This window comes from Eulemur rufifrons, chromosome 7 (genome assembly GCF_041146395.1).
Source record: "Eulemur rufifrons isolate Redbay chromosome 7, OSU_ERuf_1, whole genome shotgun sequence".
NCBI lineage: Eukaryota > Metazoa > Chordata > Mammalia > Primates > Lemuridae > Eulemur > Eulemur rufifrons.
This window is the reverse complement of record NC_090989.1, coordinates 239,710,537-239,854,715: the sequence shown is the minus strand read 5'-3', so window position 1 is coordinate 239,854,715 and position 144,179 is coordinate 239,710,537. Positions and strand designations below refer to the sequence as shown.

At 42.7% G+C, this 144,179-nt stretch overlaps 2 protein-coding genes across 2 annotated transcripts; one reads left to right on the top strand and one right to left on the bottom strand.

The window, feature by feature from the left end:
• The first annotated feature begins 34,723 nt into the window (after positions 1-34,723).
• Positions 34,724-56,281, top strand: SAXO1 (stabilizer of axonemal microtubules 1). Its single transcript, XM_069474228.1, has 3 exons — positions 34,724-34,903; positions 43,739-43,941; positions 54,867-56,281. The coding sequence occupies exons 1-3, from the start codon at positions 34,854-34,856 to the stop codon at positions 55,868-55,870; spliced, it is 1,257 nt and encodes a 418-aa protein (XP_069330329.1). The 5' UTR covers positions 34,724-34,853; the 3' UTR covers positions 55,871-56,281.
• Positions 56,282-73,216: 16,935 nt separating this feature from the next.
• LOC138387287 (ADAMTS-like protein 1) lies at positions 73,217-132,426 on the bottom strand. Its single transcript, XM_069474227.1, has 8 exons — positions 132,210-132,426; positions 128,311-128,445; positions 85,733-85,945; positions 83,961-84,141; positions 81,381-81,588; positions 75,567-75,676; positions 74,662-74,882; positions 73,217-73,323 (listed from the first exon to the last, which is right to left on the bottom strand). The coding sequence occupies exons 1-8, from the start codon at positions 132,424-132,426 to the stop codon at positions 73,217-73,219; spliced, it is 1,392 nt and encodes a 463-aa protein (XP_069330328.1).
• Positions 132,427-144,179: the final 11,753 nt, after the last annotated feature.

Genomic DNA, 144,179 nt, shown 5'->3' with positions numbered 1-144,179 from the left:
TTAAAATCATTTGGGCCAGGTCTGGTTGTATTCTTGATCTTCTTTCCTACAATATATTGAGATAACAGGGGAAAGGAAGTCATTTGTTCTTCTTGATGGGTCTGGTTTTTTATGAAGAGGGAAAGCCCCTTCCAAGGCCCGTTGATGTTTAAGGGCCTTTAATTCAAAATACTCTTTATACCAAGGAGTCATATTTTGGGGTGAAATTTCCTCAGCTCCTTCAATATGTGTACAGTAAGACATTCCTAAATGTCTAATTAGGAATATTTTCACTCACCCCAGAATTTGGTAGGACATTTGGGGATTTGGGTGACTCACAGCTTAGGATATGCAGGGAACTTTGAATGGATGATTTTTTTCTTTGTTAATATTTCTTTTTGCTTATATGCTTTGTTTGAAAATGTTTTTGGATGTGTTTCATTGTAATCCTTATAATAACTTTTAAGATGACCTTTTATATCCATTTTGAAGAAGAGGATCTGATGCTCATAGAAGATAAATGTTCTTTATCTTCTGTGCTCTTTATCACTGACAAATGCTTTTTATCGCTGATACCTTCAGAGTCACTTTGCTGCCAGGAAGCTTCAAAACTCAAACTAAAATCTGTTTGCGCTGACTCCTCATCCTGTGCTCTTTCAAATACACCATGAGGGGTGCTGGTGTTGGTGGTACAGTGTGAGCATAGCTGCCTTCCAAATACACCGTAAGGGCCTGAAATTTTTTCCCTGTAGTACGCAGATGCTATTAAAATTATTTCAGGGATCTTAGAGCAGTATTTAAAGTTGGGATAACTCTTGAAGGAGGAACCATTACAGAGCCAGAAATTGTGGAGCCCTCACAGAAGACTTTATTGTGAGGATGCAGAGAGGAAGAGACCCTTGAGTCTTTGCTCTCCCCACCCCCAGCCAAATAGTGTTAGTGAATACAGGAGATCACAGTAGGCTGGGCGGGTGGGCTACCTTAGGAGAGCATGTGGAAAAGGAAAGCCAGGTCACACTTCCTTGCTTTAGTGTATTAATCAAGTAATACTAGTCTATGCTGCAGTAACAAATAAACCCTGGAATCTCATTAGTTCATTTATTAATCATACAAAATTAGAGGCTCTTTTTCTACAGTGTCTAAGGGATCAGGGCAGCTACCATACTGCAATTCTGCCATCTTGGAATTTTTTTTTCCAGGTGTGAAGAAGAGGGAGAAAATATGTGACTTTCCCTGAATTAAGGGGTGTGCTCTGGGGTCTATAGTTCTTCTCTGTGTGGAGATAATCTGCTTTTATAGCAATGAAATTGTGATACTGTTAGGAGCCTCTGAATAGAGGTTTTTCCAAGGTCTTTGTGATCATTGGGAAAAGAATTTCAGGATGCACCATGAAAGCCAAACAAGCAGGGTTTTTATTGCAAGACTGGAAATGAAAGTATGCTCTCTCAAGAGAGAGCAAGCGAGCAGGCAGACTCAAAAAGAGCAGCTGCACCAGGAGGAAGTGTTTTTTGTTCTTTTGAAGTCTTATTGATAGAAGGAGGAATATTCAAGGCTAAGGGGTTTGCTTTTACTAAGAATTTGGGTAGCAATTCCTAGAATTGGGTTCCCTCCCATTTTTATACTTTATATGGTTGTTTCAGAACTGTCATGGTGATTTCAAGGGTGGAGAAATTTTATAACCACAATGTAAATGACAGTATAATTAGCCAAAGTTCATGTAAGGTGACAGAGATAGCTGACAAGCTAGTTGAAGCTGGCACTTGGCTGCAGTTATCAGTTCCTCTAGTTAGATTCTGCTTGAAGGTTAACACCTGCACCCAATCTTCAAGCCCTTGCATCCAATCTCAGCCCCATCTCCTACTCTAACAACACTGGCTTCAGTAACATCATGGTTAATCATCTGAGCTAACCATGCCTAACAGTCAACTTGGTGGCTTTTTGTTTATTTAATAAACATTTATGGAGTGCTTGTGTGCTTGGGCTAAAAAGTTGATTCAATGAAGCAATTCATACCAAAGAATCACTTGAATTGTGTCTCATTCAGTAATCATAATTTCTCCACCAGAGCCTCTGCCAGTCCATATGATTTCGTGCAAATTAGAAATAGGCATTTCTTCCTTAATGCATTTTATTCCATTTGTCAGAAAATTGTCATGCTTATTTTATTAGAACAATACCCTTCACTGCTGTCCCTCGAAACATTGTCAAAATAAATATGCAAATTGACAATGTCTTTTAAGTGTTACCCTTGTGCAGTACACAACCTGCACAGCTATATATGGCAGGCTTTTCCCCCTTGCTTCCTACCATTAAATCTGTCTGAAATTTTGTAGATATTTTCAGATAAAAATCTTTTCACTCTTTGTAATCATGGTGAGGTATTCTTTTTTTGGAGAAGATAATTTTAGTTCTGTTAGGCCATAGGAAAAAAGTGTCACTTCTTTTCGTAGGGTCAAGTGTCTATGCCATTTTCTATGGCAAACATGATGTTATCTTTAGTCTGGTTTGTTTTTAAATTATATCTAACTTCCTCTATTGTGTTTCTTTGTTCTTTAATCATTTGCTACATTTTCAAAATAAGGAGTTACCTTATTACAATAGTTCCTTTTATTAACAAAACTTTTTACTCAAATAGGACCTTAATGGAATATCCTCAGAGTGATAAATTTCTGCCTAGGGGCTAAAAATTATTTCTATTATTAGGAAAAAAGATTTTCTGTTTGCCTGCATTTGAAATAGCCCAACCCAACAGGCAGTGCTATTATTTGTTAAATGAACAAATGAATGGATACATTGTGAAGGACATTTAGCCTTAGCTGTAAACCAATTGCTTTTTTTTTTTTTTAAAAAAAAAAGGAAAACAAAAAACCAAAACCCTGTGTTATGATTGTGTGTTATCACAGAAGGACCTAAACCTAGAAAAGCTCATTGCTATTTCTTTGAGTTAAGAATCTATGCTAAGAATGAAAGAGCAATCATGTGTGAAGAAAGGATAGTATGTTTAAAAAAAATTCCAGGACTGGTCTAATTGCACTTTGATTACTCTCTCTAGGGAGTAATTCTTACTTCTTGGTAGGAAACCATGAGCAAGTCTGACCGTTTGGTTTTGTGAAAATAAACTTAGTTTAATTTATTGACACGTCAGACGTACCTGCCAAATTTTCTCATGCTTTTTCCCTGACATGTGTCTTGCCTGACGGAGTCACTGTAATGCAGTCTATGTGTTTTTAAAGAAATTATGTTTTGCTAAGGAATGTATCAAAATTGTTAAACCATGTTGCACCTTGTTCTCATTAGTCTTTGGAATGCAGCTGCCGGAACAGAAAGGGCAGGGGAGACAGAGAGTAGTGGCTACGCGTGCTCTCACCTCCTTTCCTAAAAGAGGCCCTCTGGGCTCCATTTTGAGCTGCCGAGTCTCAGCCCTTGCTCAGGCAGCTGTGCCAGGAGAGTGCAGTCGCCCAGCCCTGTAACCCCAGCCAGTTGCTGCTCAGCTTAGCTGAAAAGCCAGACAACAAAATGAATCTCACTGCTATGTACAATCCAGCTACAACTGCCATACTGTATGTGCAGGTATACCTTGTTTTATTGCACTCACTTTATTGCGCCTCACAGTTATTGCCTTTTTTTTTTTTGTACAAATTAAAGATTTGTGGCAACCCTGCTTTGAGCAAGTCTATTGGTGCCATTTTCCCAACAACATGTGCTCACTTTATGTCTCTGTATCACACTGTGGTAATTCTTGCAATATTTCAAACTTTTTCATTATTGTTATATCTGTTGTGATGTATGATCAGTGATCTTTGATGTTACTATTGTAATTGTTTTGGGGTGCCATGAGCCATGCCCATATGACAAACTTAATTGATAAATGTGTTCAAGTGAAAGGAAGAGTCACATTTCTCTTGCTTGAAATCAAAAGCTAGAAATGATTAAGCTTAGCGTGGAAGATGTGTCAAAGGCTGAGATAAGCTGCATGCTGGTCCTCACGGGCCAGTTAGCCATGTTGTAAATGCAAAGGAACAGTTCTGGAAGGAAACTAAAAGTGTTACTCCGGTGAACACACGAATGATAAGAAAGCAAAACAGCCTTATTATTTGATATGAAGAAGGTTTTTGTGGTATGGATAGAAGACCAAACCAGCTACAGCATTTTCTTTATCCAAAACCCAATTCAGACAGAGACCCTAACTCTCTTCAATTCTATGAAGGCTGAGAGAGGTGAGGAAGCTGAAGAAAAGTTGGAAGATAGCAGAGGTGGGTTCATGAGGTTTAAGTAAAGAGGCCATCTCCATGATGTAAAGGTGTAGGGCGAAGCAGCAAGTGCTGATGTAGCAGCTGAAGGAAGTAATCCAGAAGATCTAGCTAAAGTCATTGATGAAGGTGGCTACACTAAACAATAGATTTTCAGTGTAAGTCAGCCTTCTATTGGAAGAAGCTGCCACCTAGGATTTTCATAGCTAGGGAGGAGAAGTCAATGTCAGGCTTCAAAGGACAGGCTGACTCTCTCGTTAGAGACTAATGCAATTGGTGACCTGAAGTTGAAGCCAATGCTTATTTACCATCCCCCAAATCCTAAGACCCTTAAGAGTCTGCCTGGCTCTGTAAATGAAACAACAAAGTCTGGATGATAGAGCATCTGTTTATACCATAGTTTACTGAATATTTTAAGTCTGCTATTGAGAACTGCTGCTCAGAAAAAAAGATTCCTTTCAAAATATTACCATTTTCTGACAATGCACTTGGCCACCCAAGAGCTCTGATGGAGATGTACAAGGAGATGAATGTTGTTTTCATGCCTGCTAACACAACATCCACTCTGTAGCCAATGGATCAAAGAGTAATTTCAACTTTCAAGTCTTTTTTTTTTTTGAGACAGAGTCTCACTCTGTTGCCCAGGCTAGAGTGAGTGCCGTGGCGTCAGCCTAGCTCACAGCAACCTCAAACTCCTGAGCTCAAGTGATCCTCCTGTCTCAGCCTCCCGAGTAGCTGGGACTACAGGCATGCACCACCATGCCCGGCTAATTTTTTCTATATATATTTTTAGCTGTCCATATAATTTCTTTCTATTTTTAGTAGAGATGGGGTCTCGCTCTTGCTCAGGCTGGTCTCGAACTCCTGAGCTCAAACGATCCGCCCACCTCGGCCTCCCAGAGTGCTAGGATTACAGGCGTGAGCCACTGCGCCCGGCCTCAAGTCTTATTAAATACAGTTTATAAGGCTGTAGCTGCCATAGACAGTGATTCCTCTGATGGATTGGGGCAAAGTAAATAGAAAACCTTCTGGAAAGGATTTGTCATTCTAGATGCCATTAAGAACATTTGTGATTCATGGGAGAAGGTCAGAATATCAACATTAACAGGAGTATGGAAGAAGCTGATTCCAATCTTCATGGATGACTTTGAGGAGTTCAAGACTTCAGTGGAGGAAGTCACTGCAGGTGTGGTGGAAATAGAAAACTAGAATTGGAAGTGAAGCCTGAAGCTGTGACTGAATTGCCACAATCTCATGATAAAACTTGACTGGATGAGGAGTTGTTTCTTATGGGTGAGCAGAGAAAGTGGTTTCTTGAGAGAGAATCTACTTGTGATGAAGAATTCAGCTGAGACCCTTCAAGATCTGACATCTTCCACCTTGTCCAGCCTAATCTCCCAACAATTCTCATCTTCTGTTTTATGTGCCTGGAATATAAGGTAATTTTGGAAAAACACATTGCTCTTTCACACCTCTATATTTTTGTTCATTTTTCTTTCTTCCTTGAATATTCTCCCTGCTAATGGTCCATCTGGCTAACTCTAAGTAGCCCAAATGTTACCTCATCTTTGAAGTCCTCCCTGATTTCCTCTGCTGATCTAGGTACTCAGCATCCTGTGCTCCCATTAAGCTTTATGAAATACAGCCATCAAAACCATTCCTTTGGGGCCTAAATACTTTTTTCTCCCAAGTGGACTCTGAGCAGTTACCTGATTTAGATGTGAAGCACCCCGTGCTCCCTCTAAGCTTTATGAAATATAGGCATCAAAACAATTACTTGTTTCTCCTGACTGGACTCTGAGGTCTAAGGCTGTAGCTTTTAATTTGTATCTTCATAAACTATCACAGGCTTGGTATATAGAAATTCAATGAATGAATTAAGGTAAGATTTCCAAGGTGACTGCTCAGTGAATCTTCAAAAGAAGTTCTTTTTTTAAAGGTAGATATCTCTAAATCCAGTGAGTCAATGTAGGCAAATGAAATGGCTTTGGTGAAAAAGGTGTTATCTGAGTGAAAAATTAACTGAATTGCTTTATCTCTTTGCTTATTGATTTCTCTCCTATGTTGATGTTGTGTATAAAGTCACCAGAAGGAAGGCTCTGCTCAGGGTCACCCCCTCTTTTGGAAGCCATCCAGTTAACCCAGGAGGCAGTAGCTCTTGTCCTTGGGCCTTTCAGCTTGTGTGTTTCCATGTGCTTTGCAGAGGTTTTCCCAGGAGACTGGTTGCCTGAGCTCTTGCCAGGGCCCCAGATTTGGGCTCCCTCAGGCACCCTCTCTGGGGAGGGGATTTTTATTACCCAATATAATTTGCTGTGGAATTCCAAGAAGTGTGATCTCTAAATTCATCAGGCTGTTTTGTAGTGAGATGTTTTCTTGTCTTGGTGCCTTGGACTAATGGCCAATGGGTTTGCATTATCTCCAGATTTGGAAGCAACTATATCTTCATTGCTTGGACATCTTAGTTTGAGGCTCATGGCAAGTTGTGGCTGAGCTGGATGGAGGGGGCTCTGAGTTCCCACCCTGTAGGCCACCCTGGTGAGTGAGGATCATCAGTCCTCAGAATGGAGCCCTGCCTGGCCACCGTGGGAACATGGGTGAAGCACATGAGAGGCTCTCAGGGGTGCTGGTGCCTTGCTGGGTTCTGGGAGGCCTGTGGAGCAGGGAGTCTGTGCTGGGATGGGGTTTTCTTCCTTCCCCAAGGTCAGGGTCTGTCTAGCTCACCCAGCCTGCAAGAGGCAAATGCCTCTAATCTTCAAGAGTGTGGCAAGATGTACAGGAAAAGGGATTTGGACTCGGGCACATTGGACAAGTTGTTGAGCCTCTGTTTTCTTTTTCACTTGTGAGATAGGGCCCAAGATCTCTGTGGGGCTGCTGTGAGGACTCAGTGTGAGAGCGTTTTGGTAGAGCTCCTAGCACATTCTAGGCCCTCAGGAGTTAACACTCATATCTGTGAATATAGTTCTGGCAAAATATTTGAGAACTTCATGAAGGCACAGAAAGGGAGAGTAGAGTGAATTTTTGGTTTTGCATGCTGGATTAGTGAAATGGCTGAAATTATTAGTATGTTGTCTCAGTGAAGCCTCCAGGCTCTGTGTGAGGAGTTGTAGCCTCCTCCTTAGAGGATCTGCTTAGTGGGCATCTTTGGAAAGGAGCTGGGAAGGTAGGAAGCCAGAGTTCTAGTCTTGGCTGTGCCACCACCCACAAGTATGACCTTAGACGAGTTGCTTGCTCTTTTTCCAGACCCATTTGGAAACTGATGTGGACCAGCCTTAAAATCAAATCAGATAGATGTGAAGTATCATTATGAGACAGTTGCAAGGTATTTTCTAACTGAGAATGGCCACAGGTAGTGGATGTCTCTTCCTTTCTCTTTCCCTCCTTTCCATTAGCAATCTGTTTAATTATTCCAGTGACAAAGAAATAACTTAGAAGCACAGAGGAGAAACACTGCTGTTAAAGTGATTTCTTATAGATGTCTTCATATCCATTTCCAGAGGTTCTTTGGAAAGACTTTGAAGTTGGTCTAACATTTTACACCTGCTTTCCTGTCAGGTAGTGGGCTGCCGCTGGTTAGATTTGAATTTCACAAGTCTGTGAGTCAATCTATTCCTCAGCTCTTAGATAATTCTCTACGAGGATAAGCACATTTTAAAGGTGAAAATCTCTCAACTATGCTAAAAAGGCAGGTGGAAAAGACTGGAAGGTAGTACACCAAAATGTTAACTGATGTGTGAGTAGTGGGGTTCTGGATGAGTTTTCCTTTTTTTCCCTTATACTCATTTGTACTTTCCAAGCTTTCAGTAATGGGTTTTGCTTTAAAAAATATATGCACCTCCTCCCACAAAGCAAACGTAGTGCTATTATTTAATAAGAAATAGGGGATTTAGAAAGTTTGTGACTTGCCAGGAAACTGAAGAGGGCCAGTGTATCTGGAAAACCCCAGAAGGCAGGCAGGGCCCAGCCAGGCTGTGAAACTGCTCTTTAGCCCCGGCATGGTGCACGTCCTCGTCCTCTGCCTCTGCTGCTCAGCGCTGGGGGTGGGACAAGACTCTCCTCTTCTGGCTAAACCTTCCTTATGAGCTGGATGTTTAGCGAACCTCCTATACCAGTTTCGGTGGGTCTGGAGGATTAATGAGTTGCTAAAACTCAACTTCTTTATCTCCTGAAGCTTCCTTTCAAACTACAGATTGCAGATACGACCTACCACAGCCATGTACCACCTCCTGCTACGCTTCTGGTTTGTATGCTTAAGCACACACTCCCAAGCAGGGCCTGAGTTCCTCCTGTTGAGTCTGAGAGTTTAAGCCAAAAGGTGCCAGAAACACGGCTTTATGAATGAGCTCAGCAGTCTCCCAGCGTGTAAAGGACTCCAGAATAACCCAGTGTTCAGGCCTCTGTGTAAATTAAGCTTTTTAATTACTCTAATTTGTTAATCCTAAAGTGTAAATACTTGAGCAAATCAGAATGTTCAAAAAAACTGAAATCCTTTCCTTTCTCAAGCAAACTCCCCTTCTAGCCACCCCATTTCAGAAAGCGATACCACCAGGCTTTCGGATTCCCTGTCTTTCATTTCCCTGGTGCAGTCCGGCATTGAGTCCTGGGAAGTGTCTCTTGAGTTACTTTCTGTCTTCCACACCTTATACAGGCCTTCGTCATCGCATGACCAGACACCTGTCGTTGGTTTCTCCACTAGACTCTTCCTTCTCCACTCCACGCACTACCAGATTAATCTTCCTGGAAAATAGAGCTGATCAGGTCACTTCCAATTCAAAACCCTCATCAGCTCCTTATTGCCCTCACCGAAGCAAGCGGGTAAGTCAGCCCTTCCCAGTGTCATTTTGAGCCTCACGTGTACCCCTAGGCCAGGCCCAGGGCTACGGACTGTCCCATCAAGTGCCCTGTGCCTTCTCCCTGAGCCTTTGCTCAGACAACCCCCTTCTCCCCTGTCCACCCATCCCTCGCATGTAAAAGCCCACCCATTATCATAGCTCAGGTGTCATTTCCTAGTGAAGTCTGAATTTATCACATACCTTTCCATCCTCCCCTCATGTGAAAACAAATATGTCCCTATTTCTTTCTTCTGAAGTCCATTTATTTTTTATTTTTTTATTTTTATTTTATTTTTTTTGAGTTAGAGTCTCCCTCTGTTGCCCGAGCTGGAGTGCCATGGTGTCAGCCTAGCTCACAGCAACCTCAAACTCCTGGGCTTAAGTGATCCTCCTGCCTCAGCCTCCCGAGTAGCTGGGACTACAGGCATGCACCACCATGCCTGGCTAATTTTTTGTATATATTTTTAGTTGTCCAGCTAACTTCTTTCTATTTTTTAGTAGAGACGGGGGTCTTGCTCTTGCTCAGGCTGGTCTCGAACTCCTGAGCTCAAATGATCTACCCGCCTTGGCCTCCCAGAGTGCTAGGATTACAGGCGTGAGCCACCACGCCTGGCCTGAAGTCCATTTAACATGCTATGAAATTCTTCCTCTTGTTTTAATAGTATATTAGACAATATGTATATTAATCTGCTCAATTGATTGGGAGATCCACAGGTGGGGTGGTGGTGGCAAGACTATCTCCCTTTTGGGTCTTTTCATACTGTCTAGACCAGTACCTAGAACCTATATTTCCTGAATGTAATTGAATACTAGGCCTTCAAAAGTGGCTTTTAATGAGGCATCTAGAATAGATTCAAGACATAATATTCTAAGTGTCCTTACCTTTATTTGTGAGGGGTGAAAAGCAAAAATTCTGTGCTCTCCCATTTTAGTAGAGTGCTGTGAAATGACATTCCTTTGTTGGTATTTAAGATGATGAGGCTTGGAAATCTTTCTTGCTTGTCAACTTGAGTAGACTTTCCTTGAAAAGAGAGTAACTTCAGTTCCATGAGGTAGTGGGAGCATGAAGAGATGAGGTTGCATAAGGGTTGTGTTGGCTCAACATGGTGTTAGATCTCAGCTCTTGGGCAAATTATTTAGCTTCTCTGACAGGGCTCTCGGTTCTCCATCTGCAAAATGTTGATACATCTGCCTAAGCTATTGTGTGAATTGTGGATGATGGACATATGTATCTAAAATGGTGCCTGGCGCACAGTAGGCATGCCAAAAATGCAATAATGGGCAATTATTTTCATAGCCAGTCAACATAGTTCAGTTAGAAAGTGGGGCATCTGCAAGTGCAGCTGCAGACTGAAAACCAACTTTATTTCAAAAGCTCACCTTGCACAATGGCGCTTATTAAAATGTGAGATTGTTTATAAAGCAGAAGATTACTTGACAGCTGACCCTGAAAATGGAGCTTGAGCTCAAGCAGGAAGGGCCAGATGTGCTGTGCTATTCCAAGCTGGGCATCTCCTCCTCAGCAGGTGAGCTCTTTAGCCCAGAATTGAGCAGATGTTTGGCTTTCTGGGGTGAGAAGGCAGGGATGGGGTCCTGTTTTCTCTTTCACAGTGTGAGTGGCTGTGAAAGGTTTGGCTCGGGAACTGTGCTAATGGAGCTCTCACACGTGCATGGCTTAAAAATAGAGTTTAAAAAAAATTCATCATGCTCATTGCATTTCCACTGCAGGGTCGGGGTGGGCATGGGATGGGGGTGGATCCAAGAAAGGACCAAGAATAGAGAATTGGGTCAACTGGAAAGTTGGTAGTTGGGTACTTACCGTGTACCAGGCACTGCTTTTGGGTGCTTGGGGCAGTGTGGCAGAATATAAAGATAAGCTCTGGTCTCATCCGAGTCTAGAATAATCATTTTTAAACTTTATTTTTAATGAATAAAGTTCATTAAACTGGACTCCTTTGTAGAAATGGCAAAAGTTTTGGGCTTTCTCCAAAGAAAATGTGTATATACACATACTGTTTTACATACAATTCCAAGAGGCTCATGGTTCCCCTGAAATTCACAGCCCCTAATTTAAGAATCCTTTATTTAGTAATCACAATCTAGTGGAAAACATAAACATGGACATTGGATTCAGAAATGCCTCCTGGTTCAAATTTGTTTTCCACCCCTTACCTGCCATGTATTTCACTGAGTGAATGAAAGATCTTGCATGGCTTCAACTCCCTAGAGGCTAAACTCCCTAGATACCGCATACATAGATGAGAATAATAGCAGCAGCCTCTCATGCAGTTGTAGTGAAGATGAAATAATAAGCAAAAAAGCTATTAGCACTATTCCTGGCACGTGGTAAATGATCTATAAATGGTAACACAGTTGTTATTAGCCTGCTACAAAGAAGGCACTAAAGTATAGCAGGAGATTAATTCCTCTTGGCATCTGAGAGGAAAGTCTGAACCACAGTTTTCAGCTGAGGTTTTGTATATAAAAGAATTGTGGAAAACAACATAGTGGGGGTTTCCTTCTGTTGTCATGGACAACAAATTTATAGTAACTTTGTCTCACACCAGTTTATATTACTAAAAGAAGGCGGCAACCACAGCAGCCTTCCCTAGGGGTGTTTCAGTGGTTATATAGTCCATGAAGATGACCTCATTGGCAGGAATAAATCTCTCTCAGTGACAGTTGAATACTGACATCAGCAATAATGAAGAAAAAGGATATGATGATGGTAATAGCTATGAGCTATTGAGGGGTTCTCATGTGCCAGGCATCGTGCTAAGTACTTCGCATTTGTTTTGGTTTGTCGTTTTGTGGGGTCCTTCCTGATAAAGCTTGAGGACTTTTACTTGGTGCAGCGGGCTTTGTGCACACATGTGTCGTGTGGGCACTAGCTAAACCAGTTTCTTCTTATCAGCTTGCACTCATTTGACTTCTTTCAGAGCCGTGAGTTTTAACATTTTGGAATGTCCTTGTTGAAAAAATGAACGTTTATCATGCAGAGTGTAAGATTACAACCACAAGCTTCAGAGAAAGGTTTCTGAGCTTGGGGGAGAGTTACAATTAACCTCGTAAAGAGTGCAGATGAAAGTCTTTCCCATAGTTACAATCAAAGACACTTTAGGCCACTCTTTCCCCAGAGGAATAGTTGCTTTTTATGGCAAGTTTTAAAGTTTTATTTCAAAAACAGTCAGCATCTTAAAGCAGAATGCTCTGTGCTCCGCAGGACTTCGCTTACAATATGTTTTCAGTTTTCTCAATCGCATTAGCAAGTTTCTGGCTACAATGTGAGTTGCTACCCTCATGGACCCGCACACAGATTTAGACTTTCCTGAGCTCATAGCAAGAATTCCCTCCCACATCGCCCTGCTATTTTCTTCTGAGAGGAAAGTTCAGAGTCAGCATTATTGTGTTAGAAGAGATTGTCTTTTTCAGCCCTCGTGTTTTCCAGTCAGGGAAACTGAGGCCCAGAGAAGAGATGAACCTGGTTCTGTCCACTACGCTTTTTACTATACTCTGTGCTCAACTGCCTCACACTCAAGAGACCAGTTTCTTGCCCACATCCTGGGTTGGAATGCTTCCTGATTAAGTTATATGTCTGTGTGCACACATGGGTATATTTATGTGTGTGTCTTAAATACTTAAATATCGTATGTCTTTTCCTGGGACATAGGCACTGTGACTAATTGCCTTTTGGTAATGACCTTTCCACGAGCACCTACATGTTGCAGGGAACGACTGGCGGTCTGACAGCACCGAGGTACTGCTGTGGTGAGTTTGTAGCCGGATTTGCATGGAGTTTCAGGTGAATGACACTTCCCCACATCTCTCTGGGTTGGCTTGCTTCACTTTGGCTCCAGTCCTTCCTCCTGGATCTCATGTTCTCCCTTAGCCTGGTTTTCAGTTTGCCCTGGATTCTGTCGCTCAAAGAGTGGTTTTCATATTCCCCTCACCGTGATACGCCTTCTGACAATGACTAGACAATAGCACGGGGTTCGACCCAATCCTGACTTCATTTAGATGTGCTCTTCTCACGTATACCATGCACAGGACTACTGTAGGGGCCCTCTCCCTAGTTACTGTGCCTGCAGTTTATTTCTTCATCAGTCCACATGGGTATCAGGGTCTAGCTTCGTCACACATGCAGCAAATCATATCAGCCACTGTTTAAAATCCTCTAAGCTGCTTCATTGCCTAGAGTAGGGAGGGCAAATGGTTCCATTTCAGGTGCCAATTCTAGTTGATTGGTAGGGGATGGCTGAAGTGTGGGCTGGCCGAAGTGCAATAAAGTGCTATGATTAGTAACGTCTGACGTGTGTGTGGAGAGGTAGCGGTAGCAGGTGGGCCGTGTGGTCCCTAGCCAGGAGGATAAGGTCTAAATGTCTAAGCATGGCCCACAAGACTTTTCCTGCTCTATCCACTTGTCCAGAATCCCTTACCTCTCCCAGCTTGCCCCTCCCTCTGTGCACTGCTTCCCCAGCTCCATGCTGTCGCATTGACGTGGCTTTGCATCTGCCCAGCTTGTTAGAAACCCCTTGCCTCTTGTATCTCCGTTGCCACCTCATCCTTCAACACCCAATTCAAGTATTACTGCCTGTGAAGCCTCTCCACCTTCTTGCTGCTTAGCCACACCCCACATGGTCACTTTCTTCTATTTCCTCACTGCATTCTATATCTACGTAATACCATTAGCCTTTTGTACTGTACTCATTTAATCATGTGTCTGCTCTCCTACTAGACTGCTTGGTGGAATAGTCAATACTGATTGAGCTCCTTCAGTGTCCCAAACACCCTGGGAAGCACTACCCACCAGAGAAGCCCCATGGAGTAGGAAGAGTGGGATTTTAAAGCTGACTCTGGTATGAGCCCCGTTCTCTTACTGTGAGCATATGTTTTTTCTTTGAGTCTCAGCCTACGGTAGTCCCCCCTTATCTGTGGTTTTCCTTTCCAAGGTTTCAGTTACCTGTGGTCAACTGAGGTTCGAAAATATAAAATGAAAAATTCCAGAAATAAACAATTCATAAGTTTTAAATTGTGTGCCATTCTGAGTAGCATGATGAGATCTTGCACCATCCTGCTCTGTCCTGGCGTGGACGTGACTCATTCCTTTGTTCAGTGTATCCATGCTGTATATGCGACCTGCCCATTAGTCATTTCGTAGCTGTCTTGGTTATCAGGCTGAAAGAACATAGCGTATGCAGGGTTCAGAACTAGCTGCAGTTTCAAGCATCCATTGTAGGTTTGGAGTGTATGCCCTGCAGATATAGGGGGGCTACTGTATTCATGTGATAAATTGGAAATCATTAATCCTTATATTGCCAAGTTGTTGAGAGCTTTAGAAATAGTAAAATTTTAGCACATAGTAGTAAGTCCTCACTAAATGATAACTTTATAATTGGTTATCTAGTTTATCTTTAGACCAATTCTGTGAGGTATAGTAAGAATTATTATTTATTTATTTATTTTTTTGAGACAGAGTCTCTCTTTGTTGCCCGGACTAGAGTGAGTGCCGTGGCATCAGCCTAGCTCACAGCAACCTCAAACTCCTGGGCTCAAGCGATCCTACCGCCTCAGCCTCCCGAGTAGCTGGGACTACAGGCATGCGCCACCATGCCCGGCTAACTTTTTCTATATATATTTTAGTTGGCCAGATAATTTCTTTCTATTTTTAGTAGAGATGGGGTCTCGCTCTTGCTCAGGCTGGTCTCAAAGTCCTGACCTTGAGCAATCCACCCGCCTCGGCCTCCCAGAGTGCTAGGATTACAGGCGTGAGCCACCGCGCCCGGCCAAGAATTATTTAATTTTCTAAAAAAATGCTGCAACTGAGACTCAAATTATTTCGTTTGGGTCATAGATCACTAAATTACTATGAGAGTTTAAACTTAGGTCAGTGTAACTCCAAGGCCAATGTCTTCCTTCTTATATCATGTATTTTTTTTAAATGAAATAGTTTAAATTTACAAAGCTGTAAAACAATACAAAGAATTCTGTATCCCCTTCACATTGCCCAGATTTTCCAGCTGTTAATATTTTATCTGAATTGTTTGACCATCCTCTTCCTCTCTCTCTATGCATGCACGTAGGCACATACACGGCACACATTTTTTTCTGAGATGATGACTTCTCAGGCCTAATACTAAAAAATAAGGACCTCTCCTCCTATGTTATCATTGTACAACGACCCCAACTGATCAGCATAGATACAACACTACCCACCGTGCAGTTCACAGACCCCATTCAAATTCCCCCAAGCGTCCTAACAATGTCTCTCTCTTTTTTCTTTCTGATCCAAGATCCTATCTAGGGATGTGTTGCACTTAATTACCACATCTCACCAGTATCCTTTAATCTAGAATAGTGAGTCAGTCTATTCTCTGCATCTCATGCCTTTGACAGGTCTGTCTTTCTGTAGGATGACCTTTCACCGGTGTCCACACAGTGTTTCCTCATCGGCCTCAGGCCATTCACTCTTGGGAGGAAATTATAGACGTGCTGCTGAGGTCTTCTTGGTGCATCACATCCCAAGGCACATGATAATGACCCATCTTATTCCTGGTGATGTTAACCTTGATCATCTGGTCAAGTTGGGGTCTGCTAGATTTCTCCACTATAACGTTACTGTGTTCCATTTGTATTTGATTACTATGGAGGGAGATGCTGATGTTACACCAGTATCCTGTTGCTTATCAAAATTTCACCCACCAGCTTTAGCATCCATCCATGGTTGAATAAATCTACCTAAATCTACCACCACCATAATGGTTGTCAAATGGTGATGATTTATTTCTATCATTTCTTCTATGTTTATTATTTGGCATTCTATTGTAAGAAAGAGATTTCCCCTCTCCCCCATTTATACATATAGGTATGCATTTCAGTATGGATTCATGGGTCTATTTTATTGAATGGGTTCTAACCTGTTACTGTCGTTATTTTCATGTTCAAATTGTTATCTCTTTGAGCTCCTTCAAGCTGGCTCTCATGTCCTTTTGAGATATGCCCATTATTCATTATTTCCTGACTTTCTGACACAAGTATTCCAGGCTTATCTTATATTTTCCTTGCCCCAATCCTCCAATCGCCTTCTCTTCTAACAGCTCTGATTCCTTTTATTGGAGGATGATATTTAGAAACCAGGATCTGATTGCTCACTGTGCTCATTGCTTCTCTCTCTGTACACACATGTACATATAAATATGTACATATACACACATATAAATACATGCAGAATAACTATTCCTATATTTGTGTATATATTAAAAACCCATCAGTTCATACCAATATTCCAATTCCAGTCCAATACCTCAGAGATCTTTTTAGCTGCCTTCTTTCCATGTTTACAAATCCTTTCTCAGAGTGAGAACCTGGCTCCTTTTATTTTGAATATATTTACTTATTTGTTCAATGTAACCAATCTTCCTAACTATTCTGTCTGCCACCATCATACCTCCAACCCCTTACTGCCTGCTTTCTTGGCCGTCAGGGCACGCTGCCGCCAAAGCCTTCATAGTACATAAGACTTCAGTTTTTTGGCTACTGAGCACCAATGTCAAGAAGGGGAGATGGGAAGTGATATATATGTGCTTTTAGGGCAAGGAGTGTGTGTGTTATTTCTCTTTCTAACCCTATCCCTCAACATAATACATGGTATATAATAGCTTTGTGAATGTTGTATGCATGAATAAATGGGCAAATAAATGAATGAGAAAACTGTACAATTATTGCACATTGTTTAGTTTGTGAACATTGTATCAGGATTATTAGAGGATGAGGATATAATAGGTAAGACCAAACATCTTCTGTATCTGAGAAGATAAGATTTTCATCTCTTTTTCACCCAAGCAAGTAGCTTTGGAAGTCTACAAAGGAAAGGGACCAGATACAGGGATACCTGCTGAAGTAGCCAGGTGAGCTGCATGCAGCTCTAGTCTGGAGTCAGCTGACAGCTGAGGAAGCAGCTTGTCGTCTCACCCAGCACAGCACCAGGCACATGAGGGCCCTTTAACCAGGAGGAATAATGATGATAACAAGTGTAAGACATGGTCTGGGCTTTGGTTGCTTCACTTTATTTGAGGTTCCTCTGCGTGCGTGCATGTGTGTGTGTGTGTGTGTGTGTGAGAGAGAGAGAGAGAGAGAGAAAGAGAGAGCTAATACAAGGTAGCACCCCAGAGAAAATAGTTCCTATCTACCTTTGTGTTTCTGAAATTTCATTTGGCTTGCAGTGTTCCATAGTATTCTTTTCCAGCTCTACTGGGATGTGCAACTTTATGGCAACTGTGTTGAATGCTACTATAAAGGTACTAGTACTTTAGAATTGATGATTCCTCTCTAATAGTGTGCAGCTATAAATAAACATGCATAATATTAGCTTTGTGCATAACTATTACAAAACCAGTTATCATCCCATTAGAGTTTTCATTAACCCTTACATGGTAATTACCTGTACTATATTTACAATGCATGAGAATGCATTATTTTGTTAGAATCATTTTAAGAACAGATTTTGTTGGGTGGTCATTTAAACTACTCTCCAAACCCCATTTCTCTTGCCTATTTTCCACTGTTGGTGACCAAAGAAACCACATCCTTGATCTTGCAGCTCATTTGGCAGGTGTAGGTGGCTTTGTGCCCTGATTGTAGTCAGTGAGAGGGCTTGTGGGAAACGTTTTTCACTTTTTCTTTGTCTACTTGCAGAGGGTGGGATCCCAAGTCCCTGGGGCTGCTGATGCTGTGTCCCCTAAATAGACTTTTCCTCCCTGTGTGCCCTCTGGGTTGGAAATGGCCATGGCCTTAGACCCTGCAGGACTCGAGGCTTAGTACAGTGTGGACACAAGGAGCAGAAAAAGATGTAGGGGTTGGGCAGGGGAAGAGCAAACGGGAAGAGAGTATGAGGAAAGAGAAGGAATTTTGTGGAAGCTGGGGGAGGCCTACCCTGGTGCACCTCAGGCTTCATAGAGGGTCAGAGAGGGGGGCTCCAGGTCCACTCCCTGATGAATGAATGAATGCCCTTCTGCTGGTTCCGTGATGGCTCTCTGCAGCCCCGGACTGTTTGTGTAGCATGACTCTCCCCACCTCAGGTTTTGAGTCTTTTGTAGGCCTTTGGGTCTAAGAATGGTTATCGTAAAAATAAAGTGAGATAACAAAGAGTTAAGAGCTGTGCCTGGTACATAGTGTTCAATAAATGTCAAGTATTCACATTGTCATGTTTGAAGGTGTACAGATTGTATACATTTATGAACAAAAGGCAAAGGCCCCATGGAAAGAGTCTTCAGCAAGTCTAATAGAAATGTATGCTGTTTGTTTCTTCAATGATTTGAGATGAGAAAAAGAAAAGGGTTATTTTGCAAAGATTATAGAGAGCTGAGACTTTTATTTTTGTGAATCTTATTTATTTTTTGTAAAGGAAGGCTATATCTTCTACCAGAAATGAAAAAATGGAATTAACACCCGCTGTGTGTATATCTGTCTATTCTCTCCTGACACCTCCTTGTTCCCTTGAACTTTGCCAGCATCTGGGAGGTCCAGTTAGAAATGCTCTTTAAATCCTCTGCATTCTTCCACATTCTTCCAGAAGCCCAAGAGATTTAACAAGTTCTGATTTTAGCTAAAATATATAAACCAAAAAATAAAAAAAGTAGAATTGCTTCAACTTGGTTCTTCATGCCAGAAATCTTTGTGTGTTTGTCAAATAACAAAAGCAAAACCTGGGTCATTTGTTATTGGTTATTGGTCAATCAATATAAAGCAGAATATTTGTTTGGAGATGAGAGGCTGGGTTGCCTTTAACATTTTACAACGGTATAGTTTATTGAATGAGTGGGTTTTACACTATCAGTAAACTTTAATATCCAGAGAGAATATATTGAAAAAGCATAATTGGGAAGAGGTGATTTAAAAATTTTCCCTTTGGGCTAAACATCTGAGGAGAAATAGAGAAAAAAAATCATTAATGAAATCAGAGACCACTTTGACATATTGAGTTATGAACACACAGCACAGGGAAGTAATTTCATTCCAGCTGCTCAGCTGTGGTAATAATTAAACTCGAAGTCCAGCCTCCTACTTTTTTTGGAGTGGGGGGTTGTCTTATAATAGTGATTTCAGTCCCTAAGAATCACATGCTTGTTTAAAAATACTTATGGGACTCATAGGAATAAACTTAGTGAAATAAGGCTATTTTTCTAAAATCATTTCACTCATTGTTTAAATTATCTTTCTTTCACTTTAATGACATTATAGGAGATTTGGCTCCAGTTTTGAAAAGCTCCGTAGAGGCAGGCAGAAAAAAATGTAGATTAATTTCGGTGGATCTTTTTTTGATAGAGGATATAATAGTTGTTGAAATTTTGGTTATCGGTTGAGTTCGGAGGTTTTAAGAACTGAAGCCAGCAGCAGTGGGGCATGGGGAGTATTCAGTTTATGATGGTGGAGTTGGTAGCTTCCCAGCAGGGGAGAAAATCCCCACTGTTTGAATTAGGCATCAGCTACTAGATCTAGATCTTTCCGCACAGCTTGCTCTGCCACTGCTGCTGTGGAAAGGCCCTGTTCTGGACGACAGTGCTCCCTCCTGTGGCTAGTCGGGTGGGAAGGTGCGGGGTGGGTAGGAGGGCTGGGGCGTCTCAGACAGGTGGGAGAAAGCCGAGGGGAGCCGCTTCCTCTCTGTTACAGCATGAGACAGGCCATGTGTAGAGAAGGAAAAGCCCCCGAAATCTTGATAAAGGGAAAGGCTGGAACTGAAAATTGGAAAATCTGACATGGAGGCTGAGGGGCCATAACACCAAGTTTTGGGGCTCAAGGCAGTGGGACATCTATAAACACTGCAGCGCCTGGTAAACTGCTTGAGAGCAGTACTTCAGAAGGCACGTGAAGGCTCCAGGACTTTCAGTAACTCTGTGTATGGTCATAAAAAGCATGCTTGTACCCCAGAGACAGGTGCAGGACGTTGGGACACTTTCCTGAGGGCGATGGAACGCAGCTGTTCCGGGAGTCCTGCTCTTTGGACCTTTTGGCCCCACTCCAGTTGTCTCCAGTTCACCTGCTGAAACTCAAAGCAGAAATCGAGGGCTGTGTCTCACGTGCATGTAGATAGACTTGGGTAGGGAGCAGCGGCAGCGATCGCTGCAGCCCACGGCCAGTGTTTATTTATAGACTCAACCGGGACTTACAATTCTTTCCCCAAACTTGAAGCTAGGAGGGGAGGGAGGAGTCTTTTATGGACTACTGCTTGGGGGTAATCTGACCTCCAAGATGACAGCTCAGGGTAATCCTAGCCAGTCCCGGAGCATCCCCTAGAAAGGAGCAGTGAAAGCGCAGCTCGTCATTGTTATTCACGCAAAATGAGGAAAGGGATTTGTGGAGGGAGAAATTATGAAACAAATGGATACATGTTGAGTGGTTGATGTCAGCTGGTTGGTGGAAGTTAACATGATGTGCAGCATAACTGTTATCTTTTTACCTTAATTAATTATATGAGACATTTAACATGTTGACACATCAAGCCAAACATCTGGAGTTTTATGGATGGTGGCATTTATCCAGCTGTTTACTCTCCCTGTGTTCCAAGTGAGATCCACGCTCACTAGGTCTCATTCATTCACAAGCTTAGGAAGGCAGAGGCCACACAGTCCTTAACTCCAAGCTCTGTGCTTATGAGTGGAGGAATGTCCTCCTGTTCCGAGTGAAGGATTCGAGTTTTCACCAGAAAAGACTGTGATACGATGAAAAGAGCATGTCTTTAGGAGTCAGCGAAACAGGCATGAGTCCTGGTTTTACCACTGATTGTTCTTTGACATCGAGCAGGTCCTTAACCCTGCTGGCCTCACTTCTTCATCCTGGGATACTAGTGGCAGTGGTAGGGTTAATGATTTTTGCCCTGTTTAGCTCTCAGGATTGCAGGAAGAATCAGATGGGACTGTATGGCAAAGCTCTAGACGCTGAATGTTTTACAAATTGTTCATCATCCAAAAATATCTTATTAAGCATGTAGGTGTTCCAGGCATTGTGCTTAGCTGTTTATGTAATAGTGAATAAAATACCCCATTCTGCCCCAAAAGGAGTCTAGTTTGGGTGACAAATAAGCATTTTTTAATATTGTGGAATTAATGCTGTGATAGGAGTGATTGCAGCATGCTACACAAGCAACCGATCTTGGGTAGGAGTGAGATGGTGGATCAGATCCCTATTTTATGTTTTAAAATATGGATTAAAGAGGCTTTGGTTGTTTTTTGCAATGCCTGGAAGAGAGCCTTGGAAAGATTTGTTTAGAGCAGCTGTCAGGTTTCGTCCTAAATTCACAGGGTCTGAGCTTGCTTGAGAAGAGAGGGAAACTCCAGTGAAGTATGCGAGCTTGCTGCTTTTTGGCTGGAGGACACGGAAAGGCCATGTGGGAACAAGCCTCGCACAGCTGATACAGACTTCAGAGTGTGAGAAGGGAAGCTGCTTTTGGTTGTTGGCTCTGCACTTATCATCAGCTTAAATCAAGATCCTGCTTTGTCCCAGGTGGTTGGACTAAAGCCCTGTTAGCCTCGAGGGACCTCTTGCTTAAGCAGATTGTACACTCTTGCTTTGTGTAGGCCCCACCTCTTCGGGATCTGTTTTTGTATTTCCTTAATTTAGGGAAAAAAACTAGATCTATGAAAAAGAAGGACTAGAATGACAAACCCCCATGTGTCCAACTCCCAGCAGCAACAATGATTAAAATTTTTCCCACGTTTGGTTCATCCATTAATCTAGCCATCATGTCATTTGTCCTCTGCATGCTTCATCATGCATCTCTAACAATATAGACATTTTCTTATGTAACCATAATGCTGGGATCATGTAAAAAAAATCTGGGGATTTTTAGAAATTTTTTTGGGCTCTATTTTCCTGCCCAACATTTTATTATGAAAAATTTCAAGCATACAACAGAGCTGAAGAATTTTAAAGTGGATGGCTGTATATTTGTCACCTAGATTCTATCATTAACATTGGCACATCTCTCCATCTATTCATCCATCTTTTTTTAAAATGTATTTCAAAGGAAAGTACAGAGATCAGGAAACTTCTGCCCTAAATTGTTCAGCATTGATTTCATTCACTACAGTTCAACAGTTGTTTGTTTTTTTTCTTTTGGAGTAAATTTTACAATGAAATATACAAACCTTCAGTGCATTTGCAGAGTTTTGAAAAATTCCTATGCCTACATATGTAACCCAAATCCCTATCAAGATAAAGAATACTGCCAATAGTCTGGAAAATTCCTGCATGCCTCTTTCTAGTCAATCCCTTCTCTCCCTTCCAATGGTATCCATTGATCTGATTTTTTGCCCCCACTAAAGATCACTTTCTCTTGTTCTAGATTTTCATATAAATGCAATCATAAAATATGCACTCTTTTGATTAATTCTTCTTTCAGCAAAATGCTCTTGAGATTGAACTATGCTGTTGTGTGTGTGCAAATAGTTCATTCCTTTTTATCACTGAGTGGTTTTCTATTGAATGGTTATATCACAGTTTATCCATTTTCCTATTGATGGACACCTGAGCTGTTTTTAGTTATATGAATAAGCTACTATAAATATTCTTGTCCAACTCTTTTGTGTATGTGTGTTTTTTATTTCTTTTGGATAAATACCTGGGAATGGAATTGCTGAGCTAGGAGGTAGCCTGGCATATAACAAAACTCTGACTTTTTTGAAAATGGTCATAGCATTTCACATTGCTGCCACCAGTGTGTGAGAATTCCAATTGCTTCACTTTGCCCACAGTAGGTTTAGTTAATATTTTTCATTTTAGCTATTCTGGTGTGTGTGTGTGTGTGTGTGTGTGTGTGTGTGTGGTGAGATCTCATTATGGTTTAAATATGCATTTCCCTGATGACTAATGATGTTAAGAACTTTTGTATATGTTTATTGGCCATTTGTATAGCTTTGTGATATGTCTATTCAAGTATTTGCCTGGTTCTTTTTTGTCTTTTTATTAAAGAGTTGTAGATGATATTTCTATATCTGAGATACCAGGCCTTTGCTAGATATATGTTTTGCAAATATTGTGTCCGTATGTGTGGCTTGCTTATCTATTTTCTTACTGATATCTTTTGATGTAGTGGAAGCTTCTGACTTTGACAAATGTCTAATTTACTAATTCCTCCCTTTGTGGTTATTACTTTCTATGACCTAAGAAACCTTTGCTTTCCCCCAAGACATAAAGATATTCTCTTATGTTTTCTAAAAGCTTTATAATTCTAGCTCTCTTATTTAGGTTTGTGATCTAGCTCAAATTATATATGTGTAAGAGATGAGATAGGGTTGAAGTTCACGGATTTGTTTTTAAAACCAATTTCATGTAGGAAAGCACTACACAGGGACACACAAATAGGAGTCTAGCCGATGAGTTTTCTTTTCAGTTTGCAAGTGTGCTCGTGGGTCAGGCCACAATGGACAAAACCTACACGTCTGTGATGCTCGCTCTGTTCCTGACTGCTTTCTGCAGTCCTGCACTGAGTACCCGTCACGTCCATGCACGGAGGCAGTGGTACGCAAGGCCCTCCCCATCAGGAAGCCAGACTCTGAGTAGCAGCTACAAGCATGTAGTGATTGTGGGGAAGAGCAGAGTGAACCTGGCCTAGCCAGGGGATGCAGGAAGACCTGGCAGCAGGGATTTTTGAGCTGAAACCTGAAGGAAGTAAAAAGGAATGGATAGGAATAGGGTTCCAGGCGGAGTGTTCCCAGGGCTTCACGAAAAGGAGATGTGCACAGTTAGAGCAGGTTGGGTGGCACCTTTCTTCCCCCAGAGGATTGGTTCTATAAGAGGTGGAAAGAGAAGCTACCCTGGTGACTGGCATGTTTCTTTGTGTGTCTCCTTCCAAGACTTGGTGGTGCCATTGCCAAAATCATGCCTCATTGTCCTAGGAATGCTTTGACCAATTGTACCTTGTTGAAGAGGCGTCTGTAAATACCTTTTCAGAGAAGGAACTCTTCTCTCTTTTGATTGCCAAGGGGGAAAGGGGCCTAGAGAGCCCAGGAGGTCCCCAGTAGCCCCCAAATATGTTCTCTGTTGCCATGTCCTGGCCCTCAGCTCCTCCAATGGACCAGTGGCTCTTGCTGACATCCCTCCTGCCCACTCAACCTGACCCACAGATGCCCATCCCAAAGGAGCTCCTGTCATCTGCCTGCCACCTCCCGGTCCTTCAGCCTTTCATTGCTGCTGAGCACTGCTGCTGAAAGTGGGCCAGCTGGGCCTAGCGTCACTGCTCCTGGAGTCCAGTCTGCCACTCTCTTCTGACGTTCCTTCAGCACACTCCCTAGAGTACCCTGTGCACACCTCGAGCCTCTCTTCTAGCTTCTATTCCTGCTATTCTCATCCACTTTCTGTGGATGCCTTGTGCCCTGGGTCGAGGCCATCAACCTCGTGCTCCTGATTCCCTCCTCTCCTCTCACATTGTCTCTTTAACCTCACCCATCTCCCTTCTTTAATCAGATCTCCTGCCAGTCCAGGCTCTTGCTCCATCAATCATTGTTGCTCATCAAAGAATCCCTATCTACAAATCTGTTCCTCTACCTGCAAAGATGATCTGACTTCACTTCTATCCAGTCCCCTGTGGCAACTGTCACTTCGTTAACATTTCTTGTGTACCTCCTGGTTCCTATTCTACCTTTTTCATGGCTTTTGCCACCGTATTTTTCAGAAGGATGGTCTTTCGTCTCTCCCTCCATTTCTCCAGCAGCATCGATTCCTTGGTCCCACCCAACCACTCCTCTGAAGTTGCTTTTGAGCCACCAAATGAGATGTCTTTTCTCTGCCCTCATGCCTTTTGATTTTTCTGTGGCATTTAACCATTGAACACTTAAACATCTTTTCTTTATTTGACATCTGTGATGCTGAATTTTCTTACTCTTGTCAGTTTTTTTCTTTTTCTTTTTTTTTTTTTTTGCACTTAGCAAACTTTTTTATTTTATTTTATTTTATTTTTTCAGCTCATTATGGGGGTACAAAAGTTCAGGTTATATATATTGCCCATGCCTCCCCATCCCCCCAAGTCTGAGCTTCAAGTGTGTCCATTCCCTAGACAGTGCACATCACACTCATTTTCTCCTTCTCAAATATGCATTTTCTAAGGTTTTGTTTTTATTCCTTTCTCTTCTCTTCTTGGCAACTTCACATTTTTATGGCTTCGTTGTCATTCCAGATGTCTTCCAAATGTGTGATTCCTACAAATCATCATTTTCAGAAGCCTGTGGACATTTCCACCAGGATTCTCTTTCCCTATCCTTCCCTTCCCTCATCTTTTTCACCCACCTCACTGCCCTAACCCAGGGCCCCTGGACCATGTGGCTAATCAACCCAGGTAGTTTTGCCCACTAAACTTGGTGTGGCCTCAGAATCTTTTCGCTGTGGTCCTAGGCAGCAACTGCTAGCTGGTATATCATTTGCATCTATTATGTTTGCACCAGATAGTCAGTAAGTTTGCTTTTTCTCTGACTTACTTTTAAGAGTTTGACCTTGCTTTCTATTGCCTGGGATGGGATCCCCGGAAGGATTAGTCTCTGCCAAAGGGTTCCTGTTTATAATCCCTCCGTATTTCACTAGCACCACGGGCAGAGTATAAACTGGATTCATTCAGACTTTTCACACTCTTCTGATTCTTTAAAGATGTATATAGAGGAGATGAAGTTAGGGAGTGTGAGGTGTCTTGCCTCAAGATTGTCATGAAGTATATCTATCTATGTTCACAATGATCTTATTTTGCATTCCATAAAAAGCATTCTCACTTGTTCCTTGGCCTCTGGATATGTTATAAATACAAGAGAACAATTTTTAGTAAATAAATATTTTAAATGTTTTAAATACACATGAACTTCAGGAGAAGCATTGGCTAACTAGGGTGTGGGGCTGTTAAAGGAGAACACGATTCCAGGGACATGGGTCCTCCTCTGAGAAGGCGCTGCCCCTAGCATCTCAGTTTTTGCTATTCCAGGCATTCTAGAATTTTCTAAACTATCAGCATGGAAGGATGACTTTTATGACTTGAGGTTTGGCGATGCTCAGCACCGTCTCCTCTCTTAGACTAAGAATGCATTTTCTGCACTGTTCTCCTGCCTTGCGCAGCAGCTGTGACAGGTCACAAACTCTCAACTCCAGGGGAAAAGGAAAAATGGGCTGCAAATCCTTTAAGAGTCTGAACTTTGGTTTTGAAATTGAATTGTAAATGGAAGTCAATTACATGGGAGATAATAGGGGCCTTGGGGTGAAGGCTGCTGCTGACCAGCTGTGCGACCTTGGATGGTGACTCAGCATCTTTTGGCCCTCAGCGTCCACATCTGTAAGAGCGGTAGGGTGGGCTGATCTCTAGGGTCCTTCTAGATCTAGCATTCTATGTTCTTTGTTTCCCTGATTGTCACTGTTTTTACTTTATCTAATGACATTCTCGTTTAGGCAGCAAAGAAAATTGTGAGTTTTCTTTTTTTAATTTCAGAATATTACGGGGGTAAAAATAAAACATTTACAAAACGGTTACATGGATTGCTTTTGTACTGCTTGAGTCGAAGTTATAAGTGTGCCCATCACCCGGATAGTGGACATTGTTCCCGTTAGGTATGATTTCACCCGTCCCCTCCTCCCCGCTCCCCACTGCATGATTTCCATTGAATTTTACTTCCATCTGTGCACATAAGTGCTGATTGGTTAGTTCCAATTTTATAGCGAGTACATGTGGTATTTGTTTTTCCATTCTTGTGCTACTTCACTTAGGAGAATGGTCTCCAGTTCCATCCAGATTGTTGCAAAAGTTTTTTGTTTTTTGAGACAGTCTTGCTTTGTCATCCTCGGTAGAGTACAGTGGCATCCTCATAGCTTACTGCAACTTCAAACTCCTGGGCTTAAGTGATCCTCTTGCCTCAGCCTCCCTAGTAGCTGGGACTACTGGCATGTGCCACAATGCCCAGCTAATTTTTCTATTTTTTTAGTAGAGATGGGGTCTCACTCTTCCTCAGGCTGGTCTTGAACTCCTGAGCTCAAGTGATCTTCCCGCCTTGGCCTCCCAGAGTGCTAAGTATACAGGCATGAGCCACAGTGCCCAGCATGCAAAAGTTATTAATTCATTTTTTATGGCTGAGTAATACTCCATAGTATATGTATGTCACATTTTATTTATCCACTCATGAATCGATGGGCACTTGGGTTGATTTCACATCTTTGCGATTGTGAATTGTGCTACAATGAACATTCTAGTGCAAGTGTATTTTTGATAAAATGACTTTTTTTCCTTTGGGTAAAGACCCAGCAGTGGGATTGCTGGATCAAATGATAGGCCTACTTTTAGTTCTTTGAGGAACCTCCATGCTGTTTTCCATAGAGGTGCACTAGTTTGCAGTCTCATCAACAGTGCATAAGTGTTCCTTTTTCTCTGCATCCATCCCAGCATCTATTGTTTGTTCTTTTCTTTTTTTTTTTTCCCCAGGCACAAGACCAGTGTACTAGCATCTATTGTTTTGGGACTTTCTGATGAAAGCCATTCTCACTGGTGTTAGGTGATACCTTGTGTGGTTTTGAATTGCATTTCTCTGATGATTAGTGATGTTGAGCATTTTTTCATGTGTTTATTGGTCATTAGTCTATCTTTTGAAAAGCTTCTGTTCATGTCTTTGCCCACTTTTTAATGGGGTTGTTTGATTTTTTTTTTTTTCCTTGCTGATTTGCCTGAGTGCTTTGTAGATTCTGGTGATTAGCATTTTATTGGATGTATAGCTTGCAAATATTTTCTCCCATTCTGTAGATTGTCTATTTGCTCTATTGATTGTTTCCTTGGCTGTGCAGAAGTTTTCTAATTTAATCAGGTCCTATTTATTTATCTTTGTTGCTGTGATTGCCCTTGGGGTCTTCCTCATAAATAAATTCTTTGCCTAGGGTGATATCTAGAAGAGTTTTTATGACATTTTCTTCCAGAATTCTTATGGTTTCATGTCTTAGATTTAAATATGTTATTCATCTTGAGTTAATTCTTGTGAGTGGTGAAAGAGATGGATCCTGTTTCAATCTTCTACATGTGGCTATCCAATTTTCCCGGCAGCATTTATGGAATAGGGCTTCTTTTCCCCAGTGTATATTATTGTCTACTTTGTCAAAGATCAGATGGCAATATGTGGATGGGGGATGGTTTTATATCTGCATTTTCTGCTCAATTCCCTTGGTCTATGTCTCTGTTTTTGTGCTAGCACCATGTTGTTTTGGTTACTATAGCCTTGTAGTATAGCTTAAAGTCTGGTAAAGCTAGGCCTCCAGATTTGCTCCTTTTGCTTAAGATTGCTTTGGCTATTTGGGGTATTTTCTGGTTCCAAACAAAGCATAGAATTATTTTTTCTAGATCTGTGAAAAATGATGTTGGTATTTTGATGGAAATTGCATTGAATCTGTAAGTCACTTTGGACAGTATGGACATTTTAACAGTGTTGATTCTGCCGATCCATGAGCATGATGTTTTTCCATTTGTTTACATCCTCTGCAATTTCCTTCCTCAGTGATTCATAGTTCTCTTTGTAGAGATATCTCACCTCCTTGGTTAAATATATTCCTAGGTATTTTATTTTCTTTGTAACTATTGTGAAAGGTTTTGAGTCTTTGATTTGATTCTCAGCTTGACTGTTGTTGGCGTATAGGAATACTACTGATTTCTGTACATTGATTTTGTAGCCTGAGACTTTGCTGAATTCATTTATCAATTCCAGGAGTCTCTTGGCAGAATCTTTGAGGTTTTCTGTAATAGCTCTAAGATCATATCATCAGCAAAGAGCAACAGTTTGATCTGCTAAAGAGCAGTTGGAATTGTATCTATTGGTTGGTCTGTATTGGGATATTTTCAGCATCAGTGGGAAAGGGGAGAATGTCCTGTCTTGGAAGACTCTGAGGGTAGCCCAGGGAACTTGGAAGGGGCAGATCAAAGATCTGCCTATTAATTAACTGCCCTTAGGTTTATCAAAGCAGCCAGGAAACAGGTATTTGGTACAGGCTGGCATCCCATTAAGCCACATAGTATATGACTGTGATTAAGAGTATAGGCTTTGAAATGAGGCAGACCCGGGGTTCTGGACTTGGCTTCATCACCTTCGGGCTACGTGACCTTGAGCAAGATAACATCTCCTCAGCATCAGTTTCCATGTTTGTAAAACGAGGATGATAATGGTGCTGCTCTCATAGCATTGCTTTGAGGATTAGAAGGGATAATATATAAAACTCTTAGCCCAAGTGGCGCATAGTAATTGCTCCATAAATGTAGCCTATTAATTACAGAGTGCTTTCCTTGGACTGGACCAGGCAGTTTACCTCCAGTACCTTATTTAATAATCCACATAGTCATACTAAGCAGAAGTTGTTATCCATATATTAACAAGGAGAAACTGAAGTTCTGAGCATTACACAAGTAGCCAGTGGCAGAGCGAGGATTGGAAACCAGATCTTCTGCCTCTGGGGTCCCTTTCCACTATGTGCTCTGCCTCCCTGAGTGAAGGAGAACCCTCGTCACTGCCCACAGGAGGGTAGGCTCTGCAGGGGACTCCAAAGTCCCCTGGACATCCAAAGCAGTGGAGGCCAGACAAGTCATCAGTATCCACAGGTGCTGCCCTCCTTACAAACAGTGTAGGTTCTAAAAGACTATTGGAAGTTCATTTGTTTGAAAGCCCAAAGTTGTGTTACTCCAGGTACTATTCATGCTGCCAGTTGGTGGCAAGAGGAACAGCCATGTGTTTTGATGAACAGCTTTGTTTGCAACCATAAAAATTCTTAACATGGAAGTTTATAAGTAGAGGATTGTGCAAGGCAGGGTCCTGAAAGAGGTAGGGAAAACAACTCCATGCACTCTCTGAGCACAGCCAGTGCCGGTGTGCAGTGGGACCGGCACAGCTTGGTGGGGAGATGGGGGTGGTACTGGTGGCCTTCAAGATGGGCCTTGAAGAAAGGGAACATTTTGGAAAAGTGGGAGTGGCAAGAAATCAGCTACAGAGAGTGTTACTGGTTGTAAACTGAAGCTTGCTGCCATAGATTGAGGCGAGTTACGGAAAACTCCTTAATTTTTTGTCTTTTGAAGCCTCTGATTATTTCACATGAAGGCAGGTCAGAGAGTTCAAGAAAGAGACAAATACCCTTTTAGTCAACAAAAATATTTCTTAGCATCTTTGCCTTTCCTACACTTTTAGAGAAAACTTCCAGTACCCAAGTGTTTGCAGTTCTTTTATCTGTACCTTAAAGTTCTAGACCTGCGCTTTCCAGTAGGGAAGCCACTATCACATGTGGCTGTTGAGCACTTGAAATGTGGCTAGTCTGAACTGAGGTGCCGTAAATGTACAATACACACTGGATTTTGAAGTGTAGCAAGAAAGTAAAATATCTCATTAATTTTTATAGTGATTACATGTTGAAGTAATAATATTTTAGATATATTGGGTTAAATTAAATATCATTAAAATCTTCACCTGTTTCTTTTTTACCTTTTTACATATTTTTATTTATTTTTTTAAAGATGGGTTTTTTGTGTTGCCCAAGCTGGAGTTCAGTGGCTATTCATAGGCATGATCATAGTGCATTACAGCCTTGAACTCCTGGGCTCAAGCGAGCCTCCTGAGTAGCTGGGACTATAGGTGCATACCACCATGCCTGTTTTTTGTTTTTTTTTTGTTTTTTTTTTTTTAACCTTTTTAATGTGGCTACTAGGAAATTAAAAATGACGTATATGGTTCTCATTCATGGTTTGCATTCTATTTCTCTTAGATGGCATTATTCTAGAGAGGTACCTGTTATATCCTTAAACTTATATCCCTCCATTCTAGGGTTGCCTGGGTCATAAATGGCTTGAACTACTCGCATGTCAGGAGGCATACCTGGTCATTAAGACATCATAGAGATCTAAGCTATATCCATAGCTAGGTCATGTACATCATGCTGAGCTTCAGATTTTTCATCTGCATGGTGGAGATACTGGATCAGATATTTTCCATGGCCCCTTTCAATTTTAAAATTCTATGATTCTAGCTTGGAGTCAATGCTCAGAATCAACTATTAACTTTTTCTGGGTTCCATTAAAGGTCTCTACTAGTCCCTTTACCAGGTATCAGAGAAACTTTCCTTTTACCTGTGGGGTCATAAATTCTGGAGTGGAGGACTTTAGAGAGTTCTGCTTGGTTAAAGAAACCTCCCTCCTCTTTTCCTTCCCTGACTATTGGCTCCATCTGGGTTTATTTGAGTGTGCACCTGAACAAGGTGGCCAAAGCAGCTGTTAAAATGATACAAGTACCACAGAGCTTGGAGAGGTCTTAGTTCTTTGGTTCATGGCCAATAAGTCTCCTTTTATTTTATTTTATTATTTTTTTAAATTTTATTTATTTATTTTTTTAGACAGAGTCTCACTCTGTTGCCCAGGCTAGAGTGCCATGGTGTCAGCCTAGCTCACAGCAACCTCAAACTCCTGGGCTCAAGCAATCCTCCTGCCTCAGCTTCCTGAATAGCTGGGACTACAGGCATGTGCCACCATGCCTAGCTAATTTTTCTATATATATTTTTAGTTGTCCATATAATTTCTTTCTATTTTTAGTAGAGATGGAGTCTTGCTTTTGCTCAGGCTGGTCTTGAACTCCTGAGCTCATACAATCCGCCTGCCTTGGCATTCCAGAGTGCTAGGATCACAGGTGTGAGCCAATGTGCCCGGTGAGGCCTACTTTTAAATACCCCAAGCACAGAGATTCCACAAACTAATGTAGACACTTAGTTCCTGACTCTAGGAAAACTCACTCTAGGTCTTTTCCCTTTTGGCTCTACTAATGTTAGAACAAATCAGTCATTTCCCTTTTCCTGATGACTTGTAAATATCTATCAGCAGTTCATCTTCCTATATGCTGTCCACTGTCCATCCAGCTATTAAATAACTATATTAGACATTGGACTAGATTTCAGTACAGAGAGATGTAAGACTTGGTCTTTATCCATGAGGAACTCCTGGTTAATGAAGGAGCAGGTGGACCAACAATGAGGAGACACAGTGCTGGGTATCTCGAAAGAGGGGTATTCAGGGTGTGTGCGGGTACAGCGGGGGAAAGCAGGCAAACCCGTGAACAAACTCAGGCAATGAAATGTTTATTTTTGGATAAGAGTTCCTTTGTCTTCAAAGCAAGACAAGGTTTCATTTAACTAACAATAAGTCAAAATCTTCCCTATAAATATATATTGATATAATTCCATTTAATGGAACTGCAGTGTCTGGGTGGAAGCTTGTTGCTGTACTGAAATCTCCTCTCATGGGACTAGGCACATTGCAGTATTTTGCCATTAAATTTATTTTTCTTTTGGAATAAATCCTTACAGTGTGTTACATTTATAAAAAAGTAAGGATATGGAAAAGGGATTATATAAAATCAAAGTTTTACTGGCTTTAAAAAACAGTGGCACTGGAGAGGGAAAATATTGCTGTGTCTACCAAGTCCATTTTATTATAAATGCCTGAATCTTTCCCTTAGTAAAGTCTTGACTTTTCTCTCAAAGAGTATGGGTGAATAAAATATATATACACAGAGGTATTTTGGGTAGGCAGTGCTTCTTGGCTTTTGATTTGAGGTTTGTAGGAATCCTAAAATGATAGGCTCAGATTGAAATCTCAGATAATTGAGCTGTGAGCATAGAAATGGTAATATCTAACATTTATATGCCGTAAGAGATGGTTATTTTGTTTACTATGCAAACACAACAGTTTATCTCTTGAGTGGACAGAAGATATTTTAAAGCACTCATTAACTTATGTACTGACAAGAGAGTTTATTAAATGTTTATAAAATATGCAGTCAATGTACAAATAACTTTGTACAGTAAATGCCACCAATGTCTATTTTGAAAAAGAATAATAAAAAGAAAATAAAAAAAAACACAAGAAAAAAACCCAAAACTTTTATATTTAACACGGTGAAATTTAAATATTCATTTTATAAGGAAAGTATATTTATGGAACATTTCCATGTAAATAAGGAACATCTAAAATTATAGTATGAATCAATACTACTTCTATAATAAAAATAGTAAATGAGATGATTTTATACCCTCTTAAGGCTTTTCTGATACACAACTCTAGGAATGAGAAGAAATAAATAGGAATATCTCTAAAAGTACCTGTTAATATGCAAATCTAGCTGTGTGATCGACACAGGCATTGATGATTTCCTCGGGGGGCGGTGGGGTTGGAGAGAGGTACATATTGATAGTAATACCAGTGGGGGTGGCAACGTTTCTGTAAAGGTTGAACTTGGGAACAACAGGAGCAGCTTGCTGATCGTTGCCTGGAAAATACCTTTGTGTTAGAGTGGTGATGAGTTCTTAGTGTCCCTTTCTCTCTCTCATTTTCTCTGCCTTTCCCTGTGAGCTGCCCCAGAGTACTGTATTTTAGTTTCTGTGATGCAAATCAGTCCAGTGTGAAAACAATTCTATGCCATTCCCTGATATAACTAATTTGGAAATCTCTAACAAGGAGTTTTTGCTTATGTGCTGGGGGCTAATGACAAGAGGCATCCCGAATGGTTTGTAAGGATTGTGTGTGGGCACACAGTAACTGGTACACTGTACACTTGGTTCTGGACGGCTCCAACAGCTGCCCTCAGTCCAGCTGTAAGCAGAATCATTTTCATTTATTACCATGCATGTAAAATGGGAAAGCTCAAATTATAACTTCAGAATATTCTCTATTTATCATTTGGTCAATTCATTAATAACAAGGCATAAAGTTTACTTAATCACTCAATTATATACTCAGTCATTCATTCAGTAAATGTTTACTAAGTGTGTACTATGTGCCAGGCAGGATATGAAGTCTTAGGGATTGAAAAGGTCCTGAGCTTTTCAGATGAGACAGATGATAAACAAACTCACTAGACACGCCAATTAGAGATAACAGTAAGGATGAGAAAGGCACTCACAGGGTAATGAAAATGTGTGTGTGTGTGTGTGTGTGTGTGTGTGCAGGGAAGAGGGGCGAGGAGAAGGCAGGAGGTGTGGGGTACATTTTAGGTATAAGATGATCAGGGGAAGTCTAAGGATGTAGTAATTGAGGTAAGACCTGAAAGAATAAACGAATGAGACTTTCAATATGAAGATGGTTTCACATGGTGTTTAGTGGACTCAGAACTGAGGTGGTTTTGCACATATGTGGTGATGCCACATATGTGCAGTGCTGATATTCTGAATTGGCGTAGGAACTGGCCAGTTAGAAAAGACATTGATCTGGCCCCAGAGTAGAGGCTTGGAGCACCCTGTTAGGTCAGTATTAAGCCCTTATTTACTGGGTGGTTGGGAGGGTGTTGGGCAGCTGGGTGGCACACAGAGAGCTCGGGGACCACAGCCACTTTCTATTATGGTATGGAAGTATTCCAGTGTTCATAAAAAGTAGTGTGGCATGTGTAACAGCTGAACACCAGCCATGCTTGTGTGTAATTGTATGACCAAAGGAATTTTGATTAACCATTGCAGTTATAGACCATCTTCTAAATTCTGGCTACTTCACATGGTTTAGTTGGAAAGAAGAAGGGTTAAATTCTGGTTTTCAGTGCTGGCAGTCTTATGGTTTTATTACTCTAGTCTGGGTCACATTTGGAGGAGGTAGCCTTATCAAAATGGATGTATTCCCCCCAAGAAGGCAACCAACCTAACTCCGTGTGTCTTTTATAGGCGGCATCACTGTCCACATCTCCCTACGAAGATTTATGATAAAACAGAGAAACCATGTCTTCTCTCCGAATACACCGAGAACTACCCTCTCTATCACTCTTACCTGCCCAGAGAGTCTTTCAAGCCCAGGATGGAGTACCGGAAAGGGTCCATACCAATGGAAGGCCTGACCACAGCAAGGTGAGGACAAATAGTATCAATGTATGCAAGTATAACATTAAAGTAGCAATGTACAGTACTAATGTACAATATTAATGCAATGTGCAGTATTAATGCATTAGTGTGCAGTATAGACATATGGTATCTTAATGCTAATGTACTGTATCGCTGGAAAAAACCCTGCATCTATTAGCCTGCTCAGTTTTTCCCACACTCCCCCTTAAAAATGATTCTTGCTTGCTGGGGTTAGGTGCAGAGGAAGGCTAAACTGATCTATTTGTTAAATAATAAAGGTTGGAAGATAAGTAAAGTAATAAAGGGATGCAAAAAAGGCTGGGGGGGAGGTGCTGCTGCTGACTAAGGAGTTTTGAGCTTTGTCACATGAAAGGATCCAGATCAGCTTGGGTGGTGGTGGTGGTGAAAGAGAACTTGATAATAGGGGAAAAAATGAGCCTTTTTGGAAATTATGCTGTAGGTTTTGAATTAGAGTTCTCCTAAATGTTCTTCTTTTTTTTTTTTGAGGCAGAGTCCCACTCTGTCACCCTGGCTAGAGTGCTGTGGCGTCAGCCTAGCTCACAGCAACCTCAAACTCCTGGGCTCAAGTAATCCTCCTGCTTCAGCCTCCCGAGTAGCTGGGACTACAGGCATGTGCCACCATGCCCGGCTAATTTTTTCTATATATTTTTAATTGTCCAGCTAATTTCTTTTTTAATTTTTAGTAGAGACAGGGTCTCGCTCTTGCTCAGGCTGGTTTTGAACTCCTGAGCTCAAACGATCTGCCTGCCTCGGCCTCCCAGAGTGCTAGGATTACAGGCATGAGCCACTGTGCCCGGCCTCTCCTAAATGTGCTTTAAGAAATATGAACAATAGTGGCTGGACGTGGTGGGTCATGCCTGTAATCCTAGCACTCTGGGAGGCCGAGGCAGGAGGATAGCTTGAACTCAGGAGTTCGAGATCAGCCTGAGCAAGAATGAGACCCCATCTCTACTACAAATAGAAAAATTAGCCGGGTGTGGTAGCACAGACCTCTAGTCCTAGCTACTCAGTAGGCTGAGGCAGGAGGATTGCCTCAGCCCAGGAGTGTGAGGTTGCAGTGAGCTATGCTGATGCCACTGCACTCTAGCCCAGGGGACAGCAAGACCTTGTCTCAGAAAAAACCAACAACCAACCAACCAAAAAATATATTTCCTTTTCAATTACTCTTGATTTCCAAACTAAGATTTTTTTGATCTAGGTCTGTGCAGAGCGTGGGCCACGTGACTCAGCATATTAGTGTCGTGGTGTCTGTATTGAGGTTGTGGAGGAAGATTCTCAGTCTTAGGTTGTTCCACATGTTGTAAGGCTCTAGCAGAATCTGCTACTGACAATTAGGTTAGTGACCTCCAGGTAGTGGCCAGTGACTGGTGATCCAGTAGAGTAGAAACAAGTTTTGGTGTGATTGGGTAGAGTCTCCGATGATACAGTTTTGTCCCCAGGTGAGACCTGAAAGATTGATGTGTTGTCTGCCTTCTCCATTCCTCCTTTCTGAAGGGCAGGATTGCTGTGAGGCAGAGACGATGGTGCGTGTTAATTGTGCCAGCGTAGTGCTTGCACATTACAGGTGCTCACGACCTGGTGACTTCTCTTCCTGTTGCTCCCCATGTGCCTCATAATTTTGTGCTAGTAAAGGGCCCGGATGGCTCAGGTAAAGCCTAACAGCTCTAACACATTCTGTCTCCAGGTTTTCCTTGGGATAGGGCTAGATGAGGTTGTGGGTTGTAGGTGCTCCTATTGACTAAAAGCTGCTATCTTCTAGATCCACAGGAAGTCCCTGTCTGGGTTATGGGGGCAGGGGGACCCACAGATGGATAAACAAGGCCAAAAGGAGTCCTCAGGTTGGCAGAGATCTCTGGGCAGGGGCAGCTAGAGAATGAGGGGGCGTCGAGGGCCTTGTCGAATGCTTGATTCAAATCAGGTCACTTTTATTCTAAGCATGTATCTTAAATGATTTAGTTTAAAGCATGATGTTTCTGGTTTCTGATGTATTAAAAAATTGTAACTTATGTAATGATTTTTTCAACCTGTGATTTATTAAACAATATGAACCTTAAAGTTGGGGCTTCATTTTGCCAAGAAAACAGCATCCTTAGTCTCTGAGAGTCTACAGACCACAGTGAGAGATGTGGACCATTCCTGAGCACGGCTTTCCTTTTAAGAAACCCTGGTCAACCTCAATGAAGAGCCCTACGCACGTGGATAAGAGACATGTAATTGGTAGACGAGGATGAGAGAGGTGATGAGGGATGGTTTGCAGACATGTTCAGCCTCCTACCCAATTTACAAGAAATCAAGAGCACAATGTGAGTTGTACAGTTGACTTCAGATGTTCTATTTCCTGTCCTGGAAGTGTAGAAAAGGATGCTTTGAGGGCTGGATGTCGGGGGGATGCTCTTTGTTAGTTGCCCACAAGCTTAGGAGAATGAGGACGAACCCTCAGCTTGGGCGGGAGCTCTGCCCCATCACCAAGCTCTAAGGCCCCAGATACAACCCCACGTACCCTCACTCCTCCCGCTGGTGCTTGCAAAACAAAAACTTACCCTCTGACCTGTCCTAAATTATCCTTGCTTTGTGTCACTTGCAACAATAAACATATCACCCAGAAGGCCCCTCTGCTTCTGGCAGAGCCAGAGTAACAATAAATATCATTTACATCAAGATGTGGCTAAAGTGGAAGAATGCAGATACTGAAAGCATTTCCAAAATAAGCTGTTAATGATCAAAAGGCCATTAAAAAGAAAAACTGGCAGGATCAAAGTGACTCATGAGGAAGAAAAAGAGCAGACATGGGTCTCTGTTCTCCTCTATTTTCTAGGAAGATACGAAAGGAGGCATCTATTCTCTCCCTTCTACCTTGATTTTGTTCTCTCTCAACCCTGTGCCTGCCATGCTGGCCACTAGTTTTCATAGACCGAGAACAAAATTCTGCTGCTGTCAGGAAAGGTAGAGAAGCCTCTATTGGAGTGTTCCACCAGGGGCTTCTAGGGGAAGGGAGGAGTCAGCCCCCCATCTGCACCCCTCTGTGTCTGCTCAGATTGTCCCCCCTCTACTCTTAAGACTCATTACTGGACCATCCCACCTACTTCTTTATCTAAACTTTGACCCCGCTTAGTTTCTGAGGTTGGATGGGGGCTCCCACCTGCTGAATGAAAATGTCATGTAGCCTAGGGCTTAGCTGGGTTTGGTGATTAAGCCCAGACACAAAAAACACCTGGTTTCTGGAAAGGTTATCATCCCAGCATGGGGCATGATTACAGCTGCACATGACTCTTACTGACCATAAATCTTGGGGATTTACAGCAGGTGCCATGAGGGGAATGCTTGCGATTTCCAGCCCTTCTTAGTGTTAAACTGTTTCTTGCAGCTCTTGGTGATTCTCTAGGATAGGATCTGCCTTTCGTTCAGATAGACCCGAGATCAATTTATGAATAAGAGGTTTGCACTTCAAGCCTCATTTCCCCTTAGGCATGTCACCCTGTGAAACACTTGGGCCCCAGTTAGGGACATTTATTTCTGTTGGCTAAGCCAGCTCCCTAAAGACGGGCAGAATGAATAGCCTCTGCAGACAGAGGTGAGTCTTCAGTGGTGTTACACGTTTATCCTAAAGAAAGCAGGACTGTGGGTAGAGTGGGAGGGAGGCACAGAGGGGGGAGGTAGAATTGGGTTCAGACTTGATGGGTTTGGCTGAAAGGCAGAGGGCAGGGAGTTGGTAGCATACACTCATTGTTGGCGAGACTCCTTGGTAAACTAAGGAGAGTAAGGGAGGGAAGAGCTAAGAGAGAAGCTGGCACTGGGTAATCCTCCGAAATCTGGGAAAGTAGGAAGAAAGCTGGTAGCAGGTGTGTGTCTTGCCCCACCCACTGAATTCTACACATTATTTGTTCAAATGTATGCTCAACGCCCTACTCAGAGCTGTACCGCTGGGGATACGCTTACTTGCCTCCACAGACTGGGCCTGGGAACTGATGAAGACATACAGATGCGGGTCTCAGCTCTGGGCTTGCCTGCGCAGTTTCAGAGCCTTTGAATGGTCTTTGATTAAATTTGCAAACATTTTGGTCATTATTTCCTCAAGCATTTTTTTCTGTCTCTGATGCTCCATTTCTTTCCCCCAATCTTTTTTTTCCCTCTTTCTTCTTCAGATTGGGTGGTTTCTGTTAAATCTAGTTTCACGTTCACCAAGTTTTTCCTCCCGTATCTTTATTCTGCTATTAAGCTCATACAGAGAATGTTTTATTCTGCATCTTGTGTTTTTCAGTTTTAGAATTTACATTTGGTTATTTTTATTAACATGTTTCTATTTCTCTTCTGTGATTGCCTATCCTTTAATTCATCATGACCTTATTTTAAAATCCTGTCTGCTAATTCCAACATCTGAGTCTGCTTGGGGGTTGGTCTCTATAATTGCCTTATTTTTTTTTGAGCATGGGTCAGATTTTTCTATATGTCAAGTAATTTTGGACTGATTTTGTACATTGTGAATGTTATTTGTTGTAGACTCTCTAGATATTTTTTATATTCCTGCAAAGAGCATTTTTTTTTTTTTTTTTTCTGGACAGGCTCAAAGTGCAAACTCCATGTCTTGGTTGGCAGTTCACATCTCAGTTCTTTATCTGTAGCATGGTTGCTTAAAGTTTGCCTGCTTATGCAAATTGGTCAAGCAGAGATTTTGGGCCCAGTTTATGTACAGAATCTGGGGCTTCTTGTCTTTGGCTTTCTCCTTTTTGGGATTCCTTCTGCATTTTCCAGCACCTGTGGTTGCCTCAAAGTTATTCCTCTGGTCCTTTAATCAAGAAAAGATAATCAAGAAAGACTTGCCTTTTAGCTGTTAGATGGCCATTTTCTTCTTCTGTCTGTTGGCCGCTTCCAGAATCTGCCTGTTTTGGTTACTCACTAGTGCTTTTAGGTAGTTTTTTCTATTTTGTCCAGAGTGTGTATGAAGTGAGGGCAGATGTTAGCCTCAGCCTCGGTGGAAGTTGAGGCACTGAGAGGGTAGAGGAGGAGATAGGGACTGTGTTACTTGGATCCTGGAGGGCATGTGCTTGGAATGCCATCTGTTACAGTGAAGACCAGGACTCTGTGTGTCCCGTCAGGATCAGGGGCACAAATCAAGCCCCTGTGACTCAGCTGAGGGATCTTTCTCGGTGTATTGGGATGGGCTCCCCAACCTGCCTGGGATGACAGACTGGTTTCCTTAGAGGGTGCCTTTTGACCCTGGGAAGTTTGAGAATTACATGTGGAAATAATAAAACAAATCAGTGGACAAAGAGCAATGCCCTACAGGGGAGATTGAGAGGGAACAAATCACGAGGAATAGTCTTGTATCACAGAAGTCAAGGGAGAGAGTATTCAAACAATGAGCGAAAGGATAGATGCTATGACAAGGACACAGTGCGATCAGGAGAAAGAACGATTGGATCTGGAAAGGGCAGCACCTCGAGGCCGTGCCTAGAGCAAGGAGTGGGTAGAATCAGATTGGAGGGGTGTGGCCCGAGTGGGAGCTGAGGAAGACAAGTCTGCACTTGCAGAAGGGAGGGAGAAGAGAACTAGAGGAAAATGGAGTCCAGTGAGGGTTGTGCCGTGTTTTATTTCTTTTAAAGATGGGAGACCCTCCGTATACAGAGGAGGAGATAAAACCACAGTCTAGGAGGTGTCCACAGACGAGCTTCCTGAGAAGGGGAGGGGCGGGATTCAGAGTAGGGGTGAAAGCTTTGCTTTGGGCAAGGGGAGGGACTCCTCTTACTTGGACACACTAACAATTTCTGAGGTTAGATAAACATTAAACATAGATTAAAAAAAAAATGTTGCATGGCCCCTTTGTCATGGTGAAAATCTCCATTTTCCACTTCCAGGCTCATGACCCTAGTTAGCTGTTATTTCCTCTTTCCCTTTGTCAGATTCTTGTCAAACACCTTTCTTTAGCTTTGCCAAATGATTTGAAGTCAAGTTGTTATGACTTCCCCAGCAGGGCCACTTTAACCTTTGCTTAACTCTGAGTTTAACTCTTGGCCTTCCATACTATATAACTTTTATAGCTACTTACCCAAAAGAAACTTACATCTTTGACCAGTTTTTTTTTTTCTTAGTTCGTGGCCACAGTGGGCACAGGGACTGGGGAATGTGCCACAGGAAAAGCCAGTGTCCTTAAAATACAATAATTGAAAAAAAGCTATTCAATTTGAGCAATTGTGGGGAAGAATAAAGACTTTTCTTTGACGTGAACTTAAAAGCTGTAAGGTTATGTGTGATTGGGGACATGCAGTTATGTTGTGGTTAATGACAGGTTTCAGTGAGTGTTCTCAACATAAAAACATAATGAGGAAACACATAAATTCTGAGTAAATTCACTCTGAAGCCACAGTAACTATTGTCAGCTAGGGTATATATAAATCAAACTTTCAGTTTAAACTTTTTCCTGTCTTCAGAAGAAGATAATTTTTTTCTCATAATCATTTGCCTTAGTTATACCTGATCAATAAATTGAACCATAGATGCACATTTACAAAGGAAGTTAAATTTTATTACTAGAGAAGGAGATTAACAATTTCATTCCCTAAACATGGGGAGCAAGGATTTTGCTGCATTCGCTTTTGTCTTTGAGAAACCCATGTCAGGATAGCCCAGGAACTGGCGAGTATGGTTGTGTACTTTTTACCTATAGAAGCAGCAAGAGACGGGGGCATTAAATGTGCTTTAGTTGTCAGAGAGCCTGGCAGCCCTTGAAGGAAGATTCTTGCAGCATCTCTGAGAGGACAGTAGCTGTACCAGCAGGAGAGGATGCCATGGTCTCTGTGCGCAGTTGCGCAGGTGCAGGTGAGCGTGGCAGGCCCACGGCTGGAAAGCGCTCCTGGGTGCTCTGAGGTTGGAGGGCTTGACGTGGCAGCTCAGGCATTGGCTTTGTTCCTCACCTCTTGGCCTTGGTGTCTTCTGATGCTGCTTGGAAGTGAAGAAGGCTGAAGGCTTGGGTAGCCGTCACTGAATGTGGGTTTATGAGGGTTTAGCAATGTATAGTCTCAGGTTGCCTCAAAACCCCATTGCATCCCTTCTGGGAGTGAATGAGGAGAGCCCAACTTCCCTTGGGAGCACTCCCTTTAGAAGGCAAGCTTTCCAACCAAAAGCCCCTTTCCAGTTAATTGCTTTTCAGACAGAAAAATTGGGCATTTCCATTTGTCTCTGTAGCCTAAGGTTTTAAGATGCAGTTGCTTTAGTATGAACACACATCAGGGTGACATTTGTTCACCAAGAAGGGTGAAAGTGTGAAGTTGACCCCTGGCTTCTTGTCTGGCCTGTTCACTCCATGAGCCCCGATATCCACAGTGAGCTTCCAGACACCTCAGGCCAACAGTGGGGCCCATGGGAAGGGAGCTCAGGTCGAACCTCCTGTAACTGTGGCTACAGTATATTTTTAAATCTACCCAGAGGGTGTTATGGGAGTTCAACTGAAGCATCTCCCATTTCCTCCTTAGAGCCCTAGAGAGACTAATTCTCCTGCTTCCTAACTCCTTCCTCCCATCCCATCCCCAGCAGTTTCGGCACCCGGTTTGTGTTTATTGACAACCACGTGTATAATTCATGCAAGACAGGTTACAGTGGAGCGTGTTACCTTTGCTAGTCAAGCATGGCTCAATAACACTGCTCCAGATTGTGGCCGGGAAGTAGGTTTTATTGGTGTTTGGGCCTAATGTTTTCCTGTCCGGAAACCTTCCCCTTCCCTTGGTGGGGTTGTTTTGGCAAGCACCGTCAGGGAAAATCCACCTTCCTCTTGTCCAGTAGGATAAATGGGTTCCAGGCAAGAGTGGTCTGTTGTGTGAAGCAAAAGCCCTTGGGGGGAAAGTTGTTAGTGTTGAGAAGTGGGAAGTTGAGACTGCCCTGGTGGGCAGCCCGAGCCCAAGCTTGAGTCCTGGTGTTGCCAGGGTGGTTCCCGATGGCGTTGCAGGGAGCAGCTGGGTCTTTTTGTCACTGTGGGATGCTTTGAGAGGGGACTGCTTCCTGCTTGGTGAAGACCATCATGCTTTTTCAATCCTAGTGTTTTCATACTCTCTGAAATAATGGGGGCACTGACAGCAGATAGTGGAGAAACGAAAGATTCGGGATCTCCATTTATTGTACTTTTTTTCTTTTCTGTGATGCCAAATAGAGGAAGGAGATAAACGTTCACGGGAGAAGCTTTTGGGAACACAGTGAAGGGAGGTGGTGGTTCACAGTGAAGAGAGTGGGTGGGAGCAGGCCGGGAAGAGGGGCCCTTTATGGTGGTGGGAGGGCAGTGTGGTCGGGCGGGGTGGAGATGGCGGGAGGTGTGAGGATTGGGAAGTAAGGCAGGGCCCAGGTCCAGGAAAGCTTATAAATCATGATAGAAAGTTGGATTTTTATCTGGAAGATTTTTAAGCGGGGGAGAGAGATGGTCTGATCTTTATTTAGAGAGTTTATTTTGGCCACACTATGGGGTTAAAGTAGAAGTGGCAGGAGTGAAGCAGGAAGCTCAGGGGTAGGCTGCCACCTGTTCCAAGTGAGAAATGGCCCTGGGCTGGACCAAGGGGGAAGGAAAAGCCATGGGGTGGAGGGGCTGCACTTGGTGAACGACAGACTCGGGGGCCGCAAGGGGAGGGAGTCAGGGATGATGTCCAGGTGCCCGGCTTGGGTGAGAAGGAAATGGTGGTGCCTTTTTCAAAAGTGGGAAACATAGAAGGAAAAGCAGTTGCAGTTGGGGGATAGAGTAGAAGGTGACTTCTCAGCAAACATTTGTAGAGTTGGGTTGACTGGAAAACTTAAGCCTTATTCCAAGCCAAGGACCCCAATGACATGCACTTATTTTCCTTACAGAAGAGATTTTGGGCTTCACAAAGTGGTACCAGTGAAGCTCCACCAGCACAAGCAGTTTGTCCCAAGTGGAGAGAACATGGATTTGCTCACAACATACAAACAAGATTACAACCCCTACTCTGTGTGTCGCACGGACCCCATCAAACCTCGGGACAGTAAATATCCATGTGGCACCAAGATGGAGTGTTTGCCTACTTACAAAGGTGGGTGAGTGCTTGAGGGGCAGACTAGGGGTAGGATAGGCCAGGAACTGTGTTTTATGTGCACATCCCCTTAGTGCAAGGGTCACCGGTGAACTATTTCCCCCAGGCCAGCTCTGGCCAGCAGCCTGTTTTTGTGTAGCTGGAGAGCTAAGAATGGTTTAAAAATTTTTAAATAGTTAAAAAAAAATCAAAAGAATATCATTTCAGGACAGTGAAAATGATACATTATATGAAATTCAAAGTCTGGTATTCATAAGTATGTTTCATTGGAGCACAGCTATACTCATTCATTTATGCATTATCTGTGGCTACTTTTTGCGCTATATGGCAAAATTGAGTAGTTGTGAAAGAGACCCTATGGCCTGGGAGGCCTAAGACACTTACTATCTGGCCCTTTATAGAAAATATTTGCCAACCCCTGCCTTAGCTTGCTGTTTGAGTCTTACACTGCGGAAGCATTTGAAGTTCAAGCTAAATTGGTTTCTACAACTAATTGAGTGATTCCTTCATCCATTAAAAAAAAAATTGAAATGTAACATATGTACAGAAAAGTATGCAAATCATAATTATATAGAGCAGTGAATTTCTACTGAACACACCCATAGAAATGACACCCAGATCAGGAAATACAACACTACTACTCCCTTCACGTACTGTCCCCTACCAGAATGTAACAATTATGCCAACCTTTAATATCTTCAATTAGTTTTGCTATTATAGTCTTGAGCTTTATGTAAATGAGTTGCTTCATTCCTTATTGCGTACCTATTACCTATCAGGCATAGTCCTGGGAACTGTGAAGGAAGTATAATGACCCGCCCTTATCCCTCTCATCTAGCAGGAGAAACGAGACATGCAGCTATAGGTGTCGGGCAAGCAGTGTGGTGGATGCCCACTCTGTGGAGCTTGGCCACAAAGACCGAAACCGTGTGAGGGGAGGCCAGGTTTGCAATCGATAACTCCTGCTAGGACACCCACTGTTTCCATAGAAGGACATGCTAAAAAGTTCATGGACCTCTAAATGACTGTGATGAAGGTTGCTTATTATTAAGTCAAGCCAAGCATTTAGGCTGGAGTGGGGAGGTGGAGGGATGGAAGACTCTTACTAGAAAGAACTCTAAATCTGTCATTCTGGAAGACCTCAGGTATGGTTGAGCTTCTCTGCTTCTCCCAGGAACTGAGACTCGGGGCTGGACTGGTGTGGGCCTCTTCAGCAACCGGGGCTTTGTCCTGTGAGTTTCTTATCTTCAACTTCCTTTTCTAACACTCCCTCATAGCCACCTTTCGTCAAGCTACGTTCCGGATGTTATCATCCCCCAAAGTGGCCCCACCTCCAAAGCCTTTGTGCACCCCAACATCCTGTCCTTCTGCTTGTTCTTTTATCTGCTCCCACCACAACAGTCCTTGACCTTGCTAGGAACTCTCGTCTATTGACACCTCACCCTTCCCTCTCCCCATGGAGCCTATTCCATGTTATATCATTGCAGCCCATCTCCTGCTAATACCCTAAACTCCCTATCCCTTCTGTCCTCTCATTGTTTCCTTCTGGCAAAGCCCTCATCCTGCCTTCTCCATGTCTACACCTGGGCACACACCTGAGCATATCTCTAGACTTGTCAGCTCTTATCCATTTGCCACAGAAAGGAAGAAGGAGAGGTCTTTTAAAAATGGCAATCCAGTCTGACCTCTCCTTTTCTTAAAACCCATCAAATAATCATTGTGGTTCTTAGGATAACATCCCAAACCTTGACTGCCTCCGCTGATGCCATGGAGGTCCTGCCTTCTCCTCCCTGAGCCCCTCTGCTCCAGGCCTCTTCCAGTTTTCTTCCTGCATTTCTTTTCTTCCTCAGGGCATTTAGCACATGTGATTCCTTCTGTATAGAGCCCTCTGCTTCCTTGCTCTAGAACTCATCCTTCAGCTAATAGCTGAAATGTCACATTCCCAGACCTTCCCCCCATGCCAGACTGGATGCTCTCTGGTGCCTTGCACTTCTTTGTCTTGTCATTCATTAGTTTTGTTTAATATTTGTCCCCTTGGCCAGACTGTAAGCTCCAAGGGGTCAGGCATCTGTCTTTTTCTTTGCCAATTACCCCTCCCTTCTCTGGCAGATACCATATGGGTGTTTTACAAAGGAGTCCATACAACCAGGTTCATGGTAGGGTAGCACTTTTCCCTCTACAAAGTGTGTTCTTTTCCCTTTTCAGCTAGTGTTTACAGGAAGACCAGAAACAGGGCATTACAGACACTGAACAGGTGGGATGGAGGAATGAAAGTGGAAGAGTGCTTTCCTCCAGTGGGGGAGGGAGTAGGGGATAGGGGCAGGAGATAGGACAGGTCCTGCTACAAACTCCCCTTCCTTCACACCCTCTTCGTGGGTCCCCTTGGTTCCTGAGTCTTGGCACAGTGAGAGGCTCTTTAGAACAACTGCCTGCTCGGCTCAGTTTCTCTCCCCCACCTTGCCCTAGGTGCAGGGAGAGACTACTTAGCCCTCAAAATAAAAATACATCACAGCTTCTGTGGCTGTCTTAAATTTTTAAAAAGGTAAAAAAAAATCAGAGTATCTGTGGCTGTCATAAAAAACCAACAAGATAAGAATACACACACAGAAAAAAACCCACCTGATACTTACGCTTTAATCTCTTCCACCTCCAGCTTTCCCATGTTCCTTTCTTTGCACAGCTACATCTCAAACTGTCCTTTGCAAATCATAGAAGAACGAGTATTCCACTGCTAAAATGGAATCATGGCTGATTTTTCCCTACTGATAAAGTTAAAATTGAGAAAATCCTATTTTCTTCTCCTTCATTTTCCTTAAACTTCTTGCACCTGTCAACTGCTTGCCTACTGAAACAGAATTAATAAACAAATACCAGTCAAGTATCCACTGCACTTCTGAGAACCAGGCATGCATAGATAGGTAGAGTTTTTGCTTTGGGAACATATGCGTGTGAGGTTGGATTTCATAGCTTTCCTCTGAAAATCAGATTTAAAAACAAATTGGTATGTAGTTAAAGGAAACATATTTGTAATTAGATTAACCCCTTGGCACCAGTTTGCAACCTATGTGCCTTCATAGTTTGTTTTTTTTTTTTTTTTTTTTTTTTTGAGTAATACTGTCTTTCTGTTTGTGCTCCTATAACAAAATCCTTGAGACCAGGTAATTTATCAATAATATAGATTTATTTCTCACAGTTCTAGAGGCTGGGAAGCCCAAGATCAAGCCACTGGCAAGTGTGGTGTCTGGTTAGGCCTGGTCGCTGCTTCTGAGATGGTGCCTTATTGCTGTGTCCTTACATGGTGAAAGGCAAAAGGCAAAAAAGGTCCTAAGATAGTTCCCTCCAGCCCTTTAATGGTGGCACTAATCCAATCATCAGGGTGGAGCCCTCATGAATTAATCATTACCCCAAAGGCCTCCCCGCTTAATGCCATCACAGTGGGGATTAAGTTTCAATACATGAATTTTGAGAAACATTCAGACCATAGCAAATACTTATCAGATTCTATTAATTTAAGTGGTTTATTTATTTCACTGCTTCCCTATGACGTAAGGGCCTCCAGAACTGGGCCTTGAATGCCCTACGTCTGTATCTTCAGCATTTAACATAAGGAGTGGCACAACAAAGGTGTGTCAAGTGAAGGAATAAATAAATGAATGAATGATTCTGAACCATTGTTTACAAGGACTCCAGGTGACAGAGTTTGGCAGTAGATCTATACAAATCCCCACCTAGCCTGTGGGTCCTGGCCAGAAGCAAGAGTGAGTTTTGAGAAGGCCCATGACATTTACCCTGCCCTTGGGTCAGTCCTGAATAACTTCATGCATGTGTTGAGTGGCCACACCCTTGCCTTATTTCTTGATATATCATCCCTTGGATGACTTGTCTCTTGTAAAACTTTGCTGCTTCAGCACGTCTTTTCCATTGCAACATTCATGTCTTATGGCTATATATTGATTCTCTTCCCCCCCCCAAAAAAACCCTCAAAGATCAAGATCATTAAATATATATATTTCAATGGGTATCATCTATATTTTTTCTATATGCTCTGCTTACATTGGTTCCACAGGAAAAATATGCAAACTTTTTCCTTTCCACTCTTATGGCCAGCACCTTTACTGGGGTCCAGAAAACCACCAATAAAATATGCTCCAGCAGCATTTGGTTGTAATTTGTGACATTTTCAAAACACTGTGCAATTGGAAAGATTGAGAGTGTAATTACTTGATGCTCAGCTTTAGGTTTAGCTAAGTTTTTTTTTTTTAAAGACACATTATTGAATGGAATCCCTTTTAAAGAGGTTCTTGCCAATTACCCACATGACACTCTGGCCCTAAAGGGCTTTACTGGCGTGTGAATAGTTTGTCATGTGGAATTCTGAGGTTTTCAGGGTCCTGTGGAGGTTTTCTGTAATAAATGCTGGGTGGAGGAAGTCAGAGGCTGGATAATAATGTGGTTTCAACTGTATTGTTGGGTATCAGAAATCACATGAGGCAGCTTTATGCTTAGGAACCTGTTTTCTTAACACTTCATCCATCACAGAAGAGGGCCAGAAACGCCCTGTCCTACCCACCCCCAAGTACCTTGAGGCAGCGTGTAGGCATCTATAGGTAGGTGCCCCCATTTCAGTGAGGCCTAAAGTCTGGGGTGGGGGAAACATGTGGTTTATATTCAGCAAGATGGTTCCCTCTACGGCCCCTAATGCTTTCAAGATGCTGATAGAGCCATTAATGGCTCTTGGAGAAAGATTAGATTTTCAATTAAAATGAAGCCAATTTTGAATAAATAGTTGGTAGTAGTATTGGCCTAAAATAAACTTAAGAGTGTGCTTGGGGCCAGGGGCTGGGGATATGTCAGGACTTCTGGAGTGGTGAAGTAAGGAGCTTGGCAAATCTTCTTTTCAAAAAGCAATGATGAAACTAGACAAAATGGTAAAAATCAACCATTTCAAGATTGTAGAAATCAACCAAAGGCACACAAAAAATTGAGCAACATTTATGTAAGAAAAACTGTTGAACCTTTGGTTATGAGCACTGGAAGTCTGATGTTTTATCCTGGGACTGCTTCTATCATCTCTCCCGACTATTCCATCTGTGTGGTAGTTCTGCTTGGGCACAGGCTAGACTGTGAAAACATCAGCTCTGCTGCCAGTAGGGTCTAACTTGATCGGGAATAGAGTGCATATCTAGGGGTTTTGATAAAAACAATAGTGATCTCAATGGCAAAAATCAGGGAAAACAGCTTTCGAGTTAGAGGTTGTAGTACTAACTGTAGCAAGCAAAAGACCAGCAAACCTGCTAGAAATTTAACAGGGAGATCCAAACGATCTCCGTGGGCTAGGCCTTGATAAGCTTATACATATTGCTGGTCATCTGGAAGGCTGTGCACAATGGGCAAAGGTGTGTGCAGGCTCAAGGGACATCAGAGAGGGTCCTATCTACTCATCATCGCTGGCTAAATGTGAGGCCTAGTGCCTGTGCAGAGGAGATATAAGAAAGCCCAGAAAAAATAAAAGCCAATTTAGACTTGTAAACTGCCTGATCTTTGTGTGTATGTGTCCTAACCCACACACAGATTCATTGGCAAAGGATGAAACCCTTCCTCGTATTCAAATATAACTTCTGATCAGTCATTGGGTGACCACTACACTATGCTGACATAGGGCGACCCTTAGGAAGCCAAGCTTAAAAATAAAAATAATTAAAAAAAAAAAAAAAAAAAGGAAAAAATGAGCAAAAATATCAGTGGCCACATACTGTCGAGAAGATAAGACTCTATAGAATTTGTGCAGATAAGCCACTGAATGCAAGGAAAAAAAAAATCCCAGAGGGGGAACAAAAGCCAGAGTTGCTACAGCATAGTATCTAAAGTGTTGCATTTTTAACAGAAAATTATAAGACATGAAAAGAAACAGGGAAGTATGATCCACACATGGGAAAACAGTCAAAAAAGCAGTCAAGTAAAAAGTATCTCTGAAGGAGCACAGATGTTGGACCTAGCAGACAAATACTTCAAACTAGCTATTATAAACATATTTAAAGAACAATAGGAAACCATATTTAAAGAAATAAAGTATGACAGCAATTGTTCCTCAAATAGACAATGGGAATCACAAAAAAAAACTGCAGTTGAAAGGGCAATAACTAAAATAAAAGTTATAGGGGCTCAACAGCAGATTTGAGCTGGCAGAAAAAAGAATCAGTGAAATGAAGAAGATAGGTCAATAGAGATTATCCAATCTGAAGAATAGAAAAAAATAAACTCAGCCTTGTGAGATACCATAAAGCATATCAATATGCTCATAATGGTACCCTCAAAAGGAGAAAGGGATAGAAAAAATATTTGAGGGGTTAATTGCTGAAACTTCTCAGATGTCATGAAGAATATTTATCAATAAAGAAGTACAATATAAATAGAATACACACAAAGGGCCATACCTATTGACATCATAGTTCAACTATTGAAAGCAAACAAAGATTTGGAAAAAAGAAAACTCATCACATGCAGAAAAATGATATCATTAACAGCTGAGTTTACTTCAGATACAATGGAGGACTACAGGCAGTGGGTTGACATACTCAAAGTACTGAAAGAAAATGTCAACCAAGAATTTTATATCCAGTGATATTTATGTTCTTCAGAAATGAAGGGACAATAAAGACATTCCCAAATAAAGACTGACAGACATTGTATTAGTTGCTAGCTGACTTGCCTTATAAGTAATACTAAAGGAAGTCCTTCAGGCTAGAAGGAAATGATGCCAGATGGTGACACAAATCTGCACACAGAAATAAAGAGCACTGGTAAATAAGTAAATGTATACTTTTCTCTTAAGTCATTTAAAAGACATTTTTTTTCTCTTAATTTAAAAGACAACTACAGAATAATCAGTACTTTTGAAACTGTGGGGTTTCTTCCAGGAATGCAAGGTTGGTGTAACATCAGAAAATCAATGTCATATGCCATATTAATAAAGTAACAGACAGCTACTTGATAGAAAGCATTTGGTAAGGTCCAATACTCATAAAAGCTCTCAGCAAGCTTAGGACAACAAGGAAACTTCCTCAGCCTGATAAAGGACATCCACAAAAAACCGTCTACTTATAAAACATCATACTTAATATGGAAAGACTGAATGCCTTCTCTCTAAGAGATTGGAAGCTAGGTTAGTATGTCAGCTCTCACCACTTCCATTCAACATGATATTGGAGGTTCTAGCCAGTGCAATAATTCAAGAAAAACAAATGGATCTAGATTTGAAAGGAAGATGTGAAACTGTCTTTATTCAGACAACATAATCCTATATAAAGATAATAGTAAGGAATTCACAAAAACTAAAAGAGATAATAAATGAGTTCAGCAAGATTTCAGTATTGGAGAGCAGTATATAAAAACCAATTATATTTCTGTATCCTAGCAACGAAAATCAAACTAAATTTAAGAAAACAGTTCTCTTCCCGGTAGCCTCGAAATGAATAAAATACTTGGAATGTTTTTTAAAAAAATAAGTGTAAGACTTATACACTGAAAACTACCAAACAATGCTGAGACAAATTAAATAAAATCTAAAGAATGGTGAGACATTTATGTTCATGAATGGAAGATTCAATACTATTAAGATGGAGTTTGTCCCAGACTGATCTATAGGTTCAGTGCAATCCCTATCAAAATCCCAGTAGGCTTATTTTTATTTTTGAAATTGGCAAGATGATCCTAAATTATATATATAAAATTGAAGTAAACCAGAATAGCTAAAAGTTTTTTTTTTTTTTTTTGAAAAATAAGAACAAAGCTAAAGCATTTATACTTCATGGTTTCAAAACTTTACTAAGAAGCTACAGTAATTAAGACAGTGTGGTATTGACATAAAGACAGATGTAATAGCCAATGCAACTGAATTGAGAGTACAGAAATAAACCTTTATGTCTATTGTCAATTGATTTGTCACAAAGATGCCTGGGCACTTTAGTGTGGGAAAGACAGTCTTTTTGATAAATGGTGTCAGAGTAGTTGAATATCCACATGTGAAAACATGAACTTAGACCTTTACCCCACACCATACTCAAAAATTAAAGGATCAGAAACTTAAATGTAGTAGCTACAACTATGAACCTTTTAAAATAAAACAGGAGAAAATCTATGATATCTTGGAATAGGCAAAGATTTCTTAGATATGGCATCAAAAGCATGATTCATAAAACAGACTTTATCAAAATTCTATACCTTTGGGTGCTTTGAAAGACAACATTAAGAAGATGAAAATGTAAGTGACAGACTTGGAAAACATAAGTCACATACCTGGTATAAGACTTGTATCCAGAATATGTGAAAAACTCTTAGAATTCAATAAGAAGACAAAAGCCTGACTTTAAAATGGGCAAAAGATTTGAATAGGCTTTTTGACAAAAAGATAGATGAAGGGCTAATAAGCACATGCAGAGATATTCATCATCATTAGTTGTTAGGGAAAGGTAAATGAAACTACGAGATAACAACTAAACACCCACCAGAATATTTATAATAAAGAAAACCCAGATAGTAACAAGCATTGGTGAGGACATGGAGAAATGAGAATATTCATGCATTGCTGGTGGGAATGTAAAATGGCACTTCCACTTTGGAAAAATTTGGCAGTATCTTAAAAAGCTAAACATAGGATTACTGTACAACCTAGCAATTCCACTTCTCAGTATCTACTCAAGAATAAATGAAAACATATGTTTACACAGACTTCTCCATAAATATTCATAGCATAATTTTTTATAATACCCCCAAAGTAGAAACAACTCGAATATCCATCAATTGGTGAATGGATAAACAAAATTTGGGTATATCCATATAATGTAATACTATTCAACAATAAAAAGGAATGAACTGCTGACACATAGTCCGACATGGATGAACCTCAATTACATTGTGTTAAGTGAAAGAAGCCAGACCAAAACACATGACATCTTATGTGATTCCATTCATATGAAATGTCCAGAAGGGACACAGTTATAAAGACCAAGAGCACATTAATGGTTGCCTAGGGCTGGGGCTGGGAGTGAAGATTGAGTACAAATGGGGATGATTGATATTTTTGCCATAATGCAAATGTTCTACACTTGAACTTAGTCAAAAGGCCAAGAAGTGACAAATGCTCTATAACTGGATTTTGGTGATGGTTACACAACTCTATAAAAGTCAGTGAATTGTGTACTTAAGATGGTACATTTTATGTTACGCAAATTATATCTCAATAAAGCTGTTGAAAAGTATGCCTGCAGACTCTACTAGTGTTGGCCGTATATGCCCAAAGCTCCTGGGAAGCTGCTTCTGTTGTAAGTCTTTGTAAAGTGGTAAACAAGAGAATTCCCTGTGGATTCAGAGGGCTCACATGGGCTACTTTAGGCCTGGTAATTTGTGGGCCCAACAGGGCAATGTAGGTCTTGGATGTGAGCCAAGTGTTATGGAAAGAATGGCAGCAGTGCCAAGGTGGTTGATTGGCGGTGTGGTTTGCCATCCTATTTTTCTCACCTGGACTTTCAGTCTTGGAGCTGACCTAAGAGTTTGTATAGTAGAGTCACTTTAAGGACAGTGTCTCCTCCTCAAGATGTGTGAGGGCCACCTCTAGTGCGGATTTCCTTTGGGTCCAAGCCTTCCTTTACTTTGGCCATTGCAGCCCCTCAGCAGAGGTTCCTCTTGAGATGGACGTCCCTAGATGTAGCTGGCAATCCTTTTCATTCTTCTAACGTTCTGAAGTTCTCCTCCTCCTCCAAATCTTTCCTGGTTATTTTTTCTTTACCCTTCACACCATCTAGGAGTATAGTGCCCTAACTGTGATATGGACTGTCAGAAGAGCATGGCTTTGGAGTCAACTATGTGGTTTAAATTTCAACTTAACTCACTTGCCATGTGACTTTTGGGCAAGCTTTTTGAAGCCTCTCTGAGCCTTTGCTTTTGGAAATCTGTAGAATGGAGACAGTCATACCTATCACAAAGGGTTATTGTGAGGATGAAAAAAGATGGTGTATGGAAAGTCTTGAGCACAACTCACTGGCACGTGGTTGGTGTTCCTTAATTGTTAGAACCGGATATTAGAGCGGGTCAGATCATGGTCTCTGGATCTGGACTTGAATTCATGCTTTTCCCCTTCTAGCCAAGTGATCTGGGGAAAATTCCCTAATTTTCTGTGTCTCTCTGTTTCTGCATCTGTAAAATGGGCATTTTGATAGTACCCACCTCATTAGGACTGTCTGAAGATTAAACAATATACAAAGCACTTAGAACACTGCCTGTTACATAATAAGTTTTATACAAGTGGCAACTGCTATTGTTCTCTTACCAGCCAATATAATGTCTATATTCCCTTGGAGCGGCATATTTGATTTATGTGGATTGGATGTGAGGATTATAGGGACACAATGGCTGTCACCCCACAGATGACTAGGTAGGCCTGGTTGGTCCAGTTGGTGGCCCATGAGTGGTGAGTTGTGAATCCCCTGTCTCACTACAGCAGAAGCATCTTCCCACTTACTCCATGCTGATTCAGAGTGGGCACCTTCCCTACAGGAGAAAGGAACGGTTCCTGGGTCAGGGTAAGCCAGTGGTTGAACTTCTCTGCAGGAATGTATTGCCCGGATCCTCCCACGACTGTGGATCTTCTAAAATCCCTGCATGCAGCACTATGTATGTGTGCACACACGCGTGCGTGCGTGCGTGCGTGCATGAGTGCGTGCTGGGAACGGGTGATAACAGTTCCTGTAAATCTGTCTCTTCTGCACAGTAGCCTGCAAGTTCCATAGAGTTGAAACATCGAGCTCTTGGTTCTGGTGGTAGCAGGGATCTTCTCTGTTTTTCCCTTGTCTCAAAGAACACCTCATTGGAATACATGCAAATTGGGTGACCTGATTTGTTATTAATTATCTCTTCTGCATTAATTTCAGCTGATTATTTACCCTGGAACCAACCAAGACGAGAACTGCTTCGTCCGGAACACAAGTACCGGCCAGCATCAACCAGGTTTGATGATAGAACCACACACCAGGATGACTACCCTGTAAAGGGCCTTGTGAACACCATGAGCTATAAACCTCCGCCAGTACCAAAGCTCTGTAACATCCCCTTGGAGGACCTGACTAACTACAAGATGAGCTATGTGGCCCACCCTGTGGAGAAGCGCTTTGTGCATGAGCCAGAGAAGTTCAGGCCCTGCGAAATCCCCTTTGAGAGCCTCACCACCCACAAACAGTCCTACCGGGGCCAGATAGGGGAGCCTGCCAGGAGCTTGAAACCTCCAGCCAGGCCCCCTGGGCTAGACGTGCCTTTCTCTAACACCACCGAGTTTCGAGATAAGTACCAAGCTTGGCCAACGCCCCAGATATTCTCTAAAACTCCCATCGCCTATGTCCCTCCCGAAGAGAAGATGGATCTTCTGACAACAGTGCAGTCCCATTACACGTACCCTAAGGGTGCCCCGGCTCAGTCCTGCCGACCGGTGCTCCCGGTTAAGAAGAGCAGCTGCTTCGAGAGCTCCACCACCACCAAGGATGACTACAAGCAGTGGGCCAGCACGCGCATGGAGCTGGTCAAGCCCACTCCCCAGCTGAACCTTCCCACGGAGCCCTTGGACTACCTGACCACCACTCGGGCCCACTATGTGCCCCACCCACCCAGCAACACTAAAAGCTGCAAGCCCCCCTGGTCTGGCCCTCGAGGAAATATCCCTGTGGAGGGCCAGACCACCTATGCCATCAACTTTACTCCCAAGGAAATGGGCAGGTGCCCAGCTTCATACCCTGAGCCCCCTGGCTACGCCTTTGAGGAAGTGGATCCTTTCGGGCACAGGATGTACAGGCCGATTTCCCCAGCAGGCTCTCGGCAGAGCAGCCGTCTTTCTGTGGGTGATTCCGGAAACCCCAATCAGAAGGAATTGTCAGTGTCAGTCTGATTTCGAAAAATGGTTATTTAGAAATTGCACAGTACTTTTAAAAAGCAGACAATTAAGAATTATTCATGGGAGAAAAAAAGAATTCCTCAAATTGAAAAAAAAAAATGTTTATCACCATTTCCAGGATACTAGAATAAAATGAGAATCACTTGACTCCAGGAAAAATGACAATTTACCACTGGCTAATTAAATCCCCTTAACCCTCTCTCTACTGTCCTGGTCCCCCCCCCCCCGGCCCTCCAGCTCCCTTACTTTGTGCTCGTGGAGTCAAAGCTGGTTTCTGTGAGGTTTTCTCTGATCCAGATGTATTTTGTTAATTTAATCATTGTATGAAGTGACACAATGATCAAGACTTGCCAAGTATGACGTGGCAAAGAATAAATTTTATTTTGGGGGGGGGATTGAATTTGTGGTCTGTGTGTTTACCCCCATGCGCTGTGTATGTAGCCAACATGTCTATGCAGAGAGCAGTCTGTATTGCTTGGGACCTTTGGGGAGATTTTATACTGAACTTCCATTGCATCCCAGCGCTGGTGGAGATAACCTTGGGCCTGGGCTGAAGTCTTGTTTTGGGTTCTCTGTGCCTAAACACAGGACATCCTTCTACCTCTTCACTGTACGACATACCAGCAAGAGTGGTGCTGTCCCGTGGGGTGGGTCTCCTTAGTCACAGGTGATGGAGGGGAAGGAAGAGGTCCTATGGCGATTGGACCTGCCAGGCATCTCCCCACCCAAACCAGTGCAGGCTCTGATTCCACAGAGAGGAAGGGGGAAAGGGACTGTTGGTAACCAGGCAGCTGGCAGGGGTCCCTGATCTGTGAGAAGCAGCTGTGGGCTCTTTGAAATGCTCATGACACAGGGAAGTGGACCCCAAAACTGGGGTCTGGCCGGAAGGCCAAGACAGTTCTTGGCTTCCTGCAGAAAAGAATTCAAGCACGAGCCTTAAGTTGGAAATGAAAGCAACATTTATTAAACAACAAACAGCAAGGAGGCTACCCCATAGGCACAGTAGCAGCCGTACATTGCTGGTGAGCTTTGCTTATGGCTATCTCTTAATTATATGCTGAATAAGGGGTGGGATATTCATGGTTATCTGGGAAAAGGGTGGAGATTTCCAGGAATTCAGGCGTTCCTTCTGTTTTCATATCACATAAGGTAAAATCTGGGATTGTTATGGTGATTGTAAACTGTCATGGCACTGGTGGGAGTTTCTTTTAGATGCTAGCACGTTATAAGCAGGGCATAATAAGCTACAAGGGTGAGCAGAGGTCATTTATGTCGCCATCTTGGCTCTTACTGGTCTTAACTGGTTTCTTTACTGGAGGCTGTTTTCCTATTTTTGTCAGAGACCTTGGTTTGGCTCTTGCAACTTTTTAACAAGTTGGGTCTGTTGGTTTCCGGTGTCACTCAGAGCCTGGAAGAAATTGCCCCAGGCTGGGCTGGTTTCTGGGAAGGCTGGGCCTGCTTGTCCTAAAATGACAGCGGTCATCAGGCCTGTGACAAAGCTTGATATAGCAGTGAACCAGGAGGTTTCTCTTTGGAACCTAAGGTTTTACCAGGTTTGATTCTAAGGCCAAATAATTTGAAGTTTTGGGTTTGGTTTTTTTGTTTTTTTTTTTTCCTTGTTTTTTTTTTTTTTTTTTTTTTGACAGAGTCTTGCTCTGTTGCCCAGGCTAGAGCACAGTGGCAGCAGCATAACTCACTGCAACCTCAGCCTCCTGCGTAGCTGGGACCATAGGATGTGCACCATCGTGCCTGGCTCATTTTTTAATTTTTTGTAGAGATGAGGTCTCGCTATGTTCAGGCCAGTCTCAAACTTCTGGCCTCAAGTGATCCTCCCACCTCAGCCTCCCAAAGTTCTAGGATTACAGGAATGAACCACTGTACCCAGCCTGAAGATTTTTTTTTTTAATTGGGTGGAATTAAGGAAGGACATTGTTCAAGAGGACCCCATAAGGCCAAGTTAAGATTTTTTCCTAATTGGGCAGAATTGAGGAAAGGCTTTGTACCAGGGTCAGATGGGCTCATGGGTCTGGTCTGGGTGAGGCTCACACAGGTGCAGACTGAAGCCTGGGACACTCACCTCTCTTTTGAGTGCACAGAATCCTAAAATATACTCCACAGTCTCAGGAACGTGGGAACCGTGTGGAGAAAGGAGATTTCAGCTCAACTCTAAAGACTTGGGCTTAGCCTCAGGGCCTGGTTCATGGGCAAGGAATGTGTATCTTCTTATCTGGGGCTCAATCTTCCCACAGCTCTCACCTACCTGGCCCAGGCCTCACAGGTACCACACCTTAAATTCTCCCCGTGAGCTTAGTGTATGAATCTGTGTTGGGATCTATGTCATTTAATCCTCTCGATAGGGGGTGTCGATGCTCTTGTGGGGTAGGGAGGCTCAGAGTGGTTAAGCACCTTTCCCAAGCCCACACAGTACCAAGCAGTGAAGCCACATCGAAATCCAGGTCCTCTGCCTCAAGATCTATGGCTCTTCCACCACACCAGGCACCTCCCATCTTCTGTGTCTCAGATCTCCTGGCTCCACAGACCACATTAAAAACCACATTCTATCTGAGCTTCCTGGAGTCCATTAAGCTAAAAGAGAACACTAAGAAGGGTAGGTTTTATTATTATTTACAAATGAAAAAATATTGGCACTTGATGTGAAAAGCCAAATGGTGCTAAAATGCTCATAAAAATGCAGCAATCTCTTATGTCCCAGCCCCTGGCCCTCCTCCGTGATTACTTCCCCAGAGAGAACAATTTAAAATTTTTTTTTTACCTGTTTCTGCTAATATTTTTCATATTCCTAAATAATACGCATATACTGCTGTCTGCTGATTTGTCAACTTTAGGTAGATGAGGATTTTTGGTTCACATCTCCTCCTTTCCGTCCTCCTCCTCAATGTAGCTGTGTGACTGAGTGGTAACATCAGTACCAGTAAGTTTTTCTAATGTTTCCGATTGCTAGGAAGGGAGGGAGTGAAAGGTCGGGATTGACCTGGCTGTTGAGGAGCGTTGAGCCCTGCCTAGTGCTGGCCTGCTGGTGACCCCCATGGTGACCCCCATGGTGACTCAGGCTGGACGAGCCACCCTAGGGCATCCCTGCTTTGCCTACTTCTCTTGGATGCAAGGAACCAACTCTCCCCCTACTACCTATCCTTTTTTGTTTCCAAATTAAAATACCCTTAATATTATGAAAGTGATTAGTACAAGTAAAAAATTTAGAAAATACAAAAAAAAAAAAATATATATATATATAGAAGGCCACAAGCAACTATTACGGGGCCTGGTGGAACATGGTGGCTAAGAGCATGCAGGGTCTGAGAGTCCAGACCTGGCTTTGCTCTTGGCCCTTAGCACCCACTAGCTACGGGGCCTTGGTCAAGTTCTTTAACATGTAAAAATGTGGATAATGTAATAGCCATACTGGCCTTGCGGTTTTGTTGTTTGGACTGAACGATAGGATCCACTTGGCCCTGGCTCACACTTAACTCTCATTAAATGTAGGTGAAGATGGGGGTGATGCCTGCTGAGTTCTGGCTGGCTGAATCTACTTACAATTTCATCAGACGGTGTTTGCACTCGTGCAGGTAAGGCTAACTGCTCATGTTTTTTACTTACATATTTTATCAAAGTGAAACATTTACTTGTTTTGTGTAGTTAAGTTACTTATTAGCTGTTCTGGCTTGGGGTTGCTAACTGTGCTACCTGGGGAAATCTGGTTTGAGAAAGTAACTGGGCCACAAGGGGGAAGGACGAACTGAACAGATGGGGTAGTGGTTCCCTTCCCTGCTCTAATCAGAGCAGCTGCTGCTCAATCAGTGCTGTGCACTGGGCTTCTGCAGCGCGTTTGTTGGAAAAAAGGCTCTGCTATTAAAGCCTGTGTGCGTGTGCATGTACACACTGCCCTAACACCTGATGTGACTGTGTTCGACAAACCCAACAACAGAAGCCTTCAAACACATTGTCTCCTTTCAAAAATACGCACATGCTTATATTTTATATTGCATGTCTTTTGCTTGTGAGAACGAAGTCGGAGCTTGGTCACCTATTATAGCCCCGGGTTCCTAAAGCTTTAGGTGTGTTAAAAAATAAAAATTATTAGAGATCAAAGAGAGAATACAAAGTGAAAACTATAAGGTTTTAAGACCAGAGTCCATGGGAGGGCAGCACAGCTGAAAGTCAAAGCACCTTCCCGGGTTTCAGCACCAAATGTAAGGTTTTTTGGATTGGCTAGTGTCAGAGAAAGACAGACGAGCAGAGTTGAAAGGGATAAGTAAAGATGCTTTATCGGGGAGCTCCTGGGTGGGGGTAATGGGTCCCAAGAGAGGGGCCCCCGGTGAGATTCTCGGGTCCTGGGAGAGAGAGAGAGAGAGAGAGAGAGAGACCCGAGAAGTCGCATTGCCCAGAAGTCTGAGTGGGCTTATATATGTTTTTAGGGTTGGGGAATGGGGGTTTCTTCGGTGGGAAGATTTTGGCTCTAAGAGTGAGGAATTTCTTTGTTGCAGTTTTAGGGTGGGTATTGAGAAATAGGAGGGGCTGGTGGTTTGTGTGGATTCCAGGAACCGTGACTCTTATCAGGGTAACCATCCAGGTGTGGTCGTCCTTTAACTTAGCTGGGCCTTGCAGGCATTGTCCTTGGCAGGTCTTGTGGGCTTCTTCTTTTTCCATTAGGGATGGGAGGGGTGCCTGCCACCAGCCTTACAAAAACGTTTTATGGCCATGCAGCAAACCTGCATTAGTGTAGAAGCCAATAGGTTCATGGGGATGGAGAATGAGAGTAGAGCTGTACCAGCTAAGAGACGGCCACTCTATTCTGTCAGAGGAAGGCAGAGTCTCTGAGTGGGCCGAGTGGTTGGAGAGAGTGAGCTTTGCTGGCGTGGAGGCCCTGGGCTGGTGGGAAGTGGTCTGCTGGTTTAGGGTATGGTGTCCAGGGACATCTGCTGGGCATGAGGTTCCCTCTCGGGTTGGTGGTGTCTACCTGCCTTGGGCTGCGGGCAGGTGTGCCACTGTGTCAGCAGACCAGGTGGCCAGGGCAGGGCTTAGCTCCTGGTTCACATTACAGTGGGGTCACCTCCGTGGGTGAAGATCCTGGCACTTTGCCCTCACTTTTGGGGGATCAGGAACTCGCTCCCCAATTTCCAGTCCATTAAGGTTTGAATATAGCAGCAAATCAGTGTAAAGAACTCTCTATTCTACAGCTCAGTTGCATTTTCTGGAGAATCAACATCTTTAAAAGTGAGCCTCCATTTTTGGCCTGGCTTTTAAGGTCTTGTGCCAGGTGGTGGTTGGGGGATGGGGAAGGTTGGGTCCATTGTTCATGATGTCCCTGTTTACAGCACCATTTGCCACCCTGCCTTCCATGGTACCTGCCATTTCAAATCCTGAGCGCTGCCAGGTTCTGTAGCTCCAGCCGACTTGTGGCATATTGTTCCAGGCTGAGGCTTCCTTATGCACACTTTTCAGCTGTCACTCTACCATCTACCTCCTGTCTGCTTCAGATTTCTTGAAATCCCTTGTCCTTTGAGGACCTTCCTCCCGTTTTCTTCATTATGGCATTTTACAACTTCATTGTTCCTATCCCACCATAGTTTATCGTGGGTGAGGGGTGGGAAGGAGGTAAGCACGGGCAGGCGGCCCAGCACTGGACCTGGCCTAGAGCCAGGTGAAAGGCATGAAACCCTAATGAGGTTTCATCTGTCGTCTCAGCTGCAAACATACCTGGAGGATGATTTGTCCCCTGACCGGGCAGAAAAGGCAATCCTGGAGTGGATTAAGTACCAGGCCAACCAATGTGTGTTGCTGAAGGAAGCTCAGTGTGTGGGTCTCTAAGTTGTGAACCCCAGGCCTGTGTGCAGACAATATCAGACAGTGCTCTGACACCCCGATCCTCTGTCCCACCTGTCACCCTCCCTCTCACAGCCCAGGTGTGACATCAGGGGCTGGCAGTCCTGGATGGGGTCTGTGCTGTGGGTGGTGGTGGTGGAGAAACAAGCACCCCCTGTTGTCTTAGGTTTTGCTTTCATGTAGTGACCTCTAAATACCTTTTCATTACAGTTTCACTGCCCTAAAATTAAAATGAAATGACATAGTGAATAAGTGCCCCACTCCCACTTCTCCTTTTAAAGCAGGAGCGGAGCGAACTGCCACAGGGAAAGGGGATCTGTCCAAAAAAGCTTTCCAAAGTGACTCCTCCTGATGATAAACCGAGGGCTCTATGTCCTCCAAGAGTGCTTTTCAGCTGCGCAGTCATCCAGAGGCAGTAGGCGGAGCAGGTGGGGGCGTGCTCAGTCCTAATTGCAGATTAATGGCCCCCTGGCTGCCTAGGCCTGCCGGGTGTCACCCAGGCCCACATCTGGTCAGCAGGCCTCGAAGGGGGAAGACAGAGGCCCCTTAAAAGTGTGAATGCTTGGGAGGGGTGAGCAGGGGTGTTTTCTTTGGCAGAGCTGACTCAGAATTGCACATGGCTGGCTGAGCAGGTGCTTGGCTCCTCCCCACTTTGAGGGTGCAACGGGAGCCCAGGAGCCTGTGAACCTTCCAGAACATGTGCTTTGGAGTCTGGAAAAAGCATCAGGGCAACAGTAGGCTGGGCTCCTCTTTAAGCCGTACTACTGGGCCACCCGTGCCCCCAGGTCTTGCCCCTGGATCCTCAGATACGGACATGAGAAGTCCTGATGCATTTTCCTTGTCAAGCCTCTAAGTGTGGCTGCAAATCCTGCTTGGTACTAACCAAAAGGACCTGGAATTTCTACTCCCATGACTGAATCTAACACTGATCTTCATGGGCCTCACTATCCAGACCAGCCAGTCTGCCTGCCTGTGTCCCTGCCTGTCTGCTCAGGGCCAAGGCTGTACTTTCAGTGACAAGAAGGGAGTTTGGTTACCTCCCTGTTGTCCCAAGTCCCCATCTATTTTCTTATAGGATCATAAAACAGGGGCGCCCACAAATACCCTTTAAATAGGCAAACAGCTACTTGAGAGTTACAGGCAGACAAAATGCCTGAAAAATGACTGAAATTTGACTTCTGTGCCAATGGATGACTTATAAACTAAGAAATGGAATTTTTGGACTATAGACTTTCCTAGGCTTACAAAATTTTTTTTTTTCATTTTAAAGTTCCTAAGTAGAGTTCAGTGTTTACTATCAAGTTGGAGTGGTTCATTTCTTGGCTAAGTATTATAACAATTCCCATATTGGAAGGTCAGTTATTTGGAAATGTTAGCTGTCTAATACAAAAGCAAGAACCTGTAAATAAGCAGCCTTTAGGCTGCCAAAATCTTTGACATGGGTTTCACGTACAGACACTCAGGTACTTCACTTAGTACCTACCCCTGACGCTGGCACTTGCTCTCAGCACGAGTCCCCTCCCCGACTTTTGTTTTTAAACACACAGTTCCAATGAGTTTCTTTTATTTGTTTTACCAGCCCCCAGAAGAACAGGAGTGGCTGCTGCCAGAGGTAGACACATTTAAAACAAAGCAGAGTGACAGCTGATAGCTTGGCAGTCAGACTAGAGGCCAAAAATATTTTAAAATGCAGAACTCAATAGTATAACAGTTCAGGAATTAAGACCTTGGCATAATTTTAAAAAAGACTGTGTGTATACACATATTTTATTAAGCCTGGAAAAATATGCCATGGTTTGTGCTTATGACCCCAATTTAGTAAAAATAAAAAATTATATACATACATTTTTAAAGTCTGGAAAAATGCATCAACAGTGTTGGATAAATGAATTCCCATTGGTCTCGTTTATCCAGAATAATAAGGGAATGGGGATTTGCAGAATTTTAATATAGGTTAACCTATAGGTAATATGTATTACCCTTTCCCAAGGTGTTTTCTATGGAATACAAGTTCTATGATATGGTCTTCCAAAAAAAAATTATTGTATATAAGTTTGGGGAATGCTGCATATTATATCTCCCTGTTGGAGATTCATAATGTATGTTAATATTTTTGAAGGCTCTGTGAAGCCCTATAGTAAAGAAGATGTGTTTAACTTTGTATAACCCAGTGTATGAATCAGCGTTTCATTTACAGCGTTTCAATTACAAATGCTTAAGCCAAAAAAAAAAAAAAAAGAGAATTTATTGGTTCAGGCAATTGAACAGTCTAGGGCTTTGTCTGTTGGCTTTAGGTGCCGTTGGAATCAGGGGCTCCAGTGATGTGATGAGGTCTTCGTCTTCATCTTTTGTCTTTATTTTGCTCCGCACTGCCTTCTTAAGAAGGCCTTACAACATCCTTCTAGCCAGCAATCCCAATGGAGAGAAAAGGGCATCTCCTTCCCAGTGGTTCCAGTAAAAATCCCTGAATTGAGTCTTGCCTGGCTTAGATTTTCTGCTGATCCCTGAGCTGATCTGATCATCATAGTGATAGAAAGTACTGTTAATAATAGTCCAGGCCTGAATTGGGGTCCACCCCTGGCTGAGCGTGTGTATGTGTGGGGTCATCCTCCTGTGAACTCCATGAACTGCAGGAGGGCTGGGGGTGGGGTGGGTCCCCAAAGGAAAGGAGTAGTTTCCAGGGAAGAGAGGGATGAATACTGAGCAGGAAGAAACAACATTTTTCAGCTCTGACAATAGAGCCCTTTTATGGTATAAAACCTATTGGAACACACATGGAGAAATACTGCCAAGCACTCATCATAAATTTTTTCAAATAAGTTTAGAATACAGTACAATACACATGCCATGTGGACACATGCCATCAGCCTTTCTTTGATGATTCAGAAATCTCACTGGATCCTGCAGTGCCTCAGGGTCAACTCTGAGTGTTAAAATATCCTGGTCATTGATTGTTTAAATGCTTTGGCTTCTTGATAAACGGGAGGTTATGGTACAGCCAAAGTGCAGGACACAGAGGGCCTAGGAAAGTTCATGTACGGTGGACAGTGGACTCATGCGAGTATCTCCGATTTAAAGCCTTTGATGTTCTGAAAGCATCAGCTCGTGCCATCTCCTTCAGTCCCCTCCTGTTGTCGTTACTAGCGTGCTAGAGAGATGCAAGAGGCCATTCAGATTAAAAGAAAAGAATATATTTTGGAACACTTTCAAAGGGGCATGCAATTTACAGGAGTATGACTTGAGAAATTAAATAGGTTGAAGAAACTTTGGGAACAATAACTTTGTGTGTGTGTGTGTGTGTGTGTGTGTGTGTGCGTGTGCGCGCGCTAACCTCTACTGCAGCTAATACAGAGTTAGCATTCAGACCTATCCAACAATTGCTTTTGGGAACACACACAAATGCATCAGTTGGGTTGCAACAGAGCTTCTTTATCCAATGTGCGTTTACTTACAAGTCTAATATGTAAGAAGGAATGATTACGTCCAGGAGCTGAAGTTTATTTGAAGAGATCTTTCAAAATTTTAAGTTCTCGGTTTGAAATAATCACTTTAGAGTAGATTCTCTTCGTTGGATCCCTTGGGTTGTACTGAGGGAAATGGTGTTTTCATCTTGTAATTTGGCAATATATAGTCACATGCTCTGTGTCTGATTAATTTAAAACTCCAAACAGTGGTGTTTAGGGAGGTTTTGTCTTCTTGGTTACCAAGTTTCTGAAGACTCTGCGAGTCCCCCACCTTTGTCTACCGTGGGTGCCAGGAGCCGGCCTGAGTTGAGACTGTCGCGGTGCCCTTTTCTGCCTGTGCAACTCCTCTTTCAGACTCCGTGTTCCTCAGTGTCCTCTTGCCTGGTGGCCTCCCAGGGAGCCCGCCCAGATGGCCCTCAGGTGTTCTCCAGTGGGCCCTCACAGCCATTTTCTCCACTTGTCCAGTGAGTTCCCTGTGTGGTGGGTGGTGACTCGGGAAGCCTGCCTTCTGCCTGCACGTGTCCCAGCATATAGGCTGCCGCCTCCTAGACAGGCCCGCTTCCTCGTCACAGCCTCGCACCGCTGTCTCGGCTCTGGTCTTCAGGACGGACAGACTGTCCTGCCTGTCAAGCACTGACCACGCTGCCGCTTCCTCCCTCCTGCCTCCATCCTTCCATCCGTACATACATCTATTCCTTCTTTCAAACAGCGTGCGTTGGGTACCGGGCACTCTCTGGGCTCCGTCAGTAACCAAAGCAGACCCAGACCCTGCCTGCCCTTGGGGAGCTTATAGTCTAGTGAGGAAAGTAGACATTCATTAACAATAAATATAATAAACAATGAACAATTAGATATAATTATGCCATGTGATATAATTAAAATAATAAACATCATTATAATAGTAAGCCCAGTAAGTAAATTATGTGACCTGTGAGAAGGCAATGTCAGCACATGGCAAAAGGAAAAGGCGGTGGGGATGGAGAGGCTGGGGTTCTGGGGGCACAGGGTGTAGTTCGTGGCATGGTCAGGAAGGGCCTCATCAAGGAGGTGAGACTTGAGAGGCCTGAGGGAGGTGAGGGAGGGGGCCAAGTGGATGTCAGGGCACAGCTAGAGCAAAGGTCCCCATGCGGGCATATTCTGTTGGGTGTGTTTGGGGAGCAGTGAGGAGGCCAGTGAGGGCTTCATGGGCCATTGCCAGGAATTTGGCTCATACTCCAAGGGGTGCCAGCACCCAGCATGGACCTGAGAAGTGCCAAGTTCTGGTGCATGGGGAGATTGTCACCGTGGGCACCCTGACTGCTTGTGGGGGCTGCAGGGGTGCAAGGGTAGGAGCAAGGCCTGGTTGAGAGAGGGTCACACAAGCTCACACCCACCCAGAGGGTACAAGTGGGAGCCATGAGAAAAGTGTCAGATTCTGGGTATGTTTCAAAAGGGGGCCACATGGAGTTGCTGATTGGATGTGGGCTGGGATAAGATGGGCTCGAGTATGACTCCAGAATTTTGGGTCTGAGTGACTGGAAGAACGGAGTTGCCATCCACTGAGATTGGGGAGTGCTGGGGTGGGACAGCTGGACGCTGCACAGCCAGCAGCTGCCTCCTGGCCAGCAGGGTCTAGGCTCTCACCTCTGCGTCCTCCTGGCCCAGCGTTGGTGCTTAGCCAGGAGTGTGTCAAACTCTGAAGGAAAGGAAAGCTATGTGATGGGAAAAGAATCCAGGAGGAAGGAGATGAGATGAGGAGGGATGGAGGCTCATCTGGCAGCAGGGAGGTAGGACGAGGACCACTAGTACCAGCTGAGGACTTTGTTTTCCATCCCAACTGGCCCCAAGTGCAAAGGCAAAGCCTCACATTGCAAAAGGGGTGGAGGATTCCGGTCACAGGGGCCTGCTCTCAGGGTGTTACCTGGAATCTCTCCACTTTAGTAGGGAGGGGCCTGAGCAGGCTGAAGAAACTGGGCTCAGGAGTCCACCAAGCTGGGAGCTGTCATTGCTCTGTGTTCTGGCACTGTGGCATGCTGATGTCTAGCCATGGGACAGAACTCCAGGTGCTGCTCGACTTATGGTGGAGTCACATCTCAGTAAACCCATCATAAATTGAAAATACCATAAAGTCAAAAGTGCATTTTCAACTTAAGATATTTTCAACTTATGATGGGTTTATCCGGACATAGCCCTCATTGTAAGTTGAGGAGCATACTGAATGCATATCACTTTTGCAGCATTGTAATGTCAAAAATAAGTCAAACCATCATAAGCCAGGGAATGTCTGTACACAGGTGACTGACTGAACAATTTTGTCATTCTTCACTGACCTCAGCTAAGTCATTTCCTGGTCCTTCCATCGTTCTTTGAAAAACGATGGTTTCTTGAGGGGAAGAAAACCAACTTGACAATACGCTTTATCACCACACTCCTGGCCCTGACCATTAAGCATTACCTACATTTGCTCATCTGGTAACTAAGTTGTTCACAGCTTGTCTACTGTCCTTTGTGGGATTTGTAAGGAAGTCAACGCTGGCCATCATGAAGTCCCAGAGGAGGAGGCAGGTTTCCCAGGCATGCTTTCTGGTCTGAATGCTGACAGTGCAATCTCCCAGGCCCTCCTAAGCATTCTGCTTAAACAAACATTATTTACGTTCGACGGGAGAACCATTCCCCACTGTCTGCTGTTTTCTCACTCACATAAAACCGCACATTTAATTTCTGTTTACACATACATAAACCATATATTTAAGAGCAGCCTGGGAAATCCTTGGTTGAAGATGGGTTTTGCCTTTTGAAAACACAGAGGTGAGCGTATAATGTGCTGTCGGAGGCGTGACACATGTGGTTGATTGGACCAGGTGTCTCCCAGAACCCAAGTGAAGTTGTAAACCTCTAGTTGAAAAGCAAGTTGTAGCCTAGTTCTTTTAGCAAAGCCTTGATTACCAACATCTTCCTTCCAGTTTGGAGGTGGCAACAAAACAGTTGAAAACCCTGGGGTGCTATGAATAAGCAGCTGAGGTTTGGCTAAAGATAAGTCTTTGAAAAGCTCATGACCTTTAACGGTATCTCCAAGTGAATGGGATGGGTGGGTGGATGGGAGCAGAGAATAATGTGGGGTTAAACTTGGAGAGCTGGTAGAATTCACCAGGTATTCAATTCTTTGATGTTTACTTTAAGGCTTAAATCGACACTGATACTGTCCTAACTGGCAGTAGGTGACATGGGCGATAACCTTCCCTGATTTAACTCATATCCAGTGCACGTGAGTCTAAATCCCGATGTCTTTAAATCATAGCTGGTTTACTGAACAAAATTAGGGACACAGAGAGACAAGACTAAGGGACTTACACTTTATTTCTTTTCCTAATTTAGCCTTCCTTGGGTTAATTAACAGGTCAGTTTTCATTGTGTACTTTCCCAAGTGCTCCATCCTTTTTTGTACTCCACCATTCCCCAACCCTTTGTGGGTGGCTTTGATTGCTTTGGGAACCCCACAGATAGCTTACTGAGATCTCACTTATCTCAGTTTAGTTGAGAACCATTAATAAAGTTGGATTATTTCCTTTGGGTTTACCTGAAAGATGAAGCAAGGGGATAATCACATGTTGTGTATGAGAAACTGTACCATGTGCAAGTGAGATATGCTTAATTTTAGCTTTTACTTTTATATTTGCTCATGAATGAGTAGGTCTCCATGTTTTTTAGTAACACAAAAGAAAGGGTAGTTATGTGTACTTTTGGGTATTTTGCACTGAGACTAGGCTGTACATTGGGATTATAAGGACATTTAAAGTGTTCTGGGAAGTATTTCTGGAAGTTTGTATTTTGGTGAGTCTTTGAGTTGGCTACATGGATTGATCTGTTTTCTTCCAAGACTAGAACTTGGTTGACTAACTCCCCTTGTTTATACTATTGAGCCTTGAAGAAACGACCGATTTCCTTCTCAATCAAAAATGGAAACACAGGAGAGTCTTTCAAAGCCGACAGTGAGAAATAACGTGAAGCAGCAAAAATTCTGTGACCCATGACCTTCTGATAACACAATCTACGCCCTCCTTCCGATTGACAATGAAGATAATAGCCAGTAGCATTCAATGAGTGCTTCAGTGTTACGCCAGGTACCCTTCTATCTTTTCAATATGCATGAACTAATAGTTTTCTCACACCAACCCTATCTTATGAGGTATCCTCCTTTTACAGCTGACAAAGCTGAGGCATGAATGAGCTTTGGTGACTGTTGATCATTCTGGTGTTAATGGACATACAGATTTCCTGGAAATCATCTTAGGCTAAGCAGGGACTCTATTTTGAGGAGTTACGACCCCAGGACTGGCCTGTGGCTACGATTCCAAACTTTTATACTGTGGTCGGTTGCATCTTGGTAGGAATCTTTCTTTTTGTTTCTGCTAATGTCTGTGATCGTGGCTGAGAAAATTTCCATACGTTCTGTGTGAGCCCTTCCCACCATTTGAGCCTTCTTGGATTTTTTGCTCTGGCATCTCCAGCTCCTCCCCCCATCCTAGGCCCTCTGTAGGACATTGTTTCATTGCTGGTTTGTGAATAGTAATAGTTCTAGCATTGGCTTTTTCTTTCATGCAAAACCTAAAACTTAAAAAATAATTGGAACTTCAAGAAGAGCTTCTGGTATAGTTTCACACTGCCCTGCAGGAGTGTGATGTGTAGGGGGAGTTTCTGGAAAACAGGCTGGAGTTTGCTTTTTGGGCCATGTGTCCTTTGGAGCATCTCTCACAGGTCCCTGCGTGGACATTATCTGGGCTTGGGGACATGCTGCCCTTTCACTACAGCCTGCTTATGAAAAGCTCTACAAATGTGCTTTTGTTTTTCCTGCAGTCACTATATGTCTATTAAAATGCTTTAAGAATAGGGTGCTAGAAGCACCATCATGCCAAAAGAATGGATTTTAGGGCAGGAGAAAGCAACATCTCCAGTGAAATGTCCCATTGTCATTAGCTACCAACTTCAAAGCAGCAGGAAAGAGTGGTGTGTGTGCTAAGGTGGCTGTGGTGTGGTCAGCAGCAGTGCAGTGGGTGAAAGCAAGCCTTTGTCTAGAGGCAGAGACTGCCTGAGTTTGAATCCTGGTTCCACCAGCTGGGTGACCTTGGGCTTGTTTGGGCTGCTATTTACCTATATGTAGATGGGGATAATCATAGGGTTGATGTGAGCGTTAAATGTAGTAGTGATCTATAAACGCTAGACTTTATTAATGGTGCACATCCAAAATTCCATCACACAGCTGCTTCATACTGTGTGCCTCTGTTGGCAGGAAATCTGACCTTGAGAGAGGAAACTCCCATACCCGAGTGTGCACGTATCCCAAGGCATGCCCCTGCCTGCTCTTCTCCCTGAAGGTACCGTGACTCCCATCTTCCCACCACATAGGGCTGTAAATGAGATGATTGTATCTTGCCGGGGAGTGCTTAGCCTGAATGAGTGCACATCCATAAATGCAGCCCCTCGGGGTTCATTTACAGAGCTATCCCTTCCAGTACATGGGCCCCTAGCTTCCCACACAAAGCTGAAAACTGCAACTCTTCCACTTCAGCCAAACACACATAACTGCTGGGAACCACTCAATTGACACAGACTTTTCTCACCCCCTGCGTAGAACACAATGGGGAAGGCTGAGCTTAACAGAGACTCGGAAGACAAGATTTAAATAAATAAGCTGTATTATCTGTACAAAAAATACAAATACAGTTTTGTGTTTTAGAGGAGGAACTGTCTCCTTCCACATTATCCAGCAGCCCTAATAATCTTGCGGTGCCGCTGAGTCGCAATTCACAGAACAAACATTAAATGTACATTCATCTCATGCAAGGAGCACGCTGCTTTCCACCCCAAACATAGCCCCTCCAGCTCGCTCTGAAACCCACTGCCAACCGCTCCAGCCCGGCACGGGGCAGAGCTGGAGGATGCCTGCTCTTTAGGAAATGGAAATATTGGCCACAGATCTTATCACTAGCTATTGAACTAGAAATAATCAGCCACATTAGTAGTATTATGGAAGTTGTCCTCATCATTCCATGCATAACTATTGTCACAAATGAATCCCCTCTTACTGCCCCGGCATCCTATGTTAGTTTTTACAATGTATTCTGCACACAGTGAATGGCTCCAGAGTTAAACAGCGGGTTCTAGGAAAAATAGGAAAAATACAATAATCACCACTGAGTTTACAGGAACACAACTGCAGGAAGTTAATAAAAAGTCCCTCAAATACTTTTTTCTGGATGACAATGTACAATTATTAATATTGCACTTTTTTTATACAAGAAATCCTAATAAATATTCACAAAAGATATACATAGAAAACAATCTCTTTTATTTTAAATAAACATTACACTGATTTTTAGTAATATGATTTCTTAGAGCCTATTTTCAGGGTGAGGAAGAGAGAAACGCAAACTACTTGTCCACAGCTCACCTGGGGAGGACACAGATTAGTATTGTCGTCTTCCCAAATTTTACTTCCAGGCTGGCTGATGTCAGTGGTAGCCCCAGGGCGAGTGGCATTTCATGAGTGTGTACGTGAGGGGAGGCTTATCTAGGGGGTGAGTGACTGTGGCTGACCTTCCCTGACTACTAGACTAGGGCCACACAGAGGAAGGAGGCAAAAATTACTCGCCCAAAGCTGCCTGGCTGGGCTGCGGGAGCAATTTGCCCAGGAGTCCCAGTTTTTGTCTCACCGCATGACTTTACCTTGGCTGATGTGTGTTGCCAAAATGTGTGTGCTGCTTTGCCTGCTGAATTAGGAAATCACCAACATGGGTGTATATTAATTACTATAAAGGATTTTGCTGCATGTGTGGGCACAGGTTGAAGAGCTGTCAAGGACCGTGTTGTAAGCTTCAGCTATCCTTGGGCGTTGCCCCGGCTCCCCACCCTGGCCCTAACCTGCTAGATAAATACTACATACAGCAGCTCTCCTGGTGCTAAGGGAGGGCCTGCAGATCCCAGGGTGGCAGCTGGCAGAGGCAGAGCATGCTGTGGGCATGCATGAACCCACTGGCCCACCCTGGTCCCTGGCCAGCTCTGGAATGAAGTGGTTGCTACAACCCGATAGATACGGTGGCGAATTGATTTGGAGCAGCAAAGGCCATATAGGCAGAGAGCCGGGCCAACTCATGCTCAAAATGCCCCTGGCCCACAGCAGCAGTTAGTTCAGGGCTGAGGGAGTCTTGATTTAGACAACGAGGTGCCAGGGGCAGCCTCAGTGCACAGCCAGACACGGATCTCTTTCTGGCTTGGCTGCATGGGCAGGAAGTTTACTCAGATAGCGTGGGGATGGGATGCTCCCTCTGCCACGGAGGGCACATCTCCGACCACACAGTGGGCACTCTGGGGGCATGGAGCTCTGTGCATGTCCCAGCATGCATGGCGTGGGTCAGAGCCTCAGAGGGCTGCCTGGAAACCCCTCTTTTTGCTTCAGTCCCTTCCCTCCTTCCTTTATTTTCTGCATCATTGTGTGCCTTAGACTTACTTTGATTGTTTCCTTCTTTACCTATCCAAGTTTTGAGTTCTCATCTCTCTGCACTCCCCCCCCCCCCACTAGAAGAACCGAGTTCTGGGCCGATTTCTGCCTCAGCAATAGGGTCCCCCTCCCCGCTTGTCCTAACCATCTCAGAGGGGGACACAAAGGAGCAGCACACTCTGGCACTGACAGTGTGCTTCTAGGAAAGACACACAGTTGGTTGTCCAATGTTTGCACCAATACTCGCCAAACCCTCTGGCTCCCTGCAGTCCCTGGAGGCTGTGTCTGCCTCTTCCTAGGTCTCTTTGAGACGCGGGCTTGGGAGGGAGCCGCTCTGTGAGAGAGCCCCTGCTGTCTGCCTCCTTTAGACATCTAACCTTTCCTGCCATTCTGCCCTCGGCTAACCAAAAGAGAAACATGCCGAGATCCTCCCGATTGGGGGGGGGGGGTGGTGGTGGAAGGGGAAATAAATAAATAAATGAAGAAAGCATAAGTTCTGTCCAAGGTGGGCGCGTGAGTCCTTTGCATGGCCAGGGTAGAGTTCTTCCCCGTGCCCTGTCTTCACGCTTTGCCGCATGTTCCACAGCAGCGAGATTTGAACTGGCTGAGTTGGCAGAGTTTCAGCTGTTTCACTTTCTCGCAGTACCTGGTGGTGTCTCTGCACTCCACTGGGAAAGAATGAGGTGGGGGGAAAGGGGACGAGAACAGATGTGAAACAGAGACAGGCAGCCACTGGGATACAGCCTAGGCACTGGGCGCTTCCTGGGGTCTGCCTCGGCCACCGCTCTCCGGCCCCTCTGGGTGGGCCTCGCTCTGGCAGAGCTCAGCCACTTGCCTCCCAGGCTGCCAACAGCGGGGGTGGCACCAGTCTGGATGCCCTCGTCCCCAGGCACTTGAGCCTTACCGTCCCTAAGCTTTGTTTTCTGCATTCTCTACCTAGGCGCCTCTGCTCCTTCCACCCACCACGCAGTAAACACAGCACCACGGTGTTCCGGTTGGTTCAGTGATGGCGCAGATTTGGTTTGGTAAGTCTGTCTTAACTACTTGCATTGGACACTGGTGTTCTCTGAGCATGTCCTGCCACAAATAGAGGTCACTGCTAATCCAGAGTGCAGAGGTCACTCCTCCCCCAGTGTTTAACACACATTGACTGCCACAGATTTTTCCTTGGGGCCATAGTGTTTTATTATGAAAATAGAATAAAAACTTCAAAAACAAAATGATCCTTTTTAATCTAATGAAAAATTTGTTATTTTTTGTTTTCTATGCGTGACTTATATGCAACTTGAAAAATAGTTCTTGCAGCTCCTAAGGTGAAGGACGCATGAGTTACATTTGCTTCATGAGGCCTCAGGCTCAAAACTAGCAGGAGTTAAATACACCTCGCAGGGCCTCAGCCTTAGCCTTGGGAATCTATTGTCAGTGAGGCTCACTTTGGGGTAAGACTGCACTCTTATATTTGTTTTTAATTTCCTATTCTTTGCCTCAAGCTTTGTCGTCTTCCTCATGGGAAAACACCTCCAATTTGGGTTTTGGGTTCAGAAGAAGAAAAAATAGATCCCTCCGCAACTGGGACATCAAAGCTGGTGCTGGGCTGAGGAGGGTCCAGACTCCTGCGTGGTTTGGTGAGAGGTGCAGAGCTGGCTGGCTAAGCACGAGGTACTCGATGCTGCTTCAGTGTTAACTGTGCGTTCTCTTTAGCAGCCTGGCCCCAGAGGGCCGTTGTTTACTCGGTGGGCACAGCCAGACTGACTGCAGATGAGCTAGAGGCCAATCTCATCCAGCACTGGGCCAGGATGGAGACTGTGGAAGCCCTGGGGGCACACGCTGCCATCTTTCGTGGCCTAGACATGCACCCCACTGAAAACGCTCAACTCTGACCCCAGCTCATAATCCTTGGGGAAGCTGATCCACTGCCCTATGCTCAGGCTTGGGCCCAGGGACTGCCCTCTGCACCCGATGCCCAGTGGGGAATTTGTAGAAGGTTCTTGGGGGTTGGAACGTACTGTTTTCACAGGGGGTGATGTTGCAGCGCTGCCAGTTGGCAGGCCGGGGCCCCCAGGAGCACAGGTGCTCAGGCACTGCCTTGTTGGTGCGGGCATGCACACACTCCACACGCCGGGACTGGAAGCCATAGTTGCCGCAGGTCGCTGTGCACAGGGTCCACAGGCTGACCCTCCAATGTACGCTGCAGGCCTCTGACCAGCAGTTCTGGGTGCTCACGGGCCTGTAGGAGGAGGGTGGCAGGGTTAAGATCTGGCTCTGCAGGGGCTGGATGAGTGGGGCAGATGTGAAAACAATGCTGCAAACTCAGGAAGGTTGGGCAACACCTCAAGAACTTCCAGCATTGTCAGAACTGGGTTCTGATTTCTGTTACTAAATAGCCATAAGATCTCAAGAAGGTTAATTCCTCCAACTAGGCCTCCATCTGCACTCCTCTACAATGTATACGTCACTGCGTGACCTGAAAATGAGCTCCACCCAGGGTGGAGGCTGGCAGAGGCAGAACCTGGTCTCAAGGGCTGGAGTCTTAGGTGGGGATGCTAAGCAGTCCCCCAAGAGGGACATCTCCAAGGAGGTGTGATAGGGATGGGGAGTGGATAGGAATGATAGGTTGGGACTCAGGAACAAGGGTCCCCATCTTAGCCTAACTTTTAGAGGGAGGTCAACAAGAGTGAAGGGCTAGTGCAGGTGTCTCTCTCAGAAGAATAATACCCTGTGTACTTCAGCCTGGCCCATCAGACAAGCACAAGGCCACCACCGAGCTCTCTACCTCTGCAGAGGCGAGTGGCGAATGGAGGAGAGAGGACAGGGGGTGTGATCCCTGGGAGGGGAAATATTCACTCACCACCATCTTTCTGTGCTAATTGGCACAGGCGCTAAGAAGAGGAGGTCCAGGATTTTCTCTTACCTGGGAAGGGCACTGCACTGCTCTGACGGTAAGGTGATGCCATCCCGGGTCTGGCAGAAGACTTGTCTGTGTTGCACAGCTAGGCGAGGCCCAATGCAAGGCCCATTACACTGCAAAGCAGAAAAAGGTGATGTACATGATGTTAGCCAAGTCAGGGTGGAGGCTGCAATGCTCAGGGTGAACGAGATACGAGATCCTTGTGCAGAGTCTAATTGGAGGCTCTCAGATCTTTCATCTTTCCCCTCTCCGGACCAACTATAGGACATTCACAGACACCTTTTCTTTATGCCATAGTGCAATGGTTAGCTTTCCTGTGGACTGTGGGCATTCTGCTAGCACGTGGCTAATAGTAGCAAAGAGCCAGTCAGGGAAAGTCAGTCCCCTCTCAGAGTAACCATAGGAAAGGTATCTTGGCATAATGTGCTAGCAGATATTAGAGCTGAAGACCTAAATAACCTCCCCTCACCCCTTCAGTGTGGGGAGTAATTTGGCTTATTATTTTCTTGCTAAATTCATTCAGATAACCAACTCCATTTCTTTTTTTCCCCGTGGCTTCATTTTCTCAGGGTTAAACCCAGGACGGCTGAACACAAAGCAGATTTAGGTATGTACAGTCCCTCCTCGTATTCTCTTACTATGGGCTCATGGAGATTGTTAAGCTTTTCCCAGAGTTAGTAGGGCCCGACCCTCTCCCAGTAGTACCTGTAACAACACTTGTCTGTAAAATACAAAAGCAGCAGGCTCTTAACCAACATCTGCTATTTTAGTAGAACAAAACAGGCATCCCATGGAGGTCACTTGAGAACAAAGGCTCTTAACTTGGGGGTCCTTGGATCCCTAGGGTTCCATAGAGGGCAGTGGTGGGGTGTTAATCCTTAGCGTTATAAGCAGAAATTTTGTGTTTATTGACATTTTTCTAGCAAGAAGTTCCCCTTAGCTTTCATCAGGTACTCAAAGGGATCCCTGACCTCAAAGGTTAAGAACCACTGAAGGAGAATAATTTAAGGTAGGTCTCTTGGGGAAGACAACTATGCCCAAGGCCAGTTATTGCACTTCTGAAGGGCCCAGTTTGACACTATTATTCACAAAGACACAGGAGATTTGGGGTAAATGTAAAAAAACGCATCCTTGATACACCAATTGGAAAGTTCACTGTATTACCTGTGCTTTGGGTGCCATATCTAAAAAAATCATTGACAAATCCAATGTTATGAAATGTTTTCTTCTAAGATTTTTATACATGGTATAAGGTAAGGGTCCAACTTCATATTTTGCTTGTGATACCCAGGGTGTTCCTTCCATTTATTTGTGCCTTTTAACACTGTTCTGTAGTTTTCATTGTATGAGTCTTTCACCTACTTGGTTTTTTAAAATTCTTTTTTGATGTATTGTCAATGGAATTGCTGGTGTATAGAAATACAATAGATTTTTTGCATGATGACTTTGTATCCTGTAGTTTATTGAATTCATTTATTAGCTGTAACAGTTATGTTTTTGTTGGGATTTTCACATATGAAATCATGTCCTCTGCAAACAGAGATAACCTTTCTTTCCCACTTGGACGCCTTTCATTTCTTTTTCTTGTCTAATTGCTCTGAACTTCTAATATTATAATGAATAGAAGTGGGTATCCTTGTCTTATTCCAGATATTAGGGGAAAAGCTTTCAGTCTTCACTATTGAGTATGACATTAGCTGTGTTTTTCATATATGGTCTTCATTATTTTGAGGCAATTTACTTCTATTCCAAGTTTAATTTTGTCATGTGGTTTTTTTCCTTCATTCTGTTAATTGTGGTACATGTGATACATTACATTGATTTTCATATGTTGAATCATCCTTACATTCCAGAAATAAATCCTACTTGTTCTTGATGTATACTTTTAGTAAGCTGCTAAATTTGGTTTACTAGTATTTGGTTGAGGATTTCTACATCAATATTTGTAAGAGATTTTTTTTTGAGGCAGGGACTCACTCTGTTACCTGGTCTAGAGTGCAGTGGCATCATCATAGCTCACCGCAACCTTCAACTCTTAGGCTCAAGCTATCTCCTGCCTCAGCCTCTGGAGGAGCAGGGACTGCAGGTGCGTAACACCACGCCTAGTTAACGTAACAAGATACCTAGTTAATTTTTCTATTTTTTGTAGAGATAGGGTGTTGCTCTTGCTCAAGCTGGTCTTGAACTCCTGGTCTCAAGCAGTCCTTGTCTCTCAGCCTCCTAATGTTCTAGGATTACAGGTGTGAGCCACTGTGCCCAGCCTGTAAGGGATATGAATTTATAGTTTTTTTTATAGTTTCTTTGTCTAGCTTTGGTATCAGGGTAACATTGGCCTCATAGAATGAGTTTGGAAGTGTTAGTGCTTACCTTCACTTCAATGTTTAGGGAAAGTTTGAGAAGAATTGATATAAATCCTTTAAATGTTTGGTAGAATTCACCAGTAAGGTCATCTGGTCTAGGGCTTTTCTTTGTTGGGAGGTTTCTGATTCAATCTCCTTAGCAGTTATAAGTGTATCAGACTTTTTTATTTCTCCATGATTCAGTCTGGATAGGTTGTGTGGTTCTAGGAATTTGACCATTTCATCTAGGTTATCAAATTTGTTGGTGTATAATTGTTCATAGTAATGTCTTCAATTTGCATCTTTTTTTTTCTTAGTCAATGTAGCTAAAAGCATCTATTTTTTTAAGAATGTACTTTTGGCTTCCTTCTAGCTTCTCAATTCCTTTACATATATGGCTGCATTTGAGTGTCTTAATTTCCCAGAGAGAGACTCACCCAAAGTTCTCCTTCAGACAGTGTATTGTATATGTCCACTTATAATCTCTTAGTCCAGGTGTCTGCAGGTCTGTAGCCCCCTGCAGCTTTTACAAGTAGTGGCTGTCACCTCAGGATCACAACTGTGCCACACTCCAGAGAGGGTGACTGAAAATGCTACAAAATTGAGTGTGTGGTTACTGTAGAACTTGGATTGTTTTCCAGAGCTCCTATAAGGGCAGTTCAGCTAGTGGCTAGTTGTTTTTTGCTATTTCCACGAGGGAACAAAGACTTTGTACTTCTTAATCTGCCATTTTGCTGATATCCCTTTGACCACATATGGGAATATAGCCTTCACTCTCATTTATATCTAAACTTTTATTGCTAGTTTGACTTCAGTACCTACTACCACACTGAAATTCCCCTTCATAGAGTGACTTCCTATCAGTCAAGTTCCAGCAGGTACTGGCCAATGCTTATCTTGTTTATTCTTTTGGATGCATTTTGATACTGTTGATCCTTCCTTCTGGAGAAAGGTCCTCCATTGGTTTCTGTGAATATACATTCCAGGATTCCGCCCCCCCCCCACTCATTAGGCTATATGTTTTTCCCTCTTCTTCCCAAAGTCTAATTAGTACTTCCCAGGGTTCTGTTCCTTTTTTTCATCCCATGTTTTCTCTTTCCCTGGGTGATACCACCTATGACTCCTAGCTACCACTTATATACTGATGACTTTCAAAGCGATAGTTTAGCACAGCTCTCTATACATCCAACTGCTTAATGAGTATGAAATGAAATGAAATGCTTGAACATTTCATACTAAACATATCCAAAACAATTTCTTATCATACCAATCTACCCTTTCCCATCTAGTTGTTCAATCCAGAAACCTCCAGCCAAATCTTGACTTCTTCCCTGTCATGAATCACTTTCAGAGAGGAAGTAGATTCCTCTCCAAATCTACCACCTACTACCTTCATTCTGATCACCATAATATCTTACCTAGGTTTCTTGCTCCAGTCTTTTCACTTTCCAATTTGATCACCATACTACTAACAGAATAATTTTTTAAAAGTCTAATTCTGATTATCCCATTCCTTCTACATTTATGTTCTGGTACATACTTTCCAGCTACATCTCTTCCTACACTTTCAACTGATTCTGAAAATATTCTGGGGCTGCTTTTGCCTTTATTCCATCACACATGCTTAAATGTATGTTGGATTAAAAGAAGAAAGTTGAATTATTACCTGAAGGCAGGTTGTTGGAGCTAAGAAGATTGTCTTGGTTTTCATAGAATTTAAGGAGGTAGGCAGATGAGGAAACATTTCCCTGTAACTGGTGTTAACTGGGAGCTTTTAGAAATTCAGCATCCCAAGTTCTACCTAGACCTACACCACATGAGAATATGTATTTTTAACAAGATCCCCAGGTAATGCACATTAAAGCTTGAGACACACTGGTCTAGCGGATTTCAGAAAAGAGTGTTTTGAGGAGAAGGAATGGAGAAAAACGTGTGTATTTTTCTATCAGGAAGAGTGATCAACTGTGTACATATGTGTTCACTATCATAATGTCACAAACTGGCAAAAGCCTTGAAGGCATGGAAGTAGAGCTGCCTTGGGCTGAGTCAGAGTTATCAGAAGTAGGCTTTTCTAGGAAAGAGAAAGATGATATCCCCCCTGGTGTGGGAGCAAGGGGAGCTCTATGATTATGAAGTGTATATACACATTATGTCACTGGAAATAAGGAGGGTCCAGAAAGGTATGTTGATTGGTCAGCACTGCCGCAAATGGCTTACGAGTTGCAAGTGAACTCAGTGGCCAGTAACATTTGATCTTCATTAGAGATGGCCAGAGTGTGTTAACAGAAAGGTGTGTAAGTGATTGTTTTCCAAAGAATGTACCACAGGGGAGTGGAGGGACACGACTATGGTAATATATAGATGGCCGCATATAGTTACACAAAGAATTAAAAGCCTGTTGTTTTGGGGTGTCCTAGCTGGCCAAGCTTAATGCTATGGCTCAGATGCCAACCAACCCAAAACTATGCCTGCCCTATCAGAACGGTCATTCTACCAATTAGTGCCAGTCCCAGACAGACTAGAATAAATGTTACTACCCAAGTATCAGCTCTAGCAGGTAGTTCGTGCATGGCTAGTAGTCTCCAGTAGGTTTTGAACGTAGACTTCTGGAGAAAGAGTATATGCAGTTATATCATTTCCCTCAAGCACCTCCACATCTGATTTTTTTGGGCGCCAACAGCATTCTAAAATGGTGGAGAGATCCGATGTGTCGGATGACCATTCTTTAGAGGCCTTATTTCAAATCACAATTAAACAAACTTTCCCCTCCAAATGGAAAGAGTCATGGTTCCTCCATTCTATTCAGAGGAGGCCCCATTCCCAGGCTTCTGGGGTCAAACAAGTCTGTCTGTGTGCTTAGCCTACCTGGAACTTTCTGCGTTAACCTGTTGGCAGAGCATTGAGAAGGGAGTTGGTGGTTTCAAAGTGATCTGGCTGGGCTTCAACCTTTCCTGGCTGGAACAATGGTTCTTCACCCTGGCTGTGTATCAGAATCACCCAAATTGTTTCTAAAAATTACCCATGCTTGGATCCACCCCAGAACAATTGACTTAGAATCTCTGGGATGAATAGCCTCAATGTTGGTCTTTTAAAAAAGTTGGCTCAGGGATTGTAACCACGCAGTCCAGTTAAGAACCCTTGGCCCAGGACAACACCGCACTCCCCAACACAGCCAGCGAGAAGGGGTGGCCTGACCAAATGGGAGGTGGAGGGGGGTCTGTGATGATCTGAGAGCAGGGCGCCCTCAGGGTAAGGAAAATCAAAATGAAAAGAGCCAGGGTGTGGGTGCTGTGTTAGAGAAGAATATCAGAAACTCTGGGCTCCAAGGGCTGATACGGGGCAGGGTTCATGACACATGGGAATGTAAAAGGTCAGTTATCACAGAGGAGGTGGCAATGGTGGAATTTTACTTTCTACTGGGGTAGGGTCCACACTTTTAGATTTTTCCCTTCAAATAAAACTCTCTCTGGCTCCTCACCTGGCCCCAGCTGGAGAAGGCCCATTCCACACACAGCTGTTGGTTACAGGCCTGAGTGTCCACAGGTCGTTTGGCAAGCTGGGTGCACATGTCATTGGACACAGGGGTGGAGATCCCAGAGGCTTTCAGCTTCTGACAGGTCACCCGGCGGGTCTGCACACCTCCTCCGCAGCTACGGGTACAGGCAGACCAGGAGGTCACCATCCACCTGGGGACAGAAGAAAGCATCAGTGGCGCCCAGAGGGCCAGTCCTGCTATCACCACACAACTGCTAATTTGGTGGCCATGGCCTCCCAAACAATATCCATGTCAAGTTCCTGGAGCCAGCGAATGTTACCTTATTTGGAAAAGGTTCTTTGCAGACGTAATTAAGGATTTTGAGATGAGATTATCTGGGGAGGCCCTAAATGCCTTCACAAGTGTTCTAAGAAGAGGAGGAAGCAGAAGCTAGAGTGATGTGGCCACCAGAAGCTGGAAAAAGCAAGGAACCTTTGGGGCTAGTGTGGCCCTGCTGAAACCTTGATTTTGGACTTCTGGCCTCCAAAATAGTGAAGGAATAAATTTCTGTTGTTTTAAGCTACTAATCCACTTGAGAAATTGCCCTGAAGAGTATTCTGAGCCCCGAAGGCCCTGAGATTGCAGATAGTTACTCTATACTGCTACTTCCCAAAGGCAGCCAAGCAGGTGACAGAGGAGAGACAGTTTCCAATGGAAGACAGATTCAAATCTGTGTCACCTCCTGACCCAGAAGGTTATGTGGTAGCACTTAATGTACACTGTACCCCACCTTAACCCACGTCTCATACATAGTTCCTTCCAGCTTTCTGGAGCAATTTCCTATCTCCTTGAGTCCCAGTCTATAGGGCTTATACCTCTTAGAGGCCTGCACCGTGATGAAAACAGTTGTTCTCAGAATATTAGCTTCCAACTACAATTTGGGTCCCCAGGAGTAAGACTGACCCAGACCGTGACAAAGAGACTTTTCTCATAAAGCCAAGCTGTAGTCTGGGGAACACTCTGTAATCCTTGGTCCATATACAAACACGAAAGAGGAAGGCAAGCGGACAGTTTGGGAAAAATAGGAAGAAATGACTTGTTGCTTTTTAGCCGTTTAATACAATCTAGAAAAAAATGTATATAAGATGAAATAGTTGAAACAGCTACCTGGGTCAAAGCAGGATTTCCCAGTTCTATTCAGAAAGATGACCAGGGCAATGCTTGTTTGCATGGAAAGAAGGATGCTAAAGTATCCAAAAAGCCTGGCAGGAAAACTGGTCAAAGGTGAACCCAGGGCTACCTCCTAGCCAAGTGGTGCCACATCTGGTTTTCCGGAGAGGCATGGAGCAGGCAAGGAAAGCAAATTCCTCCCAAATCTGTGACTTATTTAGTTTTGTGGCAACTTCCCTGCTCTTTTTCCCTGGAGAGGGATGACTGTGCAGATTTCCAACCCACAGGAGCAGAGCCACTTAGGAAGCAGGCATGAGGTGTTTTGAAACTCCTGGGGGCACTGAAACCCAAGAAAACAGAGCCATTATTATTGCATTTGCAGAAGTAAATTAAGCTGATTGACTCTGACCATCACCAAATCAAATCAAAAAGTTCCTGGCACGTCAAAGATCTCTTCTTCATTTCGCACAGCTTGGCAAGGGCAGTCTTCCAGCCTCTTACATCCCTGGTGAATGTCAGGCCTGCATTTCAATCAACTTTTATTTCCAAATATACATTTCAGCAATTTTTCAGGAGCTGGGATGGGGGTTTGAGAAAGGAGAGGTGTAGGCTATGTTACAGTTCAGGAAGGGTATAAAAGGACATTAATCATTCCCGTGGAAACCTTCCCGTCAGCAAGTCAAACTGCTGATATTAATGAGTGTGTTTCAGATTTCACTGAGTCTCTCCTGGTTTCAGCTGCTCCTTATGACTCAGCTGGCAAAACACAAAGCAGTTGCCTGAGTAGCCTATGAAAGGCCTACAGATAGGTAGTGAAGGGGTAGTTCGGGGCCAAGCCGAGTCCCCTCAGGCTGCGAGCGCCACACTGGTGCCAGCTCCAAGCCCCCATCCGTTATCCCGGTAGCTACTGCCGAAGACTCAGGGTGCACAGTAGGACTGAGACCTTGCCAAACTATGAGGAAGATGTCAGAGGCAGAGACTCTGGGTGTCATTCTGGGCTACCCAAGAAACCCAAATGCAGAGAATGAGGCAACTGCAGGAAATGAAAAGAAGAGGATAAGATTGCCTCAACGAAACTGAAGTCCTGATCAGCACAGGTATTTAAAGTCAGACAGAAAGCGGGGAGAGGTTGGGGTAGAGCCCAGTCATCCCTGTCCCCTCAGCACTTTCATTAAAAACACATTTCTTTCTTACAAACAACCTAGAGAGCACGTTTCCTACTGGAGGATGGGTGCTATCTTTTCCCAGGGCCCCAGACACTCCTGCTCGCTCAGCAGCCCCTTTGAGGCACCTGGGAGGCCCGTTAGCCATGAGCTGGCTGAGTGGTGAGGGGATCGCAGAGGCGCCAGGGGCTCGTTCTGAGGGTGTTTTCAGCGGCGGGGGGAGGCCTGAGCCAGCGTGTGCCACACTCACCGAGCAGGGCAGTCTCTCCGGTTGCAGGCGACGGGCAGCACGGCGGGGCGGGCCTTCCCCTCGCAGTGAGCCGGGTTGACCTCCGTGCTGTTCAGCAGACACCTCAGGCGGGGCTGTTGAACACCCCTGTTGCCACAGGACGCTGAGCAGGTCGCCAGTCTGTCCAGAGACCACCAGTAATCTGTCACAGGAGGAGCGGCAGAGTTGAAGACAAGAGGGCATGACTGCCCACGCTCCATATTGCTTCTGAGCAGGGCAAGGGGGTGCGTGGACACGTGCGTTGAGGGAGGGGACTGATTATGAATGAGGACGTGCCCCTCAGTGGCGCATTCCCAGTCTATTTGAGCAAGTCATATGGTCTCCAGAGGCCTCAGCTGGCTCAATCATAAGACGAGTACAGTGGCCCTCACCTCTTCAAGTTATTGTGAGGGCTGCGCCTAGCTCCATGCCTGGCACACGGAGAGTACTTAATGCATAGCTCCTATTATTTTTAAACATACTTGCTAAGGTACTTTTTTATTTTTCTACAAAGAGATATAAATATATCTAAGATACTTAACATAATTTAAAAGTTCAGATTGGAGTTGGATTTTGTAAATGTTACCAAAAAAAAAAAAAAAACCAAAACCCATCCAGAAAGTTCTCCTTTACATGAAACAATGTTGTCAGTAAAAATGCCAATTTGTTTGGTTTTTCTATTTGGGGGTCTGGGACTCACTAGTAGGAAAGCAGTTAAAAATAAACGTGAGCTGGTAAATTCTGAGTGCTCATTTGCAAATGTCGTGTATTACAAGTCTTGCAGATACGCAGTGGCTTCTGGTTTTCAGCAGAGAATAGCTGGCTGGCAAGAAAATGGAACATTTATTTTCCTATCTGGAAGGCCAAATGGTGGGGAAGGATATTTAAGGGGAAAACTTACATGCTTAGAAAAATCTTCTCCCTTTTGTGCCATATTGGCACAAAACTCTGTCCCTTCCCACTAATCTTCCATTTTGGAATACATGCAATAGAATCGTGCTCTCCTTAAAAGTATCTCACACATAGGGCAGAGGTAGAACCAGCCCAGGGAAAACTCAAAAGCATCACCCAGTTTCTATAAAAAGGCAGTTTTCACTCCCCTCCCACTGTTTTGGGCTCATTCACAACATTTTCTTGCTGCAGTGAAGGCTGGGCCCTGCTCAAAGGCTTTCTGACCCGCCTGCTTTCCTGGAAGGGCAGTGCGCGAGCCACGTGGGCTGCTCGGTCTGCTCCTTGCCAGGACCAAGGAAAGGTGCCTGGGAAGTCCTCCGCAGGTGACTGCAGCTGAAGACTCCTCGCAATGATCAGTCGGCACTGGCACCAGCCTCTGCTCTCTAGTCAGGAGGCAATAACCAAACTGTTCAGATTAAGAGATTTTTTTGTAACCAAATAAGAGAAAACTTGCATTTCTTAAACAGTCTAGTGTGTGTGTGTGAGATCCTTACTAGTTAAATCAGCATATAGGAGGTCAATCAGACTTTGATATGCAGTGGAGTTTCCTTGGTCCTGAGCAACAGCAGCATCATGAACAGAAGAGCCCGTTTTTGAAGGCAGCACTGACTTTTCCAGCTTCTGCTGGGACAGGGCCTGGCGGCTCATCTCAAGAGCCTCTTTGCAGAAGTAGGGTCGCACTGTATGGAAACGTGGTGCATCTTCAGTTTTCATTGCCCTGGGCACCCCTGGAGATCAGAACTCACTCTCTTCTATTAGACAATTAGGTAAGTCCAGCACCCAAAGCCTGAAGGGTTTCTTACCTTGGATCACTAAAGAAGCCTTCTGCATGAGCATCCCTGCCTCATTCTGTGCAAGGCAGCTGAATTCTCTTTGAGACCCACCGCTAAGGTTTGCAACTTGAAGAATCTGTCCAGCTGCCAAGATGTGATGTGTCAGTCCTGTGACAGTGGCAATTGGCTGACCACCATGAAACCAGGTGATATTGGGGGTAGGGTGACCTTTGATAGGGCAGCCTAGAAGGAAAGGGAGGAGTAAGCCATTGGGTAAAGCCAAAAAAGAACACAATCCTGGCTAATTGTTTCAGGGTCTCTAGGAACTGTACAGACAATGTGGGCTTATCCATGGCATTTTTATTATGTTTGCCTTTATTCTGGGCTTCTGGGAGAGTGACTATTATTCATTCAATTAAATAAAAATTCTTAGAGAACATAAAGTGTCTATTTCTATTTATGACCCTGTACTAACTTTTAAAAAATGATATGATTAATATTCACTCAACATTTTTCTTTTCAAGTTAGTAAGTTCCTATACTGATTTTACTCTGGCAGAAATTTCTTCTTCAAATATAATATGTTGGGGAAAAATACCATACTATATAGTAACAGTTAAGAATTAAACTTTAATTGGTCAAAGTGTAATATTCCCCCATTTTACTCTTTATGTGATTTTCAAGTCAATTTTTTTTCAGCACAGACTAGGAAAACGATTTTAAACATTGATCTTATTTCTCTATAAATTCAGAACCTTTGTCTTCTGAAAACTTTTGGCAAGGCTACGCCGGGCATGTACTATATTATACTTTTTAAAATAGTCATTGAACATATTTTGATACAATATAATCTCAAAATATTAAACTGAGATATTGTTTCTACCTAAAACTTTGTAACAGAATTGGTCAGATAAATGTACTTCAGTTAGGAGAGAAAATACAATTTTTCTACATTCAGAGTACTTTCTGCATTTGCTGCTGTGCTCCCAGAAACTTAGCTTCTGAAGAAAATTTATCTGGAAGTTTAAAACACAACAAATTCTTGAAAATTAAAGATACTGGAGGCTTTCTCTCAGTTCAGTTCGAAAAGTATCTGTTTGGTACCCACTTCTCTGGGGACAGTTAAGGCAGGTAAGACTATCTTTTCTAAGAAGATCCCAGCTGGTATAAGATTTTTAAAAAGCACACTAATAAAACTAGATGTAAGGTAGAAAATGATGAGATCTATGAGACATTAAGATGGTGCCATGATCTGAGTGTTTGAGTCCCCCTAAAATTCATGTCAAATCCGAATCACCAAGGTGATGGTATTAGACGGTGGGGCCTTTGGGAGGTGGTTAGGCCCCGAGGGCTTTGTCCTCATGAATGGGATTAGTGCCCTCATAAAAGAGACTCCAGAGAGCTGCCTTGATCCTTCCACCATGCGAGGACACATTGAGAAAGCACCATCTATGAAGCAGAGAGCAAGCAAGTCCTCACAGATACCAAATCTGCTGAAACCTTGTTCTTGGACTTCCCTGCCTCTAGAACTGTAAAAAATAACTTCTTTTGTGTATAACCTTCCAGTTTATGGTATTTGTGTTATACTGGCCTGAATGGACTAAGACAGATGGCTACCTGTGTTGGGTGTGTGGGTGCCTATGGATCTACAAAGAGAAGGGATTTTCTAATGTTGGCTTGTTTTCTATTCTAGGGGCAGAACTGTTATAATTTACACAATATGGGAGGGTCATTAGCTCAGGAAAGGCCCTTAGAAATCATCTAGCCCACCATCAGAGGAGGAAACTGAGGCTCAGAGATGTTAGGAGACTTCTCTGAGATCATGTGGTGGGCCCTCTATCTGACTCCTGGCCTTGTGTTCTTTCCCTCATATCTGCTACTTGTTTAGCTGGGCACCAACAATTTACCTAGGCACCTTGCTACCTTCTTCCCTCACTTCTTTTTTCCCCCTTCAGGATTTTTCAAAAACATTTCTTCTGAGGTAGGGGTATACTCTGGCATGTAGTTTTGCAGTGCCTTCTTATGATGGATGGGCTGTATGTCCCCCTCCTGACTTTGGGTTTGGCCATGTGACTTATTTGGCTGATAAAATGAGACATGTTAAAGTAACAATGAAAAATCAAGGAAGAAAATTAAGAAAACAATTTCATTTACAATAGCATCAAAAAGAATAAAATACTTAGGAATATTGAACCAAGAGGCTGTTATAGTTTGAACATCAACCTCCAAAACTGATGTTGAAATTTAATTGCCATTGTGGCAGTATTAAGCGGTGAGAACTTTAAGAGATGATTATGCCTCTACCCTCATGGGTGGGATTAATGTCATTTTATAAAAGGCAAAGTTTGGCCCCTTTTTATCTTTCTGCCCTTCTCTTTGCCATGTGAAGATGAACTGTTCCTCCTCTCAGGAGGATGCAGCATTCAAGGTGCCATCTTGGAATCAGAACTGCCCAACCTCCATGGCACCTTGGTATTGGACTCCCCAGCCTCCAGAACTGTGAGTCAATAAATTTCTGTTCATTAAAAATTACCTAGTCTCAGGTATTCTGTTATAGCATCACAAAATGGACTAAAGTGAAAAATGTGCACACTGAAAACTACAAAATACTCTGAAAGAAATTAAAGACAACACAAATAAATGGAAGGACATCTCATGTTCATGGATTGGAAGACTTAACATTGTTAATATGTCAATACTACTCAAAGTGATCTACTGATTCAGTGCAACTCCTATCAAAATTCCAATAACTTTTTTTGAAAATAGAATATCTCATCCTAAAGAAAACCCAGAATAACCAAAGCAATCCTGAAAAAGAAGAACCAAGGTAGAGGATTCATACTGATTTCAAAACTTACTACAAAGTTACAGTAATCAAAACAGTACAGTACTGGCATAAAGACAGGCATATAGACTAATGGAATAGAATAGAGCCCATAAATAAACCTTTAAATATATGGTCACATCATTTTTGACAAGAGCACCAAGATTATTCAATGGGGAAAGGACAGTCTTTCCAACAAATGGTCTGGGAAACTGGATATCCGTATGCAAAAAAATCACTTAGACTATTTTTGTAAATTAACTGAAAATGGATCGGAGACCTAAAGATAAAAGCTAAAAGTATAAAACTCTTATTAGGGAAAAAACCTCCACGACATTGGGTTTGGCAATGATTTCTTAGATATGACTAAAATATAGGCAACAAAAGAAAAACCAGTGGATTTCATTAAAATTTAAAACTTTTATGTAAAATAATACATTATCAAGTAAGTGAAATGACAACCCAGAGAAAGGGTGAAATTATGTGCAACTCACAGATCTGGTAAGAGATTAATATCCAGAATATATAAAGAACTCTAACAATTCAATAACTATCCAATTAAAAAAAGGACTTGAGAGATATCTCTCCCAAGAAGATACACAAATTGCCAATAAGCACATGAAACAATACTCAACTAATCTTTAGGAAAATGTAAATTAAAACCATGATGAGTTTACCCCTTCACATCCCTCAGGATGGCTGTTAGTAAAAAACAAACAAAAAAAAAACAAACAAAAAACCCAAAATACAAATGTCAGCCGAAGATGTGGAGAAATTGGAGGCCTTGTGCATTGATAGTAGGAATGTAAAATAGAACAGCCACTGTGGAAAACAATATGGTGGTTCCTCAAAAAATTAAATATAGAATTATCATATGTTCCAGCAATTCTACTTCTGGGTATATATCCAAAAGTATTGAAGGCAGAGACTTGAAAAGATATTTCTATACCAATGTTCATAGCAGCATTATCCAAGATATCCAAAAGATTTAATAACCCAAATACCCATCAATGGATGGATAGGTAAACAAAATGTTCTGTGTGTATGATAGAATATTATACAACCTTAAAAAGAAGTGCTAGTCTGAATAGTCTGACATATGCTACAACATGGGTGAGGCTTAAAAACATGCTATGTGAAAGAAGTCAGATACAAAAGGACAAACATTGTATGACTTCACTTGTATGAGGTACCTCAAGTAGTCAAATTTATAGAGACAGACAGTGGAATGGTGGTCACCAAAGGCTAGCAGAAGAGAGGAGTGGGGAGTGTAGAGTTTCAGTTTGAGATGATGAAAAAGTTCTGGAGATGGATAGTGGTGATAGTTGCACAACAAGGTGGATATATGTAATGGCACTGAACCATACACTTAAAAATAGTTAAAATGGGCCGGGCGCGGTGGCTCACGCCTGTAATCCTAGCACTCTGGGAGGCCGAGGCGGGTGGATCGCTCAAGGTCAGGAGTTGGAGACCAGCCTGAGCAAGAGCGAGACCCCGTCTCTACTAAAATAGAAAGAAATTATATGGACAACTAAAATATATATAGAAAAAATTAGCCGGGCATGGTGGCGCGTGCCTGTAGTCTCAGCTACTCGGGAGGCTGAGGCAGTAGGATTGCTTGAGCCCAGGAGTTTGAGGTTGCTGTGAGCTAGGCTGACGCCATGGCACTCACTCTAGCCCGGGCAACAAAGTGAGACTCTGTCTCAAAAAAAAAAAAAAAAAATAGTTAAAATGGTAAAACAGTTAAAATTAATAACACAATATTTTATACATTACATAAAATTAAAAAATTTATTATATATATTTTACCCACAATAAAAAAATTAGGCAGATGTGCTAATGTACCAGTTCAAAACCTAGACCTCAAGACCCCTTGTGAGATTTTCCCTTTGCCATTACCATTACAAGAACATTCCTGCATTGGCCTAATGATCCCAAGCAAAAGGAGGATGAGAGAAATATGCAGAACAGCCAATTCATTCCTGCCAAACTCTGTCTAGACCAGCTGAACTAACTAAGATCAGTAAGAATAATTGATTTTTGTTTTAAGCCACTAAGTTTTGGGCTTTTTCAAATGCTGAGAGTGTGTGTGTGTGTGTGTGTGTGTGTGTGTGTGGTGGTAACTAACTGAAGTACTGATTAGCACAGGTATTTAAAGTCAGACAAAGAGGGAGGGGTTGGGGTTGAGCCCAGTAATCCCTGTCTCTTCAGCACTTTAATTAAAAACACATTTCTTTCTTACAGACAACCTAGAGAGTACATTTATTACTAGAAGATAGGAGCTATTATCCATTCCAGGGCCTGGGATGCTCTTGCTCACTGAATAGACCCTTTGAGGCACTTGGGAGGCCCTGTTAGCCATTCAGTGGCTGAGTGGTGAGGGGAACCTGTCTCATAGATGTGTGTGGAAGAATCCTCAATGAAAAGAGATCAGGCCTCAGGATAAAACACTGGGAGAACTCTAGCATTCAGTGATTGAATAAGGGAGAGGAGATATTCAATGTGTCTGAGAAGAAATGGTCTGAGAGATGAGAAAAATTGAGACTATGTGATAACATGGAAGTCCAGAAAGGAAAGTGATTAAATAGAGGCAAGTCAGCAAATAAGTGGTTAATAAGAATTTGTAGAATGAATGAGTGGTTTCATTTGTTTCTGAAAATAACTGCTCAAACATATTCTTCTCACAATACTCTTCTTTCCTCTTTCTAGGTAATATAAAAGGTAAACCTCATTCTAACTTATGTTTGAATGATCAAAAATTCCAAGTTAGTGGAATCAGAAATGAAAATGCCCTGTACAATCAAAACCTTCCATTCAATGCTATGCATACCCATCTTTTTATCTAATTTAAGAGAACATTTACTTCTGGGTCTTGAATGTTTAGTAGACCAACAACTAGGTTATTAACAAGATAAAAAATTAAAGAAGAGGGTGAATGGGAATGCTTCAAATGCTGCAAAAGAGGGACAGAATAGATCTTGGCCAGACAACTCTTAAAACAACTTGACAGATTATTCTAGTTTCCAGTAATGGTAAATAACTTAGTTGGACTCATCTTCCTACAGATAACAATCATAAGATATAAACAAAATAAAACAAAAGACAAGCAAGAAACAACAAGTCTTTGAAAACACTGAAGAATGACAAAAAGCAGTGGCAGAAATAGGAGAGTTGTCTAGCCTAGAAATTGCAAGAAATGTGAATTGCCAGCTTCTGGCTTTTTGCTTGAGGAAATTCCTCAATCTCCAAGTGACTTAGGGAACTGTAAAGCTTATCACTTTATTGGCTTGAGATTTCAGAGGACAGAGTCTGGGGCCTATTAGGAAAGTCTAGGGAGGAAATCATGGAAGAGTCACAAAAGTGATGAACCTCACAATCTGCATAAATTCTACCTAGGTTTTTAGCAGGCAGATCCCAAGGGACCCAGCGAAAGAGCAGCAGAGAGAAGTTGAAAGAACAGAGTGGAGATTTTAGTTGCCGCCTACGTTAGGGAAGACAGAGGTTGGAGTTTGAGTTAAATCAAGTTAACTCCTTGTTAGAAGAAAAATAAATGCTCTTTGGAGGAAGATAACAGAATCAAGAGTCTCTACAATATATAATCTATAATGTTCAGTATACAATCAAAAACCACTAGACAAGAAACATGACCCATATTCAAGAGAAACAGTCCACAGAAACTGGGACGATGCCAACGTTGCAATGAGTGGATAGGGAGTTTAAAGCATCTATCATAAATATGTTTAAGGACTTAAAGAAAAATACACTGATAATGAATGAACAAATGGAGTATCTCAGTAGACAAGCAAAAATTATAAAAATAAATTCTAGCGCTGAAAATACAAAAAAAAGAAAAAGAAAAATTACGTCTAACTGAAGTCTCAGAAGGAAAATAGAAAATGAGACAAAAATATTAGAAAAAATAAAACTCCCAAACCTCCCAAATTTTGGGAAAACCATGAAGTTCTCAGAAGGTTAAGAAACCACTTATGTACATCATAATCAAATTGCTGGAATTAATAGAAGAAGAAAAAATTTTGAAAGCCACCAAAGAGAAAAGCTATATTACATATAGGGAAACAATGATATGAATACTGGTTGATTTGTCGTAGGAAATAAAGGGAACCAGAAGATAATGAAACTGTTACCTTTAAAATGCTGAGGGAAAAAACCCCTGTGAATCCAGAATTCTTATCCCGATAAACTATCCTTTCGAGATGAAATTCACCTGCTTCCAGCTATGATGGAATAATGAGGAGTTATTTCTCTTTCTAAAAATACCAGAAAACTGGGTAAAAATATATGAAACAACTATTTCCAGACATTAAACAATAGACAATAAGAGGACTGTGATCCCTGAAAGGAGGGAAACAGATTAGGTAAGCCCTATAATTTCCCTGGATTCCTGCCTGTAGGCATACTCTGAGCTGCAAAGCATAAAGGGTGTATTAGTTTCCTAGTACTGCCATAACAAGTACCACAAACTGGGTGGATTACAGCATAGAAATTTATTGTCTCAAAGTTTGGGAAGCTGGAAGTCCAAGATCAAAATGTCAGTAGGGTTAGTTCCATTTGAGGTCTGAGAGAGCAGAATCTATTGCATGACCCTCTCCTAGCTTCTGGTGGTTTGCTGGGAATCTTTGGTGTTGCATGGCTTGTAGATGCATCATTCTGATCTCTGTTCTTATGTTCACATGGTGTTCTTCCTTGTGTGCATGTCTGTCTTGCTTCTAAATTTCACTTTTTCCTGGTGACAGGCACACTAAAAGCCTTGACTTCAGCATTATACAATGTATCCATGTAACAAAAACATTTATACCCCCTTAATATTTTGAAATAAAAAGTAAATTTCAATTTTTTATAAGGACACCAGTCATATTGGATTAGGGTCCACTCTAATGACCTCGTCTTAACTTGATTATCTGCAAAGACTCTATTTCCAAATGAGGGCACATTCTCAGGTACTGTGAGTTAGGATTTTAACATCTTTTGTGGGGACACAATTCAACCCATAACAGAGGGCAATCCTAAGCAGGGCACAACACTCTAGACAAATTGATGAGGCAAAGAACAGAGTTTGAAGAGGCTGAAGCAGATGGATGTTACTGAGCAAAATTCTGGAAATGAAGGTGCCACACAGAAAAAGAGCTCCAGAAATCTGCATAAATTCCTGTTGTGTTTTTGCCCAACTGAAGATGTACATGCATAGGGCTGAACTCTACAAAGTTGAGCAAAGAGCAACCAGGGACCTGTAAGCTTAATATTTTCCAAAATTCAAACAGGGCTGGAAGGCCTTCAAGTTCTGACCAGCAAGAGTAGAACACACTTATTTATCATCTGGGGCATTCGCTAGAGATCCCAGAAAGGCTTTAGAGTAAAAGCTATTCTAGACTTACTCTAGGCTTAAAAAGATCAAATTACACTTTGAATAACTTAACTGACTACCAAAAGAAAAATCCAACAATCTCTAAAGGAAGACAGCAACGTCTAGACACTTGATATAAAATCTGCACTGTCTAGCATACAGTCAAACATTACTTGAAGAGAAGAGGAAAATATGACCTTTAATAAAAAAATCATTCAATGGAAACAGATCCAGAAATGACAGGGATGATAGAATTTAGTAGACAAGGGTATTAAAACAGGATATTAAAGTACATCAAGAATTGAGAAGAAAACATGCACGTACTGAGGGAGAAAATGGATTTTGCAAAAAGAATCAAATGAACTTCTAGAAATGAAACATTTTCTGAAATGAAAAATTCACTAGATAGGATTAATATGAACAGAAGATTAATACTATAGGAAAAGATTTCTGAAATTGAAGATATAGTAATAGAAATTAGCCAAAGTGAAGGAAAAAGAAAAAAGACAAAAGAAAATTCAAGTGATCAAATATATGTTAGATAAGGATGTGGTTACATGAATGCATCTGTTAAAATTGTGCAGTAAAGATTTGTGTGTTTCAATGTATATAAATTTCACCTAAAAGCACTGAGTAGTGAGGGAGTGGGGAGTGGATGTAAGTACTAATGAAATAAAAATGGCAGAATGGAGTGATGAGTTCATTACACTATTGTTTACTTTGTATATATGTGAAAATCTCCATTATAAGAAGAAAAACATTTGTTTAAATTGTTGATCATCAGGAATGACTTGGTATCTAAACAATTGCTTTTCATGTATTCTGCTTTTTCAGCCCTATGCTTTTTCTATCAGGTTTTAACAAGTTAAAAAAAATTGCTGTTCCAGTCTGCTACTTACAAATATTTCCCCAAATATTTTATAAGCTGTTCAACTTAAAAAGACCTGCTGATAGGTTCACTTTCATTCATACAGTTCTGCTGAAGTCAGAGATCATTTTCATTTATACTTATCACCCTTGATTCCAACAACTTAGTTTGGTTGGTATGTATGGCAGAATCTTCTAATTGTCTCCTCATATCTGTTCTCTCCTTATTATAAAAACTCCATTTTAGATATTTAGCTGCCTAGAATAGAGACACTTTCCACCATCCCTTGCTAGGAAGGTAGAGAGCATGTGGTAATCTTCAGTGAAATGAGAGGAAAAGTGATGTGTACACCTCCTGGAACATGTCTTTACAAGAAAAGGACTTGCTCCTCTTCCCCCTTCCTCCATCCTGCTGTTGAGAACATGTATGTACAGCAAGCCATCCTGGCTTAGGTGGGTAAGGGCAATATCCAGGAATGTCAGAGCAACAGAATATTAAAGAAATTTTCCTTGGGCCCTAGATGACATGGTATATGTTGCCAGACCAGGCCTGGAACATCTCCCTCTGGATCATTACTTGAAACAGGAACAGACGTCTGCCTTGTCGAAACTCCTGTTACTAATATTTGAGGTCTCTGTTACAAGTTGCTGAATGTATATCCTAACTATGACAATCCTAAAATACCTTATTCCTGAGGCAGGGTCCATCTGCTACATTTTCCTTCACATCAGGACAGTGACTATAGAGTATGTACTTCTAATAAATGTGACTATTCCTCTTGGATTGAAAACACTCTTGGGAAAGTCTACTTTCAACAGTAAAAGGAAAGACCAAAATAAACTGATTATAACCAAAGTAAATGAACAAAATTGTCAGTCTTCTGCCTTTTCCATCACTAATCTTTTTTCTTTTTTTTTTCTTATTCTTTTGTCTAGCTCTTAGGTCTTAGGTTCTTGTAATCTGTCTTTCAATGCCTTTTACTACATATGTAACTCATTCTCCTTAAAAACTTTCTCTGTACTCAGAATTGGTATTCTTTTCAGCACAAATGTAGTGTAGGCCCCTGTACTTTTATGTACATATTTATGTGTATGTCTCTGAGTGTATACAGTGTTCCCTAAGGACTGCCAACAGCGATAGTCAAAATAAGGAATCTAACATCAATTCCCACTGTGTATGTTCCTGGTGAATAATTATCCATGTTCCACCGCTAATGAGAAAACCTGTCTTGTAACAGGGTTCTTTTTTGTCACGGACATTTCTCATTTGTTAAAGTAAAAGAAGTATCAATCATTTTTTGAAGGTGAGCAATCTCTCTGTGTGCCATTTATAAGGACCCCAAAAACCATGTACTAATGTATTCCACACCATAGCGCGGCCACATCATAAACCACTCCCATCCCTCCCTCTGCTTCAAGGAGGAGGTTAACAGTGGGAAAGGCAATGGGCTAGCGGCTCCTTTTTTGGTTTCCCTCCCAGCTACGTGAATATGTTTCCATTCTCCAAACCTCAGCGGCTACCCTAGGAACTGGGCAGTCGGCAGGCATGGACAGCACTGTCTCCTCAGACCTGGGGATGAAAGGTCTGGAGCTGGCCAGGTGGCTGAGAAGGAAGGAGGGCCCGGGAAGGCTGCCTAGAACTGTGGTGGCAGAAAGCCTCCCTCTATCAACCCTTCTTAACCAGGGAAAGAAAATACTGCCTCCAGGCCTCCATTCCTAGGCCCACTGTGGTTCTAAACTGAGCCAAACAAAGCCAGGCTTGAGTCACATATGTGGGAGGTTTTCTTCTTCCTAGTTGCATCTACTTTTACTTTTTTTTTTTTGTAAACACATTGACTGGAGAGTGAGGAAAGCTTAGAAGGACGGAGATGTACCAATAAGAAAATCAAATTAGACATGAAATTGCCTCCTTTTTAGATTTGTAATTAATTTTATCTTAAATGCCAGCAAAAGCATCTCTCCTAAGGAGTCTAATGTCCCCCCGTACTGGTATGAAATAGGGGAGAGGAAGCAGCGCTTTCACATTCAGGAGAGGATGCATCAAAGACCAAGGGCTCCCCTCTTCATCTGTCCCAATCATGGCTAAGTCAACAGCCTCTAGCAAGGACAAGGTGTTAGTCCAGTTGTTCCCTATAACATGCCACTAGTTGACAAACCTGCTTACATCAAATTCACCTCATTGCCTTTCTGCACCATCGTTTCTTGATTTTACATTGGTTTCTGTAACTAAACAGCCAGACTTGGGGAAACAGCCTGAGTTTGACAGGTGAGAGGGACCTGGAGGTAGAAAATTGGGAGGCCTGGCTGGGCACTGTGGCTCAGCCTGTAATCCTGGCACTCTGGGAGGCCGAGCACCAGGTTCGAGACCAGCCTGAGCAAGAATGAGACCCTGTCTCTACTAAAAATAGAAAGAAATTATATGGACAACTAAAAATATATAGAAATAATTAGCCAGGCATGGTGGCGCATGCCTGTAGTCCCAGCTACTCAGGAGGCTGAGGCAGAAGGATTGCTTAAACCCAGGAGTTTGAGGTTGCTGTGAGCTAGGCTGACGCCACGGCACTCTAGCCTAGGCAACAAAGTGAGACTCTGTCTCAAAAAAAAAAAAAAGAAAAGAAAAGAAAAGAAAAGAAAAGAAAAGAAAAAGAAAATTGGGAGGCCTGGCAGCCCTGGGTTCATGCTTCCCTGCACCCTCTGCAGAAGATGCTGCCTAACCGTAAAGGTGGCGGCACGGGGCTGCCTTTGATGCATCTGTCTTGAAAGAAGCTCTGAATTCATAATACAATGGTCATTACTCAGTGGATTTTTTGTTGATTCGAAGGGCTGAAAATCACCAGGATTTTTGGCAAGCACCTTGATTTGTGGGCTTCTTTGCAGGGTACATCAGGGGTGAGTTGGATAATTATTTCGTTATGTATTACAATGTAATAATAATAGAAATAAAGTACACAATAAATGTAATGTGCTTGAATCATCCCCAAACCATCTCTCCCTCCCCAGTCTGTGGAAAAATTATCTTCCATGAAAATGGTCCCTGGTGCCAAAAAGGTTGGGGACCGTTGAATAGATCAAGCCAACTCAGGCATTCATTAGCTGCCAGTCACTTGAGTGAGCCACACAGAGTTCATTTTCGTGAGTTCTTAGCATTAATGAGCAGAATCAAGAGTTTTGAGTGCATACTCTCTCTTCTCTCCTCTCCCCCACTCCAGCCAAATAGCTCGGATAGAGGCAGCTGAGCTTGGTAAACCAATCGTACAGAGCAGAAGCTGTAAATGAACTGAAAGCGGTTCACAAGGAAGAACGGTTTGAGGATGGGAACACACAATCTAAAAGAGGAGGAGAAAATGTGGTGCTCTGGGAATTTTCACTTATTTAACTGCTATCTAAAGGAAAAGAAAGCTGTGGCAGATTAGGACATGCTGTGTAAAAATATTAAAGACGTGGCATTATTACTTCATGAGCTGGCTCGGGGCCTGTCAGCATTTTCATTATAATCCTGTATTTTTCACGGAGTTAAACGTACTATAAAAATGATGTGTGTTGGGATGAAACTTGGCACTTGGTGTAGTCAGTTGGGGAGTCCTTTCCTTAATTTAATTTTACAAAACTGGAAAGCACTCCGTCATTTACAGTTTATAGAGGGATCCCCATTCGCTCATGGTATGGGGTGTGCACGGGCCTCACTCTAAGGCCACGGGGTGGCCGGACAAAAGCAGGACGCTGCTGCAGCACGCTGTCTGGCTCCTTCCCTTTTGGGTTTGGTGTTTCCGTGGGTGACAGAGATGGTCTCTAAAGCAGCCTAAGTGAGTGGGAATTGGCACCAGGCGGAGAGAAATGATTAATTCATGTTGGAAAAACTCAGTTGCTTACTCCCCTTTGTCAGCTGGACCCCAGAAGGCTGTGGGAGAAGGCAAGCAACTTTAATTTTTGCTCTGATTTCTGGGACCTCCCAATAAGCTGGTCAAATAAGCAGGCCAAGACTATTCCCATGTACATTTGCCCAAAGAAAACTAACTTTAAAACGTTCCTGGAAAAATGGAACTATCCAAGCCCATTTTCCATTCCCCAAATGTCTTTTCACCCCTAGGGTAAGCTTTGGGTTTCCATTGGCAGGGGGTATGCTAATGTCTCCCATGATCCTGGGCATTTGGCAGAAGAACTTGATATATTTCTCTGCGTGAAACGTGGCTCCATCCAGATTTATGACTTGATTTGGGCCTTGCCTTTTCCACAATGATTTGGTTACCGAGTGGTTGCTGCCCTTGTTCATACCCTAGGACCTAGTTATTCTCTTGCAGGTGAGGAAGATGAGATGCCCACTTCTGAGATAGATGTGCACACGTAGTGTTGGCTAAGAAATGTGATTGCATTGTCTAAGGCAGCGTCCGGTGGTGTTGAACAACATGCTTATTTAGGATTGGCTGGGCTGCCTCTGGGGGCCAGGGAGGGGGCAGGCAGGCTCTAGGACATTGGTCCAATTTTTAAAATTCACAGCAGTGTTGATTGTGATTGAAACTCTCTCAAGTGGGTAATACGCACAGTTCCCATGTGTCCTTCTCTGCCAGTAGGCTCTTGGCATAACACACTCTTTAAAAACACATCAGCATTTTTAAAAAGTTTCAGCTTTCTGGGTTTATAAGTCCCTAGCTGGCTCTACCCTCAGGCTGCTGGCAGGTGCTACCTGGCCTGCAGGAGGGAAGACTGGGATGACCCCAGGGAGGCCTGGCTGTGGGCTGCCTGCCTGGAGCTGAGGAAGGAGTTTCACTCGACTGATGAGATGGCCTTTTAATGAACTCCAGAATGCGGATCATACTGGGCCATACGGTATTTTGAGGAGGGTCTCGAGTCAGAATTCCCCTCTCTGTGTATGTTTATCCATCATACCCACCAAGTCTAGATTCAGAAAGGAATGAGCCTAATGTTTTACATTTGGTCTGAAATGGGACATTATTTCAGGACTTCGAAGTGCTCTGTGATAATCAAGGTGCCACTCCTCTGAGAAGGAAACCACGGTGTCAGAGTAAAGGCCATGGACGCTGTGAATATTCTCTTCCCTAGAGTGATAGAGCCATTCTCACCCCCTCGCTCCGGCCAATGGAGAGGGCAAGCTAGCAAATATCCACATTGGGTTGGGGAAAAAAACAAGAGCCAGTAGCAGCTCAGAGCCAACGTACCTTCCTGAACCCAGGCTAGGTTCGGCTCTGTTTACGGGCCAGAGCCTTTGCAAAAGAAATAAAAACCCACACATGCAAAAATAAGAGCCTTCACTCACAGCCCTGGACACACCCCACTGCAGTTCTCTTTACTGAACCGAAGCCCCAGAATAGCCGTGGATATGAAGGATGGCTAATATTCATAGCAGGTATCCTGAGAGGCCTCACTGGGGCACGGCCCAGGGGTCAGCGGCGAGTCACAGGAAGGAGCGACTGCTGACAAGGAATTCCAGAGTGAGCGGTGGGGAGGAGCGGCCGGGGGAGCAAGAAGACCTTTCCTGGATTTATTATTCCCATCTAAGCCTCCTGGGTCTTGAGGCTCCAGAAACTTCTCAACAAAGTAAAGAAAATAATAAACAGTGTGAGTGAAGTGTAGAAGGGGGAGAGTTGAGTGGCGGGCCACGTGGAGGGGGAGGAGGAGTGCGGACAGAGGTGTGGGTCAGCATGCTGCTGGCTAACTTCTGCTGGGATAACAATGTTCTGGCAGGTAATGTCTGGCCTTTGGCAGCTGAGCCCAGAGAGTGTATGCTTTTTCATGGAGCCATAAATAGATATGTCCTATGAAGAGGAGGTCAGAAATCCACAGCCTTGGCTGGAAAGGCCATGGCAGCAATGTGACATGCATCTGAAGAGCAGACAGTAGCTGTCCAAATGCCTGCGATCTGTTATGCAACCCACATTTCTAGTATTGATTTGTTCTGGCTCCTAATACTCTTTGGGTGTAGTTCCCCGATTTGCCTTTGAACTATATATTCCAGAGACTCCCTTGGAGCATTTAGTGGGCTCTCTGAAGGCTTAAGGGAGAGGTGGCATGGTTCAGACCCCTGGGCCAGGCCACTTCTGACCTTTGAAAGAATCACTTAGATGTAGAGGCCCTAAAACCAATGCAAGTCTCCTTAGGCAACCTGGGATTCAGGGCAGTTTAGCCCTGGATGAGGTAGCACACATGCCATTCTGCTGGGAACAGATAACTTTTTGATTGAATTGGTTTTTTTGGGGCTTCCCTATCCTCCATAGTACTCACGTTGGGTAAAGGCAGAGGATCTAGAATGGAAAGTGCTTTTTCTCTGTATAATAGATGGAAGTGAGAACTAAAGTTTCCATTAAGCTTCTCAAAGGCATTCCAAGGATAGCAGAGATAAGAAAGCCTGAAGGTCCAGGCTTGGGCAGAGCAAGTACACGCAGTATGGGAGAGGGGCCATGTCTGTTATTCACTAACTTTCGTGGGCACCTATATTCCACTTTAAAATGTAGAGTTAGCATTTCATTAGAATTTTGCTCTTAGATCTTTGTAAAGACTAAAGCTGAGAAATCCCAGAAAAACAGAGAAGGAAAAACATCTTTTTCCTATAGTAATGAGATTTCCCTCCCCTCCACCCCTCGCCAAAATGCATTTTTGGATTATGATGGTAGGGGTGGGGCTAGGAATGAAAGGTGTTTCCAATAAGGTGCTCACATATTGCTATCTGACTTTGCTCATCTCAAAACAATTATTAAAACTAAGTAGTAAAAAGATTTTTGTCACTGTTGATTTGAAAGCCTAGAGCAAGAGTTGGCTATCTTTTTTTGTAAAGGGTCAGATAATAAATCTTTTAGACTTTATTGGCTATGCAGTCTCTGTCACAACTACTCAACTCTGCCACTGTAGCATGAAAGCAGCCACAGGCAATCTGTCAATAAGTGGGTGTGGCTGTGCCCAAACCTTATTTATAAAGAGGTGGTAGTTTAGACTTGGACCCACAGCCAACCCCTCGTCCAAGGTATGAGATCATTAGAGCTTCTATACTGAGAACAAATGGTCTTATGAAACCACTAAATGCTGCCTGTGCAAGACAGATTTTTACCTCCAAAGAAAGCAGCCACTTTCACAAGAGAAGGGAGGTGAATTCAATATCTCCTTTCTTAATGAAAAGGCCCAACCAACCTCTTGCTTTAAAAATACTAATCCATATTCATTATAGATTAAAAGTTTACAAAAATATAAAAATTTTAAAATCCCTCAAGTCCTACTTCAGAGATAACTGCTCTGAATGTTCCTTCCAATCACACATATGCACATGTATCATTGAATAGATGAATCAGTTTTAATCTTTTTTAATGAATATAGGTCTACATCCTTTCAAATTGCTGCTTAAGATTCTGTATATAAATGTATCGGAATCTTTTCAACTCTCTATTGTTAGTTACATTGTTTCTATTTTTCACTAATATAATGAAACATATAATATAAATGTGGTGAATTTCTTAGTATATACGGCTCTGTGTCCAGATACCTCCTTGTGTTACATTCCTGGAGTGGCACTGCTGGGTCAATGACTATCATGTAAAAATATTGATGCCATTACCAAATCACCCTCCAGAAATCTTACACTAATTTATGTTTTCAGCAACAATGCACGATAGTACGTGTCATCCAATTCTTGGATATTGTAATTGGTAGGCAAAATAATGCTCCCCCACCAAAGAAATCCACATCCCTTTGCCTGAAACCTATGAAAACGCCACCCAATGTGGCCAAAGGGACTTTGCAGATGTGACTGAGATAGCATCTTGAGGTGGAAGATTATCCTCCACTGTCCAAGTAGGACTGATGTCATCAACAGGGTCCTTATAACAGGGAGGATAGAGTCAGAGAGAGAGGTGGAGATGCGACCCTGCCATCCTGAAGACGGAAGAAGGGCCACAGCAAAGGAGCACAGCTGGTTGCTTGAAGCTGGAAGAAAGGAGGACATAGATTTCTCTCTACAGCCTCCAGAAGGAACATAGCTTGGTCCACCTTGACTTTAGCCCAGGAAGGTCCGTTTTGGACTTTGGACCTCCAGAACTGTAAGAGTTCTGGGCTGTTTTAAGCCACTCAGTTTCTGGAAATTTGTTACAGCAGCAATTGGAAATTAATGCAGATTTCATAAATGTTTGTCATCTTTACCAATCTCATTTATGACAAATATTTCATTTTTATTTGCCTTATTTTAATTATTGCTAAGATTGAATCTTTTTTCAACCTTTTGATGTACAAGTAGTTAATGTTGCTGGGCCATGGATCTCTTTGAGAATCTGAAGAAAGTTCTGGATTCTTTCACCAGAGAAAAACATTTACACATATAGTAGGGGCCCTTAAGCTTGTGAACCCCAGGCTAAGGCCTCCTGAACTACAGGGTGGAAGTGGAAAGGGTACCCGTGCTGACACTCTCTTATTCAAAGTCAGAAACATAAGATGTGAGAGCAGACAGAGGTCTGGGCCTGGCAGACCAGGTAAGAAACTGTAAACAGGTGCCCGGCCTGGCGGCAGTAACCCATGACCGGGCCAAGCAGATCCTCCCAGCAGGGTGAAGCACAAAGGCTGGGCACTCCTCTTGTTGTCTACCTGGTTCACCCTCTAGCTTTAAAGTCTGGAAACAATCTGGTTTCTGGTTAGAAATTCTCAGCAATTCCTTGTCCTTTTGTCTTCCTTTCTGAAACAATTCAGTCCAAAACCGATTAGGTGAGGCTGAAGACGGCAGTACTCAGAGAGAAGGGGGAAGCATGGGCGTCCAGAGTGGGTGTTGAGCCCGAGCAGAGTGATGAGGGCATCTACGCCAGGGTCGTGGCTGTGGCTGTGGCCTGGTGAAGACCATCAGAACCTGAGTGGGGTGAGGACAGAATCTGTGTGGGAGTGGGGCAGCAACAATATAAGGTTGTTTATATAGGAAGGGCTTGATCACATAAGTAAATATATTAAGGACGGTAGCACCAGAGAATTACCAATATGGAAGAACAGAACAAATCCTGTGGTGGTGGATAAGAATTGGAAATACAAAGGAGGTCTCATGGCTCAATGATTATACTAGCAAGTATGTTTGTGTGTGTGCATGCCTATACATACATATGTACCTATGTATATTCTTTACTTTTGTGCACCAAGAGTAGTGACACTCCAATAGCAATGAACAGACCTGACATTTGAGATTTTGGTTTCTAAATACTATTCTCCAGGGTTGGAACAGGGAAAGTTCAAGATGAACCTAGAATATCTTCTTGTTCCAGAAAGTAATGAAGTTCTTAAAGAATGATATGGACATGTCAAAATATATAGGAGTCATTTTACAGTCAGTCTCATCAGCTGCAAGTGGGAAATTTGCATCAAAATAAATGAGGTTAGCAATAGCTTAGATAGCCCATTGAGTAAGATGGGAATCCAGGTTCATGCAGATATAAACAAATAATAAATTGTAAATTCAATGAGGAATGGGATATTTACCGTAGTCTAAAAGCACCTCCCTAAACAATACTAATTCCAAAGAAAAAGAATGACTTTACAACGGAAAAGCCTGGAAAATACCACTGTAGTGGAGGGGGAAGATGGCGGAGTGGCGGTGACTGCTTGGATCTGCGCTCCGGCGAGGAACCGTGGATCCGGACCTGCCACAACGCTAGAGGACCGCTCCCACACAGGAACAGCGGTGTGAATCCACGGAGAATCAGCGTGGGACAAACAGAGCCAGTGAGGTCTGAGGTGAACAGAAATTAAGATCGCGGAACTCCGCGGAAGGCGCGGAACAGACAGTAGCCAGCGGAGCGCAGGCGGCTGCGCCCGCCCCCAGGTGGGGCGGGGGCAGTCTTTGGGAAAGGCGGCTTGCGCTCCTCGCTGACCTCCACCCCCAATTGCTTGGAGACCCCCTCGCAAGCCAGAGCAGAATCTCCGAGCGAGACGTAGGGCATTGCAGACAGGAGGCTTTTTCGGGAGAATAGCTTGGAACCTGGGAAGTCTCGGCTGAGACAGTCCTTGGCGAGAAGGGACGGACCTGTGCCAGGAGGGAGGGGCACGAACAATCCCCGATCAGCGAATTGCGCTGTACCTCTGCGCTACTTTTGTCGGTGGTTCTTCAGCCGGTGGCCCCCGGCGGCTTTGCCCGCCAAACCCCCCGGCAGCAGCGGTCCCTGGTCTCTGCCTGCCGGGGAGCCGGCCCCCCTCCGACCCCGGAGCGCTGCGGGCGCCATCTTGAAAGCAAAGGCGGAACCGCTCGGGAGCCATAAGGTGCCCAGCGGCTCTCTCTCCCCGGCGCCCCCCGCTGGTCTCTGGGCCCGCGCCATCTCCGCCGGCCGCACTCGGCGTGAAGGGGCGGAGCTGCGCTAAGACGTAAAATAAACATTGAGTTGCCGCTCCGGAACCAACGGAGCGGGCGTGAAGGGGCGGAGCTGCGCTAAGACGTAAAATAAACATTGAGTTGCCGCTCCGGAACCAACGGAGCAGGCGTGAAGGGGCGGAGCTGCGCTAAGACGTAAAATAAACATTGAGTTGCCGCTCCGGAACCAACGGAGCGGGCGTGAAGGGGCGGAGCTGCGCTAAGACGTAAAATAAACATTGAGTTGCCGCTCCGGAACCAACGGAGTGGGCGTGAAGGGGCGGAGCTGCGCTAAGACGTAAAATAAACATTGAGTTGCCGCTCCGGAACCAACGGAGCGGGCGTGAAGGGGCGGAGCTGCGCTAAGGCGCAAAAACACAATCATTGAGCCGCTGAACTGTATACTTCAGAATTGTGTATCCCTTCGTTTAGCGATGCGCTGTGGTGCTGTGTAGCTCTGTTTTTGTTCTTTTGTGTTTGTGTTTTCGCTGTTTCTGGGTTAGGTCTCTTTGTGTTATTTGTTAGTTTGGTTTTTGTTTTTTCTTTGTTTTGTTTTGTTTTATTTTGCTTCTTTTGGTTTTTTTTTTGTTTGTTTGTTTTGTTGTTTTGTTTTTCCTTTTCTCTTTCCTTTTTTTTTTTTTCCTTTTTTCCTCTTCTCTCCTCCTTTTCTTTTCTCTTTCTTTTTTCTTCTCCTTCTGTTCTTTCTTTTCACTTCCTTTTTTTTTTCTTTTCTTTTTTTCTTTTCTTTTCTCTTTTTCCTTATTTCTTCTCTCTTTTTGCCTTCTAACTGGGAACCCACGGTGAGCTTGGGAACGGGCCAGGCCCCTGGCTCTGGTACATACCGGAACCTGAGTAGTCACTCCCAACGCCGGCGATCTGCGGGCGCGCAATAGCCATCTTGGGGCCCACAGCCAAGTCACTGCGGAGCAATAGGGTGCCAAGAGGCTCCCTGGACGGCCCCCTCCCCTGGTCCACAGACCTTATATAGGGTCCCCACCCACGTCTAAACATTGACTACTTCTCGAGAAGCGAGAGTGTGGAGCCTGGTCCCTGGGGACATTGGGCCAAGGCAGACTTTTGCCTGTGGGAGTTGCGGCAAATGGGGCGCTGAGTGAGCGAGGGCACCATCCACTCCCCACAGCTAGTATCTTTCCTGCAGATAGAGACAGAAACCACCCCTATAGAGGAAGAACCAAAGGGAAACAAACAAACAAAGAGAATTTTGGTCCACTACTAGTGTGGACCCTGCCTGCCCTCTGAAAGACTACAACACAGTGTCCTAACTCACCAAAGCAGTCTTGGATCACTCCAATCCTCTAGGATTGGACCCATCAGAAGCAGTCCCCCAACTGAAATAGAAAAATTTCTAAACAATTCACAACAGTCTTCCCCTCTTGCCAAAGGAAGCAATATACCTAGACTGCTCCACAGCCTAAGAATAGAGCACAGAGAGTGCTGTTAACCAGACTAAATCTATAAGTAAAGCTCCAACGATCAATCTAGATGGGAAGGGCCCAGCGAAAAAACACAGGAAGCACAAAGAATCAAACAGAAAGCTCACCCCCAAAGAGAAATACCGGCTCTCAACCATTTGACACAAACCAGACTCAAAACACCAACATGTCACAGGAAGAATTCCAATTATGGATCATAAACAAGCTGAATAATATACAAGAATCAATGGACAGACAACACAAGGAAAATGCAAAAAAAATACAGGATTTGGAGGAAAAATTCACTAAAGAAATTGAAATATTGAAGAAAAACCAAACTGAACTCCTAGAAATGAAGAATTCACTCAGAGAGCTACAAAACACTGTGGAAAGTCTCAAAAGCAGGGTAGATCAAACAGAGGAAAGAATCTCAGAAATTGAAGATAACTCCTTCCAACTAAATAAGTCAGTCACAGAGATAGATCAAAAAAGTAAGAGAAATGATCTGAGTCTTCAAGAAATGTGGGATTATGCGAAGAAACCTAACTTGAGAGTTATTGGCATTCCTGAGGGTGAAGAAGACAATAAGCAAGGGTTGGACAAGCTATTTGAAGACATAATCGAGGAAAATTTTCCAGGCCTTGCCAATACTCTAGACATACAGATTCAAGAAGCTCAAAGGACCCCTGGGAGATTCATAGCAAATAGGAAAACACCACGCCACGTAGTCATCAGGCTGACCAAAATATCCACTAAAGAGTCCCTTCTCCGAGCTGTAAGGAGAAAGAAACAGGTAACTTACAAAGGAAAACCCATCAGAATTACGCCAGATTTCTCAGCTGAAACCTTACAAGCAAGAAGAGGTTGGGGCCCCATTTTCACGCTTCTGAAACAGAATAATGCCCAGCCTAGAATCTTGTACCCAGCTAAGCTAAGTTTTCTATACGAAGGAGAAATCAAGACATTCTCAGATAAACAAAGGTTGAGGGAATTCACCAAGACAAGACCAGCCCTGCAAGAAGTACTCAAAAGAGAGTTACACACGGACCAGCACAAGAAAGATCCACGAATGTAAAACTACTCAAGAGCTAAAGATCAAATTCCAGATACCACAATGGCTCAGGAGAGAAAACATCGCAATGAAGTTCTACCCAACAAGCTGAACAAAAAACCGTCTCACTTATCAGTTTTCTCAATAAATGTGAATGGCTTGAATTCCCCGCTCAAGAGACATAGACTGTCCCAATGGATAAAAAAGCACAAGCCAAGTATCTGCTGTCTCCAAGAAACCCACCTAACGAGCAAAGATGCATTTAGACTGAAAGTAAAAGGATGGAAATCGGTATTTCAAGCAAACGGTAACGAAAAGAAAGCTGGTGTGGCAATCTTAATTTCCAATAATTTAGCTTTCAAACCAACAAAAATAATAAAAGACAAAAATGGCTACTACATACTGGTCAAGGGCACAATTCAACAAGAAGCCATGACTATACTCAATATATATGCACCCAACCTAGGTGCACCTAGATTCATAAAGCAAACCCTACTAGATCTGAACCAGATGATAGATAATAATACTGTAATAGCTGGAGACTTTAACACCCCACTGACAGTACAGGACAGATCCTCTAAACAGAAAATAAACAAAGACATAATGGACCTAAATAGAATGCTAGAACAAATGGGCATGGCTGACATCTATAGGACATTTTACCCAAAGTCCACAGAATATACATTCTTCTCATCAGCTCACAGGACATTCTCTAAGATTGACCATGTCCTAGGACATAAATCATGTCTTCAAAAATTCAAAAAAATAGAAATTATACCATGCATCTTCTCAGATCACAGCGGAATAAAAGTAACAATGATCACAAACAGAAACCCTCACTCTTACTCAAAGTCATGGAAGCTAAATAACCTTCTCCTGAATAATTATTCTATAAAAGAAGAAATCAAGATGGAAATCAAAAATTTCTTTGAATTAAATGACAATGGAGATACAACTTATCAAAATCTATGGGATGCAGCTAAAGCAGTCCTGAGAGGAAAATTCATATCCATAAATGCCTATATCAAAAAGACAGAAAACATGCAAATAGACAACCTAACGAATAGACTCAAAGAGCTGGAGAAAGAAGAACAGAACGATCCCAAACCCAGCAGAAGGTGAGAAATTACTAAGATCAAATCAGAACTAAATGAAAAGGACAACAAAGAAACTATAAGGGAAATTAATAAAACAAAAAGTTGGTTCTTTGAAAAGATAAACAAAATAGACACACCTCTGGCTAGACTAACTAAGAGCACAAAAGTAAAATCTCTAATAACCTCCATTAGGAACATGAAAGGAGAAATCACAACCGATGCTACAGAGATACAAGATATCATCTATGAATTCTACAAAAATCTTTATGCACACAAACTGGAGAATGTGGAGGAAATGGACAAATTTTTAGAAACACATAGTCTTCCCAGGCTCAACCAGGAAGAAATAGAGTACCTGAACAGACCAATATCAAGAACTGAAATCGAAACAGCAATAAAAAACCTTCCCAAAAAGAAAAGCCCTGGTCCAGATGGGTTCACACCTGAATTTTACCATACATACAAAGAAGAACTGGTGCCCATCCTACATAAACTATTCTCCAATATTGAGAAGGATGGAGTTCTCCCCAACACGTTCTACCAAGCCAATATAACATTAATACCAAAGCCTGGAAAGGACACAACAAAAATAGAGAACTACAGACCAATTTCCCTCATGAATATAGATGCAAAAATTTTCAATAAAATACTAGCAAATCGAATCCAAGTACTTATCAAAAAAGTAATCCACCACGACCAAGTGGGCTTCATCCCCGAGATGCAGGGGTGGTTCAACATACGTAAATCTATAAATGTAATTCACCACATAAATAGAAGCAAAAACAAAAATCATATGATACTCTCATTAGATGCAGAAAAAGCATTTGACAAAATTCAACACCCTTTTATGATAAAAACGCTTAACAAAATAGGCATTGATGGAACCTACCTAAAAATGATACAAGCCATATATGACAAACCCACAGCCAACATCATACTGAATGGGGAAAAACTGAAAGCACTCCCACTTAGAACTGGAACCAGACAGGGCTGCCCATTGTCTCCATTACTTTTCAACATAGTATTGGAAGTCCTTGCGAGAGCTATCAGGCAAGAGAGCAGAATCAAGGGAGTCCAAATAGGGAAGGAAGAGATCAAACTCTCACTTTTTGCTGATGATATGATGTTATATCTGGAAAACCCCCAGGATTCAACCAAGAGACTCCTGGAATTGATTAATGAATACAGCAAAGTCTCAGGCTACAAAATTAATATACACAAATCAGAGGCATTTATATATGCCAATAACAGTCAATCGGAAAACCAAATTAAAGACTCAATACCCTTCAAAATAGCAACAAAGAAAATAAAATATCTAGGTATATATCTAACTAAAGAGGTAAAGGACCTCTATAAGGAAAACTATGAAACACTGAGAAAAGAAATAGCAGAACTTGCAAATAGATGGAAAAATATACCATGCTCGTGGATCGGAAGAATCAACATTGTTAAAATGTCTATACTACCCAAAGTGATCTACAAATTCAATGCAATCCCTATTAAATTACCAACATCATTCTTTACAGACATAGAGAAAATAATTATACACTTTGTATGGAATCAAAGAAGACCCCGTATAGCAAAAGCAATTTTAAGCAATAAAAACAAAATGGGAGGTATTAATTTGCCAGACCTCAAACTATACTACAAGGCCGTGGTTCTTAAAACAGCCTGGTATTGGCACAAGTGCAGGGACACAGACCAGTGGAACACAACAGAAAATCCAAATATAGAACCATCCTCATATAGTCACCTAATTTTTGACAAAGCGGGAAAGAATATACTCTGGGGACAAGAATCCCTATTCAACAAATGGTGCTGGGAGAATTGGTTAGCCACTTGTAGAAGACTGAAACAGGACCCACAGCTTTCACCTCTCACAAAAATCAAATCACGGTGGATAACAGACTTAAACCTTAGGCGTGATACAATCAGAATTCTAGAAGAAAATGTAGGAAAGACTCTTACAGACATTGGCCTAGGCAAAGAATTTATGAAGAAGACCCCCAAGGCAATCACAGCAGCAACAAAAATAAATGAATGGGACATGATTAAATTAAAAAGCTTCTGCACAGCCAAAGAAACAGTCCAGAGAATAAACAGACCACCTACAGAATGGGAAAAAATTTTTGCATACTACACATCAGATAAAGGACTGATAACAAGAATCTATTTAGAACTCAGGAAAATCAGCAAGAAAAAATCAAGCAACCCTATCAAAAAGTGGGCAAAGGACATGAATAGAAATTTTACAAAAGAAGATATAAAAATGGCTAACAAACATATGAAAAAGTGTTCAACATCTCTAATCATCAGGGAAATGCAAATCAAAACCACAATGAGATATCACTTAACCCCAGTGAGAATGGCCTTTATCAAAAAAACCCAAAACAACACATGTTGGCGTGGGTGTGGAGAGACAGGAACACTAATACACTGCTGGTGGGACTGCAAACTAGTGCAACCCCTGTGGAAAGCATTATGGAGGTATCTTAAACAGATTCAAGTAGACCTGCCATTTGACCCAGCAATCCCATTACTGGGCATATACCCAAAGGAAAAAAGGTCATTCTGTAACAAAGGCACGTGTACCCAAATGTTTATAGCAGCACAATTCACAATAGCAAAGATGTGGAAACAACCCAAATGCCCATCAATACATGATTGGATTAGTAAACTGTGGTATATGTATACCATGGAATATTACTCAGCTATAAGGAATGATGAAGATACGACATCTCTATGGTTCTCCTGGAGAGAGTTGGAACCCATTATATTAAGTGAAGTATCCCAAGAATGGAAAAACAAGCATCACATGTACTCACCAGAAAATTGGTTTCCCTGATCATCACCTAAATACAAATCTGGGAATGACACCAATTGGACATCAGACTGAGGTGGGGGGTGGGGGAGGGGATGGGGGGTATGCCTACACAATGAGTGCATTGCGCACCGTTTGGGGAGTGGTTACACTTGAAGGTGCTGACTCGGGAAAGGAGGGGTGGGGAAAAAAATATGAAACTATTGTTTTTAACTTGCACTGTTCACTTAATAATTTATCATGAATATTTCCCATATTATTTCATATCATTGTACAAGAAATAATGTATACATTATGAGGACATACTGTATCTAACAAGATATACTGTTAGACTCTTTGATTCTGTAAAATTAAATTGAAAAAAAAAAAAAAAAAAACCAAAGAAAATACCACTGTAAACAAGTGATTGTAATTAACACCAGCAGTAATGGTACAATGGAGATCATGATCAAGTGCTGGGTGTGAAGAGAGCCCAGCAGCACTTGTGATGTTTTTTGCAAAGATGCACAACAGAGATTCATCTACTCATGTGGAAACATCAGACACATTCAAGTGGAGGGACATATTTCACAATAAAAGGCCTATGATCTTCAAAAGTGTCAAGTTCATAAAAAAAAATCAAGAAAAGCCTGAGGAACTGTTCCAGACTGACGAAGACTTAAGAGACATGACAACCAAATGCACATGTGATTTGGGATTGAATTCTTCTGCCATTGAAGACATTATTGGGACAATTGACAAACCTTGAAGAAATATACACTGGGTGATGGGGTATGATAATAGGTCAGAAACTTACTCTCAAATGGATCAGGTAGAAAAAGTTCTTTGTATTGTATTTCCATTTCTTTTATAAGATTGAGATTACTTCACAATACAAATATGTTAAAGAAGAAAGAAATTCTTACACCAAATCGAGAAATTCTTATACCAAATGTGAAGGGAGAGAGAAAAGCTGGCTCTAGCTGCCAAGACCTTAGGATTTGGAGGACTGGGATATTAATAAACATGAGCACCCAAAGTAAAATTGCTGATAGCTCAAAAAATCGGGTTGTTAGAGTTCCATTTCACACATGTTCCACAATATTTGAACAATTTTCCCTCCTTTTTCCAACCAGCTTCTGCTCTGAAAATAAGAATTTTTCTATCCATTAAATACTACAGACAACCTAAAGTCAGTCACATAGTGACTTTTACTGGAGTGCTGATGATTTCTTCTCAAATTTTAAAAAGGCCTTCGTAAAACTTGGCAAAACCTAGTTTATCATCTGACTGCTCCATCAATCATAAAACTAAAAGTTCCTTAGAATTAAGTTTAATCAGCCAAATTATAATTGCCTGACTAAGCAATACTTATATTCTAGATAAACCAAAAAAAACCACCATTTCCTAATCAAATCAAGTTTTATATAAAACATGTTCTGGTGCTAAAAAAAAAAAAAAAAAAACAACTCTGCTATGACTGCTTAACAGAAACCTTGTTTTACTTTATTTTCTCTCCAATTTAACTTATAATATTCTTTCTCTCTGCAATCATACCATTTCGGCATTATTTCAGCATGTTTAGCAGAAGCTCTGCAGTGAAATCTTGTGGCCTTCTCTATCTCCCTGATATGCATTTTATGAACTAAGTATCATGAGCCAGTCTTTGAACCATGGCTTTGAGCAAAGATCTGAGATCCCAGGAAAGCTCATTAAGGCAGAGAACAACAGGATTACAAGGAAAAGAATTAAGAGGAGACAGTCTTTACTGTGCATATACGAATGCCATGGTCATTTTCTTCTGGGCCTAAATTCTTTTTCTGGGCTCAGGAAGCTGGCAGGACAACAGACGCCAGGCTTGTGCTGGTTTATCTCTCTTGATACCACTTCAAAGAGTCACACATTATACACAATGTCCCTGCCAGGTTCCAGAAAGGGCCTTGAATGAATTTTTGGTCTTATCTCCTTGGCAACAAAACGTACAGGGAGCTCATTATTTCTGAGCAGGCACTGCCAACAGAGAAATGAAGAATTCCATAATCATAATGGATTTTCATATAAAAAGCTTCTTGATAGAATGATTTTTTGGAGTTAAACTTATCTTTGTATAATACATACCTAAAGTATTGAAGGTGAAGGATAAAAGGGTATGAACTCTTAAATAGATATAGACATATTACTGGGTTATGTTTCTAGAACAGGAATACAATTATTATTGTCATAATTTTTTCCTTTGCCCTATCCTACCTCTGGCCTGATCTGCTTTGTAAGATTTGGTTGATAGGCTAGAGTGGGTAGGGAACAGCAGATGGTCAACAAAACCTTTTTAAACTGTACAGTTTTTCAAAGAGTGAAAATCTTTTTCTATTTTCAGGAATGTTACTCACAACTCTAGTATGGGGATGTCCTGGCAAAATGTCTCTCCTAGCATGCTCATGAAAATATTTATGAAAAATAAAACCCAACTATACCAGTGTGTTCCATACTGGAATTACAATGGTGCCAAAGTGTGATTCTGGCTTGCTCTTCCTGGCCTCCTTTCTACCAGCAAAGGGATGGTGTTTTTCCACGCCCTGTGTTGCTGAGGCTCTGTGGAATGGGAGATCCAGTCTGTAAGCTCTGTGATGGTCAAGATATCACAGAATTCTTGGCACACAGATGTGCAAGAGATATTTGTGGAACTGAACTAAGTTTCCAATCCAGATTTTATTCATTTATTGGTGAATAGCTAATACATAGACTTGGTTCAAAATTTAAAAGGTGCCAAAAGGGAATGCTGTGAAAATTCTTCCTCACACCCTTTTCCCTTTCCCTCAACTACCTAGTTCCTCTCTTCACAGGCAACCAGTGTTCCCAGTTACTTGTGTACCTGGAAGGTGCCTTTCTGAAATAAAAAAGTATATTCAAACTGATGCCCCAAAGAAAAGCATACCTTTTCTCTGTTATTTTTCCTTTCAAAAGCAAAGTACAACTAAATGGGCCACTTTTTAACTCTGGGGGCCTTAAAGTCTAAGGAGGCTCCTGGGTTATAATATCAATGCCAATACCCATAAGTGACAAGCAGAGGAAGTTAAGGTGTCTGTGGGTGGGGTGATGATTTCAACTCTTGTCCAGGGTACAAAAATACACTATAAGGCAGAAGCTGTGCATTATTTCTCCTGCTTCATAAAAGATAGAAAAAATAGCAGCTAATTATAGTAAGAGATGAAACTCACTTGATTTCCACAACATTAGCCGAACTCAACCTTTCCAAACTTTTTCAAAACATGGCAGGATACAGCACATGCAAAGGTGGAAGCTTACAACCCCTGACCAGTGGTGATAGGTAACCGACTGAAGACAAGATCCTGCCTGAGCTTTGATTCCACTAGTCAACTATTTGTGCAAAAAACCCAAGTGAATCCAGGTTTCTGGACTCCATAGGCCAAGTATCAAACTTAGAACAGGAACTTGTCCCTTTGCTTGGCGTTCCTGTCTCTCATGGCAGGATGTCTAATTCCTACTTATGTTCCTTTCTTGTACTGTCTAATCCAACATATCCCTTCTTCATTGTGGTGCTGCAGTCCCATTTCCCCACGAAGTCTACTCAGATGCCGTGAGGTCCCTGTATTTTATAAATAACACTCTCTGGGACAGTCAGCACCCACCCTTGCCCCTGCCCAGGTCCCTTAAAGAAACAATATAATCCATATTCCAGTGTGTAGCAAAGAACAAGTAAGGAAACTGCTCTTGACTAGAAAGGTGGCCTTCACAAGTGGTCCAGAATCTTCCCTGAGAGTTTTCCTCCTCCACGGGGTCCTAGAAATCCCACCTTTGCGGCCATCCTTGCTTCTAGCCCTAGGACTAAGGCAACAACTTTTACAGAGTGCTTTAGGGTTAACAAAATGTTTTTATATATTCAATCTTATTTGATTCTCAAATCGGTCCCAAGGGGCAGTTTATCAAGCCACTGTACTGAGAGAAAGGAAGACTCATTAAGGTTTAACTCCTGTTCCAAAGTTTATGCTCTTTTCACCCTTTGGGTTCAGCAGTGGCCAAAAAAGCTCTTTCCTTTCTCTTACTTAACATATCTGAGATGGGCTGGTACTGCCAAAGGGAACTCGATGAAAAAGTAAGCTAAATTAAGTAGCAAATACATAAGGAGATAAGAATAGCATTCAATGAATAAGTTAATGAAAAGGTGGGTTGACTGAGGCCTGAATCTGCCTTCCTTATCTCTGCTCCCAGGACTGGGCCCTCAAGGGCATTCTTAAGTTTCCCGGTTCCTCACAACAGAAGAGGGTAGGGTGGAGAGCACAGGAAATAATAATGATTGACATTAACTGTGTGTGAAGGTGCCCTTCTCAGTGCTTTACACGCACTGCCTCATTTATTCCTTTCAAAAACCCTGGAGGTGCATGCAGGTATTACCTCCATTTCACAGGGAAAGGCAGAGAGAACTTGCATAATTTGCCCAAGGTCATGCAACTGTTAGCAAGTGGCAGAGCCAGGCATTCTGGCTCCAGGGCCTGCTCCCAACCCCTATGCCCTGCAACCCCAATAGACAGCATGGGGGGTAGATGGGTAGATGGGTATAGAATTTCCAGGATGGGACTAAAAACTTCATCTTTTATTATAAATTCACAGAACAGTTGTTTAGCACTCTCTTCCCCGCCCCCTCTTTCTCACCTATTTATACTGCTTTCTCACCATTGCTCCTGTGTTGATCTTTTCTAAGTTCCTTGATGTCAGGGGCCACACTCATGCATCTCTGCTCCTGCCCAGAACTTGGAATGAACCCTCCAATGTGGCACCTGTCTCCTGAATGATTTTTCAGTCAGTAATTTACACTCATAATGGCAATCAGATTCTCATCCTACAATCTAAGGAAGAACTTGTGGTAGACCACAGTGAAGAATAGAATGGACTTTGTAGATTCTCAACAAGTAAGAGATACAGGCAAAAAATTAACATTTATTTAGCATCCACTTTGTTCCAAGCACGAAAATGGGCACATCGCATATGACATCTCACTGAACCTTCACTAGAATTAGCTCTGTGAGCTGGGTGTTATTTATATAAGGAACCAGATGCTGAGGGTTTGCAAACAGGTCTTCTAATTGAGGTGCCCTGTCCTCTCTATAAAGTTGGCTGAGAACCGAGGCAGGAGGGTCTCTCTCTCCTTTCACAGATCACAGCAAGGCCTTAGGCCATAATCCTGCCTCCTCTTCTACAGTCAGCTTCTGGGCTCTGGGACTGTCATAAAACTGCCATTCTAGCACCACACAAACACAAGGGGACACAGAACAAGACTGGATATTCTCAAGAGCCGTTTTAGGCTTGAGGAAGGATTTATTGGGGACAGTGTAGAGTTCCTCGTTTTCCCACTGATGGATTTTCAATACCTGTCTATTTCAGGGACTTGAAACTCATTCATGTCATTCCTGTTAGTCATGGTGGGGAGGGCACATGGGCCTGGGAATTGTGTCCTGGTGCCAGGAAAGGGCAGGAGCAAGTGTGAGTGAGTTTTCTCAAGGTTCCCATTTCCTGCCTATCTGGAGTCTTAAAATAAGCCTATGCCTGGATGCTTGCTATGGCTTGGAACAGTGGCTAGGCAGGGAGATTTACTGCCTTGCCTTCTGTGTCCAGCTATTTTAAGTGTCACTTATGCTCTGGTGTCTTTTTATATTTATGGACGTGCACTCCAGTCCAGAGAACCGCTGTACTCCTTCCTGCAGCTTCCTCATAAATGCCCTCGGCAACACTGATTTAGTTTCATACTATATGTGCTATAGAGCTTTCTGCAGTCCCTATGGGGTCTCTATTCTCCACTTGGATTTTATTTTAAAAAACCCACAAAAGTGTATAACCATGTGCCATAAACAACCACAAAACGCTGACCTTTCTTCTTAATAGCAGAGCATATTCTCTTTGTAGACAAAGCTTTAGGAAATCAAAAGCATTTTCCTTGTGACATAAAACCTCAGCCTTCCAGTAGAAATGAGGAAACAGATGCCAACCCATGTCTCTTTGAAGAGACTCTGTAAACTCCTTCTTCCTCTCCTGAAGCATGCTAGTTACCTCGCCTTTCCTTTGTATCGCTTTCCGTGTCACCTCCTGGGTGGGTCCCCATTGTGGAGTAATTTTTGCCTAACCTTTGCCCATCACAACTTGCTGTTCCCACAGCTATCTTTGGTGAGGAAGTAGTGATGATCTTAGTCTTCCAAATTGTCATGATGAACAATGGCTTCCCCAAAGCTGTGGCCTAGGGTGCTACTGACTGTCACTGGTAGCTGGCCTCAGGAAGTGCCCGACCCAGTCTGTACCAGAAGAATCAGGAAGTGTGCAGGGTGGGGTGAGGGTGGAGGTATGTGGAACAGATCACAAAGCTGCAAGTAGAATAGAAATAAGAGATGGTAATGACTCAAGAGGTCTTCTAAGCTAAGGCCCAGCTACCTAGTCCTGCTGTAGATCACTTGAGAATATTTATGTAGCTTCTTCTCTCTCTAGGACCAAAAATCTAGCTGGGAGACAACACAGATGTGAAATATCTCCAATAATACAAGGTGGGGGCAGGCTAAGTATCACATTAGTGACTTTGAGAAGGGGTTGTCAAACTATGGCAATGCCCAATCCAGTCCTGTTTCTGTAAATTAAGTTTTATTAGAACACAGCCATATTCATTCACTTACTTGTTAGTCTATGACTGCAGTCACTCTACAACTACAAAGCTGAATGGCTGAAACAGAGAACTAATGGCCCACAGGGCCTAAAATATATCCTATCTGGCCCTTTCCAGAAAACGTTTGCTCAACTCTGGTCTAGAGTAGGTGCTGCAGGAAGTCAGTGGAGAGTGGATCACTCCACGCTGGGGCACTCCAGGAAGGCCTCACAGAAGGCTTGGTCTGTGCCTTGAAGACCTTTAGGATTTAGCTAGAGACAATGGGGCTGGGGAGGGAATTCCAGGCAAGGAAGAAGTCACAGAAGGCTCAAGGCCATGGCACGTACTAGGGAGAAGTTAGACTGAAATTGAGGCACTGAGACAGGAATAGGGTGGAAGGATGGATATACAGATTAGGTCTGAATAGCAAAGAGTCTTGACTGAATGCCAGCCTAAAGTATTCTAAATGTCCAAACATATCATTTCCCATACCAGCTTCTACATGGGCCGTAGGGCATGGGGGAGTGACTTAAGGTCCATTCAAGCCCTAAGAATCAATTAAAAGTACTGATGCCTTTCCCCATCCCCAGAGATTCCGACTTAATTGGTCTCAGTTGGAATATATATTGTTAAACTTCCCAGGTGACTCCGTTGTGCAATTGGGACACTCTTACTAGATGAAGGAAATGGCCAGGCACGTGCCTGCAGAAGCTCAGGGCCAGGTAGACAGAGCAGGTGCCCAACACATGTGAGTCAAATTAAACCAGCAATATTGGCTTGTACTAGAGCCAGCCTGATAAGCCTCTGTTTTACTAGAGTCGGCTATATAACATTCAATCGGCCACATGGTTTCCAATAAAAGAAATCACTTCTGCCTGTCCTCACCTAATCCTGGAAAAGCCCAGGATGCTTAATGCAATATTGAGTCTGTTTATAAATTTGGGCATTTATAGATTTTTCTCTCACTGTTGTTTTAATTTCACCATTTACAAGGCCTGACACAGTTTGCCCTCTGCCTTGTTACCCCTCTGATCTTCTCTCGTCCCATGGACTCCCCCCAGTACTCCAGCCTGGCCACACTGGCCTCTTTGTTGTTCCTGGAGCACACTAAGCACATCCCTGCCTCAAGAACTCCACCTGGCTCTTCCTGTGCCTGGGGTGCTCCTCTATTCTCTTCCTGCAGACATGTGCAAGGCTCCATCGCTCACGTTCACGTCTTTGCTCAAGGACTGCTTTCTTGGTGAGCCCTCCCTGGCCTAATTTTCAATTGCAACCTCCTTCCCACACAGGCACCACCCAATTCCTCTTATCCTGCTTTATTTTTCTCCATAGCACTTACCACCCTCATACTACTACTTTCTATGTTTGCTATTTCCCCTAAGACAATGCAAGTTCCATGAGAGGAAGGACTTTTGTCTGTTTGTTCTCTGTTGCCTTCAGTGGCACCTGGAACATCAAAGGAACTCAATAAGGATGTCTATTGTATCAGTGCTCGGAATACTTCGACTCACCCATCGCGACTGAGCTTGAGCAGTTCCTCTGTTAAAAAGGAGTCCTGTCCTCCCCCCTCCTCTGTTCCCTTTGGCTTCCTCTGCAACTCTGTAGAGCTTTTCTCACACTCATTGGTGACTTTTCTGTCTCTTCTGTTACTTCTGAGCTCCTCAAAAACTGGGAGAGGGGCTCAGGACCCAGCATCTAGTAGAGGCTGGGCAGGTGTATGTCAAGGAAATGAGCCAGAATTTAGCAACAGAAGCTTTGGACTATCCTTCTCCTTGTAACCACACTTTCTGCAGCTGCACACCTGTGTAGTTCTCTATTTTATTCTAGCATCTTGGCTTGAGTGGTCTGGGATGTGTCATCACCACACAGGAACTACGAGTTTCAGTGAGAAAAGCCTAAAAAAAAATCTGACGCCTTTGAGCTCTGTTGGTTCTACGGATGGCGATTCCCTTCTCACACTAATCTATTTACCAAGCCCTGTCACTGTTACCACCTACACCTACACAGCCCCGAGTTCCTCCACTTCTTTCCGTTTTTTCCACTTCTCCAGTCTAAGCCATGGTAATCCACAGTGACTTGGAATTCTGTGACAACTTCCTAAACAGTGTACTCTATCTTGTCTCTTCCCCTAGAGACCATCCTCTACACAGCAGCCAGAATAAACTTTGAAAAACACAAGTCAGATGATGTCTCTCTCCTGCTTTTGAACGGTTCAAAGACTTTGTGTGGCACTTAGGGCAAAGTGCAAAAGTCTCACCCTGGCTTATAGAGTCAGTGCTAGCAATTGGCTCCACGCTCCTCCTTCAGCCTCAGGTGAGGCCACACTCCTTAGTTCTATGTGTAAAGCTTCCTCAAAGGCTTTGTTTTCTTTCTCCATAATCTCTCCACAACACTCGTCGTCTGGAGTGTTTGTCCTCTCTCCTCACCTGGGTGACTTCTACCCAGTCTTCCAATCTCGCTCAAACATCCTTTCCTGAGAGAAACCTTGCCCACGCTGAGACCAGAGGAGCTGTCCTGTCACATGCCCCAGAGCACCCAGCTCGTCCCCTTGTCATCATGCTCCTCTTACTTTCCCACCAGACTCTAAGTGCCACCACTAGAATCAAACTGTATAGGAGTAAGTGTGTCGATCTGTTTGGTTTATTACTGTATCCTCAGTATCTAGAACAATGCCTGGTTTATAGTAAATATGTGCTCAATGAATGCTCAATACATTTCTCTTGAATGAATGGATGAGGACTAGGTTTGTATTTATCTTATTTACTATGTATTCCTGGCTCTTTTTAGTGCTTGGAACATAGTAGGCACTCAGTAAGTATTTGCTGAATGAGTAAATGGACCCATCTTTGAGACACTGCCTTCTTAGGCCCTTTATCAGCAATTTCAACTTTGAATATTAATATTTATTTAATTGCTCTCTGATATACCCTCCTACTTTAAGGGGTTTACATGTGAACACTGTTTGTGAGCTCCACTTTTAGACTCCAGACCTGGGTCATATATATTCCGGCCACAGTTCCCTCACCAGTGTGATATTATTTATAGAAGTTGCCCAGGCTTAATGTTAGCATCGGAGAAATAATTTTTTCACCTTTTAGCATGAGATTTTGGGTCGACAAGAGCCTCACGGCTCTTAGCACTTGGAAGAGCAGCACATGCCAGCAGGGCTCTGCCATTGTCAGCAGAGACACAAGCAGAGAAGAAAATGCGCCAGCTGCCTGTCTCAAGCGAGCAGGGCAACTCTGCCCGACTGCAGCGCGTGGGCCTCGCCTCACTGCCTGGCCCTGCGAGTGCCGGGGGGCTTGGAGAAGCAGAGCTGCTGCACGAACAGGCCCCGCATCGGATGGGCCTGCTGCCCAGGGGAGCGTGTGGGTGCCGCTGAGAGCTGCTCTGCGTGGTGGCTGTGCCCTTGAGCCCCCGCTGGGGACAAGGGCCAGGCACGATGACTTCTTTCATGGAAAGACTTTACTCTGAAACCTCAGGTTTGAGTGATTACCTAAATTTCCCTCCTCTCAGTAAATCACGAGGCATGAGGAAAGACTCGGGCGTTTGGCTCTCTGTGGCACTAGCACGACTCGCGCCTCCAGCAGAGATGTTGTGAGGAGTCCCCATGACAGGGACACTGCAGCACGCTCACTCTCAAAGGAGTGTGTTGTCCCTAAACCAGCAGGTGGGCCAAAGCCCACTTACACATTGTGAAAGACACCTGATCAGGCTCTGGGCCTAAAGAAGATACGCTGAAAAAAGGTGCTGAGCGGCTTTTCATAAGCCACATATAATTGCGTATTTTACTGTGGGAGCCACCCAAGGCCACTGCATTTTGACAGAAATCCAGGGCCTTGTGATCAAAGGTCTCTGCCTTTCATGACCTTCCTGAGGACAATCTCTACTCCTGTAGATTTTTTTGGTCTTTTGCCTCTTAGAGAAAGCCTAACCCAGTGACAGATAAATGACACAGTGATAACAGTGCAAAGAGTGTGATCCCAGGAAACCCAGGATGTGTGATCACCCTCATAGACCTCAGCATCCTTTCTAATAAGAAGACAGAGGGACTAGATCAGGGGTTGGCAAACATTTTCTGGAAAGGGCCAGATAGGAAATATTTTAGGGGCCATATGGTCTCTGTCACAGGTACTCAACTCTGCTGCTGAAGTGTGAAAGCAGCCACAGACAATACGTAGGTAAATGAACGGGTGTGGTGGTTACAATAAAACTTCATTTACAAAAATGAGTGTTTTTTATAAATATGCAGAGGATCCCCCATGGGTATGCAGGAGAGTGCAGCTCAGGGTCTGCATGGGAAGAACTGCCTGAGGCAGGGGAAGAACCACTTGAAGGGATTAGGTGTACCAGTGCCCTGCACACACACGGTAGGGAACAGAAACCGTTTCCACCAGCCAGACTGAAAACCTTATGATTTATAGGGCATTGGGTAGAATGTGGTATTGGGGTAAAGAGACAAACGTATCAATGGCACAGAATAGAGAATATAGAAATATACCCACAAATGTAAGGACAACTGATTTTCCACAAAGGTGCAAAGGCAATTCAGTGGAGAAAGAATAATCTTTTTAACAAATGGCAGTTTGTTGGGTATCCACATGCATAAAAACAAACTTCAATACATATCTCACATCATACACAAAAACCAACTCAAACTAAACCATAGACCTAACTTAAAACCTAAAACCATAAAAATTCTAGAAGAAAATGTGGGAAAAAATCTTTGACCTTGGAATAGCCAAAGATTTCTTAAATACAAAACCTAAAGAATGAGCCATTAAAGAGAAAAAATAATAAGTTGAACTTCAACATCAAATTCTACTCTTTGAAAGACACTGTTAAGAAAATGAAAAAGTAGCCACTGATTGGGGCAAAATATTTGGAAATCATATATCTAATATTATTTATATTTAAAATAGATAAGGAATTCTCAAAATTCGACAATAAGTAAACAAAACAACTCAATTAAAAAAAAAAAACAGGGCCAAAAAATTGAACAGACATTTGACCAAAGAAGAAATCAGGATGCCAAACAAGCAAATGAAAAGATGCACAACACTATTGGTTACTAGGGAAAGTATAAATTAAAACCACAATGTGAAACCACAATACACATAGTAGAAACATCTACAATTAAAAAGGCCAGCTATAGCAAGTTTTGGTGAGTGGAGAACTTAGAACTTTCCATACACTGCTGGCGGGAATGTAAAATAGTTCAACCACTTTGGAAAACAGTTTGGCTGTTTCCTAAAACGTTAAACATACACCTACTACATGATCCAGCTGTTTCACTGCTAGGTGTTTAACTGAGTTAAAGTTAAACTCTTTAGGTGTTTAACTGAGTTAAAGTATGTATATTAAGACTAATATACATACATCTTTGTAGCAGCCTTATTTGCAATAACTAGAAACTGAAAATGACCATTCTGCCTCTCAACAGGTGGACGATTAAACAAAGTGTAGTATGACTGCACAATGAAGTGCTAATCAACAATAAATAATAAATAGAATTGCACTATTGATAAATGTTACGATATGGATGAATCATAAAATAATTATTTTGAATGACAAAAGCCAAATCCCCTCAAAGTATGATTCCTTTTCTATAACAATCTAGAAAATGCAATTTAGTCTACGCTAACATAAATCAGATAAGTGGTGGCCTGGGGTGGGAGTGGTGGTGGTGGGGGGGGTGCAGGTGGAGAAGGGAGTGATTACAAAGCAGCATGAGGTGACTTTTGGGGATGATGAGTGTGTTCACTATGTTGATTGTGGCGATGGTTTCATGGGTACATACACATATGAAAACATAAAAATTTAGACTTTGAATATGTATTCTATATTGAATATCAACTATCAAATTGTCAAATATGTCAAACATATATAAATATGTATTTGTATCTTACAAATCAATAAAAAAGATAAATATCTATCAAAAATGATCAGAGGACCTGAATAAGCAAATGACTGATAAACATGTTAAAAACCCAAATTATTTAAAATCACATATTCAAAGAAATAAAAATGAAAATATTTTCATACCATTTTTCATATCATATTTTATAGTATTGTGTATTCACCAATTAAAATGGTAAATGTGAAAACTCTTGGCCATATCTAGTGTTGGTAACATTTTGGGGAAATGAGAACTCTCATACAATGCTAGTGGGCAAGTAAAATAGGCAAAACTTTGTTGGAGGGCAATTTGACAATACATAGCAAAAACCTAAGATATACAAAGCTTTTGACACAATTCCCCTTCTGGGAATTGATCCTAAGTAAACAGGAATGCAATAAGGATTTAGACATAAAAATATTCATCATATCTATTTTTTAAATAATAGCAAAATATTGCAAAGAACCTAAAAGATCAACATTACAGAATTGGTTGAATAAGATATAGTACCTTCTACCAATGCCATTAAAAATGAAATTGTAAATTATTTAGAGACATGGAAAGATGTTTATTATATCTTTCACTATTAAGTGAAAATAGTCACAAGCAGTATATAGCATATATTTAATTTTAGACAAAAGATATATATATACATATATATAAAAAATACATATATTAATGTCTAAGAAAAAGGTATTTGCACCGATTATCTCTGGGCTAGGTGATTACAGGTAATTTTCAGTTTCTTCTGTTTCCCTATATTTAATTGTTATACAATGAAGATGTATTGCTCTTATAATAAAACTCCAATAAAAGTTATTTTTCAAAAAGTATCAGTGCTAATGCCCTATAAATGATACTGTGAGAAACATTAGTCTTGGGCCTTAGTGGCCAAAAACAATATTTAACAGAAGTCTGCAAAAAGGTTTAGGTGCCGCAGGGAGGCCTGAATTGCTGCTGCTCTAGAAATGGAGCCCTGTGGCGTAGTGTTTGGGTCTGGACCACCAAAAGTGGTGGCGTCGGCACCGGCCTTGGCCTGCAGAGCAGTTGGCACAGTTTGGGCCTCCTTGCAAAAAGAATAGCTGTAAACAAGGATAAAAAAAATTAGCACTTGTCTTGCCTAAGACAATGGATCCGGTTAGGCTGGGTCCACCCTGCCTGGCAGAGGCTCCACTGTGCATTTTCTATGTCTAAGCCATGAAGTCAGGAGTGTGAGAGCAACAAGGGACTCACTATTTCTAAGTTTTCATTTGACAGTTATGGAAAGTAAGGCCCAGATGGGTCTATGCATGTGTTGCTCACTCAACATTCCTTCTTAAGAGTTGTAGCAGTGGCTTGAAGTGAAATCAATGCCACAGTGTCTGATAATTAAAATAGCCATTTCTGGAATAGACTCCCCTACTGGGAAGCTCAACACTCAAGTCCTAATGAAGAAGATTTAGCTCTGATACATGGCTTTAAAAACTCCAAATCTCCCTTCTTCCCTTCCTTCCATGAAAACATGCGCCCCAGAACCATGAAGTTCTCTGAATCTGTGACAGCCAGCTGACCTTGCACATGGAAGAAATACAGACATTGGAATCTCACCATTTACTGCCTACAGCAGGGTTGGCGAATGGCTTTCACCCTGCATATCAACTGCCACCAGGTTTGCTAGGAATGTTAAGATGAATTCCAAGGCGGTGCCTGGCTCTGAGTGAAAATGAGTGTCATGATTGGTTAGGGATGCCTTGGCTGTGGGAGGAGCGATTAACAGTATCTTTGCCACATATTTCCATCTTGGTCTAGAATATCTGTTACCCTCAAAATAGAAGTTCTTCATCACATCTCTCCCACTACCGATTACTCCTATTGAATGTCAGATTAATTCTTATCAAACGTTGCTTTTACTATGTCAATCTCCTACTTAAAAACCTTCTAAAGGTCTATTCCCATTCCCCACGTAGGAAGGAAATCTACTTCCTGAATCTAATATTCAAGGCCCTCCACAATTTGACACCACATACTAATTTCTTAGCAACCCTACACAAAACCTCCTCTCTGGCCTCTCTGGCTTATATCCTGTACCCAGAGCACACACTGTGGTCTGAAGGGGACACCTGTAGGAGCCAGGGGTGAGAGCCTGTCAGAATGGGAGCAACTGGACTAATGGACCAGGATGAGTCCCTGGCTGGGGAAGCCCAGGATGGAGGGTGGGCATGAGAATCGCTGGGGTGAGGGTCTGAGCCAAGTCCAAGTGGGACAAGCTCTGCCTGAGACTTTTAATTTTGATAGCCTAGTTTCTATTCCAGGTTAGCTGCCTGTACATAGTCTTAAGGCAGTGGTGCTTTACAGCTGTTTCTGAACAGGCACCTGATACACATCTCACATGTTTTCATCTCGGGGATCATGGCATCTTCTTCCCCTTGAGTGCCTGTTTCTCCTCCTTTCTGTCTGTTTGAATCCCACCTACCCTTCAATGCTCAGCTCCAAAGCATCACAGTGAGGCTCAGGTCTGTCTCAAATAACCTACTTCTCAGAGTCCTGATACTTGACATCATGCTCTAATTCATCTCCACAATTCCATGCAGATGTCTGCTAGTTCTACAGTGCTGGCTTGACACTGACATTCACCACTAGAGTCCACTTTTCCCAGGCAGTTAGATTCAGGAGCTTTATGAATACTGACTCACTGTCTCATTCAGATGGAGCAGTCTGGATGTGGACTGGGATATTAAGGTGTCTCTTAACTGTTAGATTTAAATACCAGTCTAAGGTAACAAAGCATCATAAACTAGCAATGGAATGCAGCAGCATAAAGCACAGTAAATTCTTATTGCCCATGGCTAAAATGAAACAAAATATTATTCCAGAATAAGGGAGAAAGAAAGTAAAGCTATCATGGAAAAATACGAGCAGGTTAACGTTTTCAGCATGCTGAATGGCACCTGAGTGACCCAAAAGAGTTATTGAACTTGAAAATAAATAATTGTTACTCACCCTGCAACTGACTGGGCTATGATTAACAGTAATGAGAATTTCTCATAGTGATGAATTGAAAATAAAGAACCTTACGGTGCATACATTTAATTTGGAATAAGTTTACCATTTTTAAACCAAAGAAAACGTGCAATGTGAAACTTGTATGAATTCTGATCAACATGACATGCAAAATCTCAATGCTAAGCTTGTATAACTTATGGGGAATAGAATACTGCTATTTGTTACTTTATCTGTGTCTTATTAATATTTATACCCTGATCAAAAATAGAGAAATCATAAGCTTTTTCCATATGCTGATAAACTATGAAGATTCTTGGCTAGTTTCAGACAGTAATGAAAAGGAAGGTAATCTTTCTGTGCTCTATACTATAGACACCAGGCCCTGTGGCCAAGTTGAAAAGTCACCACCAACATGACTGGGACCCCATTCGCCTCCTGTCCTTGCAAGTTGGTGGGGAGAAAAGAAACCTTAAACTATGAGCCAAGGGAATAATTCTAGCTACCATTATCAACATTCAGGTCTCATAGAGTTAGCATGATGATTTCCCCCACTTTGTAGGTCTTGTTTTTTTTTTAAAGAGGAGTTTTAGTCCTAGGTTCACAGCACAATTAAGAGGAAGCTATAGAGATTTCTCATATACTCCTTGCCCCTGCACATGCATGGACCTGTTTTGTTCTGGTGTGAGGGCTCCAGGACTTGGATGCCCTGTACAACTCCCTCTACCAGAGGGCAGTAGACATGTGGGTAATATGTTGGTGAAGGTTCCCAGTCATAGATGCCAGGGAGGTTGTAGCTGGTGAAATTATTTAAACATTTACCTTGAGGAGTCTTTCTGGGTTGGTTTTAGGCTCTACCTACAGAAAGGCTGGCCTAAATGGAATTGTCTAGCTTCTGGAAGGTGCTGATATTGCAACTCTCTCCTTGGAACTTCATTATGGCTCTAGTTTAGGTGGGAGGAGGTCATGGGAGAGTACCAGGGAATGGTTAGCAAGAGGAAAGGAGATTCAGGGGCTGTTCTTTACTGCTGTGTCTTTCTCAAAGTTTCATGAGTCAGTCTGATTGAGAGGATCTGGACCGTGGCATCAGCCCAAGAGGATTCAGAAAGGGGCCATAGATTGCAATCTAGACAAGCTATCGAGTCCAGACTAAGAACTGCGCTCACCTCACATGGAAAGTCAGCCAAGTTTCCACTGGTGAGTCTGGATTCTGTAGGCAATTTAGTGATTTCCTGTTGGCCACCCCCTGCTGCTGCCTCCCTCCCACCAGCAAGCAGTCACCCATCCATAAATCCTGTCCAGCCCTGGATTTCTGCCTAATGTTTCAGAGGGTTGGACTCACCAAGGAGAGCGGAATTCCCAGGATCCAGGACCAGCTGTGTTCCCAGAGGAGACGTCAGCACTGAAGGAAGGTTCGGTCCAGTGGCTGAGAGCAAGGCCCTGATGTCTTCCAACTGCTTGGGGACGTGGGGCGGATCTGTGAGAAGGCAGATGGTGAATCAGGCAGGTTGAAGCACACAGGCCGTGTTAGGGAAAGAGGGAGGGCAGGGTATGTGCATGCATGTGTGTATGCGTGTGTAAGACAGGCATCACTGTTGTTGCCTTTTCACATCATTTTTCCTATAGAGAAGGAGCACCTATCAAGGTGAGTCTGAATTTCAAACTTAATGAATTTCAAACTTGATACCTGACAATAAGTTCAGTAATAAGAACCAGGTATAATTAATTTCAGGAGTTCCTCAATTTATACCACAGAACCATTGGGTCCCTGTAAATTTATAGGGACAATATTGTAAGGACATTTTTTAAAAAGCCAACTTTAGCATTTACTGTATGCCAAGTTCTGTGCTAAATAGTTTTCAGTCCATTTTCATTGAACGCTTATAACATCCTTCAGAGTGAGGCACTCTGTTACTGTCCCCACAGACAGAGACACAGCACAGGAACTTCCTACTTAAAAGGATTTTTTTTTTTTTTTTATATGAAGAAAGAGATCCAGTTAGGAGGTTGATAATTTGCTCTGTGGTATGGATTTTTATGCCCAAATAGGACCCATACAAAGCGGGACAGTAAGAGAAAGTTACTATGGGATGCTTTGTTATTCAAAATCTTACAGGAGTTAGGGCTGAAGTCATCAGAGGTCATAGTTAACCAGTGCTAAAAGTGACAAAAATAGGAAATACAGTGGCTTATCATTTCCACTGGACAAATAAAGAGGCAAGCACCTACTGAACTTCGTGGTGGGATGACCCAGGATTACCCTGGAAAAGAAACAGAATCCCTTTAACCCTCTTCCTGTATCTCCTGGTTCACTGCAAGTCACTTCCAAGGCCGGCTCCCAGCCTTTTCTCCACAGCACTTGTTGGAGTGGAAGAAATAGCAGTAGTATTGCTCTTGTAATTGATGGTCCTTTCAACAGCCTTCGGTGAGAGCCCTACTATGTGCTTGGCACCTTATTAGGCCCTGTTAGGGATGGCAAGTAAATAAGTCATCATGGTGCCTGAGGCTAGTTCAGGCTTTCTGCCTTTGACTGCCAAAGACCACTGCATAGAGAAAACAATGATGAACTTGAGATCACGTATCTATCTACACACAAAATATAACTTGAAAAAAATCCCTCTTCACTTGGAATAAGGAAAAACACCATGATGCCTGGTATATCTTCAACTCTGGGTGTGAAAATAGAAGTATAAACTTTAATTATTTTTCCCTGGGGAAGCCCACGGCGTATGTGTATGCATGTGTGTGTGGCATGTAATTATTATTTCTCTCATTCAGGAATCTGCATTCATTTTGTCATTCACCAATTTGGACAAGTCACTTAATCCCTCTGAGCCTTAGTTTTCCCATCTAAACAATGAGGTTCCTTTCCAAGATCTCTTTCTACCCTGGAATACCATAATTTTAGGAATTGATGGTGGCAGTTTACTCAAAACTAGTCTTTCTTCCTCCTCTCTTCCTTAGTTATCTCCTCTTGAAACTCCAGAGGCCGTTTCTTATCTACTGAAACCAAAAGGGGAAGGCTACATCCCATCTTCACAACAATCAGCCCTCCTTGGGCCAAACGTTGGTTCCTCCTAATGTCCTCACAACTTCTGCAGTATTTTTCTTCTTTGGTGCATGTCCATTTCGTCATCCCATGGAAACCGTAAATTCTCCAGCTGTAGAGGTCACCTCTTATTTTTCTCCCAAAACTCTACCAGTGTGCAACTGACATGGGACTTTATGCCAGCAACATTAAGTGGCAACATTTAATGAACATCATCCAATAACTACATGAATGAATGAAAGTCTCCTGACACTTCAAGTCCTCATGGCACAGGTCAAGTCATAGAACTTGACATGACATCTCAGCTTTATACATGAAATGGTCCCTTTAAAAATTAAGCCACATGCTTGCTGATTAAAAAAATGAGACATTACTTCTACATTCATAAAGCACCTATTAAAAACTAACAAACTTCCATTATTAAACCAAGACTTCTGATCAAGAAAAGCTCTAAACGTCTTTTTTTTTTTTTTTTTTTTTAGACAGAGTCTCACTCTGTTGCCCAGGCTAGAGTGAGTGCCGTGGCGTCAGCTTAGCTCACAGCAACCTCAAACTCCTGGGTTCAAGCAATCCTCCTGCCTCAGCCTCCCGAGTAGCTGGGACTACAGGCATGTGCCACCATGCCTGGCTAATTTTTTCTATATGTATATTTTAGTTGGACAGATAATTTCTTTCTATTTTTAGTAGGGACAGGGTCTCGCTCTTGCTCAGGCTGGTCTCGAACTCCTGACCTCGAGCGATCCACCCGCCTCGGCCTCCCAGAGTGCTAGGATTACAGGCGTGAGCCACCTCGCCCGGCCTAAACGTCAGTCTTAACAGTGATTTTTTTTCCCCATTGAATTTGATTAAAATAAAGACGACTTCACGTTCTTCAAACACCACATTTGAGGTCACACCGTGTGAGAGCTGGAATGCAGTGAGAACAGGACCACAGAACATAGGCACTTCGTTGGTCCAGCCACAGTATCGGCCACACCTCTTAGACTTTCATCTCTGTTAGCAGAGGCAACAAGGAAGGGTGATTAGGGAGGAAAAGCACCATAGCTCAGTGTGGGGCAACAGTCCCTGAGCTCCGGGCTCCAGACTAGCAGCTCAGCTGGATGAAACCCAACGCAAAACAAATGACATCTTTCTCTGAGCCAAGTTTTCTGTGGCTTCCTAAGATGGGTGGAGGTTTATGCAGCCACCAGTGAGATGAAAACCCATCTGGGCCTGTGAAATCCGAGTGGGCAGGGGCTAGAGAACCTACATGTTGGTATATCTTCAACTCCGGGTGTGAAAATAGAAGTATAAACTTTAATTATTTTTCCCTGGGGAAGTCCATGGCGTGTGTGTATACATGTGTGTGTGGCATGTAATTACTATTTCTCTTGTTTTTCCTTTTTTTCTCAGAATGACAGCTTTCTCTTGGTGAGAAAGCTAGCATAAATGCCCTAATAATTGCTTTTTTTCTTTTTTGAGTAAGAAGAAAAAAAGCTTTTTCTTTTTCTTTTTATACTCCATCCCACCAACCTCCAGACTCAGTGGGGAAGAAGAGCACGGTGTCCCTAGTCCAGGGGCACAAAGGGTTATAGCATGCATCGTGGCTGAGCCCAGCACTGGGCAACATCAGGTGGCAGATGGTGTCCCAGAAATTGTTATTTTTAAGTTTCTATTTTATTCCAGGAACCATGCTAGATTCTTTAATCAGGGGTTCCTATGTTTGAATGGTATATGTGGATACTAGACTATAAATTTCCTGGAATTATATGAAAAATTTTACATGTATGGATTTTTCTAAAAGGGGAAATCCATAGTTTTTAATCTGATTCTCAAAGAAGTTCTTAACACAGAAGGAGTTAAGGGTAATTGCTTTACCTCTGTTACCTCTGTTTGATCTCCTGCTCCCTCCTGGCAGCGTGGGCAATCCTCGTTTCTAGGGTCTCCACGTAGAGACCAGTATCTAATTTAGCAAGGCGAAGCACCTGCCCAAGGCCACACAGTTAGTAAGAGGTACTGACTGAAGGTTTAAGCTCAAGTTTGCCTGGCCCCAAAGTCTCTGTTCTTCCTATCAAAAGGCCCTAAACCGGGAAGAAGCGAAGGGAGACTGATTTTACTTTTCACATCCTTTACTGCGTTAGGGCAAAAGGAGGTGGAGGGTGGGTTAGCCAGGCAGCCTCAGCAGGGCCTGCCAGAGGCTGAGAGGTGTTTACCGAGGATCAGCAGCCGGGTGCTCTCGGTCAGCTCCCCGTGAAGGTTGGCCGCCCGGCAGGAGTACAGGCCCTGATCCGAGGACGACACGTTTGTGAGCAGCAAGGAGCCCTCGTGCAGATGGTGAGGGGAGCCCAGTTTGCTTTTATTCCTGAACCAAGTGACTTCAGCTTCAGGCACACCTAGGAAGAAAAAAATAAACTCATCAGTCGAACACATTCAGGCGAACCCAGGGGCACCTACGGCCTCTCCACCAGCCTTCCCCGGGGTTGCTCTACAGGAAGCATCTGCCTGGGCGTCTTCCACCATCCTTCAGCCAAACTAAATACTGCCTCGGACCTCTCAGTTGTCTCCAGGTCTTTTGCCTTTTGCAGGGTACACTGCTGAGGCAGGAAGAGGGAGGCAGCTGGTAAAGGGTACTGGCCAGGGTGAAAGGAAAGTACCTAAATTCTTTGGAGAAAACATGTTATATAAAAACACACAAACCTAATGTGTCCATCGATGACCATGAAGGATCTGCAGCTGCATAAAACAAATATGTTGAGTAAGAAAAGCCAGACACAAGAGTGCATGCCGTATGATCTTATTTCTGTAAGTTAAAACCAAAAAACTGGTAACATTCATCTATGTTGTCAGTAGTCAGGGTGATGGTTCCCCCGAGACGGTGGGATAAATGGGGAGGGGCTGTGACTGGGAAAGGGGACAAGGGGCTTGGCCTATGGTAATGCTGTTTCTTGACCTGGGGCTGATTGAGGGGAGGAGTGTTCTCCTGGTCCTTTATGAGATGTACACTTTTCTATATAGATATATTTCAATAAAAAGTTAAAAGCTACAAGGCATTAGGATATATGTATGAAACTAACAAGTAAAAGCTGCTAGATCCTTTCTAGAGTTGATACTTTATGTAGAAAACATGCTTATATTTTTTTGGAAGTCTATGTGTCTTCCCAGAACGAGAGAACAAGAAACAGTGGTATCAGTGGTACCACAGAAAAAGGATAAAAGGAAAGTATTCTGTCCAAGTTCACTGTCTGAGAGAGGGAGCTGGGGCGACTGTGTGCTGACTTGGGACGGGTGCTGTCTCTGGGCGTCAGGCTCTGTGCTCTGCGGACAGCATGAATGCCCTGGGAAGTTTCCTTGTGGCTGACATGCTGGCAAGCTGGCCCTGGAAGTTTAGGACAAGCCTTCCCAGATGGTCTTCCAGACGGCTCCACAGACCAGGCTGTGAGTGTGCTGGGAGACTGAAAGTCTGATTCACAGGTCTCCAGGGAGCCGAAAGCCCCATCCCTTATGCCCCCCAACCTGCCGACCCAGCTCACAAAATTCACATGTAGAACTTTCTGGCATGTATCCAGGCACATTTAGAATGTCCAATCCTGGTAAATGGGGTCAAAGCCAAGAATGGCCAAAGAGCCAGATCTTCAGTCCAGTGCTTTTCCTGAGCTGGGGCTGAATTTTGCCCTTGGGGCAAGGGCAGTTTGCCCTTAATGGCCAGCCTAGTGTTGAAGATACAGAGTCTTCAAGGAGCTACCTGTGTACCTGTTACTTGTCCTTAAAACTGGCTGGAGAAAGAGAGGCCGGGCTACTGAGAGCGGATGCAGACTTGTCACATCAGGGAGAGGCTTACACTAACTTGGCTCAAATGACAGGATACCTGATGCTCAAGTGCATGAAGCCGGGGCGGGTAGGCCTCATCTCTGAATCTACCTGGAGAAAAGATACAGGTGAGGGGCAGCAAGGCTGAGTTTTCATTGTAGCACCACTAGGGAGAGCAAGAGCATCATGACGCCTGCCCGTGCCAGCTTGGACTTTGGACCCTGAGCTTAGTTCTTCCATTAAAAAAAAAAAGAAGAAAAAGAAAAAACCCCACAGTGTTCAGGAGAAAGCCTCTGGAAAGTAAGTTGAAGAAAAACACTCCCAGTCATTTCTGTCCTGAAAGCACAAGGAAAAATGAGGTCTTCCAAACCATTTTCTGCAACTATTCATTCTCTTTCCCTTGCAGGGCATCTTCCTTTGAGGAGAGCTGTGTGCAGCAAGCTCTGGGACTGGCAGAGAGAAAAGGAGAGCCACAAAGTGGGTTTGGGGGGGGAAGGGGTAGGGAGAGAACCAGGGATGAAGAGAGGCCTGGGAGCAGGTCCTCATGTCCCCGAGAAGTGGTTGTGAGCTTCTTTCATTCCCTTTGTTACTCTTTGCCTTGTGCCTCCCTAAAATCGTGCTTGTTTGAGAGACAGGGCTGGGTGTGGACCAAAAGGGCTGAATTCCTCTGGTGAGAGTGGGGGTGGTGGTGTTCATTCATGGGAGAAATGGAAATGTTCGGGATAGCAAAGGCTGGAGGAAGTGACCTCCGGTCTCTGTAAATCTGGAACCAGCAGTCCCCAGGGAAGTGACAGCAGTCCCAAAGGAAGTGACAGGAGTCTCAAGGGAAGAAAAATTAGGTGGAAATCATTCTTTAATCCATTTATTAGCAAACATTTCTCAGACTCACTCGAGCATAGACCTGCATCATGAGTTTGCTGACGGAGTTACTGTTGCTGGTGCCACATTTTGGGGACTTTCTGCCTCGGACTGTGGGCCTTAGGCAGAGAAGGACATTAAGAAGGTACTTTGGAACAAAGCAGTTCTTCCATGACTGGCTCTGACTTTACAAAGGTAGAATAAGGAGAGAGGAAAAATAATTGAGGTGTCCTATAGCTCTTTTTCCTTTTTCCTTCAAGAGATGACAATGAGGCTTTGGAAAACTTCACGAGCTTTGAATGATCCACAGAGTCCCTCGAAAATGTACCAGTTACACACGCCTACTACTGACATTCACAGTACCTTGATATTGGGAATGCACTGAGCTACGCAAAAATATTCTGAACATGTTAGGGGGAGAAATAACATTGACTGAACAGTTGCTATAAGCCAAACATTTTATAAACATAATTATTTTTCACAATGATCCTATGAGGCAGGTACTGTTATTAACTCCATTTTAAAGATGAGAAAAGTGGGGCTCAAAGAGATTAAGAAATCTGCCTAAAATCACGTTAGTTTGGATGTCTGAATGACTACAGGGGGGCAGAGTCCCTGTTCCCTCAATTCCCTACTCTACGGCCAATCAGTAACCCACCAATGGCAGGGTGGGGACTTCACTGAGACTTTGATGGCAAGGACCCCCTTCCTAACAAGCATACACCACTGCCTGCCATTACTCCAGACTGCTGCATTATTATTTCCAAACTGTCAACCCTTAAATCCTTCCTGCTTTCAGAATGAACCTTTCTGCTATAGTTGGTAACATCAAGGTTGCTGTCAGGGGAGAGGTTTCTAGAATCCATATAGGCTGGCTTTGTTCACTCTCCCCGGTTGTGGAGAAGTTGGTCAGGCTGTGGGAAATTATTCTTTTCTAGCCTTTTGTGATGTGACGGCATATGCTACTGGAAGAAATATCTGGGAAATGACATACACTCCACCACAGAACAAAGTCCAAAGCTCCGTTGCTGTTGACCACTGACTTGGCTAGCCTCCACACTCTGGATTCTCTGGTATTATTTGTACCTTAAAAAGGGGAAGGAAAAGAACCTGTATTTGCTTTCTGCCCTCGTGGCATATCTTATCAGCAACACAATGCTCGCTCTGTTGCCTAAAAGGATCGATAAGTGAGTGTAGTCATAATGGGTTGTAACTTGATATGATTATAAGGATTAATGCCTTTGATCTCCACTGAGCTGCCAGGTAGGGTGATCTTATAATATTCTTTTTTTAAAACTCCCACACAAGATAGTCTTGTGAACTAAATCCCTTTTTATATTTGGAAGGCCACTTGCAACATGCCAGCTTGTCAACATCCAGAGGTAGGGCGTCCGCTCAAATGTGTGCCTTTACATGATAAATTCTAGATGCTTCTTAGGTGAAGTGAGGGTGGGATGGCTTGGTGAAAGAAAAGAGAAGGATACAAAAATTCAAATGTCAGCCCTGTCAATTATTCTAAAGAACCATGCAGTCTGGAAAGAAGGCTCCCAGCCTTCCACGTTTCTCCACACTCACTGTGGCAGACAGTGATAACTGTCACAAAACCTGTTTCCTTCCGTTTCCCGAGTTCCCAGTGAGGCTACATTCCGCAGCATCCCTTGTAGTTGTGTGTGGCCATGTGACTAAGGGAATGTGAAAAGTATTCCAAGTGTGCCCCTTAACAGCCTTCCCAGCCATCCCCCATGCTTCGTTTTTCTCCCTTCTTTTGGTTGACAGAATAGAGATACCCAGGGAGATCTTGGAAGGTACGTGTTCAAGGTAATAGAGCCACCAGCATCCTGTGAGCCTAAACGACAGCGTGGAGGTGGAGCCTCTCCAGCTGACCAGAAGCAGTCTTTGGACTCTTAGGCAAGCAATAATAAACTTCTACTATGTTTGAGTCATTATTTATTTGGGGGTCTACTTGACACCAGAGCCTAACTTACCCTAACTAACATACCACCCGTCATTGGCTCCTGAGCTCTTTACTTCCGCATCACCAAGTCCTGCCAATTTTATTTCCTCAGTAAGTCCTTCAACAGCTTCCCCTGCTCCTAGGACAAAAGCCCAAACTGTACCATAATCTATGAGAGCATGTAAGATCTAGCCCCTGCCTACCCCCACTTCCCCAGCCCTGTATGCCACTTTCTTCTCTGCTCTCTATACTACAGCCGCACCAGCCACTTTCACGTCCTTACCTGCAGCACGCTCTTTCTGCCTCAGGACCTTCGCATGTCCTGTTCCCATTTACTGAAATTCTCTTTTCTCCCCTGATCCTTTGTCTCCTACTCAGCTTTCTGAACTCTTCTCAAATAGAGAACAAGCACGGGAGTGGTATAGTGGATTGGATCACTTTTCAAGAAAAAGTCCCATTATACCCACTGCTTAGTGCATTTTACGTTTAAGGGCTGGGAAGAATTTGTAAGGCAGCATTTTATAAGCTGAAAGCACATGTGGGCAAAAAGTTGTTTAACGAAAAACTGCTAACAACTCAAATATGTAAGGACATAAATCATTCTAGGTAAATTATGTAATATTCTTAAAACAGATTATTATGTAGTCATTAAAATTATGCTTATGACACAGAAAAATATTCATTATTGAGTGAAAAGGAAGCAGGATAAAATGTAACAATTAAGGAAATATGCAAAAATGTCAACTATGGTTGGCTGAATTTGGAGAGTGGGACTTTGAACAACTTGTTGTCTTCCCTTTTTGGCCTCATTTTTAAATGTTCTATATTTTCCCAAACTGCAATACTCCAATATTTTATAATAAGAAAACAACAACTGTACCTACATATTACATTATAATTAGGTATTTCATAACTTTTTTCCTTTTCCCCAGACTATGAGTTTTCTGAAAGTAATATATCTTACTCATCTACGTATCCTTGCATTAGGAAACATCTGATCTATCCTGGATTAGATATTCAATAAAAACTGCCAAATGAATAACCCAAATGAATTTAATGTGAAATCCTTCTTTCAGGAGGCCCTTATATAAGGAGTCCCACTTCTCTGCTCATTACCAGGGCCTGGGTTGCTAATTCTCAAGCTAGGGTATTGCAGAAGCCACTGGCAATGTTACCGGGGCTTAGAGAATTCTACCCAACCAGTTCTGAGGTCACTAAGCTGCCTGGCTAGAGGGGAGGCAGAGATGACCGAGAGTAGGGAAAGAGCCATAAGAGCCACTCACAGCAGCAAAGTCAAAGCAGTTCCTCTGCCCCTTGGCATTTAGCATTATCATCATCAGTATTTTGACTGGAGACTTAGCTCGATTTCCTTGTTCAGCAAACTCACTATGTAATCAAAAGCAGGCTGTTTCCCACCCACTTTGAATAAATATCTCGTTTAACAAAAGGCATAATGACAGGGACACAAAGATTTATTTTAGTTAACCAGAATTAATACAAATGGTTCTATGGGTAAAGACAAAGACTACAATGTCATAGCCAGGCAAAAGCTAGATATAGCCATGCAGGATCTCACTATAAGGTGACCAAGTGAGCCTCTGGATGAGGGCTGTCCGGGAGACAGCCCCCCAGGGGCTAAGCTCATTTTAATGTCCTAGGCTCCTTGCAGTAAACATCGTCCCACCTGGATTCTGGCTCTCTCAATCTCCTTCAAATGTTTTGCTGCCCTTTCCTCCCCTTTTCTTTTACTCCTCCTAATCCCAACTCTCAAGAAGAGACAGCGCATGGTCCATCACATCCCCAGACAGTGTTTCATCTCCTAGGCATGTGTCCCTCGTGATCAGGTGGGGAGTGACTGTTCTGTGGAAAAGCCCAGCTGGCACATTAATCCCCACACAGGGGGCAGCTCATTCACGGGGATCCCTGTCAGGGGTTCTGTCTTACTCCCTATCTAGGAGAACAGGGCCGAAAGGGATTTGGTTCCAGAAGGTTTCACTGATGAGGCTGGAAGGGAAGCATTACAAAGGCCAAGGAAAACTTCACAAAGGAGAAGCTAATGCATAAAGACAGATTTATATTTCAGATGTCCTGAAGCTACAGGAACATTTCAGATAAAATCTGATCTGGCTGTTATTTAGAAACAATAAGCCCTAGATTTAGATATTCTTCCTATTACTCTAAAATGGGTTTTCTGGACTTATAAATAACAAGTTGAGGTAAACCTTCAGATGATGAGGCTGAGGTCTAAGCTGGAGAAACCTACGGAGCAGAGGCATCACTGTCTGTCCCCCCTGCAGACAGGATATAACTGGGGAGCCTGGGGTTGGGTTTGGGGTTAGACACGCCTCTGTAGGGTGTATCTCATGAGGACAGTGATCAGAGACTGTAGCTGCCCAGTGGCATAAGAGCCATTCATTTCTTCATTCCACTGTGGGAGTGAAAGCCCCAAGGTTCGCATCAGAAATGAGTGGTCCACAGGAAGGGAGAAATAGTAGCTGGGCTTTGTTCTGCTCTGTGTTGGTGTTTTTTGTTCTTTAACTGAAGGTCAATACCTTTATAAAGAGCATCTTACCACTCCCCATTGTCTATTCCTCACTTCCCTGTGCCTTCCTGGTGTCTGAGTTTGTGAGTCCTACCCAAGAGCAATGCCTATGTCACATCTCCTAATCACACTGGCTATGTTCTCCAGTGACTCCTGCCCATTTCTGATTTGGGTGAACCCCAGGCTCCTGTTGGTCTCACCTCTGCCATCTCCCTCATGTTCATCCCCTCTCCTTACCTTTCCACCACCACTGCCCTGAGTTCATGCCCCATTATCTCTCCTCTAAACTACTATGATGGCTTCTTCTTTTAATTTGATACATAATAGATGTACATATTTTCAGGGTACATGTGATAATTTGATATAATCATATAACGTCCAAAGATCAAATCAGGGAATTGGGATATACATCACTTTAAATATTTATCTTTTATTTATGCTAGGAATATTTGATTTATTCTCTTAGAGCTACTCTGAAACATACAATAGATTACTGTTAACCATAGTCGCCCTAATGATCTATCTCACATTAGATCTTATTTCTTTATCTAACTGTATATTTGTGCCTAGTAACCAACCTCTCTTCATCTTCCCCTCTGATGGCTTTTTAACTGGCCTCTCTGCCCCAGTATTTCTCTTCTTTTATCCAATTTACGCACTGCTGGTGGCTCACTCTTACGGGGTCATAACTCCTTAATATCACTCTCTGTCTGCCTTTGCCTATACACCTTGACCAGGCATTCAAGGTCTCCTATGGTCCAGTCACAACTTACCTTACTGATGCTGAAGCCCTTCACACCATTCTACACTCTGGCCTCACCAGACCACATCTCACACTGCTCCCTCTGCAGCCTTTCCTGCTCCCATGAGTTTTCTCACATGCCTTTGTCCACTGGGAATTCCTTTTCCCCATGTTTACATGTTCATATTCTATCAGTATGGAAAGCAAAGATTTTAAAACACACCTATTTTACTGCCTCTGTCCCAGAAAGATGTAATCTTTCCGTCTCTAAATTTCTGTAGCACTTTCTACTTTCAGGGTGATTGAAAGCTCATCCTTTAGCTTTCCTCCTAGCACTGCATCCCTGAGAGCAGCATCCATGTCTAATTTATCTTTGTATCCCCAATATTTAAACACACAAATACAGGAATGAATTTCTCACCTGCAACTTGGCAGTTAATTGTCACATTCACTCCCTGCACTGTTTTGATGGTGCTTCCAATATCAACGGTGATTGCAGGCTTCTCAGTGTTGAGCACGGTCATTCGTGATGTTTTCACTAGTGGCTTTCCTGAAGATGAGAAAGAATGTGAGATGTTACTGGATGGTGACCGTGGACTTGGGGCATTCCCTCGAAACGTGGGATAAACATCAACCAACAGGTGGTCTGCCCAGACTTTTCCCACCATATTTTCCCTTGGAAAAACTGTAACTGCATGGTATACAACCATCCCTCCACCTGCCTACCTACCCTAGTGTTGTCAGAAAAAGAACAAGAGTCGAAGAGTCTGAAGATATAGTATACAAGTTGGCATGATTTATGCATTTTAATCATTAAGTTAACAAATTACCCTATACATTATATTTTTATAGGCTTATTTTTTGAAAATTAAACTTTTTTGAGATAACTGTAGATTCACGTGCAGTTATAAGAAGTAATGCAGAGCAATCCTCTATGCCCTTCCCCTCTTCTTACATCTTACAGAACTAGAGGACAATATCATGGCCTCAATATTGACACTGATAAGGTTAAGCTATGAACATTTCCATCACTGCAAGGACCCCTTCATGTTGCTCCAACCCTCCTTAACCTTTTGGCAACCATTAATATGGTCTCCATTTCTATAATTTTGTCATTTTAAGAATGTTATGTAAACGGAATCACATGGTATGTAAACTCTTGTGACTGGATTTTTCTTCCTCTCTGAATAATTCTCTGGAGATTCTTCCAAGTCTCAAGTAGCATCATGGTTGCATGATGTATCAATAGTTTGTTCCTTTTTATTGCTTAGTAGTGTTTCACGGTATGGAAATATTAATACCATAGTTTGTTTAGTCATTCACCTGTTGAAGGACATCTGGGCTGCTTCCAGATTTTGAATATTACAAGCAAAGCTGTTATAAACATTCTGGTATAGGTTTCTAGGCGAAGAAGAGTCTTAATTTCTCTGGGATAAATGCACAGGAGTGCAATTCCTAGGTCATATGGTAGGTGCATGTTTAGATTTTTAGAAACTGGCAAACTGTTTTCCACAATGGCATTTTACTTTCCCTCCTGCAATGTATCAGTGACCCAGTTTCTCTGCTTCCTTGCCAGCATTTGGTGTTGTCATTAGTTTTTATTTTAGCCATTCTGATAGATGTGTAGCGATATATCTCATTGTGATTTTAATTTGCATTTCCCTAATATAATTATGTTGATGATCTTTTATGCGATCTGCCATATGTATATCCTCTGGTTAAATGTCTATTCATGTCATTTGAATATTTTCTAATTAGATTTTTTTTTTGGCTATTGAGTTGAGTTCCTTATATATTCCAGATATTAATCCCTTGTCAGATGCATAGCTTGCAGATATTTTCTCTCATGCTACAGGTTGTCTTTTCACTCTTTTGATTATTTCCTTTGCTGTGCAGAAGCTTTCTAGTTTGATGTAATCCCCAAAGCCAGACAAGGACACCCAAAAAGAGAAAACTATAGCCAATATTCCTGAGGGACATAGATGTAAAAATCTTCAACAAAATATTAGCAAACTGAATGCAATGGTACATTAAAAAGATCATTCACCATTATCAAGTGAGATTCATCCCAGGGATGGAAGGATGGTTCAACATACGCAAATCAATAAATGTGATACATCAGAATTAACAGAATGAAGGACGAAAAACATATGATCATTTCAATAGATGCAGAAAAAGCATTTGACAAAATCCAAGATCCCTTCATGATAAAAATTTTCAACAAATTAAGTATAGAAAAATGTACCTCAACACAATAAAGGCCGTATATGACAAACCCATAGCTAATATCACATGAACAGGGAAAAGTTAAAAGCTTTTCCTCTAAGATCTGGAAGAAGACAAGGATATCCACACTTTTTCCACTTTTATTCAACATATAATAGTACTGGAAGTGCTAGCCAGAGCAACTATGTAAGAGAAAGAAAGAAAAGGCATCCAAACTGGAAAATAAGTTGTTAAATTGTACCTGTTTGCAGATGACATGATCTCATATATAGAATACCTTAAAGATTCCACTAAGAAACTCTTAGAATAAACAAATTCAATAAAGGTGCCGGATTCAAAATCAACATACAAAGATCAGTAGTGTTTTTATACACTAATAGTGAACTATCTGGAAAAAAAATCAAGAAAACAATCTCATTTACAATAGCTACAAAAAAATGACGAATAAATTTAATCAAGGAGATGAAAGATCTCTACACTAAAAACTATAAAACATTGATGAAAGAAATTGAAGAGGACACAGATAAATGAAAAGATATCCCACCTCATGAATTAGAAGAAATTGTTAAAATCTTCATATTATACAAAGCGATCTACAGATTCAATGTAATTTATATCAAATTACCAATGACATGCTTCATAGAGATATAACAAAATCTTAAAATTTGTATGGAGTCACAAAAGACCCTGAATAGCCAAAGAAATCTTGAGCATAAAGTACAAAGTTGGAGGCATCACACTATCTAACTTAAAAATATACTACAAAGCTATAGTAACCAAAATACCGTGGTACTGGCATAAAACATAAGCTAATGGATCAGAATAGAGAACACAAAAATAAATCCATGAACTTACAGCCAACTCATTTTCAAGAAAAGTGCCAAGAACACCCATGGAGAAAGGACAATCTCTTCAATAAATGGTGCTGGGAATTTACATATTCACAGCAGAAGAACGAAGTAGATTCCTATCTCTTACCACATACAAAAATCAACTCAAAATGTACTAAAGATTTAAACATAAAACCCCAAATGGTAAAACTACTAAAAGAAAATACGGGGAAAATGCTTCATGACGTTGGTCTTGGCAAGAACTTCTTGGATAAGACCCCAAAAACACAGGCAACAAAAAGCAAAGATAGAATCATGCTTTTGATATAAAGTTTGATTACTATGAACCTGGATCTAGATCTTGAATATTTTTTTTTCTAAAAGTTTTATAGTTTATGTTTTACATTTAAATCTGTGATACATTTTGAGTTACTTTTGTATTAGGTGTAAGACTTAGGTCAAAGCCCATTTGTTTTTTGCCTGTGGATGTACAATTGCTCCATCACCATTTATTGAACAGGCTATCTTTCTACAATGAACTGCTTTTGCACCTTTGTCAAAATCCACTGGGCATATTTGTGTGGACCTATTTTTAGGTTCTCTACTCTGTTCTACTGATCCATGTGTCTATCTCTCTGCCAATAACACATAATCTTAATTACTGTAGCTATATAATTAATTTTGAATTTGGGTAGGCTGATTCCTTCTGCTTTATTCTAGACTAGTTCCTTTGCCTTTTAATATATGCTTTAGAATAATCTTCTCTATATGTACAAAATCTTATTAGGATTTTGATAGAAATTACATTAAATCTTTATATTAGGGGAGAATTGACGTCTTTACTGTGTTGAGCCTTCCAATCCATGAACACTCTATGTGTATTTATCTTCCTTAATTTAGATCTTCTTTCTTTTATCAGTTTATTGTTCTATTATATTTTGTTATATTAATTAACCTTAATAGTTTGGGTTTCTTTTGAGGAATGGTAAATGACATGATATTTCTAATTTTCAGTGTTCACTGCTGGCATATAGAAGAATAGTAGCTTTTTGTAGAACCTGTGACCTTGCTAAACTTACCTATTTGTTCTAGGACTTTCTTTTGTAGGTTCCTTGGGATTTTCTACATAGGCAATCATTCTATCTGCAAATAGGGACAAGTTTTATTTCTTCTATTCCAATCTGTATGCCTCCTATTTCCTTTTCTTACATTATTGCCCTGGGC

Excerpts from the sequence above, each read along its gene's own strand:
- LOC138387287 (XM_069474227.1), bottom strand. The coding sequence starts at position 132,426 with ATGTGTTCGACTGATGAGTTTATTTTTTTCTTCCTAGGTGTGCCTGAA. Across the intron at positions 85,946-128,310 it reads TGGGAATTCCGCTCTCCTTG|GCTGCCCTATCAAAGGTCAC; the intron begins GTGAGTCCAACC and ends CTTTCCTTCTAG. Across the intron at positions 84,142-85,732 it reads GGCTTCTTTAGTGATCCAAG|ATTACTGGTGGTCTCTGGAC; the intron begins GTAAGAAACCCT and ends CTCCTGTGACAG.
- SAXO1 (XM_069474228.1), top strand. The coding sequence starts at position 34,854 with ATGGAGTACCGGAAAGGGTCCATACCAATGGAAGGCCTGACCACAGCA. Across the intron at positions 34,904-43,738 it reads GAAGGCCTGACCACAGCAAG|AAGAGATTTTGGGCTTCACA; the intron begins GTGAGGACAAAT and ends TTTTCCTTACAG. Across the intron at positions 43,942-54,866 it reads GTGTTTGCCTACTTACAAAG|CTGATTATTTACCCTGGAAC; the intron begins GTGGGTGAGTGC and ends CATTAATTTCAG.